General features: G+C 40.1%; 1 protein-coding gene and 1 long non-coding RNA gene across 7 annotated transcripts; one reads left to right on the top strand and one right to left on the bottom strand.

Annotated features, from left to right (window-relative positions):
* Window positions 1–55,296: 55,296 nt before the first annotated feature.
* On the bottom strand, window positions 55,297–74,761 carry LOC139826384 (uncharacterized). The gene is made up of 3 exons (XR_011736394.1): window positions 73,852–74,761; window positions 60,470–60,559; window positions 55,297–55,805 (listed from the first exon to the last, which is right to left on the bottom strand). It is a non-coding gene; the product is annotated as an uncharacterized lncRNA (long non-coding RNA).
* Window positions 74,762–74,874: 113 nt separating this feature from the next.
* On the top strand, window positions 74,875–143,419 carry SLC44A1 (solute carrier family 44 member 1). Of its 6 annotated transcripts, none has more exons than XM_071801990.1 (17): window positions 74,878–75,094; window positions 81,272–81,381; window positions 95,232–95,321; window positions 97,877–98,019; window positions 102,424–102,560; window positions 113,694–113,787; window positions 118,578–118,747; window positions 120,546–120,635; window positions 122,584–122,711; window positions 123,594–123,780; window positions 125,985–126,150; window positions 129,473–129,629; window positions 129,874–129,957; window positions 130,997–131,134; window positions 132,863–133,099; window positions 134,511–134,591; window positions 135,202–143,419. In XM_071801990.1, exons 2-17 carry the CDS (start codon window positions 81,283–81,285, stop codon window positions 135,214–135,216), a joined length of 2,016 nt encoding a protein of 671 aa, XP_071658091.1. In that variant the 5' UTR covers window positions 74,878–75,094; window positions 81,272–81,282; the 3' UTR covers window positions 135,217–143,419. The 6 variants fall into 6 exon arrangements, with proteins under 6 accessions (XP_065716444.1, XP_065716442.1, XP_071658091.1 ...); XM_065860371.2 differs by having other exon boundaries at window positions 74,879–75,094; window positions 136,800–143,419; XM_065860372.2 differs by lacking the exon at window positions 135,202–143,419 and having other exon boundaries at window positions 74,875–75,094; window positions 134,511–135,194.
* Window positions 143,420–144,179: the final 760 nt, after the last annotated feature.

The raw sequence follows: 144,179 nt of genomic DNA, 5'->3' as shown, positions 1-144,179 counted from the left end.
TGTTAAATCAATCTATATGAAAAGCTTTCTTCTGCCACATACAAATGACATTCAAATACTACACGCCTATGGCCAGCTGAAGACAACATTAGAGACGGTTAAAACTGAGTCTCTCAAAACAAAGTTTGTGCTTTTCAAATTCTCACATGCTTAATTAGTTTCTTACATGTTTAATGAGCTTTAAATAAATGGATAAATAGTCATCTATTGGTGTTAATGCAACTGTTCAAATTGTACATCTGTGAAAATCTACTTGGAGCACACTGTTTTATTTCTTTCCTCTTTGAAAAGATTGGTTTCTAAACCATCTAATCCATATTTATCCTGAGAAAAAACATAGTACAAAACCAAATATCAACAAGCTTCCACGCTGGACAGAGATAATTATCTTCACGGAATAACTAATGTGATTTAGTAGCTATGCCAGTTCAGACCGCATCCTCCCTTGCACATTTCTCCTATATTCTTCCCTACAAAGAAGACTTCCTTTACTTTTCCCTATTCCCAGCCTGTACAAACATCCCTTGCTAGTTAACAGCAGGCCACAGAACGGACTCTGTAATAGGAAAAACCACTGTGCATCCAATACCCTCAGTTACATTACAGCATTGCAGACCAGTGTGAAAGCCTGGCTTACGGATATGGGGCATTTGCTTTTTCGAGTCAGCAAATCACTTAATTGCTGGGACATGATGAAGTGTGCCTAATAACTGGAAGGCATTCCTCCATCTCCACAGACCACTATATTGCTAGTTTAAACACAAACTAACTTACAGCTTGTCTACACAAGGAAGCTACTTCTTGTAAGGAAGAAAGTGAAGTTACAGCTGAGCACTATTCTTCAGTTGACACGTTCAGTGTGCATGAAATAAACTACTGTTCAGTCAAGCTCTGAATGAGTATTTGCTCAGGATGATTCCCTGAAGACTATTCAGCGCAATGCAGATCAGCCTTGTCAGGCCCAGTGAAGACAAATACACTGAAATATGCAGTAGGATGAAAAAAGATAGAAAAAACACATACCTTTCCTGCAAAGTTATGGTTATTACTCACAGTAATCCATTCCTGATATGCCTCTATAGCTTTTCAAACAGATGGTAGGTTAACTCCTAGGCAACCTGGGCAAAGAGCTGTACCACATTCATATGCACACATGAAAAGGGTTCTCTTGTTAGTCAGACAACTGTTAACAGAACTACTGCATTTTCAAAAGGAAAACAAAGCTTTCCTGATGTTCCATTTCCTCTTCTGTGCTGTGCTGCAAAATTCTCTGGCTTTCTATCCTCCTCTTTCCCAAAACTCACCTCAGAGTGGTCAACCAACCTCTTCTTACTGGTCTAGCTCTTCTATTTTCAGCTTAGCTGTTTCACCCATCAGCTTGTCTCTTCTCTAATTTGACGTACCATTCTTTTTTTTTCTACTTCTTGTCCCATCCTTTCTGACTTAACACTGACTAAAGAAGGCAGTTAAACCTTCCTGAAACAAGTCTACAAAGCAAGACCTATACTCAATCAGAAGGTCATCATTTTGAGACATGTCAGCATAATCTGAAAATCTCTCTTTTCCAGTTGCATCAGTTGAAGAGTTTTCATTCTTACTGAGAGAAACACACACAAAACTAGGCCATGGGTATGATAAATCAGCATAAACTTCGGCATCACTTGTTTAGTCACAGTGTATCCATCACAGCTGAAGAGTCTCATTCCATTCTTAGCTATGCTGAGATGCTCAACTTGAAATAGACAAAAAAACACTTCTAGTTACATTAATCCTTTATATATATATATATATATATATTTGCCTCAATTATTACTTTTTAAAACAGAAATTTGAAATAATGAGGACAGCTTGAAAGTATGTAGATTCAGATTTCGTAAACACACTGCACATGGGGCTGCCTTTCTAAGTCATCTGCAAGCAACGAAAGATACAATGGTTGAACTCCCTTTCAACAGCAGACAGTGACTACTACAAATTCTTAATGAGTCCCACACCGAGCCCTTGTGATTCTGGGATTTTCATGTGCATTTAGATGCAAGAAGAGAGAAGAAACTGCATGGTATAAATTACTATGAACAACATCTGATTTCTTCTGCCAGGAAAGCTATGTACAGGTTGCGCTCCACGCATAGAGTAGATCCATCAACACTGTGTAAAAGAAGACAGGTTTAGGTCTCTCCTTTACATAGACTGTCACTCCCCTACACCTTTACTCCAGACAAAAATAATTTTGCCCAGACTAAAAAAGGAAATGTAAAAACAATGAGAAGAGATACTTCCAAATAACTTACAGGAATAAATGAAAGTACGTATGTCCCTTTAACTTAATCTGCACATGCGCTTTTAAGCTTTGGGTGAGGCCAATATTTTTGAAGGTGGGAGAGATACAGTTGGAGTCCGGAGCTGCAGGTCCTTTTCCCCTTCTCACAGCAGTTTCATGTGCTGATATGCAGCAGCACCCAGAGCACAGCAGAGGCTCCACCATCCCAGGCAAAGTAAACAGGTTTTGGATCATGCTGTCCTTGGGATTTTTTGGTTGCTTTTTAACGGTCTTTTTTCTTGTTTTTCTGACAGTGCCTGAGCAGAAGTGAGCTGAATGCTTCCCAGGATGGGCAGAGACATACAAAGCAAAGTGAGTTAATTGCTTTTGCTTGCTGTACCAATGGAACCAAAAATGTCAAGCTATAAACTGCAAAATGTAACTGCCACCAAAGGTTTGTACATCACTTAATTCAAGATGGCCTAAAATGGAACCGAATTTCTCTTTAAGTGTGCATGGCTACTCTTCAAACAGAAATAAAACCTTATGGCAGTGAAGAATCATCCTGACAGATAACCTTTGTAACCAATATTACCCATATCCCCATCCACAAGTCAATATCTTTCTTTATATGTAGCAATCACAGAAACAAACATTAATTTCCTCCTTCAGGCATGTTCAGGTGGGACAAGTTTTACTGGCACCAAAGGACCTCCACAAACCCTTCTCTTTTTTCTCTTTTCAGGGAAAGGATTTTGCCTTGCATTTGGCAAAGCTCCAGGTGATCCCAAAGGGGACACAATTGTGAAGGCTGCTTATGTACTTCACTGTAACAGTTCTTAGCATGTTAGAGGCCAATTCAGAGAACTGCTTAGGCAATAAGTCAAGAATGCCAAAAATTACTCATGATTAGAGCATCTCTACATTGTTGATTAAATAGGATCACGAGTGTGAGCGGTTCAGCAGCCAAACCCAGATTTCTGGCATCCATTTTCATTGCAGTTCATATCTTTACTATTAATATCGGGTCTGGGAAAATGTGTCTATTGCACCCTTCTTAATGGCAATTACATTAGCACATAAAGCAGTCCTCCTAACCAAGACTCATACTCTGCATCTGAACTGTATCAAGTACCACACTTAGGATTCATATGCTGTATAATGAGATAATGTAAAGGCAGGAACAATGTGTATCCCCCGCCCTGCCTTGACAACTGAATAGAAAACAGAGGATGATACATTAAACCCACTAATCTTAAAAATGCAAATGGTGTTTCTGTAGCATGACTGTTCTACTTCCATTTCACCTATCCAGTATTGCCTTTAGGAACAGCTGAACTAACACAACCCTGGCAAGACATGACAAACTGTGATGACTTCACACCAGTATCAAAATGGCTAAACCCAGGGAAACAAGGGACGGCTTGAAACTGCTGTATTCACTCTATATTGTATTGCAGGCCCTGGGATTAATGCAAAGAACAGGGACCCAGCAATATGATTTAGGATTTTATTGAGTTCAAAACTAAAATGTTGAATTTATATTTTGAATGGCAATCAAAAGAATTATTAAGACAATATTATCTTCATCATAGAAACGCTCCCAGGCATATCTCAAGTGTTTCTAACTCCTAGACAGATGCATTTCTTATCTGTGTACTAGTCTCTTCAACCAGTTGGGGTTGTAAAGCCGGGTCTCAGACCCAGGCAGAGGCTTTACGTAATTGCTAACAGGTAATTACGCATAAAAAGAGAACAGCACTTCTCTTACACGGAAAGAACTGTTATTTACATAGTACCCAGAGCATGCTACAGCTTTGAAAGGAAAATCAAATAAGCAGCATATGATGCAAAGTAATAACCATGCTCTTACTGTAATAAAAATGAACGTGCTTGCCTCCCTAGGTAGAGGGCTGGGCTCCACCTTTGTTTCAATACTGGAATAACTGTGTTTTTAAATTGCCACGCTGCAGTGATTTTCCTGTTTGTTTTCTTTCAGTATTAAACCTTGCTATTCCTCAGCCGTAGAACAGGAAGAGATTATTGAGTTCAGTGCAGTTCCCAAAGTCAAAGGGAGCTACTTCTCCAATAGGAAGGCTTTGTTCAGAGCACAAGGCTGTTTAGACACGTGTAGATCTGTAAGCTGTAAGGAACAGTTAATGCCAGAGAACTTAGCTTGTTCATTGTGCTCATCAGTGTGTGTTACCGTTTTGGCATGAAAATGAAAAGCTGCACAATATTAATAGAAGAATTAGTTTAAAAGGTAGAATATTTTCATAGCTGAGCTTCTGCAGTTGACTGTGATTTCATATCTGTACAGTGCCAATCACTGTGCTGACAAACCCCGAACAGCAGCAGGGCAGAACCAAAAGAGGTTGTTTCGAAGCTCTACTCTTGTAACCAAATGCCAGTCCCTCAGCCTGCAGCGCCTGTGTGTATGCTGTGGGACAGAGTCTGAGCATTTAAAGAAAATTCTCAGTTGAGAAAAATACTCAGATTTCTCATGTGCAGAGAGAAAAATTCACCCCCTAATTTTATTGTATGTTGCACATCCATTTGGAAACAAAGAAACTGAGAGCTCAGTTTTTCTTGGAGAGGAAACTGTATGATACAACAATTAACTTCCTTTAGGCTCTTTCTTACTTTGTTTTATGATTTTACCTCCAGCCTGATGCAAAAGCTTTTATTATGACGTATTACACATGATAATTCCCACAACACATTTTATTGTTTGGACTGCAGTAATGCACAAGACTTTCAGAGAGTAATCAGGTACTGTGTGAACACAAAATACAAAGACATTTGTTGCAGCATATGAACATTTTTCATGTACCTGGAGCACTGTATTTGCAGACTGTGAACATCTTGTAAAGAATTAAGTCACTTTAGTTCCATATCCAGCCTCATTTATCACACATATGATTTCATTAAATAATTTCAGAAATCTGTTTTTGAAACCCCAGTTACATGACTGAAGTCTTGACCTAGGCCTAAGGAGGTTAATGATATTTCTGCTAGTTGGGAAAAAAAGTCTGACCAAGAAACTCCCACATTTGAGATAAAATAGTGTAATTCTAGTTCCTAACTCTAAATTCCTAATTCTAAAAGGGAAGCTGAAAATGAACACTTGGAAGATCCTACCTGTTGTCTTTGCCATAGGACTTTCAAGGGTGTTCTAACATGAGGTATAACTGGAGTCCTTGCCTTTGTAGGCCAGATGATTAATATCCCACTAAAAAGTTCCAATTACACTTCCAAGAAAACTGAATTGGAAATCTGTGCTATTTTTAAAGACCATCCAATTTACAATACAATTCCAGCTCAACTAGCTTAGTTTCCAAGCAGGGGAGACATGTCCAGTCTTGGTAGAAACATCATAGAAGCATGAGCTCCCTACTCTAGTGTAGAAAATGCCCTTTTCAAGAACAGCTCATTTACAGTTTAAACTGTCCAGATTAGAATGCAAAACCATCTTTAAACACAGCAGGACAGGAATGCTGCTTGAAAATGCTGTGTATGTGTCTACCTGTTTTTCAAACACAATCAGTGTGAGACAGATTAGGAGAGATGCTCTTGCATGCAACACATTTTCTGCTGCTGTAGTCTGAGATTTCTGGCTGCAGCTCTGAGTCACCACTGAAATGACACAAGGAGGGACAAAGGCCTGCAGAGTAAGGACAGATGGACAGGAAGATGGGAAAGGAAGTACAGAAAGTGCAAGCACTCACAAGAACAGATGCAGAACACAATCCAGGGAAGGTAGGATCTTTTGGAAGGGACTGCAAAACTAGCTCTGGTGTGCTACTCTTCAAAGATTGTTTTATATAGACTCATATTAGCTCATAATTCTGTCCTCCCAATCACACTGACACTTCTTTGAAGTATAAAAACTGTTTATTCAGTGGTGTGTATGCGAGCCCACAGCCACTACCAAATTCAGAAGGCAGTAAAATTGTGTGAATAAATGTAAATAAGATAATCTCTTTATTCCACTAGAGAAACAAAAAATGATAGCTTGGGTAAACTTTGAAACATTGTATTCATGAGGAAGTCCAAGGATTCACTGGCATGTATAATAGGCCCCCAGACAGTTCAGCAATTAGTAAACTGCAGTTGTGTAGTTTCCCTTAAACATCCCTGAAGTGAAAGATAACAAACGCAGGTGCAAAATCTACAACAGGTGTGGGCCATGCAACCAGGAGGGAGGAGGAGGTAACTTCAAAGGCTGTAAAAGTGATAAAATTTTGAGTTTCCTGCCACCCTACCCCCATCCCCATTTCTCATAGCAAATCTAAATATTTCCCCTCAATTTATTCGTGTCTTTGTACAGTACTGGGATGACCAATAAACAACTTCACTCAGCGACCTGGTAACAACAGAGTACACAGAGAGAGAGAGATAAGTCAGTGCTTTAGAAGTAGAGACAAGAAAGGGATTTCAGTGAAAAACACCAAAAAACACAATGGAAAGGGAAAACAATGAAAACTCTATAGCAAATAACAAAGCTGCTTGTAAGAGTAAAGAAACATTCTTCCTAAATTTTTTACTGCTTAATTTTACATTGCTGTGCAATATGGTTTAGTATGGGTGAGTGAATGCTACAGCTTAAGTAGCTAAACAGGAGCAATCTGTAGCTCATGAAAGAACAAAAAAAGATTTGTTCATATCTTTTGTAGCTATTTAACAACAGTTAAATTGTACTTAAGATGCTTTTATGGAGTGGTATGCAATTCTTGCAGCGTTAAATTTCCTTCAATTTTAGTCCTTCTACACCAAGGGAAGACTGCTGTGTTGTGCTTTGAGAGCCTATCCTGCTGTTAAGAGAGTTGAAAGAAAGTGATTACAGTGGGAAGATCTCCAAACATGCCTGAAACTGAGCTAAAAAAAACCCCAAGGATAATCCAAGCTTTCAGTTCACAGGCCAGTTACGGTCACCCTCATCATCCTTTAGAGCAATGTGCTTGACACAAAGAACAGTGGTGCTGTAGCTACATACAACACAGAGGGACAAACTTTTCACCTGATTACCCTACTTAATGACCACAGGGTAAATTTGTGGAATAAATACAAGAGGCCAAATTGTGACCAGGAAAACGGTACCTACAAAAAGTATATATTTAGCCCCATCAAGCACAAAATTCAACCTACCTGAAGGATTCACATGTCTGGTCTCAGTAAACACACCCCCAAGACACCAATTTTAGGTCTTTTAAAAACTGCCGTGCATGCCTAACCACTGTGGTTTTCATACTCTAGAGACACCCAGCTCTTCCAGACTAAGCAAGCATTTCGATTTGCTCCTAGAAAAGACTGCAGAGTATCTTTTTTTTCACTCTTTTCTCCACACATAGTGCCAGCTCAAGAGAGAAAGGTTTGGTGTTGGTCTAGAGGTTTCAGAAGTCTTAGGCTCGATCCAAGATCAAAATTCTCACTAGAAGTAATCCTTTAACGCTAAAATCCATACAGTATTGGTATAAGCCTTGTGTGCTACAGAAAACTCATTCACGCAGCGTACCACGGGGGCTGCTGAAAACTACTTTGCAAGGAAATTTTGGAGCAGTACAGGTTTGCATTACCATTTTGCTAGCAGCGTTTAAAGCAAAACCAGAAATACGGTTTGAGGGATCGGAGACACCGAACCCCGCCTTTCCCTCTAAAGGAATGGAAAGCGAGCAGCACAACACGTGTACGCCCTCCAGCAGCGACCGATAGTAACCCCGCGCACAGCCACCCTGAACTCGAAATACAAACACACTGCTTCCCTGCCAGCGTTTGAGATGCGCAGGCAGTGGGGTATCCGCAGTGCAAGCCCAGCAAGCACACAACCTTTCCGCCGCAAAGCGAATGGCGGTGGGAGGGGAGGGGGAGCCGAACGGACAAATATAGCACGCACCGGCTTCTGCGGCAGGCGAGCGTACGCGACCCTACTAAGTGACACTGCCACCTGCGTGGCTTGTCGCCCCCCCTTCCCCGGGGAAAGGCTGAGCTCCGGGCCGTAGGAGGACTGCATTTGGGAGACAATGGGGGCAGAACTGGAAAAGCAGGCAAGCTCAGGAGTCCATACCCCGTGCGGTGTCTACGAGGGGGATGTCCTGGCCGGGGCTAACAGCCGAGCCGCCCCGCGGCAGAACGTGGGTGGCGGGGGGGGAGGGTGCCCCGCGCAGGCGCGCTGAGCGCCGCCGCTTGACCGACAGTTACCCCGCCGGGAAGCGCAGCGGCGAAGTAGGTGAAAAGTAATTCGGTGTCAGCGCCCTCAGGAAACGCGGCGGTACCGTGCGCATGCGCGGGAAGCGCTTCCCCTCCCCCCCTTCCCCCGCGCCTTGCTTGCCCCACCACTGCGGGGGGGCTGCCGGTCCGAGGGGGGCAGGAAATGCGGGGAGCGGGGGAGCCTGGAGGGAGTGCTGATCTCGGCAAGGCAGAGACACAACACCGGCGGAGACGGCGGTAGGGACGGCAGCGGGCCGGAGCGGGCAGTACCGTAGCGCAAAGGAGCCAGTGTCCCTTGCCTTTGCCGATAACCCGAAACGCCTCGTCCGCGGGGAAGTGGTTGGTGATGTGCGGGAGCTGGGGCGGAGGTCCCGCGCTTGGACCCCTCCGTGTCCTGCCCCCAGACCTCCCCACGGCTGTCAGCTGCTGGAGGGGGTGTGAAACTGAGCCCCTGCGCACTGTTCTTCTACAGGCTTTCCACCAAAAAAGCCCCACTTGGCAGCTCTGCAGGTGATAGGCACTGTGGAAGTGTTTCCAGGTACCTCACAGACATAATGCTCGAATTGCATGTGTTAACTGCCACAGAAAAAACCGAAGCCTGGCCTTCCAGACTGCCAAGCACGGAGACTGGCACAAGCTACTGCTTCCTTTGATCTTCAAGTTAATTTTTGTAGACCTTTATTAGTAATACTGCATTTAGTAATTTTAACACATAAATTGGTATTTTAACAGATTTTTCATCTCTAAAGTGACACAGACAAGACAAAGCTTCACTTTAGTCTTAGGTGTTACTGTTTATGATCTCATATAAGGAGTTTGCATAATTCACACTGGTACTAACAAAGACCGGCTCTGACCTTTGTATTACTGTTTCTACCATGTGAAGAAGAGTAATCAACTCATACACACATATATGTACAATGTATATGTGTGTGTATATATATATATGTATATATATATGATTTTTGATAAACAATCAGCAGCTTAGGTGCTGGAGTTTGTATTCCTATGCAGCTTCCTGGCAGCCAGCATGTGGGGAGGGACACGCACCCCAGGGAGAGCGGAACAGAGGCTGATGTGCCTCCAGCCAGCAGCTGTGGGACTGATGGGACCCCAGGCAGGACCAGCTGAAAACGTGCCCCTTGTGTAAACAGCTGCACAAGGAACCTGAAGTCCCACGGGGAAGTCAAGGAATCTGCAGCTTTTTTTCTTTTTTCCCTCGCACAGCTCCGTAGGAAACCTTTGTTTTGTGAAGCACGAGAAGCGTGTCAAGAACAGCACAGCGCAGATGCTGTACTAGAGGCTTGCAGCACCTCACTATCCATGTGCTTCTCCTCTCCCTCCTCTGGAATTTAATTCCTATAAACTGTGAATAATTTGTTGCAGCACTTGTGAGCTTCAAATTGAACTACAGTTTAGAGAACACAAAGAGCAGTGGTGGTTAGTGTTTTTTGAGCTTTGAGTATATCCAGAGGTAGGGGACAGTGAGTAACCAAACAAAACTACAGTACCAGCTGCACATAAAACTGAGTGAAAACCTTAGTGGGTTTGTCCTATATCACCACTTCCATCTTTCGTAAACACAAGGTATAAGAAATCGTTGGGCAAATTTCATCTCAAAACACACACCTGACTGAATATGAGGACTTTGCTTGGTTTAACTGTCTTAAACTGCAGTAGGTGTGATGACAGTAATCCCATGGAGAAAACATGATGTCATTGCTCAATACAGTATGTTTCTAAACCTACGTTTCATTTACATCTATGTGAATTTCTTCTCGTTTTTAAGTGTAGAGAGACTGTCTGCATTTCTCCAAGACTGACATCACCTTGTTTCTTCTTCAATGACGGCTCATGGTACACTTGGCTTTCCTTTCTCCTAGATCTGCCAGTCTTCTCTGCAGATGCCTTGCCCGAGAAATAATTATTTCAGATACTATGTGGCCCAGTCCTAAGAAATGTTAATGTATTCAACCTTGCAGAACACCTGCTCTCCCACAACCTGAACATGCTGAAACAGAATACAACTGCCATAGAGGACAGCACAGAGAGACTGCAAGAATATTTCCATGTAGAAGGAAAGATAAAGTTGGTATGAACCTGCAGAGTGTGCAGGGAAGAATGTATTATTTCAAAACCCTTCATGTTTTTCCAGGAAGGCAGACAATAGCATACCTGAAAGCATACCTCTTCTGTTTTACAGCACCTTCAGAAATGCTTGACACCTCACAGTACAATTTGAAAATAAGTTCTAGCTTAATGTGTTTACAATCCATTTCCCTAACACCAGAGCAGCTGATGGTACATTTAGTCTGAAGTGGTAAATCACAGACATTTTAACATTTCATTTCAGGGCATGGAGTCAGTGTTGGGTTTGCACAAAAGCTGGGTATCCACTGCTCCAAATGTTCACCTTCCTTTGCTCCCTGAATCCATGGTTAAATTTGCACCGATGTCAGTAAAAGGGGAGTTGATTTGGACCGAGTTACTGCTGAAAATCTCAGATATTAGGAATGGAAGTTTACCAGTTGGATACTAGTAAAATTGCACTCCAGCTTCACCATTTAGAACCTGTTACACAGCAAAAGCCTGACCTGGCCTCTCCCATTAAAATCAGACCCTCCATTAAGTAAGTTCAGTTTAAGCACAGCTTTTGTTTCCATGACATTTAGATGGATCATGCCGCACTGCAGCTACTTAAAAGTCGTGCTGCTGTTTCTCCCTTCTGACAAACTTCTTCCTGCTATGACTTCCCTCATTGCTAGAGGCTTTCTGCAAGTATTCAGACTAGGACAAAATGGAGTAGGCAAACATCTTCCTCACTGCCATGTGGTGCTGATGCAAGCAGTAGACTTGGAGAAATAACTTTATTTTTGAGCGTTACATATTGCCCTTCTTTCTGCTTGCCCTTTTTGCCTGAAAGAGGACAACACAGGGCAATATGTGCACTCAGATACCTGAATCTTTCAAGAACTGTCTTTTCTTCTTGAGTGCACACACCCCTAGCTAGCCCACCCAGCCTAACATAAAGAACCTGAAGGCCATTGTTTTCAGACATATCAGCTGATTTTGGACCTTTTCAAATACAACTGAAGTTGAGACAGCCACAGGATAGTTTGCAAAGATTTTGAGCATCACTGGCTCTGTTCTTCAGGAGACAAGTTTTGATCTGTAAGTTAGACTAGGAGCCTGGTCAGTCTGGTAACTGAGGGAAACTCTTGAAAAAACACTGGTTTCACTGAGCTTTATTTTATGTGCTCTTGGTAGGCCTGTTGTGGGCTGCCCGTGTTGTTCCAAGACCATGTGCCTCACAGGCCACTAGTTTTTCATGTTTTCTAGCTACACAGGCAAAGAGGATCTGCTCCATTTAGCATATCAAACCTGTAGTTCAGTTGCCTTCAGCAGGTTGTGCTGCTGCCTAATGCCGCTTCACATGCTCGCAATGTCTCCAGTCCAAAGCTGTGCATCTGAACCTCAGAATGCAAGAAATCTTGCACTGGTCTCCCACTGCTCAGAAGACAGCCCTTCTTGCCTCTTCCCTGCCAACAGTGAACTATTCCTGCCACCTGCAAGCAGCCTTTTTTAGCATCCAGCTAATGAAGCCCCCAGGTATAGAGGGTCCCAGACTGCCTAGGTGCCCCTTAGAGCTTTTCTTCCTCTCACAGCCTTCTCTCTCATAGTGCTTTCAAGTCTGTCATACCACAGGTTTTTATTTGCACAAGAGCTTCTATCCAAGTCTGGGTGCTTGGAAGGCCCCTGGAATATAAGAATGACCTACACCCACATGCCTGTCTTTCACATTGACAACTGAGCCAGGCAGTCACAGAAGAATATTTGGAAAAGTGTGAGAAAGGAGGGTAAATAAGTGTGTGAGAGAATACCTCATGGAAGTGTAATTCAGGCCTCAGTTTTTAGCTGGGAGCTTAAAAAGTGCTAGACTTAAAGCTCAGATCCTCATCCCCTGTTGAGCTCTGTTCACTACATCATGAGAAGAGAGGTGAAGTGGAAGGAGAGAGTTCTTTTTGTATGCCCTCAACTGCACTTGCCTGTTGATCAGTGGGGACTGAGCTGCATGGGAAACCTGGTAGTTTCATTTCTCTGGACCTTTTTAGCACAGAGCTGTTAAACAAATCTGTCCTACATAATGTAAATGTATTCCGCAACACAGCACATTATTGTTGATGAAGTCATACAGATGCTAGGCTGAAAATTTGCCTTTAATTTACTCTGCGCACACAGCCTGCTTTCAAACATAAGGTGAATGACTTATTGTAACCCCAGATTGGTTTCAACACCAAGTGATTAAACCATGCCATCTAGACAAAGTAAATTAAGGAAGTGGTTTCACAGAACAGGCTGACACAAGACAGGCACAGAACTAACTCTGTAGCAAAAATGTGGTGAGTCATGCATCTCCCACATGTGCTTCAGTTAAGTCCTTGCAGATCAGTATCACTTGTACATATAGCAAATATAAGAAAGGAGCTATAATCTCACGCCATGCTTATATACAACAATACTGCTACAGTAGCATCTACCTTCAAACATTTCTGCCCTTTACCATATCAGATGAAATTAAGCATCACTCTTACCTTAGGGAAGCTACAGACCTCTACTGTTGCTTTCTCACTCAATCTCCCTTTTTATTTAGGGAGCTATATCTCGAAATTCATGACAAGGTTGCAGTGGCTCAGCAGGCCAACACTTTAATGGTCATTTATTATATCCCAGAACTTACGTGGATTCCTTGACTTTTCTGGTTTCAAAAAATAGGAACTGGATTCCCAAACCATACCCTGGTCAGCTCAGCAGAGCAGACTCATCGTCATTAGTTTTCAGATTTAACACACACCCCTACTGAACTGCTGATGGAAGAAGAAAGTTCCACTCTAGAGAGCTGCAGAACTGCCATATTTTTGTTTTGTTATGAATAGAGGGAATCTGACTGATACAAAGAGGTAGAGTCTGGTGAGCACCTGTACTTCGTTTCTGTCAGCCTGCCCCAAGTCCATACTTGCTGCGACCATCATCCCATTGAAAGTGAGTTCAGTGTACAAGGGGCTGGTGATGCCCACTGACTAAGTATCTCTTGGAGGAACCTGCTGCTTTTGCAAAAATTGTACAATGTTTCTAGTCCTGCAGCTGCATGAACACCTACCATGGTAGTTGATGGGGTGAGACTGGAATGCAAGTGACCAAACTGGACCAAACTGAAGTAGATGGCAGTAGAGATGATAAGAAAAATGTCTCTTTTGCCCTGATTTTCCTTCTCCCAGATGCCTGCTTACATACCCAGGAAACACCTAAAGGAAACAAGTCTCTACCTTTGCCCTGAAGTATTTACACCATAATTACAGCTGCTCCAGTAGATTATCTTCAGCTCTTACCAGAATGTTCTGTCAGTCACAAAATGTGTTATATTAAGGATCACTGCACACTGAGAATTCTCCAGTTCCCTGACCTTCATATGGCTGCTGTGTTAGAAGCAGCTGTACTTTTGTGCTTCTCCTCATCTACCTAACATGCAAGTATCTGCTCCACTGGAAATACTCCTCACATGTTACATCTCTGATCTTTCCAAGCCCTTCCCAGAAGACTGGGAGCTCTCATTTGCACTGAGAGTGCTTGTTCTCATTGAACTGGCTTAGCCTTTCCTGATCCTTCCTTAGCAAAGCCCCTTAATGCTAGCTGCTTTCAATTAAGTTGCCATTGACCTACCATTGGTTCTGGTTATAGCCACTGCTGGCAGACTGCTGCACAAGGTATAGGCACCCTCACATGCACTTCAGCTATTTTTCTTTTTTAACTCAGTTATCTTCTGTTCTCAGGTATCCTCTGTTCTCTGCTCTTAAAACACTGCCTCCATTTCAGCTTAGAAGCAGCTACATTTTGCTGGGCAATAAAGCAGCAGGCTGCATTTGTGTAATGACTCTGAACTGAAGTAACCCCAATAGAGAACTCTTTAATTATTACGAGTGCTGGAAGAGACCGCACAGCGGAACCAGGTCTTCCTGCCTTGAGTCACAGAAATAGGGAAATACAAAATTCTGTTTTCAGCATTAAACAACAAAAAATGGCATCTGATTTTCAGGGTTATATATGCTAGAGGGAGCAAGGAACAGCTGGGTTCTAAACCATACTGGCATAATTTTTGAACTACAATCTAGTTGTTAGGTGCAAATATAAGGAATTTTGTAAGGATGGAAGGGTCAAATTTCCAAAGCTATTTCAGTGTTATGGGAAATGTCACTAAGAGCTTATCGGCCTCTTCAGTCCCGAAACTCTGCACCTTCACGCAGAGACACACATGGTTCTCCAGACTGCATATGAAGATATGCTGGAGACAGGGCTCCTGTAGTTCTCCCTGGTGTATTAGCAGGATCGTCTCCTGATGCCCATTTTGAGCGTGCTTTCAGCAAAATATGGTGAGACCATTCAAGGAGTTTTGCAGTGGATGAACCAACAGGACTTTACTGACATGACTGCTCATAGGTTTTCATCTGCCTCTAAAGGCTCTCTGTATCTTTAAGTCTCTCTACAATGAAATCCAAAACTTGTTTAGTAGCCCAGGGCTTTTAAAGTGCCTCCTCTGCAGTAGCAACACACCAGGCAGTGTGGAAACAAAGAGGCTTGTAAATCTCTCTGTTCACCTGAGGCAAGATTTTAGCCTTAAATTTACTAAGGACGTTTTCTAATAGTAACCATGATGCAGTCAGAGACCTACCAAATCAGAGTAACAGCTGCTTTCTCTAGAGCTTTTTTCTGACTGTATGATTTTCCAAACAAACCAGAAGTATAGCCTTTTGAAATCTAAACAGCATTCATGGAGAGAACTGTTTAAAGAAAGCTCGGTTGCTTTGCTGGGCAGACCACTTTCCAAAGACTGAGGGTACCTCTCAGGATGCCCTGCAGATAGTTACCTGATCCTCCTCTAGAAACTAAAAGCTGTTTTCTCCAAGTTCACTAATACCACAGTCAAAGGCATTGTCCCTGAAGTATTTTGAGATTTAGGCTAAATTACTTCAAAGACTCTGAATTCACAATGGAAAGAGGAGTTGAATTCAAACAGCACACTGTCTCCAGAAGAGGTTGAGACTGGTTACACCTGCTAGACTCATATGTGGCATCCCACAGTCACTTGACCTATATTCTTGCCTTCACCTCAGCCAAACACTCTCCTTCAGGGTTCCAAACCCCTCTACTTTGAATGGTGCCATTAAAATTCACTGCAAAGACAGTAAACAGCCAGTTGTCGAAACAGCTGAGTGCTTCCCCATGTGCCTTCACGAAGCTGGTGAAGAGTGGAAGGTTAAAAGTCATAAAGTTTTGCATGTCAACAAAAGGTGTGTAAAAGTTGCAATGTGGCTATGAAGGACTCCCATGTGCCCTTTGGCTTGTTACTACAGTTGCATTGATACAACTGTCCATTGCTGCTGTTTTCTGAAATTAAATGAACAATTAAATCAGTGGTAGGGAATCAGGAGACTGGAACAGGGAGAATGGTGCAAACACCTCTTGTACTACCCTGATACTGAAATGAGTAGTAAGTCTCTTTTCACTCCAAAACCTCAAAGAAACCAGGCAGCAAAGATCATGGGGGAGATTTGTGCCTTGCTGCAGCCCCTTAATACTTTTCTATTTTACATATATGCACTCCAGGATTACCTGCACACACTATAACCTCCTTTTCCCAACATAATCCTTCCCAGCTGCCAGCACAGAAGCATGCCAAAACAGCACCCGGGCCTCTGGCTGCATGTCAAGGTGGGCAGAAAAAGAGCTGCTCATCCATAAACTCCAGAGCTCCCCTGAGCAACGAGTTCCAATTAATTTGTTTTTCTTCTCTTCTGCTCCATCATGTGCCTGGATTATTTCACAAGTCATAAGCATATAAATAGGTTTGCCGCACACACAGGTAAGTCTCGGAATGTCTATGGATACTAAATAAAAAAAACAGATGATAATAATTTCGTTCTCCTGAATAAATGAGTCAATCCCCTAAAGCAAATTCCTGTCACTCTTCTTGTTCAGTTGCATTTAGCTAAATCACAGGCATAAGATTATTCACAGAGTTCTGTTAAAGTCCTCCATCTGCAAGTGTCAGCATCAGTGACCTGATGTATGTGTCTCATGGCTCATTAATCATACATTAAGGACATGTGTGGGTGTGGTCAAGTTTAGACCTGGAACAGGCTGCTTCAATGGGTTTGAACGTCTCCTCCCATTGGGATCATTTATTTCCAAGGGAAAGTATCACCTTTGGCTTTTCAGGAAGTTTTATTATATTTCACATTTTGGCCTTCATCTAATTTTCAGTCATTCTCCCTTTTCCAGTTAGAAAAGTGTTTCTCTTGAAGACACAGTTCCCTGTTATCAACCAGAGGGAGCACTAGAGAACAACTCATGAGGCTTTTTTGCAGTCTAACAGTGTTGCTTCTGTAACAAATAATAGGCTCACAAACGCAGCTTCTGTGCATTTTCTGTCACTAACCCTCAGAAGTCATTTTCATATTTCAAAGTTTTATTTGCAGTCTCCTGAATCCTTGGGCTGCAGGTAGCATAAATGCCATGGATTAATTTGACAAATCTTCAGTTTATATTTGCGTGTCCGTTGGAGTCATACGTTCTGTTCTCTATTGAAGAACTTGTGTAACTAAGCAACAAGAACATGTGTCTCTGATTTTATATCTGAGTCTAAACAAGATTTTGACTTGCACAGATTTGTGTTTATGGTATTAGATTCCTGATTTTGTACATATAGAGAGCATCAAAGTAAGTTTATCCATGTCTGGAGTACTTGTATGATCAAGCTTTTAATTTTCCGCTGTGGGAAATAAGTGAATCATACATTTTGCAAGTACTCACACTATGAAAATCCAACTGTGCGAACATTTTTGGGAAGTGATGAAAAAAGGGCTGTGAATGTGCTGGAAATTAGTTTTCCTTAGACTTTGAAAATACATTCCGGGAGTTCTGCTTTCCCCTGGCTGTTCATTCAGCTCTGGTATTTCAGGAGAAAAGATTTAGGAATGTGGAGGCTCTCTAAAGTGAGTCAATACATAGAGCACAGAACTGCATGTCTTGAGAACTCAAAGGCTCTGTGGATATCACTTCAGTTCCTTCTTTTTATTCACTCATATCTTTGCTATTCAATTCATCCCCCCTTAGCTGGAATGCAGCTATCCTACTAGACTATCCAGCAACTGGCACTGTGAGGGCTTGATGCAATGAGCCTCCAGGTCCTGCAGGAATATATGTAATTTCCCAGCTTCTGTAGAAATGGCTTTATTATTGTTTTTGATCAGCATCAGAAACTGGAAATAGTATAAAGATCAACTTTTTTCAGATGTTCCACAGAAACAGATGCCATTAAGATAGACCACACATATTAAAAGTCTCTCTATATTACCAGTAACTCATAAAAGAAAACAGTGATACCCAGTCTCTTTCTAGCTGTGTATAAATACTTTTTTTTTTTTTAAAAAAAGGCTGTTTAAGGGGCCAAACATATTTTCATTTTTCATATTTCTCATGCAGTGTTTTAGCCACACAATAACTATTAATTTTAATGGAAATTAGAGCACTAAATCCCAGTATTGATGCTTCAAAAACTCATGCACAAACACGTAGTACCTGGAAAACAGAATTTACTGGCAACTAAATGGAGAACTGAGGCAACTCAGGTAGGCAAAGCCAGTGCCAAAGAGAAGCATACAGATATGTGTTTACATGGTGATTTGTACCTTGTGTCATAGGAAGTCCTTCTGCATAATACTTTATAGGAAAAAAGCCATAGTGGAAATCAGGCAGAGTTTTATGAGGGGTTACATTGCTATAATTTTAAAACAGTGTAAAATTATCTCCTCTGTTGTCGCACCAGACAATTCAAAGTTGCTTTTGTCAGCCATGAACAGATTAAAGATCTTCTCCCTGTATCTAAGGTGTTTATTTTGGAGTTCTGTGCACGGGGAGTCTCTACTCTTAAGGCTTTTCCTTACCATACAGCTGACGTCACTGATAGGTAGCTCCAGGCAGGATGTTCTAAGTTCTGTTAAGCAGCCATACTTAAGCCATGCTTTGCTCAAAATCTTACGTGAAGGGTCAGTACACCTTATATATAAAGATAAGGATTTATTAATAGTATAAACAAAATCTTATTAGTCTAATAAAAGAATTACTATCAGTCCAGATCTAATTATTAGATATGAAAAAAAAAGGAGAAGAATGTTGCTATAAAGAGAACAGTCTCCGTAACAGTGTAGTTCAAAATGTTAAAGACTCATTTCTTCATTTCTGCCCTTTTTCCTGGTGTTACACTCTCTCCTGCTCCTCTGGGTCCTAATGTTGATAGTTTCCACTAAGTTTGGGGGGAAGGTGTAGAGTAAATCATCAGCATCCAAATTCCTTTGCCAGGAGGCATACACTGTAGATTTTTCCTTTCTACTTTCCTTTCTTTTTTTTGATTGTTGGTTTCTTTTTTTTTTCTTTTTCCACATACGTTTTCTGTTATGCTTTCACACCTTGCTCTTTCTTCACTCATCTGCAACTCCATATTACATCTGAGTTTTCTATACATTACATTTTTATGTACGTGGAATACTCGCACAGTTTTTGCTTTTGCTACTTCTACAAAGAGCTTTGCCCACCTCCAGGTCTGCATTTCATTAACGGGTCATTAGTGGGCTGGGATCTTCAGAACCAGCCTGTGTCTCAGCTCTTATCATTCCGTGCCCACACGCCTCCACGCTGCATCCTGTGTACCCCCTTCTCAAGGCCTCTGCTATCATACCAGACCTGTTATTCCTCTACACTACATGACAATGTTAAAGTTACATCTTGATTTGCACAGAAAAACTATTTGTTAGTGCCACCAATAATGAAACCATACAATGATAAGCAAAACTAAAAATATAAACATGGTCATTAGAACAATTGCTATTACAGCTAAGTAAAGTAAAAACAAAACTCCAGTCAGGTCAAGAAAATTTCCAGCAAAGCAAGCCCAGCGAGCTTCAGTCCGGAGGCCTTGTGAACCCTGTACAAAACCTGTGAGGTGTAACTAGCAATGGCACTACTATGGGATGAGGCTACAAAACTTGCCTCAGCTGTGAGGTGAGGCTCACTCATGAGGCCACTCTAACCCTTCAGGATGTATTGGCAGAAGCATTTCTAGTCACCAGTGGAAAGCAAAAGCAAGTTTTTAGCACGGCACGGTAATCTGCCAACGATGATTGTATTTCAAAGAAAGTACAGTCGCCATGAATGGAAGAGTTTGAAGATGTTCCTTTAAGAGTTACTCCAACCCTATTCCTAAAGCAAACAGGACACTTCTAGTGAGTCCCAAGCCCTTGGACTTTGGTCATGTGCAGAAGTACCATGTGTCAGATATGCATAAAACTCAGACCTCTAAAACCATGCAGAATTCTGCAGAGAGTTGTGACATCTGCTCCAGCCTCTGAAAATCAGGGACTTGCTAGAGATGCCATGTTTGTTGCCTAGACATAGAAAACTTCAGATTGATAAAAAGTAGTAAGTACTAAATCATTGAATAATTTTAAAGAAAATGGCTAGAAAGCCATGCTGACACCATAAATACTAGGAAAGGTCTACAGCAGTTTTGGTGCAGGATTCCATGCTCACAGCTGAAGAGGGATTGGCGCATACTCAACCCCAAACTTTAAACCTGTAAAGACTCAACATGTTGGTGCTTTGGCATACTACTCTTCAGATTGTCTAAAGCAACAATCTAGATTGATGCGATTTTTACAGCTTCTTTAGGAACAAGAGCAAACAAAAAAAATCACAACCATCACAAAACTCAGCATCTCCCATGTACATGGCGTAATATTAATATTCCTACATGAGTCATTATGCGTGAAGTATTACACGGAGTTCTGAACTGGAGGTGGCTCTTCTGGTTTACAAAATGGATGCACATGAAGAGAACATGTTACAAGTAGAGTCAGAGCTTAGTTAGGAACAATTTTTCCTTTTAAGCTTGGCTTTTTGGCTATTAGTCATTAACATTCCCATAATTACTATCATTATTTAACTCACTATCTAAGGAGATTTTGGTCTGTCTCTAAAAAGAAAACATATAGTCTGATGTATGCCAAAGTCTAACACCTGTCTTCTGTTTGACATAGAACAATAAAACATTGCCTCATTCTTTCCATTCAATTCTGCTTATCAACTACTCCACTTTTACAGTTTATAAGTACTGCATATTCAAACTGTTTTAATATCTCTGTATTAAAAATTGATAATGAATACACCAATAGCAAATAGTAAACTCACAGCTTTGTACAAGTAATATTAGCTGGAGATAATAAATAATTTATCCACAAATAACTGGAGATTTTTAATAACTGAATACAGTACAGAAGGTGATATATTCTGACAGGAATTTTTGGGTTTGATTTTTTTTTTTCACCAGAGAGTTTTCCAGCAAATTATTTAACCAGCACTATTAAGAGACAATCATTTAATGACAGAAACATGCTATTATCTTTAATCACCTGATTTGTTCACTTAACTGAGATCAGTAAAATTAGGTCAATATTCAGTTTGTGTCTACATGTTGAACATAAATGATTCTGCAATTGATCCATGAGATAATGGTGGTTACTAAATTAAAAAATAACATATAAACTTCCACCCAAGACATAATGTATTTAGGTCTTCTTCCTCTCCTACAATAAAATCCAGGTTTTAGCCTGTCTTGAACTCTTCACAGGGTTGAGTCTGTGTTGAGAGGGTCATTTTGGTAAAACATGTACATTTATTCATTTTTATACATGCCATTTTAAAAGTTGAGTTAATTTTGCTTTGATTACTTGCTAACGAGGAGAAAACCTGGGTCCTCTCTATCCACAGAGGCTTTAAGCAAGAAGTGACCAACCTAAGTCCTTCAACAGACTGTGCATACTATGTGCAGTTCTTGCGCCACAGATAGGAATATTTTGCATGTGTGCGGACTGATGATTATCCAGGCCCCTACATGGAGGATTAAATGAGCCAAGAAGTGTCTCAGTGTGCCTTGGGTTGCCTTCAGATTCATAGTGTAACCTGTCCTAACTCCACCTGTAATGGCATAATTGGACACTGGTGATCAGGATTATCTCCTGCCTGTGAAAAACCCTGGAAAACTCTGCCTCCTTGATCCTCCATGGTGTGTGGTGTGTTGCTTCTGGTTCTTTGCCGCATGGAGACCAGTATGTGTCTCATGTTGCCAGGAGGCTGGGTTACCATTGCTTTCAACCTTACATGAATGTGAGTGATTTCAATACTTTTCTATCTCTTGGGAAATGCTGTCCACCCAGTAACTGTTCCCTTGTTTCCTCTTTCCATAAAAATACTTGGAATAACTCTCCGATGGTACATATCTACACTGAATTAATTAGCGCCCTAGTCTATTCCTTGTCCTGGTTTCCTGATGTCTCCATTAAATAAATGCTAGTTTATGCAGTCTAGGGTTTTATTTCTGTTTTGTTTTGTTTGGTGTTTTTATTTTGTGTGGGGTTTTTTGTTGTTGTTGTTGTTGGTTTTGTTTCTTTGTTTGTAAGTGATAGCAAACTAATTCACTTTTTTATAAGACCTAAGTATAATTTTGGATGTAGCTCATTCTGGTCAAACAGCAGTCTGGATGAGACAGCATCAGGTCTGCCATTTATAATCTTTTAGTCATACCCCAGAAAGTTTTGCACCCTCAAAACACCTCTACATGCCCTCCTGCTACAGCCTAAGGCATGCAACATACCATTTCAGTTTCATGCTAAAAAACAGTTATGCTGCCAGGCTGGAACAATTTTGACCACCATAGAAAACAGTATGTGCCTTATGTCCACAGGGCATCACTACACCAAGTGCTTATGTAGTGTGCATATGAACCTCCTGGATTAGATTCCCCAGCAGCTGTGGACATAACTGTACATCACCTGAGCTGAAGGCCAGGAACTGGATGCAGATTGCCAGGACACAGAGCCAAGAACTCTTCCGATTACACTTCGTCAAGCTTGTCTTAGTACTGAACTTGAGCAGTAACCTCAAATGTTTTTGTAATAAAGTCAGTTGAAGACCGAACTATGTAGCATCTACTTGAAGAGGAAGTGAAGTCTCAGAGCACTTGAACTGTATCCTTGATAAGACAATATCAGGTCTCGCCACAATCCTGTGCAGGTAAAGAGAACGGGTATTTGGTCTCCAGTTTCATGCTGCGGCTTGTTTGCTGCAGCAAAGTGAAAACAACAAGACTCAAAGGGCATATCTTATTAGTAACTTTTCTCTTTGTATGGTATTTCCAGGCTTATCAAGATGGTGAATACTGAGATGATGCAGACCACAGCTGCTACAGTCAAGGTTTTTACACATATATTCTCTTAATCCTGTTATCTTTAGCTCATTTTGGAATGACATAATGTATTGGTCTCGTCAGAAGATGGTTTATTCTGGTGACAAGTAAGTAAAATGTAACTGGTAATTTGCTGTTGTGCCATAATTTTCAGATCAGAACTATGAAGGTCTCCAAGTCTGTGTGTTAACAGAGGAGCATAAGAATGGCTGTACCAGTCAGATCCGAGCTCCAATTCCTCAGTGTCCAGAGGGCAGTAGCAGGCACCTAAGGGTGAACATAATAAGGGAGCAAACGTATAGCAGCATTTCCCTGGCACAACCTCCCAGTCTCCAGTGATTTAAAACTCAGGGATGTCAGGGTGTCTCTAAGTTTAAAAAAAAAAAAAAGAAAAAAGTTTTAAATGAATGCTTTAAAACCATCACTGACATTGCTGATTTTGAAACCTGCCCAGGACTGTACTACTTACAGCATACACTGCAGTAATATTTCTGACCAATCTACTTTGGCACCTACAGGAGGAACTGGATCTTCTTCTGTGGGGATTTACAGACTACAGCTGTAGCATTAAGAATAAGCTGGCCTTGGAGTGGAGTTTAGTGATTATAAGTAGTGTTAAAAAAAGGCATATTTACATGAAGGTGAAAGAGTATGTCAGGTCTGTTTTGAACTAACAGCCTGGGCTGTATAAATGTTCTTTATTAGGTCCCTGATAACTTATGTGCAAAGTGGCAGGATGGATTATGAATGGCTGCCTTCCAGGACTCTGGCTCATGCATTGGTCTACAACAAGAGGTGTGAGATATATTTGAATTAAAGGGATAGTCTAGAGGGCCAGATCCTGCTCTGGGGTGCAGGGCAACAGAATGAAATGTGACAGGCACAAGCTGCAACTTCAGGAACTCTAACATGGTATTAGGAAAAACTTTTCTCTATGAAGGTGGTCAGTACCTGGAACAGGTGTGTAGAGGCACCTGTTGGGGATCTCCATTCTTTAAAACCCAACTGGGTAAGACCCTGAGCAACCGGATGTAATTGACCTGTTTTGAATAAGCAATGAGACCAGGGACCTCTGGAGCTTCCTTTCAACCTCCATTACCTAGAAATCAACAATTCTTTCAAGTCTGCGGTAACTTCAATAAGAAAGTGTGGTTCCCTGGGAAAAGGAGAACATGCTATTCTCTATAGATCAAATGAATTTGTATCAAAGTACTAAGAAAAAATGTAATTACAATCTCTGTAATTTACTTTTACTTTTTTAATGCATTATTAACAAAGTAGTGTTTAACATTACCAGCAGAGACACATGCACCTTGTAGATATTGATGTGCACTTTACCAGTGGTTTTGGTTTCTGAGATTTTTCAGTTGTATTTGGTTCATAGGCTCTAATGCATTCTCCATCAGAAGAGTTGGAAATACCTTCAGAAAAAAGTAAGGGTGAAAACTGAGACTGACAGTCACATAAATCCCATTCTCCCTTTGATGACAATATGTAACGTAGATCTCCTACAGTGTTCTTCATGTATCTCAAAGTGTTTTATAACAGAGACTGTAAGCATTATCTTCATTTTATTAGAAGAGGCTTGAATGTGAAAGTGTTCACAATCACACTGAAAACTATTGGCAGAGGTAGAAACCGAACCTGTCTCTCTCAAGTTGGGGAAAACAAATAGTGAACTTTTTATTTGACGATCACACCAAAGGCTGTGGAAATAATCCCTCTGGTTCGACCCCAAATCAAAAGACGTGTTGGGAAGTTATCATATTAGTGCTGAAATGCAAAGTACAAGTTACAGCATTTCCCATTGTTTTTCTAGTCAAAATATTTCCTTGAATGCAACCCAGATTCAGAACTGTTTTCCATTTTCTACTTGGTAACTGTAAGTATTTTTGCCAGTATGTGGTGAGAACTCCAGTTCAGAGTGTTACTTGCCCACAAACATCCCCAATACAGAACAAGTGTAACATCACAGAGACAGTTGCTAAAAGAGAAGCCTGAACTTCTGTCTCTTTCAAAGGACAATCAGTAAAAATTGCTAGATATTAAAATAACCCGATAAACAGAGCATTATTTTCTTTTTGCTAGAATAGTTACAGAGTACAAAGAGAAAGTGGACTAGATCTTCCGTCTGCAACTTTTCTGGAAAGGGTAGAAGAACAAGAAAGGTGCCAAAATAGCACAATGCATTTGAAGATGTTGTCTAAAGAAACCACAATGAAGACTGCACCACTACAAAAGACATGAGATGCCAGCAACAAACCAACTCTGTCATATATTAACTTCTAGGTACAGCTACAAATATGAGATATAGCAGACCATTGATCCCATATCTTTTCTCAGACAGTAGCCAAAGACAAGTGTTCAGGAAAAAAAATACAAGAGTAAGACAGTCGTATAGAAATATTTTCACTGATACACTGTCACCTTTCAGTAGTCTGAGCTTTAGAGAGAAACTGTATCCTCACCTTTGTGTGTATTAGCCATGATGGACTTCCATCTCAGGAAATTTAAACAAATTGCTGTCTATACTTAGGGATGAGGCAGCATGACCATCATGTGTGGCCAACACCCAAATGGAGAAGGGCTAACACTCCTATAACCCCATGTAAGTCTGGACCTGGTGCTAGACACACCTTTACAAATAAAGGCACCACCCATTCTGCTGGTAATCTTCCAAAGATGGGCTTTGGCTTGTTCTTGTTTTCAAAACAACTCACCAACACAATGGCCTACCTTTGTGACCTATGTTTTCGGTAACACATAAAGAGTATTGAAGTAGTATTGTCATAAGGGGTGTGGGAAGCTACTGATCTGTGCCTACAGTCTCCCCCCATCCTGTCCCAAGAGAAGATGGCTGTCATCTCCTCAGCTAAACTGGGAAGACTAAATTGTCACTACACTTTGATGTGAGTGCTGCCTTAGTCATGTCTGGTGTTGAATCCATGTCTTTACAATGAAGCTTCTCCAAAAACCCAAAACAATCAAAGCAAAGAACAAATATTTTTCAGCTCAGTAATCCACTTTCAGATCTTCAACAATCTGTCTTTCAATTGGAAACACTGCCTACAATTGCAGGGACACTCACCTGTTCTTGAGCTTTGCAAATGCTGGAAGAAAAGATTAGTCCAATCTCCTGTACATGAGACTCCTTTTTAGTACAGGATGTGTCTGATACCATTAACATTGCATTTACACAATGCTAGAAACATAGGGTGAGCAAACCCAGCTGCCACGCTTTCTCTCTCTTTCTTGTATTTAAGTTATTACATGAGATGACTGCCCAAATTTTTAAACCCTTTAAATAGGCTTAGGCTTAGGCTTGGGTCTTGTTTTGGTTTTTGTTATTCTTATAATTTTTAGCATAAGACATTTCAAAAAGCAACATTTTCACACAAATTGCTTATGTTCCTAACTCAGCATTTTGGACAATGTTTTATTGGAGAGAAGGAGCAGGAATGGAGGAAGGATTTCAGCTGCATGTTTTATTAAGTTTAGATGCTACTGACCCAAATACTGTATTCAAAGCCACTGAAGGTTGCATAAACATCTGGTTTGTGTGTTTAAGCATAAGGACATAAATACAGTATAAAGTCCTTTTTTAAAACTCTGAATGTAAGACGGGTTTCCAGAGCTGATGATCATATGTAGCTGTTACTAGCCTCCTTGGGAAATGTGCATACTCAGCACATTTGGAAATCAGACTACTTTTGTTCATCTTTTCAGCTTCAGGTCCTGGACAGTAGATTTTTCCTCATTGTTCTATATAGGTATGAGGAGCACAGAATGGTAAATCTAAGAAAGAGAAAAGAAACCAAAATGCCAGGCTATCACCATGGGGTTGTTTGGTTGGTTTGTGTGTGTCTTGTTTGTTTTGATTTTATTTTATTTGATTTTTTAACGCAAATAATTTCTAGTTAATCATTAAGACCATTTGCTTTTGTTCAGCTTTAGTAACATTGTCAACTCTTAAAATTACAGGAAAACACACACAAAAAAATCTGTATTCTGTGAAATATACCCCAATGAGTTTGCCTCCTTTGTCTGTCAATTATTTTGTTCTAAACAGGATGACTCAAGGAGTGAGACACAATAAAAGGTGACAATACAAAGGAAGATGTTCTGCTTCCATATTGACTAATCATTCAGTGCCTAGGAAAGGATGGAGCCTGTGCCACTCCCTGGTTTTATCAGTGTTGCCTCTGGCGAATGACTTAATATTGTCTGTTACTATTTCAGTGCTTCTAAAATTCCCATCTCACAAATAAAATGACCATCAGTGATATTTGTTTCTTGCCTGCCTCTGGTTATGGAGCATGTCTGGGTGAGCCTTACTTTGAACATAAACATCCATTTCACGTTCAATAATTTGTATTCAAAAATCAGCGTCAAGTGCTCTGTGCAAACTTGCAGGAGATGTATCTTACAAAAGCTTTGTTTAAAATAAAAGTGTGACTTTGCCCAGTTGTGCATGAAACTGGGGAGTTGTGTGGTCAGAGCTGTGTACCTGTGATGGTTCCTGCTTACCATGGTCAAATAGGGCTACCACCTGGCTGGGGTTGGCAGCTGTAGTCATAGTCTGCCTAGTGCTAATACTACAAACAACAAGCACCTAATAAACTGCACTTTTGAAGCAGTTTGAACATACAAAACCAACAGGGGAATCCTGGCTCTTTGAAAGCAAAGGATAGGGGAGGAGGCCTATTGGCACCTCTTGTATTCATCCACAGCTTAACCTATGTGTTACAAGTTGGAAGACCTCAGCCAAGTAGTTTGTGGAATAATTTATATCTGCAAACATGACTCTTGAAGAAAATTCTCCACATCACTCTGCTCTCACCTTTCACCAACATAAGATGTCCACACAGAAGATGTCTTCTGAGAACCATCCCATTTCTGCTTGCAGCCAGAGGTAACACACAGACTGCTTTTATTGGTGCTTGTCGTCACTTTCCTTCTAGCCTTCATCAGAGCTTGTGCACTCAGTTTATATTTTGGTTGTGGTTTTTTTTTTTATCTGCTGGAGTAGTTTTTTCTTTTTATAATGAGCCAAGTCAGTTCATAAAGAGTGTGTGGCTGCCTGTGCTGGTGAGGGATTAACAGCACAGACTCTCAGTGCAGGTGAACCACCAGACCCTTTATTTCTGCAAGGCACTTAGATTTATAGTTAGTAGCTGTTGTACATGCATTTAACTTTCTGTTTTAATTGGCTTATGCCAGCTGCTCACACACTCAGAGTTATCTTATGATTGGTCTACTTAATCTTTCACGTGCTCCAGCAGTTTGGCTAATACATTGTAAATGTCTTTTCTTAAAGTAAAAAGATTCCGATTTCTCATTCTATTTTAGTTCTATCTTTTCCTGTACTAAAACATCCTGGTTTCTTATTCTATTTTAGTCAAGGTCGTCCCAGTAACTCAAGGTAACTATCTGCAAGACATTCCACATGCTGGCACCAAGGGAAACTGCAGGAATGTGCAGTAAGCAGCAGGAAGGAGAAAGATGGAAAGGGAAAGTAATATTATACTATATGATTACCTGACTTTTAAAAATATTACTTGTCTTCCCTACAATTGGTTATCTTAAATAATTCTGTGTTCTGTGACATCTACTGGGTGGGCAACACAGCTAAGCATGCACAGTCCAGGAGGCTCCTACAGATCATTGATGACAACTTTTTGACGCAGATCACAGAAGAGGAGCAGCCAACAAGGAGAGGTGTGCTGCTGGACCTTGTCCTAACAAACCAAGAACTGGTTGGAGATGTCACGGTTGGAGGCAGTCTCAACTGTAGCAACCATGAGATGGTGAAGTTAGGATCCTGCGCAGAGGAAGATGGTCAATAAGCAGGACTAAAACCATGGATTTCAGCAAGGCGAACTTTGGCCTCTTCAAGGTCCTACTTGGAAGATTCCAAAGGGATAGAGCTCTAGAAGGCAGGGCAGTCCAAGAGAGCTGGCTAGTATTCAAACATCACTTCCTCCAAGCTCAAGACCGATGCATCCCTATGAGGAAGAAATCAAGTAAAAGGAGTAGGAGGCCAGCATGGATTAGTAAGGAGCTCCAGTCAAAAAAACTCAGGTGAAAGAAGGATGTTTATGTCATGTGGAAAAAGGGACAGACCACCTGAGAGGAATATAAGGAGGCTGTTACAGTATGGAGGAATGCGGGGAGGAAGGCCAAGCTCCACTTAGAAGCAAATCTGGCCAGGGATGTCAAAGACAACAAGAAGGGCTCTTTCAAGTACATCAGAAGCAAAAGGAAGGTTAAAGAAAATGTAGGTCCACTGCTGAATGAGGAGAGTGCCCTGGTGACAGAGCATACAGAGAAGGCAGAGCTACTGAATGCCTTCTTTGCTTCTGTCTTTACTGCTAAGACCAGCCCTCAGGCATCCCATGCCCTAGCGATAGGAGAGGAAGTCTGTCAAAAGGAAGACTTTACCTTGGTTGAGGAGGATTAGGTTAGAGATTGTTTAGGCAAACTGGAGTTTCCACAAATCCATGGGCCCAGATGGGACTCACCCACAAGTGCTGAGAGAGTTGGCAGATGTTATTGCTAAGCTGCTCTCCATCATCTTTGAAAGGTCTTGGAGCACAGGAGAGGTGCCTGAGGACTGGAAGAAATCCAGCATCACTCCAGTTTTCAAAAAGGCCAAGAAGGACACTACAAGCCAGTCAGCCTCACCTCCATCCTTAGAAGGGTGATGGAACAGCTCATTCTGGATGTCATCTCCAAGCACGTGGAGGAAAAGGTTATCAGGAGCATTCAGCATAAGTTCACCAAAGGGAAATCATGTTTGACCCACCTGATAGCCTTTTAAGATGGTATGACTGGCTGGGTAGACAATGGACGAGCAGTGGATGTTGTCAACCTTGACTTCAGCGAGGCTTTTGACAACGTCTCCCACAACATCCTCATAGGCAAGCTCAGAAAGTGTGGGCTGGATGAGTTCATGGTGAGATGGATCATGAACTGGTTGGATGGTGGATCTCAGAAAGTTGTGATCAATGGTGCAGACTCTGTTTGGAGGCCTGTAGTTAGTGGGGTTCCCCAGGGGACAGTGTTAGGTCCTGCCCTGTTCAACCTGTTCATCAATGACCTGGATGAAGAGACTGAGTTGCAGCCTCAGCAAGTTTGCTGATGATACCAAACTGGGTGGAAGGGCTGACACACCAGAAGGCTGTGCTGCCATTCAAGAAGACCTGGACAGGCTGGAGGACTGGGCAGTGAAAAACCTGATGAAATTCAACAAAGGCAAGTGTAGGGTCCTACACCTGGGGAGGAATAACCCCAGGCACCAGTACAGGTTAGGGGTTGACCTACTGGAAAGCAGCATTGCAGAGAAGGACCTTGGAGTTCTGGTTGATGACAGGTTGACCGTGAGTCAATAATGTGCTCTTGTGGTCAAGAAGGCCAACAGTATCCGGGAATGCATTAGGAAAAGTGTGACCAGCAGGCAAGGGAGGTTCTCTTCCCCCTCTACTCTGCCCTGGTGAGGCTGCATCTGAAGTACTGTGTTCAGTTCTGTGCTCCCCAGTTTAAGAAGGACAAGGAAATACTGGAGGGAGTCCTGCAGAGAGCTACAAAGATGATTAGGGGTCTGGAGCATCTTTCTTATGAGGAGAAACTGAGAGTTTGGTCTGTTCATCCTGGAGGAGAGAAGGCTGAGAGAGGACCTTATCAATGTTAATAAGTATCTGAAGGGTGGACGTCAAGAGGACAGGACCAGAGTCCTTTCAGTGGTGCCCAATGACAACATGAGGGGCAACAGGCACTTCACTTCTTTATCATGAATGGTTTGTTTCATCCCCCTTAGCCAATGTAGCTTGGCCTTATACAACTGACATGAGGGGACTCCGCTGTTTTTCACTCACTAAACAGAGAGGGTGTCGTGGGAGAAGTGGCGACTGGTGGCTCCCCTGGCCAAAGCGATCACGAAGTGGTCAGGTTCAAAATCTATGCTAATGGGAGGGAAACTACCAGCAAGACCTTTACACTAGATACAAGGAGAGCAGACTTCAGGCTGCTCAGAGAACTACTTAGCAAGATTCCCTGGGAAGAAGCTTTTGAAGGTGCTGGGCTCCATCAGTGTGGGTCGCTTTTTTGGTACCACTTAATAAGACGAGGCAATTCCAAAATGACAAAAATCTAGCAGGCGAGGCAAAAAGCCGGCTTAGCTGAGTAGGGATCTTCTTTCTAGAATAATGTGAAAAAATAAATGTTACGGTCAGTGGAAGCGATGTCAGGCGATATAGGAGGACTACAGAGATGCTGCTCACCACTGTAAGGAGGAAATTTGCGGAGCCAGAGCTCAATTAGAATTGAAGCTGGCCAGTACTGTGAAGGACAATAAAAAAGGCTTTTAAAAAATACATTAATGGCAAAAGGCAAATTAGAAAGAACACTGGCCATTAATGGATGAGCATGGTCACCTTATTAACAGGGACATAGAAAAAGCCGAGATGTTTAATGCTTTCTTCACCTCGGTCTTCAACACCACTCAGTGATAATGCAGTCAGTGGTCTCAGCTGACACAGGTTCATGAGGGAAAAATCCTGGTTTACAAGCTTAATTTCTTTTTACAACAAGATTACCCACTTAGTTGACCAAGGGAAGCCTGTGGACGTGATCTTTTTGGATTTCAGTAAAGCCTTTGATACTGTCTCTCGCAATATCCTCCTGGACAAGATGTCCAGCATACAGCTGGATCAACACACAGTGCAGTGTGTGAGCAATTGGTTGACGGGCCGGGCTCAAAGGGTTCTAGTAAATGGGGTTGTGTCAGGCTGGCGACCAGTCACTAGCGGGGTTCCACAGGGATCCATCTTAAGGCCAGCGCTCTTCCATGTCTTTATAAATGACACAGACACAGGACTGAGGGAATATTAAGTAAGTTCACCAATGACACAAAATTGGGAGGAGCTGTTGACACTCTCGAGGGCAGAGAGGCCCTGCAGAGAGATCTGGACAAATTGGAGAACTGGGCAATCAACAACCACATGAAGTTCAACAAGAGCAAGTGCTGGATTTTGCACCTGGGACATGGCAACCCTGGCTGTACATACAGACTGGGGGATGAGATGCTGGAGAGCAGCTCTGCAGAGAGGAATCTGGCGGTTCTGGTCAATGGCAAGTTGAACATGAGCCAACAGTGCCCTGGCAGCCAAGAGGGCCACCCGTGTCCTGGGGTGCATCAAGCACAGCATTGCCAGCCGGGCGAGGGAGGTGATTGTCCCGCTCTGCTCTGCACTGGTGCGGCCTCACCTGGAGCACTGTGTGCAGTTCTTGGCAACACAGGATAAAAAGGATATAAAGCTACTGCAGAGTGTCCAGAAGAGGGATACAAAGTTGGTGACGGGTTTGGAGAGGAAGCCATATGAGGAACAGCTAAAGTCACTTGGTTTGTTCAGCCTGGAGAAGAGGAGAGTGAGGGGAGACCTCATGGCGGCTACAGCTTCCTCACAAGGGGAGGAGGAGGGGCAGGTGCTGCTCTCTTTTCTCTGGTGACCAATGACAGAGCCCAAGGGAATGTCAGGAAGATGTTCCAGGGGAGGTTTAAGCTGGATATTAGGAAAAGGTTCTTCCCCCAGAGGGTGGTGGAGCACTGGAACAGGCTCCCCAGGGAGGTGTCACGGCCCCAAGCCTGACAGTGTTCAAGAAGAGACTGGACAACACCCTCAGACACGTCGTGTGAACTGTGGGGTTGTCATATGCAGGGACAGGAGTTGGACTCAGTGATCCTTGTGGGTCACTTCCAACTCAGGACATTCTATCATTCTATGTTTTATATTGGTTGGGAACCTAGCAGCTAAGAATCTGCTCTCCTAGTCATCCTTAGAAATATACTTCAGAAGCATGATTTATACAGGCAGGACTATTCCAGCTGCTTTTATATTGTTGACATCACAATGCTATGTTGGTCCATCTCTAATGATTTGCTTCAGAATATTTCCTTTTAACAGTTTTGCTTAGAAGAGTAGTATAACATGGGTGACTCTCCAGCCAAGCAGCTGTTTTGAATGATAAAGAGTATAATTTTTGTCACCGCCATAGCCTTTTCTTCCTTGGTTCCTTAGGAATTCCCAGACAAACATCATCCAGTGCTGGTGAATACTCACCAATTCCTACAGTTTTTGTATCACATTGCTTTTTGATGCCTCTCCCTATGACAATGCTCCAAGAGCAGACAAACATCAGCATATCTTTTCCCCTGTTGTGATTACCACAGCAAAATGCTCCTTTTGCTACTACCCTTTGATGTTCTCCCTTGATGGAAAATGTGTGCTTTGTCTGAATTATATATTTTTTTTCCTTAGAGGATACAATAAAGAAATAACAAATGTAATGTCCAGAGAAAGAGTCCATCTGCGTATTTCCATACTGTAAGGACAGTGCCAGGGCGAGGGGGAACTACAGGCCTGGATATGGATACACAACAAATGCCAACAGTTCGGATTATCATTTAATGTCATTTATAATAAGGCAGCTCTCATTGATTCCCAGTCAGAATCAGACCCTTATTATTCAAGGTGCTGCCAAACAATTAACCAAGAAGAGAAGCAGATGCTTACATGGAGCTTACTCATACCTAGAGAGCTTATGTAATTTCTGGCATTTCCTGTTTCCAGCTGGACTATAAACAATGTTAAACATTTACGTCTTCAAAGTTTTAATTGCTCTCCATAGGAATCCCAATGAGATATGTGCTATGTCTATTATTATCCAGGTTTATGAGGAGCAGGAGACACAAATGGTGAGTTGTATAAACACTGATGAGAAGTTTCTCACACTTACCTGTAAAAGAGGCTACTATATCTCCTTTCAGCATATGCTTTCTCTCAGCAGCATTACCTATTTCACCTGAACTGGGAAATGAATGATGTAATCTAATTTTTAGGGCATAAATAGTCATTCACATGTGGGCTAAAGAGATACCTTTCACATAAAATTATCTGGAATCTCGTTACAACCAAATATGTTCAAGATGCCCTTCCCTTTCTGTACATTTTTGCCTGATGTCTTTGATAGCACACTTGCTGCATGGGCATAATTACAACTTTGTGAGGAGGGTGCCTGCAGACTGACCCTGGTGTGCCCATTCTGCTTGGAGATATCTTACATACCTGCAGATACCAAGGGCCCCCAAGACTTTTCCCTCTAGAAATAGTAGCGAAGTTATGACCAAAGAGACTGCAGGCAGCTGTGTGAAGTGGTGGGAAAAGGATGGGTGAGTTTTAACAGCTCTCAAGTTCAGAGCACACTGCTGACTTTACCAGGGCAGGTCAAGGCACAGATATGGAGCCCTGGAAAGACAACAAAAGTTGGAAGTGTGCCCAAATGCTAAGCGTACCAATTTAGAGTGGAAAACCCTGTCTGCCCATCTGTTGGTCTATGTTTCCTGGTGGTGTCCTATGGGAAACCAAGTTTCAGTGGTCATGTGCTACAGATCTGTGTGTTTTCATGAATAACTTCAGAACCCATAGTCAATTTGACAGTGAAAGCAATCACAAAGATACAGGATTCCTTTATGTTGTAGGAAAATAGGTGAATGGGTAGCAGAGTGACTCTGGCAGCATGCTCACTAAGGGAAAGACTGCACTAAACACTGGTTAACAGCAAAAGATGCACATGGGACAGAGATGCTCCTGGTTCCCCAACCACTGGAAAACTCTAGTCAGAGCCATACTGAACTGACCAGAAAAACTTACTCTGCAGTTCTTTTACTGGTGTCTAATAAGGAATAAGTTGACAAAGCAGCTTCGATAGAAGTTGAAAAAGCAAGCACATCCAAACAAACCAAGATTTATGAATTCTGCTACTTCTGTGAACTAATTATTTTGATTCAAGAAATAGGATTTAAAAGGGGCAGCATCACATGTTCACATTTTTATATCTCTTCAGAAAATTACCTCAGTTCAACATATATAAGCACAAGCAGTTAACCCATCCTTGTTTTCCTTTCTGGAATAAAATCTTTGAGAAGACCTAAGTATGTTAGGAGCAAAAGTTACCAGATAGCCTTGGATTTCAGAACTTTCCAATCTTTTGTTTCCTGAGTAAACCAACAGGCATTTTTTAAGTGTTTGAGACTAACATGAACATAACAAGGGTTGTGTTGTGCCTCTTGCATGGAGCCTTGGAAATGAAAGGACTAAGATAAAGTGTCATCCAAACAACATAACCTCACTCCAGAGTCTCTGATAAAATTTCAGAAGATAGTTAACAAGACAGTAATGTCCAGCCTTTCTATTCTCATTTCATTTCTTTTTCCATTCTTATTCCTATTTCCATTCCCATTCCCACTCCCATCTAACAGAATTTCTCAGGGTACCACTGACCTTTAGGTTCCTGCCAGAACTGTGCTATCAATTAATTCCAGAAGTTTTCGGAAAGATCTAGATCCTGATGTGGAGTGTAGTTGCACCATCTGGGTAGTCAACATGCAGCCTTTGCTATGGATTCTCTGATTTGTTAGCACTCTAATACCTTACAAATGCAAACCTGCACAGTAACTTTCACTCTCCATATTATTATGATCTGAATTTCATTCTACATTTAGCAAGGCTGCTCAGGAAGTGTCTGGTCTGGTTTTGATCTGCTTTTCCCTATTCGAATTCCAAGCTGGAGAGATACACAGAAAGACCATCTCTGAATTCTCAGCCTTATAAGTCCATGTTTGGCATGTTAGATTTTCAAAATAAATCTCTTCCTAATGCAATATCGAAAATATATAGACACAGATTAAAACAAATTCAGCAAATATTTTTCAAACCACCTGTGTCTGTAAAAAAACCCAAACCACACAGACTACCATGGCAGAACTGTCCAAGATAAGTTGTATTTCTCTGCCCAGTATAAGAAGAACCCTTTGCATGGGCCTTTCCCTGGCATTGCCTTCCCTATCTCCACGCAGGTCCTCTGAGGCTGCCAGGAAAGAGGAACCTTGCTTACCTGCACCTTTACAGTGGTCCAGTGGTCCAGCAGTCCAGATGCGACCCAGTGATGGTAAGGTGACTGTACCGCCAGCTCATAGTCTTTGTGGAGGATATTGTTCCTTGAAGCAAATGTTTACTCCCATCTCAATCTCTGCCTAGAGCGCTGTGGACAAATGGTACAACTCAGTTTTCTAATTATTATGAGACAATTCAGGAGGAAAAGTAGTTCGGATTTGCCTGTCAACACATGCTAAACATTTTTACCCATCTATCTCTGTGATGTTTTTGCCATTCTATAGCTCTGCAGCATGAAAGAAAAAAATGTGCAGGTTAATGCAGGCCTTAAATAAACTTTCCATATTTCAAGTCTGATTTCCTAAGAAAATCCAGCTAACATTAAACCACTGGCTCTCTATCTGCTTATTGCTACTGGGATGAAAGTCAAAAGGTGAGCTGATTCACTTGTAGTCTGAGTCCCTAAATATAAAGTCTGCAGAATGGTCTAGTTGACAAGGAGAATCATGTTGTCTGCCTATAAGATGTTCACACAGTTTTCTCAAAAAGCAGACTTATTTAACACTTACACATCCACAGCAAGGAAGGAGAGGAGACTGTGGATTCATTTGATGTGCAGATGCTGACTCTGCCAAGTTGAAAATAGCTTGTGATGTGCCAGCCTGCTGCACTGAAGGTTGTGAAGCAGGTATGCAAAGTACAGGCAGTGAAGATCAAGGGTAAGGGCTCAGTGATTTGTATTTCCAGACCTTCAGATTTACTACCTCAGAAACAGGAGAGTGCAGCATCAGCAAACAAATTTCCCTGCCTCTTGTTATGCCTGAAGAAAGCCAAAAGGGAGGTTGCAAACAAGAAATAATATTGAGCAATAGTCCTGACTTCCTCGAGTGCAGAGCCAGCTCCTCTTCTTTAAGAGAACTGTTCTGCCTATAAAATGTCTACATTGCTTTTGCATTTTGAAAGTTAGCAGCTGGGCCCTTCCAGTCTCTTACTTCTGCCAGCTTGTGGGTGAGCCTTCCACAAGTCACTAACATGTCAGGCATGATGCAGTCATGAGGAAGCTGGAAAAAAGGGAGAGAGCTTTCTCAGAAAGCTGACTTTTGTACTTTTTAGATTCAGAATGGAGGCTTTATTCTATGTAATGATGCTGACACTGCCGAACTGAAAAGTGTCATGATAACTGGGGCAAAGTGCTGCCATGGAGGATCTTGAGCATGATCTCCTCCACACCATTTTCAAGTTTTTACTTTACCAATGGAGGCATAAGAGGTATAAAAATATAACTTGCCCTATGCACTTTTATGTAGTGTAAAAATTCTGCAGGAGAAGCAGCGCTGCAAAAGAAGCTCTACAGTTCTGAACAGCCTCATACGTGTACTCAAAAAAGCATGGTCTCCATTCTCTCTTTGAACAACCTGAAAAAGTAAAAATCATTGAGCTATAAACTGCCAGCAAAGAGTTGTCCAACTTCATTTGCCTGAACTTCAGAGAGAACTAGTGAGGAAATGTTAAACTGTGTATGAGACCAGACATCCTACAAGGAGGCTTTGCACCCAGGCTAATGTTGCAGTTCAGACACAAAATTTATTTTGGTTTCCTTATTTGACCGTTTAGATTGACTGCCTTTGGTAAAGCACTGTAATCATGATTTTGGAGTCACTGGATTCTTCCTTGAATTCCTTCCTGGGATTCATACAGATTGATATGCTGTGTCCATAAAATAGCTGAATACTGGAGGGAATTTTTATTCCAAGCCAGTGCTGTTGTTAACTTGCTGACATGAGTTGGATTTGGTAGCTGTATTATTTTAATTTTAGGTATTACCAAAAGCAGTATAACTTTGAATAATTTTTTTCTTTCTTTTATAGCTAATCATTTGCATAAAATTGGTCCTAAGTTTCCTTTTTCAATGTAAGCAGCGTAAGTCAAGGCATTATAGGCACTTGTAGAGGACATCAGCGTTTTCATGTAAAACCCTCACCAGCACCCTAGATTAGTATCAGGATCTTACTTTGTCTTGTAAAAAAAAGAGAGCTGTGTCATTAATGCCTATAACTAAAAGAGAATATAACTCCAAAGAAATGATTTAGTGTCTAAAAATAAAAACCTAGCTATGCCATGAGATAAAATACACTTCAGCTCCTCGTGATTACACCATGGGCAAAGGGTCGGGAAAAAAGGCATATATTCCCTAGGCAATTGCAAAGCTTAAAAGGCAGTAAGAGCCTGTCAACCTGCTAATCTCAAGTGGTACCAGAGTTGGAAATGTCAGGAAGCACTAAATACTTCAGCAAGTAATGTTTTTCCACAGTAAACATAATAACAGTGAAAACAGAGAGTAATCCACATAAAACAAACAAACAAAACAAAAGACAAACCAACCCTCAGCAATATTATTCACTACAATGCAAACTGAATTCCATGCTAGCCATCCACTATTTTACTTATGTTAGTGGTTATTTTCCACTACACAGCATAAAAGGAAGATTATCTGTCGAAGTGTGATGACACCTTTCAGTCAATATCACTTAATCACAGAATAACAGAATAATTCAGGTCGTAAGGGTCCTCAGGAGCTCTTGAGTCCAACCTCATGTTCAGAGTATGATCCATCATGAAGGCCAACCAGAACTGGGCCAAGTCACTCTTGAGTTAATCTGCCTTTTAAAGTCAACAGAGCAGTATAAACGTTATGCTGGAGTAATAGGTAGTAATTAGGCAGACAGCTTTCTGTAGTTGTAACAGTAGTATGCAGCACACAAGAGTTGTACCAGTCTTGTAACGGGTTACATGCGGAAGGCATTAGGAAGCGGAAGTGGAAAAATAAGGAAGTATTGTCCTCCACTTGATGGAAACAAGCAGAGTTTGCTGGGTTGCGTGGTATGGCCTGTGAAAGGACATGTGGTGGCCTGGTAAAACAGGAAGCGGTGACATCTATTGAGCTTTGTTTGCTGAGGTGCTAAATTATAAAAAAGAAGCAAAGAAGTGTTGTGCCATTCCCACCTCAGACTAAGTAAGAAAAGTTCACTGAAGAAAGTCATGCTGCAATGAGTTATCCCAAAACCTCACCTGTGGGATATGTATTTTTCATCCAACTGAGAAGAAGTTAAATTCAAGACAACTTTTCAATTGTTATTTTCTCCTGACCTCTTCCCAAATAAAGGTTTACAAAATAATAGCAAGATCGGTATAGGACAGGGTGACATGGAGAATGAAAGTAATGGCCACGAAAGGCATGTTCTAGAGCAACAAATGTGTATAATAACTACAGATAAAAACAGATGCGTGAGTCATGTTGACACTTTTGTGGATGTCATAGCTCAATCATTATCTTCTCTGCCACATCTGTCCTGCTCCACCCCCACAAAAATTAGTAATGAAACCATGAAGGATCAAATAAGCTATCCAAGTATACACTGAACATCTGAGCCAAAAGTCAAATATTTGACATCAACTTTGGTAAACTGTTACTTCCCATCAGGTTGGATTTAGTGTTGTTTATCCCCAGGAACACCCATCATACATTTTTTGTATTCGGATAGGTTCAAGGAAAGGAGAGAAACCATGTCAGAATCTCAGTCTCTGTGATTATTCTTATCATAAATAAAAAAGAAAGTTATCAGAGTAGAGAGTAACCAAAATTCTGTATACAACCTTGCAAAATGGATTTGGTTATAATCAGAAGCCTTTAATTTCTTTCAAAACAATTCTTGTATCAGTGAACCTAAATAATATGTGAATCTAAATAAATAAAGGCTTTGGGTAAGACCTCTCCCTTATTCTACAGAGCCACAGAAATTGTGCTTGTGCCTTTATGAAACCATCCTGTGGCCCTTATGTTGACAGGCTGTGTTTTATAACAACCAAAGGATGGCTGTTTCACGTGGCAGGATGAACAGCCAGATAATCCTGTAAGGCAGAACACCTTCCATCTCACTTGGAAGGCATCCTCTAAACGCAGATAACAGCTATTTATCCTACAGTGTTCTCCTGTTCATTTGGCAGCAAAAGCTTTGTGAGAATTGAGTAATCCATGCTTTCTGCAGGCCTTTGGTGAACTCTAGTAACCCTTCTGCCTGCCACTGCTCACTTGTCATGGACTATACCAGCAGGTTCAAAACTTCCCTTGTGGGCTGTCACCACTCAGAGCCACAATTTTGCACACAGTTGTTGATCTGGGTGTCTTCCATTGCACTAGAATAACCCCAGGACTGGGACAAAAGCACCCATTGATAAATGCCCTCCTAGAGATGCCACATAAAGAACAATAGAAAATGTTCTGCATTTAGTTATGATTTTGCAAACATGCATTGGTAGTGAACACATCAGCTAAGCAAGCACAGGATATGCGGGAGTCCTGTTAAAGAAAGAACATCTACTGAAAACTGTACTTACTAAGTTAGTGCTTCCAGGAGATGTTGGGACATGTTAAATCAGTGATTTCTGTTTGTGTTTTTTAGTTGCCATTATTCAAATACAATCTACATGAAATACCGTCTGTATCTTTTTTGGTCAAATATGCAAACTGGGCACAATAAGAGGCAACAGGCACCAACAGTGTAACTCAGATTCAACTCCAATGCCTCCAGCAGTTAGAGAATGTACCATCAATACAACTACAGTAAGAAATGGTCCAGGTAGATCTACTGCTGAGGTTAGAGCAGCCAATACACCAAGCAAAAGGCTTGTACTAGTGTGATGCTTATTAAAAAAAATGAATATCATATGTATGTATATATCTGCATATATAACTGTGCTTTTGAACACAGAAGTACCAATAAAATGCTAAAGATGGCCTAAAAGTAATCTTCATGAAGGTCATGGGATAATCTAGGTTGGAGGGGACCATGGAAGGTCTCTAGTCTAACCTCCTGCTCAAAGCAAGGTCAGCCATGAGATCAGACCAGGGTGCTCAGTGCTTTTTCCAGACACATTCTAAAATCCTCCAAGGATGGAGATGGCACAACTTCTCTGAGCAGCTTGCTCCACTGCCTGGCTGTACTCATGGTGGTAGTTTCTCCTTATATCAATCTGAACCTTTCCTGTTTCAAATTATGCATGTTTCCTGCCCTCCAGCCATGCATTGCTGTCATCTCACTCAGGCTGCAAAAGTCAAATACTAGGACTCTGACATTAAACCTTTATGGATTTTCAGACTCTCCATTTTTCCAGGGAAAGCACAAATCCCTGTACGGTAAATTTAAGCCTTCTGAACAGATAGCGATTTCCTGTAGTCTCCTGACAAGTTATTGAGGATCACAAGCTGGAAAGCACTGTCAAGATACGTTCCCAGTTAAAGGAGAGAATGACTTGTCAAGTTTCAGCACGTAAGACTGGGGAGCAGAAGGGTACAGCATCAGTCTAAGTGGAAAGATAAGACTTGGGAGCAGATGGCTAGTAATGGAGAAACCTTAACATAGCTGATGAAATAACTTTATTAAGCTGGAGAAGAAAAAGCTATAACAGAGAGAATACCATCTCTGTTCACTAATGAGAAAGAGCTGGCACTGCTCTAAATCAGTTGAGCTTTAGTTCATTCAGTGGAGATATATGCCTCTTACACCACCTCAGGATTAGTCTTGAAGTATCGTAGTCTCTAGGCAGTTATTTCTTATCTTATTCTATGCGTCATCTTCTATGTGCTGGCACATTATACACCAGCAGGGAGTTGCTTGTTATGTCTTTACAGTGCTGCACTGCATGGTAATTCATTGCTCACTGACATGTCAGAAATATTTTAATTATGTGTCACTGCTGCTTTGAAATAGGGTGAACTCTGAATATATTAAGTTTAATTTACATTCAGCATTCGTTTAGATCAAGTGGCAAATCCAATGTCCTCATAACATAGCTCACACTCCTTTTGCCACATTCCTCCTGTGTGAACAAATAATCAGTATTAATTTTTCCTTCTTTGGCACCAGTCAACAATGGAAAAGTCATTACAAGGACAAACAGTTCTGGCAAAAGTTTGTAGGATGGTAGGAGGAGCACAAGCAGTCTACTTGTGCCACTGTTTAGTGAGACTGAATGAAGGTTGCATTATACATCCCTTCTCTGCAGAATGGAAGGAAAAAGTGGAAGCAGGTTTAAAATTCATGTTTAAAATAAGAGCTACACAAGGGATATGGTGGTGTGTATTTACATTGTAAGTCAAGCTGAACTTGCAATATGATGCAATTCTGGTATCAGTCACTGAGTCAAAAGTCATTTCATGACATCGCTCTAGATCTTTAATTACATTCCCTGTCTAGGCAGATACTTAAGCACATGCTAAACTCCCACTTCAACAGGATCACTCACATGCTTCCAAGTTAAGACCCATGCTTGACCAAATGTCTTACTTGTGGTAGAGTTTGATTAATTTCTAAGTCAAACTAAGTAAAGATTATTACAGATTAAAAGGAATTTAGACTGGCCACTCAAATTAGGTGCCATATCTCATGCCAGGGCAGATAAGGCACATGGGTTAAATACAAGAATGACACAACACGATTCACTTCATATTGATTTTTAATGAGGCTGTTACGTAGATTGTTCACTGATGTAAATCACATAGCACCATCAAAGTTGGCAAAACAATGCTGATATGCAATTGCTCAGATTTACTAGCAGAACAGTAGGATGGCAAAGCAAGGAGCACAGAGGTCCAGTATCCCAAGGCTGCGCACCAACTCTTAGCTCTGCTGCCTCATGCCAATGTGGTGCAATTGCAATGAAATTTTTAGTACTATAACATCTATTCACAAATTCTCTGCACAGCAAATGACAAAGATGAACTACATTTACTGTTAGGCTAGTGCTCCTGGTGTAGCCTTTCCTCTTTCATCCGTATAATATCCGACCCATCTGCTGCACACCAAATAAGATCCAGGTTTCCTTGTGATGTCTCAGTTAATACACATATGGGCAAGGCATGCAATTCAAATCTGCATGATCTGGCTAAACCAAACTGTATTTTTTCCATTGAGTCTAATGGATTATCTCCATTCCAGATGTCAGGTTTCCAGTGTCTCGTGTTGAGAGGCTTAACTCAGCAATAAATAGACCTTTCTTCATAAACATAAAAGCTAGAAAGAAAGTCTACTTATTGCACCAAATGTTCTGCTCAAACTTCCTAAAATAATTATCTTTCAAGCAGACCCCAAGGTTCAGAATACCTCAGCTCTCAGTTCTATTAAAAAAAAAAAAAAAAAAATCTTTTGATCAGAAACAATTAGCTTTAATTCTAACTCACTTTAGGTTTCGGGTGTAACCATTTATAACACTGTAAATCTTAAAGCACTTTGGAAGCATTATAAACCATTTGATAAAACAGTATCAACTGTTTTCCCATTATTTTACAACTAATCAGAAGAATTTGTAATTACTGTACAATCAATAAAAGTAAGTAATAAATTAATTCCATGCTTACAGTATTGGCTTTATCTTAAGTATGCCAGTTCCACTGTGATTAGATTTGGGATGTGAAAGGTTGGGGTTATTTTTGAGGAAGCCAGTATTGAAAGGAAATAAAAATGCTTAGAGAAAAATAGAATGTTGCTACAAGTGACAAACCTGTGCTATCTCTTATAAACTCTGTCTCTCTAACCCTAAAAAAATATGAAACAGTCAGAAGGCCTTCCAAAATATGTTAAACTTACCTGGTGAGAGATGAAAAAATATATCTGTTTATATCAAGAACAAAAAGAGAAAAGCAAAGGTCATGCTAAAGCTACATGAGGTCATAACACGTATACACCACCATGCTCTCTTCTCAGCTTTCATAAATTGAAGTCAGCACTGACTATAAAGAGTACAACAGCACAAACAGATAAAAATACATTTTCAGTATGGCTGATTCTTGGTGCAAACATTCATGAAACATTTATGATAACAAAGGTTTAACAAAAATCTCCCAAAAGACCATACATTGACAAAGCAGCACAGAGTTTCAAATATTTAAAATTAAAAGCTATAACCAACAGGATTTGGGCTCTAGAGAAGGACATGAGCGCCTCTTAATTCTTGCACGTATGGACCTCCATATGCATTTTCATCACTGACCACTAAAAAGAGGAGTTGCCCAAGAGAGGTAGCGAAGACTCCTGAGTCACCTTAGAGTTACACAATTATAACTTTTCTTCTCCTTAATCCCCCTGCTGTTACATGGTGTTCATCTTCCTTCTCTCAGCTCACATGAACACGGAATCTCCATTGTTCTAATACCAAATAGAAAGCTAAACTGTATGGAAGTTATTTTTAGGAAAGCTAGTAAGAAAAGAGCATATCCCTTGTCTCCAACAAAGGTGAAAACAAATAGCCCAGTTTTCTCCTCCTTTCCACACCTGATGTAGTAATTGTCATGGAATAAACACGCAGCCTACTTTGGAGATTCAGGTCAGGCAGAAGCAGTTTATTTCTATAAGAAATAGACTATACTTCTCTATACTTCTCTTCACCAGTTTTGTGTTTGTATTTTCCACCTGACCTGCTTTGGAGAACACTCATCCCACTGTCTATGAGACAGTTAGGTGAATGGAGCTTGCAGGCTGATCCAGTACAGTCCTTTTCTCATGTGGCAATCATTTTTGGCATCACCAAGTAAGTTCTTTCAAAACAGTTTCTGTTAAATAAGTTGCTAAACTAGCAAAGTTAAGTTAAGCATATGATCTTCCAGCATGGTAGTCTATCTACTGATGTTAGGACATGAGATCTGCCATCTGAAAAAATACTTTCTCTGAAAGTAGATAAACACATAATTAAAACCTTCTTCAGAGAGGCATTCTGTGCATGGTTGTTAATCCAAGCCTTTTGGTATTCTTAAAATATTTTACTTTTTTTAAAATAAGTTTTGCGGTACTAACAAAGCTTGTTGTAATACTTATTGACCTAAAGCCACAATCTGCTTTTGTGTTTTCCTTCATAATGAGGCAAAAGTTAAAAGTTCCCAGGCCTAACTCAGAACTAGTGTCCTGAAAATACAGTTTATTTCAAAATGACATCAAGAAAAAAAAGATTGTCAGCCTTTCAAATCACTTCTTTGGCACCAAACTACACTACAGATTTCCCTTTCCCTGTCTGAGCAACATGAGCTGTCTTCCTGGTCTTCATCTCAGTGTGTGAAGACCACCACTTTGGGAAGCTGGAGCTCCCAGCAAAAGAGCTACCCAGCAAGTTTCCAGATGGCAGCTGGAGCTGCAAACAGAGGAGCTACAAACAGAGGAGCCGTGGCTTAGCAAAAGAGCAGGCTCTCTTCAGCCATTTTTGAAGGCTACAAGGTCCTGGTGTATCTACAAAAACAGGAGGCAAATCTGCAAGTGGTGTAAATCTTCATGGTATCAGTAACTCCAAAGGGTTGGTACAAGTTTATATAAAAGGAGAAATAATCTCAGTTTTGGCACCCATAATGGTCTTAGGGCAGTAACGATCACTTTGTGCTCCATTTGTACAACTCCAACCACAGTGGCACTTTGGCCCACATGTGGCCCCTAAGCTACTAAGGCAACTAATTACAGTAGTGACTAACAGTTCCCACAAAACACTAAGAAGCAGCAAAACATTCAAAGGGTAAATTAAATGAAAAACTATAGCTTTACCATTCTGCTTGTGTTATAAGACCTACACCGTGTCCTACAAAGCAAGGAGTATTGGCAAGCTATCAAAAATTCAGCCACAAAATGCTATATGGATACAGTTATTCAGCTTTTACTTCATATAAGTTTTCCTTCTGCTTTACATGAGATTGTTGCTGTAGTATAGATGGCCTCAATCGAGTTTTATGCTCTCGGAAAATCTGAGTTCATTTGGAAAACAATGAAAAATAAGCCAGACTCTCTTTTACATGGTGTTTATAATTCAGCAAGCAAAAGGTTAATGATATCTTGAAATATGTGCATATGTGACTTTCATATCTTTTTTCCGTAAGTTTTACTCACCGCAGATCTCTGATCTATTTAAGACATTTATTCCAGCAAATGAGAGGGTCAGGCAGGAAACAGAAAGAGGGAGAATACCAGAACTGGAGCCTGGGAAGGGGAGGGAAGCTTGCAACAACATGTAAGTCAGACTGCTTATGGAACAGGTTTTGGGTTTTTTGCTGGCACCAGTCTAATAGTGTTTGTGATATCTTAGCCTAAGTCTCAGCATACCAAATTCTACACCATAAAAACCAGTCAAAATGCAGAAATGTAGTGCCATGTAGAGAAAATTCTGATATTTCAGAATTATTTTCTTCCCAAATAGCAACAGTATTGGTAGATTATTTTCTGTAGAAAATCTGAAAAAAGTCCTTTCTGGAATTACCCAGATCCGACTAGGTTGAAGTGCTTTGTTTAATCTCTGTCGCCTTAACATATTACACATTGCAGCATGGCATGGCATAACACATTAAACAATATTTGAAATGTCAAAAAATTAAATGAAAGCTTCTGAAATGATCCAAACCCCCAGACACTTCATGACTTGCTCCCAGTAACATTGGGCAAATGTTTCTGATTTTGCCAAACTGGGACAAAATTGCCACTAAATATTCTGTTAAGAAGTGTTTATTCTGCTTTGCCTTCTACTTTTCCTGATCATTCTCAAATGCGTAAAGAGGTGACAGATAGATTTGATATGTTCTGAAACTGGAAAGGAAGCATTTATGTCCTGCTCACCCAGGTGTGAAGGACAGTACCAGGTACAAGTAAAGCTAATGATGCTTAGAAGGGATCAGCAGGCAACACGTTGCAATGTGCCTCCAGGAGAGCAGCTGATAGTTTCTGAAAACTGAAATGGCACAGTGGAAGAAAAAGCAAATTAGAAACATGCTCAGGTATTGGGTTTTGATCCTTCACAAGTCTGACTTAATAAAAATGCAGTGTTTTTATTAGATCTGGATAGGTTGCAATTATGTTGGTAAGACAGGTGTAGGAAGTGATGTTGCTCTGATTCTTTCTGGCTCAGTTCTTAGCTGGTATTAAAACTTGTTAGCCTGTAATAGCTAAGGGCAAATATGGGCATAGTTTTCCAAGAAGCATCGTCAGTGGTGTGGACTGGACTAATAAAAAGAAGTTAATTCATTTTGTCGCAGATGAAGCTTGCAATATTACAGAAGTCAAACTGCTTATGCAACAGCCTTGATCTGGGATACTTCCTGTGCACCTTTCATTATCACACTGTTTTCCAAAATTAATTAGTAGTCCAGCCTGCAGAACTGATGTTCAGCTTTAATTGCTAGTGCTGTATCTTTTGCCTTATCACACACAAACAACCCCATGTATTTTAGCCTTGAATTACTTCAAGTTTCTTTTCACCTGCTGTTTATTCAAAGGCTTCGTTACAATAGTCACTTTCATTCCCTTTCTCTTCCATCATCTGTCACTTCTACTCTCAGTGTTGGTCTTCAACACCAGGAAGAAAAGACTACCAACCTCCTCCATACCAGGGAAGACCATATTTTGAATGACCTAAATATTTCCACCTTATTTTTAAGTATTTATTTCTATGGTGACTGTAATGAAAACATACACACAAATCTAGCAACCTCATTTTTTTTCACTTTACTATTCTGTTTTTTGGAGGTGATGAATTTTAATGCCTACGGCTCCAAGGGACCCACAACAATGTCAGGTCACAGCACAGGATCAGGAGAGATGAACACTATCCCAACTGCTCTACTTACTGTAGTCCTTGCTGTATCAGAAGCTGAACTTCAGAGACTGGGAGCAGTGCTCTTGGGTATTCACGCTCTGAGTAGGACTTGGGTGTTCCCACACATTGAAATGTTTCAGTCCCAAACTCTGACACCAGTTTCATCTGTTATTTGGGAAGTTATCAAATCTCCCTATAACGTTGCAATGGGAACTGATAATTCTTGCCGGTCCACAGCAGGATCTTTAAGATGGCAACACTTTATTGTTAGTCTTTATAATGCCAAGCACAACAGCACACTTATCTAGATCTGCAGGAATGACAGTATTACAAACACTGGGAATAATTAGGAATAGCCAATAATACTGTTTTGTGTGTGGCTCACCACAACTAGTTTTTATGGCTTTGTTTGGGACTGCACAAAGATGGACCATGTCAGGGTCAGAAAGCAGATATCCAAAGCTGGAAGCACAGTCAGAAGATGGCTGAATTCCTGAATCCCCAGTGAGGTTTTTAATTTCTGAAAACATTTAGCACAAATGAACAAAAGACCTGGAGCATGCTATGGAGTGAGTTTATAGTGCATCCTGTGCTCTGATGTTAACAGTTTTTCAGATGGAGCCATACCTACACAGTGGAAATTAAACCAGACAAGACTGGGACTGTTGATTTACGAGGCTGGTAGTTCTACTGAGGACAGCTGTGTAGATGAACTTAGCAGCTACTCAGCTAAACTAGAACAGCAAATTTCCCTGGTATAACCCACTGACCCGACAAGGATGGGAGTCTTTCACAGCCTTGTAGTCTGGAGGCTGGCTGTGTAGCGCAGGCTGCAGAGACTGAGAGAAAATGCCTCAGAAAATGCCTCACTTAATCTCTCACAGCAGCCATCACATCATCGAAGGTTAACCAGCAACTATCTACACCTTCTAGCAGCTGCTTTTCTTTCAGATGCAAATAACTCACTCAACAAACTTTCACCAACAGTAGCTGCTAGAAGTATCAAGCCCTTTTAAGACAACTTATAAAAATTCAACCAACAAACAAGCAGACCAAAATAACCATAGTAGATATTTCATTAAGAGCAGGGGCACTTCCCACATGGAGGATCTAGTTCTGTGAACTCCACTCCTGTTCATGATAGAGAGTAAATGAAGTTACAGTGGCAGATTATGAAAGTGTTGGTCAAATTAATATGCTGGCAACAGCCTCCTCCATTTGATATTGCACCCTGTGCAATTAAATCTACCACTCAGATCTCTGAAAGTTCAGCTGACTTGAATGTGCAGATGGCTCATCTTGGGGAGGACTAAGTCAGCCTGCATAAGGAAGCACTTCGAATACCTCACTGTTCACGATCTAATTCCTAAGGGGTCATATGGTGTGTATTATCCAAGCACCACGAAGTCAGCCTGTTCCAGTCAAGCGGTGGCCTGAGAATGCACTCAATTTATCATTTTATCTCTCAAATACCAAGAAACAAATGATTTACCAAAATCACACAGTAAAGCCGGTACTTAACTAGCTGAATCCTTCCTCTTCCTAACTATTGTAAGGTGCTCCTATGAAGTGCTCTTCCTTTTTGTTGAGAGGCTGTATTGTTTTTCTTGTTTCTTGTTACTCAAATGGCTGTTCCATTCTGACTAGCAAGAAGCCACACTCATCCTATCAGAATCAGACTGAGCTACATTGACCAGGCACTTTTGACTGCCAAGTCCAAATAGCATCAGCTGCTACGCCTATGTACAGAACAGATGCTCCTTAAAACAGTCACAGCTGGTTTACTACACAACAGGCCATCTGCTCGTGCAACACAGATTTCTAAGAACAGAGCAGCTCTGGGCTTTGCTCTTTTCCCTGGCTCCAGGTCAAAATGAGAGTTTTGATCTTCATATTATCATAGCGATGACCTCTCTCTAACTGATGGCAACATGTAGGACAGTGTCAACAGTCAGCACAGAGAACAGGCAGAGCAGCTGCAGAACGCTCCATGGGGCTGCTCCAGCTACCTGGGACATTCTCCCAGAGGAGATCGAGATGTCCAAAAAGCACACCACTCTTCTAAGCACGTACACATAAATGGAATGCTTCCGGGGACCTTCGTATCCTCAGATGTAAGGAAAAAGAAATCTTCTTATGATCACACTTCACAAAATTGTGAAACACTCAGACACCACAGCAGTGTCTAAGAGGAGAGGTTTAAAAAAAGAAGTAAGCTGTGGAAACAATGAAAAAAATATAGCTTGAAGAGACAGACCAGGCCTAAATCTAGGACTTAACAGTTCTAGAGTCTCATACATCATGTCTAACTCATCTGGGATGTATTCAGCTCACTGTGTTGCATTGTTTTATATTTTGAGGCTCCTATTCGGAAAACTAGAGAGTTTGAGCAAGCTTGAAATCTGGTTTCAAGAACATGGATAATCCAGCTAAAGTAAAGAAAGATTATGTATGTGCCTAAAGTGAAGCACATGCATAAATGCCTTGCTGAATAAAGATTAAAGTAATCAAGACAAATTCTACAGGTGAAAGATTTGCCACTGATATAGATGCATAGCATTCCTTGAAACACTCAGCAACACATGAACTTTATTTTCATCTTTACAAAAAGATAGAAACTGACAATGACATAGAACATGGCTATATGCAAAACAGCTGTTCAGTGGCTAGAAAAAACAGTGACACATGCTAAATCCTTAGGATTCTCATTTGAAATAACCTCATTGTTGCTGTGAGATAATTACAGACAAAGCTGAACACGTACACTTCGTTGAAGTTCCTCCTATTGATGTGTGAGGCCTACTGAGATCCTATAAAGACCAAAATGCAAGTAGTGGCAGCAAAAATGATCCTCATTTAAAAACATAGTGTCTGACTTAGGGGCCTGGGTCTTAAAGAATTTCCTGGAGGTCTATATGAACTGGGATAAAACTACACAAATGGGAATTGGAATGTAACAGGAAGGGTAGGGATACAGCGAAGAACCATGCTCCCAGTTCCTGTTGTAAACGCCAAGCAGCTCTGAGATTATTAGTCATCTTCACATGAACCCTGTCTCTTATAGTAGTGATCAGGCATTGGAATGGCCTGCCCAGGGAGGTGGTGGACTCACCGTCCCTGGAGATTTTTAAACTGAGATTGGACATGGCTCTTAGTGCCATGATCTAGTAAATGGACTGAAGTTGGACCAAGGGTTGGACTTGATGATCTCTGAGGTCTTTTCCAACCTAGCCAATTCTGTGATTCTGTGTGATTCTGTGACTTCAATGTGTACAATTGTCATTTTACTTAAATGAGCAAAGCAACATAACTTATCAGAAATGAATGACTTTATCTTATGCTTCAAAAATGCATCCAGAGAGTAGAGTTGAGTAAACTTGGAATTAACTCTCTGGCTTCGATTTTTAAAACCTCAGTGTGAGGCAGGGTTATTGAGAGTTTGCTAGTATGTCACGAGAAAATGTCCTCTCTTGCTCCATTCAGGTGAGTTTGTGGTCTATATTGTTTATTCCCAGCACCCTCCATGTTCTGTACATCTTGACAAGTGTCTGTCAGCTTACTCTTAATTAATTTTAATTTTTCTCAGACCACTGTCATCTTCTGACATCAGCTGTAGCAAAAGCAAACTGTCTTGATTCAAAGCAATACTGCAGGTGATTGAAATAAGGATAAATGGTTCTGCAGAACACACATACACAGAGAGAACACCATTCTGTCTGGGAACTTTTTTTTAGAGCTAGATGTGCACACCTGAAAAAGCCAAAAATGGCACCTCCCATTGGCTTTCACTCAGGCAAGACCAGAAGCTCCTTGAGAAATGGCTGACAAAAACTTCAATCTATAAGTCTAGAAGCCATCTTCTTCTTTTTGTTACCACAGCACTTCAGCATTTCCCACACTTGAACACACGTGTCCATGCCACTCCTTAGTAGGTGAGCCTGGGCTGAGGAAGCTGAGAATTTTCTTGGAACACATACATATTGAGTCTTTAAAATCACCTGCAGCACTTACGTGCTTTGGCTGATCCTGTCTCTCATTTCCTTGTCTGAGAACATGGTGTAAGTCCATCCACTTTCCAGCCATGCTTACAGTGTCAGAGCAGAAGCTCACACAACTCAGACACAGTGAGACAGACTAGTAATTAATCTCCCTCTCTAATGGCCAACAAAGATATCATGGCTCATTCTGCACTTATCACACATAGCATTCTTATTGCTGTCACTTCATTTTGCATCTAAACTTTCCTGGAAAAATGCCTGGAATGCAAAATAGGCAAAGACAGCAAAATAAAAATTAAGAGTCAAAAGACAGAGAGACTGAAGCCCAAAGCTGCTTACTCTTTTGCCATGGAGCATGTCTGGTCTTGTCTCATATAATCAAGGGCAATGTCTAGAGAAATAGGACAGTGACTAGAAGAAGAACCACACAATGAGGAGGAAAAAGTAAACAATACCTGTGAATTTTAGCCCAACATTCAAGTAACACTGTACAGTTGTTGCTCATACACATAGTACTACATTTAGCTTTACAGATGCACATGTTCTGTAAAACACTCTCCTGTGAAAGTCTTTTATCTAAAGAAGTTGTCGTTATAACAGTATCCTGGGAACAAGCAGAAGGATACAGGAGATTTACAGTTCTCCAGTGTGATACTTAATAACATCACAAGTTGATTAGCTAGTTTTTACTTTAGTAGTAGCTCTCTGCCACTGGACATTGATCATTCTTTGGGTGATTTGGATGCACGACATTTCCACCTACTGTGGTTTGTTACATATATTGCAGCTCCTGAAAACAACCTTATCTCCAGCTGTAAGTCCCTGTGCTTTGGGCCTTTAACTGCACCTGTTTGTATTTGCTCAAATGCAAGAACTGATAAAACTCTGGAGTCATGATGCACCTGCCAGCCAGTGTTACATATATGAATCTTATCAGGTAAATTTTGCCCATTGCATGAAGGTCCCTGTACAAATAAACTGCTGGTTTTCAATGGTATAGCTCACTGTATTCTAAGAAGAATTTATTTTATAGAGACTTGCCAGACTCAGGAATTTGCTCTTCCTTAAAAATACAAATGAGAGTAGGTCTAGGATTTTTTGTTTGGTTGGTTTGGTTTGGTTTTTACAAGTAGATTCTCAAAAAGGTTTCCTTTGCTGTGTTCTTGAGTTAATGTATATTGTTTTGAATAAAAAGTTCTTTGGGAAATGAGTGGAGACTCTTAACATGGCACTATTAGGAAGCATTATGGTCCTATGAGTAATGAAGGGACAAGACCATCAATTGAATCTCTAAATTGAGATCGAACATGTTCTGTTACATCTCAGATTAAAAAAAAAAAAAAAGCCGGGAGATGTATAACCCTGGTGCCTTTCAATTCTGTTATTCAAAGAGGAGACTGTCCCCATTCCTTCCTTCTCTGCTAGACCAAGTTATATGTTTGCTATCGCAAGAGATAACATTTGTTGCTGTTATGCTCTTACTGTCTTTATTTGGTACTCTGATCCTGAACGTAGACCTAATGCCTACTCTGTGAGGGTGTTTCTGAAAGACTCTTTCTCGCAAAAATTCAGACTACTTCATGTACTGAATTATTTTCTCCAGCCAAATATTTAATGACATGTCAAAGTTTTGGTCATGAAGCAAACAAGTTCACATTCATACCTAACGTGGTGGGATGAGAGAAAAGCACTAATGTATTATGAACACAGTAGCATTTGACTGACTACTGACAAGTGGGGTTGGCAGAATCCCATAGACATGCACATGGCAGGGAGGATGCCCAATTCAGGTGAGCACTCACACTGCCCCATTTGGGACTCGCAAACAATACTGGACAAATTGCGAGGCATTCAGACTTGTGTTTTCATGATACGCTGGCAAGTATCACTAAAAAAATATATGTTGCTTGTTCTTTTGAACAGGGCTACCTTCTGAGAATGACCTTCTGCTTTGCCTGCTTTACATTTGAGTTTATAATTATAAAGCGAAAGATTTCTTTCTGAACACTGCTACTGTTAAGCAGTGCAGAGAAAGTGCGATTCAGAGCAGCCAACACTTCGATGGCTGGGTTGCACCTCTGAAAACTGCAAAAGATAAGCTATGTTTTGCAAGAACATGTTGAGTCAGTGGGTAAACGGGCATATTTGGCATTAGCAGAAGCTTACAGGTGCTTGTCAAAGGCAGTTCTAAAGTAGAGCTTTATGCCTACATCCAAGACAAGGCATAAATGAAAAGCTCTCATAACTGGCATTTGCAGGTTGTAAAGAAGTGTGGTGCTCTTACGTACTAATCCAGATGTTTAAGCTTCATAAGGTACAATGAGATTCACTGTTTTTAGGGACACACCTGATAGATATTCCTACTGAATTCATAATGACAATACTTGGTGCAGCCAAAGACTATGGTAGAAATAAGTAGAAACAGGTAGAAAAAGTAAATGTGGAAGCAGCCATCCTAGGCATGGACATATCCCTTTCAGCTACCTGGAAGCAATGTTGCTCTCTTAATAACTATCCAACCAGTAAGTATCTCCATCAAGTAATTGATTAACGACAGGATTTGCAGAAGACTAGGAAAGCAATTGGAGGTGAATGCTTTTAAAAATGAAATGCCTAGATGCATGCTCTAATCTGTCTCTCATACAGGTGTTAGTAGCAAAGAATCTGTTCCCAGATGCCCCTTGTCTAATGGGAACTTTAGCGAAGAGTCAGATGCCTTGTTTCTTCACTTTCATGAAGGTACTTGGCAGGACACAGGAGGCTTTCAGCTGCATTATGCCATGTTATTCTATGTGGAGATTTATGACCACGAAGAGCAAAGTAGTGAAGCACGACTTGAGGGAGGAAAAAAAAAATCCTTTTTTTTTTTTTTAGTGTTACTTCTTATTTTCCTGCTCTCTGAATCTACAAAGCTACAACGCTGATAAACAGCTCTGAAGCAATTCATATTGTCTGCAGTCTACTAATCTGATATTGGCCAGCCAAACCTAGCTGTCGCTAGTACTCCATCCTGTGTCTCCAAGGGGCCTAAGTAATGAATTTTTTACCTACCTGTTACAAAGGAAAAGCCAGAATTAAACACTCATAAGCAAGCCTGATTTTAGTTTTGCGGTCCCAAGCCAAGGCCAATGACTCTTTACTATCTCCCAGGGAATGCTTTGCAGTTCTTTCTTTGCAGTGTTATGACTAGCCCTTTATATAATACTTTCCTATTCATTTCCTCTTTCAGCTCTCCACTACCAACTGCATGGCAGACTTTCAGGTACAAGGTTATGAATGCTTTACTGGCCTTCTTGTTGCATTGTTTTTGAAACTATGCAGCAAGCAGGATATGCTTCCGTTTCAATGAAGTGAACATTCAGTCTTTGTCTAAATGCCAGCAAAATGAAACAGAGAAAAGAACAATAAGCCAAAACACCCAGAGGAAATGAAGTTAAAAGTAGGCTGTCACATTCAGATCTTTATTGCATTCTTGTCTTCATCAAGAACTTTGAATCATGAATCTTAAGCAGGGCAAGGGATGTGTCAGGCATTATTTTCATGGCACTGATGCAAGAACTCATTCAAGATGGGAGAAAGTAAATAATATGATGCTTTGCACTGGATCCCTATAGCTTTGATGTTCTTTGAAGTTTCATATTGCTTCAAAGCAGGAGGAGTAGTTACTTGTGCTGCTTGTGCTGTTCAGATTACAAACGTCTGCAAACAGGGTTGTGGCTCACATTCTGGTCTGTCAAGGTCCTGAGTGGCACTGTCATGTGGGACTCAAGATTCTGCTTCATTTGTTCTCATGCTCACACTAAGAAAAAAGTGCTACTGACACTATGGGATCCTGTTCATCCAGAGACTGCAAAACACTTTGCAAAAGGTCAGTAAAAATATTGACAACATGTTAATGAGTACAGAAGCCATCTACAATTTAAAGGGCTTTTTCATACTTTAAGGTTTTTATTGTATACAATGAGCCCACTGAATCATCATCAGTCAGATGTTATGGGCAATAGATCACTTTTGCATTGCTATAATACGCTGACAGGTAGCTACAATAGCCTAGCTATAAAAACACCATATTCCAAAAGATTAAAGAATGAGTCACAGAACAGACATCATGACAATCTAACTGAGAGACTGCTATTTTGTTCTCACCGAAGCTCTCTATTGACTACTGTGAAATGGCTTCTCCTTAGTATTTTGTTGGCTTCTTAGTTCACCAGCAAACAACAAAGACTATACATGGAGCTGTCTGCTAGGGAAGTCCTTGATTTGATCAGAGATACATTTATAAAGCTAAAGACGTTGTTTGGTACTGAGAAAATCTTCCTGGAATGACACAGATTTCATCTCAGGTGAATACTAACCAAGTAACATCTTGGTGGCAGGCAGGTGAGCTGATAAGAGCTTTCTCCTCAGTGTACAAATGAGTTTGGCTGCAAAAGAAAAGGTGGCTATGAAAACAGGGAAATACAGTTGAATTAAATAATAATAACAACAACAATAATAATCAATGCTTTTTCCATCTGGATCAAAGAGCACAAAATATTGAGCAAAGCTCACAAGGCAAGTAGTTCAAAGGAAGAGTAAAACATTTGCCATGAACTGAAATACTATGTATGTAATTGGTGGGAAAACAGTTAAATGTGTAGATGTCTCTTAACTCCACATAGTCACGTTTTCAGTGAGTCAAAGTGAGGGATGACTTTTTGAAACTAGTGTAATAATCACAAAGTCAAACTTGACTCACTGAGTTAACCTTAGCTGTCAACTTTAAGCAGTGGAAATAAGAGATTAAAGTATGCAAAAAATCTTAGAGTCAGAGCTACTGAAATATACATTTTTCTGCTGCAACTGCCTCTGGAAACCTTGTCTGAGCCCCTCAGTGCCAAGCACTATGTAAAAACATTTCCTTTACTATAGAGTTATCAGTCAAAATCAAGGAAGAGATTGGGAATGGAGAGAGGAGAAGCACATTTGTGAACTCTGAATCTTGACAGCCACTATGAGTTATTGTTTTCTTTGTGGATTGTTGTGTGGTTAGAATCAGATTTATTGGAAGACAAAAAATCTCGTAACAGATAATGTTCAGTCTGAATAGCGCTACATGAAAAGACGGAGTGTTGCCTGCAAAAAGAATCATTTGCCCAGTTCTCAGCTTTCACTGACACAGCTTGCCAGAAATAACTGCATCTAATAAACTGAGGTAAAACACAATAGAATCTGTTATATTTGGGTCAGTTCAGGCAATTTCAGTTTGATCATTCTAAACAAATCATCCTATGTCATGATCCACAAAACAAACTCTCCAAATTCAGCAAACTATCCCTGAAAGACTGATTTGCCTTTGAAATATGGCGTTTTTTACATTTTTACATTTTTTACATTTCCCCTGCTTTTACTGCTTGAATATTCTTCAAACTTTTTGAACATATTCACATTTGCTTTCAAATGTAACAACTTCCCCGCCAAATTATACTTCAAGATAAAAAGGCAGAGCTTACTAATGGAAACATTTTCTCCATTATGCTCTATGTAGATACTTTAATGATATTTATCATATAGCAGGATCCTCCATAAATATTCAGTATTTCCTGTTCCAAATATTCAAAAATGAACTTGACTCAAATATCATGATGCTTTAAAAATGATGGTTCTATTCATCTGCTTTGTAGCTTTAAGTTTTTAACTGTTTTCTTTTTCTCTCGTCAGGGCCAGAAGTACTTTTACATTCAAAACAAAGCTATTCACTTCATAAAGTCCTTTCTCAGCACCAATTCAGGAAGGTTTTTAAGTCACCACAGCAGGAGCTTGCTTGCTCTCTTTAAAACACGGGTAGCCTAACTTCTGCATTTTCTCCTCCGCTGGGATGAGGCAAAAGCTGTAAGCGGACTCTACCCAGTGGCAGAAATAACTCAGGCCACACTGAAAAGAGAATAGTTAAAGATCTGTAGTAGAAAAATCCCAGTGGCCCTGTCAAGTCCTCTCATTAGAATCTGGGTGAGTATTTGAAGATATTACTGCATCCTTGTGCTATTCTTAAACCTTTTTAAACACTGTGTTTTCGCTTAAGATGGAGAAAGAAACCTAGGGTTTGACCGAATATGTCTCTTCTTATGCTCTTATAGAATAGGATAGAGAAGAGAGAAATGCTGTGGTCTGTCTTTGTGAAAGGGCAGACCCATCACTGCTTTAAAAAAAACATTTCTTTTATCCATTTGCACATATTGGTGTATTCATATAGGGGTATGGAGTGCTGCTTTCTTCTGTCATAATGGCTTGGAGATATGTCTTCTTTCTTTAGCACACTGTTGCTTTGGTCAGTAACTCAGCAATGCCACCACTGCAGATTAAGAGACTGCTTGGAGAGGAGAAGATTCTCTTCATTGGTAACTGCATGCCAACTCCTTGCCTGTCCAGCACTGCTCCATTTAACTAAATACATGCAAATGATTTCTATGTGCTGGCTTGCAAAAGCATTCCAAAATAGAGGAACGAGGGAAAGGCAATGCTATTTTGCTGACTGGACAGAAACGGCCGAGCCATCAGTCCTGTCTGTAAGAGCTACACTAATATGCGTAGCAACTGAATGCTCACAACACAGTAAAATTGCTCTCACTGAATGGCTCATCTTCCAGTCCTGTCATATTAAGCAGGATGATTTTCAGATAAAATAATGGCAACTAGCAGGAAGCAGGAGTCCTGACAAATAATTTGATGGCTATCTGCAACAGAGTCCTTCAGAATCAAATTCCCTCCTCAGGAACAGCAAGCTCATGTTGTCCTTTTCACTGATATTACAAGGTTAAATCTATTTGTCCCAAGTGGTATCAACTCTTCACTGGGATTATCTATTTGACAGGATGTTCCAGTGCTCTGGCACCCTCAAAGTAACGAATCATAGAATCATTTCAGTTGGAAGAGACTCGGGATCATCAAGTCCAACCATAACCTAACCTAACTCTAGCACTAAATCATGTCCCTAAGAACTTTGTCTAAATGCCATTTAAACACCTCCAGGGATGGTGATTCCACCACCTCCCTGGGCAGCCTGGTCCAATCCCTGACAACCCCCTTGGTGAGGAAAGTTTTTCTAATATCCAACCTAAACCTCCCCTGGTGCAACTTGAGGCCATTTCCTCTTGTCCTATCACTTGCTACTTGGAAGAGAGATGCCCACCTTGCTACGATCTCCTTTCAGGTAGTTGTAGAGAGTGACAAGGTCTCCCCTCAGCCTCCTTTTTTCCAAGCTGAACAACCCCAGCTCCCCCCGACGCTCCTCAGAAGACTGCTCACCAGGTTCATTGCTCTTCTTTGAACTCTCTCCAGCACCTCAACATCTTTCCTATAGTGAAGGGCCCAAAACTAAACACAGGATTCAAGGTGGGGCCTCACCAGTGCTGACTACAGTGGGATGATCACTTCCCTAGTCCTGCTGGCCACACTACTCGTGATACAAGCCAGCATGCTCTTGGTCTTTTTGGCCACATGGGCACACTGCTGGCTCATATTCAGCTGGCTGTCAATCAACACCCCCAGACCCTTTTCCACCAGGCAGCTTTGCAGCTGCTCTTCTCCGTACCTGTAGTGCTGCCTGGGGTTGTTGTGACCCAAGTGCAGGACCCAGCACTTGGCCTTTTTAAACCTCATGCAACTGGCCTCAACCCAATGATCCAGTCAGTCCAGATTTCTCTGTGTGGCCTTCCTACCCTTTGGCAGATCAACACTCCCACCCAGCTTGGTGTTGGCTGCAAACTTACTAAGGGTGCACTCAGTCCCCTCATCCAGATCACTGATAAAGAGATTAAACAGAACTGGCCCCAATAGTGATCCCTGGGGAACCCCACTTGCAACTGGCCACCAACTGGATCTGATTCCGTTTTCCACAACTCTTTGGGCCCAGCCATCCAGCCAGTTCTTTACCTACTGAAGATTATGCCTGTTCAAGACATGAACTTCCAGTTTCTCCAGGAGAATGCTATGGGAAAAGGTGTCAAAGGCTTTACTGAAGTCTAGGAAAACAATATCCACAGCCTTTCCCTCACCCACTGGACACATCACCTTGTCATAGAAGGAGATCAGTCTGGTCAAGCAGGACCTACCTTTCATAAACCCATGCAGACTGGGCCTGATCACTTGGTTGTCCTGTACATGCCACATGATGGCACTCAAGATAATCTGCTCCACAGCCCTCCCCAGCATCAAGGTCAGGCCGCAGGGCTGTAGTTCTCCAGATACTCCTTCTAGCCCTTCTTGTAGATGTATGTCACACTTGCTAACCTCCAGCCAAATGGGACTGCTGAGAGATAATGGAAAGTGGCTGGATGATCACCTCTGCCAGCTTCCTCAGATTCCTTGGGGGAATCCCATCTGGCACCACAGAAATATGTATGTTTAAGTGGTGTAGCAGGTCATGAACCATTTCCTCTTGGATTACTGGGGCTTCATTCTGCTCCTTGTCCCTGTCTTCTAGCTCAGTGGGCTGGATACTCCAGAAAAAAACTGGTCTTACTATCAAGGACCGAGGCAAAGAAGGCATTAAGTACTGAAGTATTATACTTTCATGTATAATAAATCCTTTTTCTTTTTACTAAGAAAAATGAGAAAAAAAACCCTCACTAGAGAAGAATGGTATCAACACATTAAAGTATAAATACCCAAGAGAAGCAGAAAGAAAATACAAAATTACTTGCATCACCACAGCAAACCAATTTCCTTCAGAGCCTTCAACACTCCTAGCCAGGGTAAATACAGCTGATGAAAGATAAGAGCATTGAACTGTGCATGCAGAATAATTCTCAATGGGCTTAAGGCACAGAGCTGGAATCAAGTTTCAAGTCTGAAGACAGTGAGATCTGGGAACATAGTCCAGAAGATTATGAAGCCTATGAAATGCAAAAATGGAGGTAGTAAATACCATAACTTTTTATTGTAGTTGAATTCCCCTCAAGGTCCAAAGATTTTGCTTCAAATCTTGAAATCTCACTCAGCCTCTGTGAACACTTGAAAGACATTCTCATACTAGCAAGCTCTCCTTAAATGCTGCTACTAGTTTGGTGGCTGCTTATTTGGAATGAAATGCAAGAGGAGACAGACGTACCTTCATCCATCCATATACGGAATTATTTTGCTTCCTTCTGGACAGTAGAAATTCAGGTGAATAAGCAAGTTGTATTCCTTCGTTCTCCATCTGAATGGGAGAATTACATAAGAGTTTCTCTCTCCAGAGTATATAGGACAACAAAATATGTCAACTACAGAATTAAGGAAGGTGGCAAGAATGTTTTTTCTCTATGCTGCGTGATAGCCCTAGTGCAGAGCAGTTCTCTACCCTGTCCTTCAGCCATGTCAGTATTTTCATATCTACCAGGACAGGAAATAGCATCTTGCTGCTTTTGGCCAACCCTTGCTATGGCCAAGCACAGACGATACAGAAACTTCAAGATTAATTTATCAAATGAAAAGCTGATTTGATCTGGAGCTGCTCCACATATCATTATGTTTACATTTTCTGCAACATATCTTGCCTTTGTAAGTTTAAAATCTCTCTGTAAAATCACATGCCTGTTATACATGTTTCCTGGACATTCTCCATTTATCCTGAAGGTGCTGGGAATTAAAAATATTACTTAAATGTTCTCTCTACATTGTGTGGCCTAGAGATTCAAACAAACCTAAACCACTTCAGTAGAAACAGGTTAAAGTAAAAAAGCTTTCCAACTCTGAATTTTCTAAGTGCTTTACCTTAGCTCAAAAAATATATCCCCTATGATCGCTTGTGATGCAGTGTGAGCTTAGATTTCCACTAGTATTAGCCAAAAGCACTACGGGAACTGCCTCTGAGACAGATACTTCTTGATGAAAAGTGCAAATATTGTTCAGCAAATATGACAGAAAAGTGCTCTGGAATCAGGGTTGAACCACTGTGGGCACCAGACTGGTAAATCAAAGCCTGAAGGAATACAGTAAGAGGAGAACCTGTCAAATTTGACCAGGTCTTGAATCCAGCATAATGCAAGTGACCCATCAGCTGCAGGACAGGTCATATCCTTCAGAGGGAGCCCTCCTTGTTCCTTTCACACAGCTCCCTCTACCAGGACCTAGCAATTCATTTACCAGGACAGAGCTGAAGTAGTTCCTGAGCACTGAAAAAAATCCTGCATGATTTAATAACGCAAATTCTGCCACCTAGCGACAAGGAAAAGTAACCTACAGTTTATGAACAGGAGGATTGGCTCAAACAGCTAAAATTGTGCCATAGCTGGCAGATGCGCACTGCCAGAACACCTTCAGGTACCCGTGGTTCACGCAGGCAGTCTCCCTGCACACTCACAGCATAAAGGAGAATGAGTATATGCTGCTCAGCAATGCATGAGAAGGATGACCAAGTCAGTATGTAGAAGCCCAATTTTAAGGTTCATTCATCAGCACACACTGGAACTGCTGATAACTCTAGACTTGCCTTCAGGGATCTCAGTAAGCAGGTTCAACTATTGCCTGCACAGTAGCACAACACTGGCAGAGCGGAAGGCAGCAGACCTGATGTTCTTTCCTAGTTCTTCGGCTTATTGGACAGCGAGCCTGATTTCAACCCCAAATCTCCAGCATATGGGTAGTGGTTCAGCAGGACCTTCCTGTCTTCAGAATTCACACAGGGAATTTGGAAAGTACCTGCTCAGAGTGAAGCTTCACAGCACTGTTCTCCAGATGAACTGTCAGCGATCAACACTCTCCATCTCTGAAGCATGTTGCATTGCCCCTGGACTGTTTCAGTGCAATTTTCCAAATGTCAGATGGAGTTCTCTGACCTGAGCCATACATGAAAAGGACATCATGTGCATCCAGTGGAAATATATGTGCTCTTCTCTGCCCAGGATCTCGCAACCTTATTTTTATTGTTTTGTGCCATGTGCACAGATTCTACAAGGACATAAACCATTTAGAGTGGAAAGGTTTCTGTGTCTGCTGTTGTGAAGGGAAATGGCAAACAGCATGTTGTTCAGAAACGTGTTTTCAGAGCAAAAATCACGTGTTAAAACATTACCTTCTACACCTATGCCCTGGAAGCATTCCTACGCTAGACAGGTGTAAAGTTACTGCTACCTGCTGCATTTCTCAGAGCTTACCAATAGCAAAATACTCATCAAGCTTTTTTAAAGGGGGTGGGAATTGCATAGAAAACCACAGTTGAGAGACTAAAGATACAAAAAGTTGAGCTGCTTATAGTGCTGTATTACTAATTAATAAAGGCTGCAATTAATCATTAAAAACTTAGCAGAGCCAGAGCTGCAAATGGAATCCAGGGTTGCCATCTCCATCTTCCTTACTCTAATGACTTGAAATCCTTTGTCCCTAGGTAGTTGTGCATCTGATTTACATCTTTACTAACACTGCTATAAAAAAGCTACTGGAAGTAAAGCTAGCTACAGGGCTTTGGTTGCAGGCAGCTGGTTTGTTCTTTCTTATACATCTGTAACTCAGCAAATTTCATCAGAATCTGTGAAACTAAAACAAGGTGAGAGAAGAGTCCAGTCCAGTGTCTTCAGAACTCCATGTCTCATAAACCTATTCGGCCTTGTCCCAGGAAGATAAAGGTAGCTATTCAGAAAAACATTTCTATTGCACTTCAGTATACACTTAACTTTAGCTAGTTTCGTGGTTGAATCTATAGCATTGAAGCAGAGCTCTTCCAACTGTGAGCTGGAGGAAAAAAGGGAAGCAAACCAAAAAGTATTTACTTTGTGACATACAGCTATTTCTAAAATCTTTGGAGGCATTCTCTCCTTTTATACAGCATATATTTATCACAGGGAATCAAAGGCATCTGACATTATTACAGCAGTACTGTAAAATATACGTAAATCAACAGCCATGTTGGTTTTGTTCTTGTCCATACTGTCACACAGAATAGAAATGCCACATTCTTCATGATTAAACCATGTATTAGAACAACCAAACACAGCAAGGTTCTGATAGGAGAGAGAAGGATGCCAGATTCTTGTTTCACAGCATTACATATTATATCCTCCAGTTCCATCTGATTTCTCAAACTGCCCTGTTTCATTCAGGGAGCAGGAAATTCTAGTAATTATTTGAAAGCAGAATCAGTAAGACAGGGTTTGTTCAAATAACAAATTGGATTCAGAAAAATAATAGTGGTGAAAAAGTGGAACTGAATAGTGGACACATTACTGAAGACAGCAGGTACTTCTTAGTGGCACAGAGGAGAAGGGTGAAGATATCTCTTAAGCGGTCCATCTGAAAGATTCAACTCAGGTAAGACATCCTACTATACCTATACATCTCTTCTATTCCCTGAAACAAATGTGTAAACAGCTTTGGTTTTTTGAGCCATACTTTCCTACATGTCCAACTGAAGGATCAAAAATTCCAGTTAGGCTGGATCAGTATTCCTGTATCTATACTGCAGATGAACCCTAAATGACTCACAATTTTGACTCTCCATGCTGAGATACCATTAAAAGATCTGCTTTTCACAGCTAATACTAGGTCTTGCATGTGTGTGCATGGTGATGGTGGCTGTTGTTCATTTTAAATAGAAGTGAACCAAAGCACAGATGCCTCTAGAAAGCATGCTGTGAAAAGTCTTCTATGTAGACAATCAGCATGATGTTCACTGTGCATCAGTACCACAGTTAAAGCATTTGTAGTTCTTCACATGTCAGAAGAGTCACTAGGTCACAACTCAGAACTGGGTACAACTTTCCTAATCCAGAGCAGTGAGGCACACTAGAAACGACAGACGAAGACATGGAACTAAATGGAAATAAAAAGTTATTTCCTCCCAGAATTCCTTTTTTTTTTCTTTCCTTGAGAGAAATGAGAGAAAACACACCTTTGTAGATGTCACAGTCAGGTCTACGTAAGGTATCACTGAAATTATGACAAAAGAAAACAACTATTACCTCAACAAACAAATGCTAATGACTGATACTTCATGTCCACTTAGAATCTCTCAGGGAGGAACAACTGCTGCAAGAGGTATTCAGTCAGACACAGCTAAAAGAAAACACATGAACAGCAGGAGCCAATACCCTCTCTGCTTAGAGTAAGGGTAGCTCATCTGCCTGTCCTTCAGCAATGTATCACACACTCTGTTTGACACCTGCTTAATGACTTCCATGATGACTCACAGAACAAACGCTCCTCATAACAAAATGAAGCTGTGCTATAAAACAAACTGATCCCTTCTGCAAGCTCAGTAGCCGAGGTGGAGATTATTTATTCTTCCAAGCCTGAGAAGATGTGGAAATGTCACAGTAAAATACTCCATGAGCAATCTTCTACCATGGAAGAGTTGTTCTAAAGGAGGACCAAATACCGACAGCTCTCCTAATTCTTTCCTACGTCAGCCTCCCCCATTGAAGAAGGTAGATTCTCTCGTTAGAGGGGTGGAAGAAATTCCCTCTTCCTGTAGCCAGCCGCCATTGCTAAGCAGCAGAACACATATTTTGGAGACACTGTGAAATCGGAGGCTCAGATCACAGGGAAGCTTCACAAAAGGATGGCATTGATTCTAGGAAAGCCTCTGAGGTTGAGCTGTTTGACAAATATGATGGAATAAAACTGGAAAAAGAGGGCAGGACTCTTGATCATAACTGAAGCTCTTTGAGACTTTACCATCACTGTTATTGCAATTGAGTTCTCCTGTTGGTTGAAGAAATACTTTGACAAAGCAGCTTTTCATTGAAAACAGCAGGTTCCTTGAAACTGAAACTTCTTTGTGACAATGTATAAATCTTGCCCAAAATCTGTAAGAAGTGAATTTTCATACCTGAAGCACAATGTCTGATCTATACTAGAGTCCACCATTCACCATTAACCCAAACATAATCACCTGTTCAAGGAGTGAGGCATTCACTTGAAAAATGAGTGAACAGCAGTGCAATCCTTTCACCAGCATCTGCAATATCTTAGTAACTAGCTGATGAACTAAAAAAAGCAGCTTTTTTTTTTTGTTTTTAAAAAGAAAAAATATGGAGTCAATTCCTTTTTTTCATACTACAGAAAAAAACAGCTACTGAAATCTGCTTTTGTGGGATGGTCACTGTTTAGCACTGATAGGGAGGTTTTATTGTGTAAAGTCCAATGTCTAACATAAGTCATCTGAGAGTGAGAGAACCTGTGTTTTCTCTGTCTATTCACAAACTTTCCTGCATTTCACTGTTTTAATTAATTCATTCATGGCTTCTGTTTTGCAAACACAGATTTGCCATACCCTCAATCTGTCTCAAATACACGGTGCATCAGTAAGCAGTGAGGGGGCCAGCTGCTCCACAAGGGAGGTGAGCTTGTAGCCATGAGCCTTGTTATGGCTCTCATGAGCAAGGAGGACCTCAACAACAATGAGCTGAGAGGCAGAGCAGCAAGTCTGGGTCAGGATCAGGGCCAGAGGCAGTGAACAGGATCAGAGAGATCAGAGATGCAGCCAGTGGGTCTGGGTCAAGGTGAACACCAGGTGCTGACACATCTGCTTACACAGCTGTGATGTGGCATAGCAGTAGAACCTCAGTGTAAGAGGAGCTCCCAAAGGAGAGGAGGGACGGGCCCTCACCTCTGGCTTTTTCTACAACAGCTCTTATTAGTGAAGGAGTTGACCTTGGACTCAGACAGCTAAACCTAACTCAGTAAACTAAACTCTGGGAAGGCAGATGTACTCTGTGCTCTACACAATGAAGATCTCAAGTAAGAAGGGAGAGATATCCTCATCTGCTTCTAAAACTTGCAAGAGGCTTTCTGGTAATGAGTTATCAGAAGCATCCACCTTGGATAGATTTGGTGGATAGACTCCACCTCTAAATTCCCAGAACACGGTTAAAAACCACTTTTTTGATATTTAAATGTTTTCTATTTTTCATCTTGAAAAACTGTCTCACCAAATCTTTTCAATTTCAAAGTGACACACTTTCCATTCTTCCCCACTCCCTCCTCCAGAAACAGCTACAAGAGCACTCCTACCAGACACTGCATCCTGATGTGAGGTTTTTCCAGTGTAGCATGGAAACCAATAAAGTCACACTGTACCCAGGGTCTGTCAGAGGTTCTGCGGTCAATGCCTAACTAGCTGCCTTGGTCAGGTTTCTGGAATCTAATCAGTGAGGTAACAGGGAGTGACAGGAGGAATAAATAAAACCTCTTCAGTCAGTTATTAACACTCACCCCACCTTCCCCCATGTCCTTAGCCTGCTGCCTGAGTCCCTTCATTCCAGTATCTCAGTTTTGTGTCATTAATCACCTGCTCATTAGTCCTGCAGCAGAAGTTAAACACTTCTGCTTGTCTGACACAACTGTGATGATGTCACAGCAAGAGAGCTATTCCTCTGCATCACCTGCTCAACAGTGATGTATCTTCAAGTGAAGCAACAGCATGTTTGGCTTGCCAGCCTATTATCTGCAGGCAAACTGTTCCCGCTTTTATTTTGGAAGTATTTCCCTACCTGGGAACTTAAAACAACTGTTGATTGAAGGACTGATAGCTCAAAAAAATGGTGCAGGTGACTAGAGGCTGGAGTTTGAATGGCATCAGGAAAAAGCAAAGAGAAACCAGAACATTCTGGAGCATTGCTAAGTTAACGGTTATGGGAAAGGCAGAGAAACAAAATTCCCACAGACAAATCCTGGTTTTCTACACATTATAAAATAATTTAATTGATGGCTATTATTTCAGTACTTAGGGGAATATTTTGCCAAATGAAACAGATGTAGCCAGAACAAACCAAACCAAACCTAAAAAACATGGATTGTGCTCCTGTAAAATACATCTGAGTTTGAATGAACAACCAGAAGCAACTGTATCTCTGCAAATTCTACATATGAGCTATAGACTCTAGGTAGTCAAAGACTGGCAATGAAAGACAAAATGCTGACAATTAAAAATGCTTGAGGAAGTTAGCAGGCCTTGCTCTTCTCAAGAATATTGTCAGCCAATACTTTTTTGTTGGTAAGTACACCACAGTGAGTATTGTGGATGTGCAAGGATTTTTTTTTTTCCGCATCTGAGCTTTTTTTTTTTCCAGCTGTCCAGCACCAGTAAGGATGGAAAGCCTCCAACTAGACCAGCTAGGTCACATCACTTGCAAAGTTTAAGTTATTTTCCTAAATAAGCAATGTGCTTTTTTTTTTTTTCAAAAAGAAAGTCCAGATTAACAGGACCTGATGAATGCACAGGACTTCGGAAAGTCTTCATCTTTTCTGCAAGCCAGAAAAATTAACATAGCACGAGATTTTCAAACATTCTTATGATCACGTACAGGCTTTCACTAAGCAAAGCACTTGTTACGAATTTAAAGTTAAGCATGTCTACATGTGTAGGAAACATGCAAATGGAGATCCAACTTGAATCTTGATGCCTGTTTATATATGTATTTATGTTTTGTTTATATATATGTGTACTTTTTTATTGGATTGGTGGCCGTTGTATGAAAAGAAATTGCTTTTCAAATTTTTAATGCCCTAATTTTAAAAATGAACATGAGTGACTCAATGAACAACCAAGCAGTGAGGCTGGGACCTTTAAAACCCACCCCAGAATGAAAATGTCCAGTGAAATTCAGTGTGAAGCCGCTCATATCTTCTGTTAGCTTTCACTGCCAGCTGCATTGGCTCTATGTATACTGTCAGCTGCAGTATGGAGTTGAATTATGCTGAGCCTTGTGACAGTCCCATCTCTCTATCCACCTTGCTGGTTTAACTCAGCCTCAAAGTTTTGAAGGAATAATTTCAAGGACTCACAGACAGAATATGCATCAATATTTTGAGCTCCATCAGTGTCTGTTCACATACACTGAGCATATGAATGAGGGTTTGTGTCCATAATAAAGCACTATTTGCTCTTAAGTCTTCACCTGAGCTGAATGCCAATTCTGAGTTCACTGTAAACATTCTCCATAACCAACAGTCCAGACCTGTGCCAATCTAGCAACCTCCACTTGACTATTACTATAACTAAGCTATAAAATCCATCACAGCCTCAGTTGGCCCCTAGAAAGTGATGTCTACTCCTTCTCTCTCATACAAAAGACTATACAGAAAGCAAGAGTGACACAATGCATTGAATACTGCCATGTCTCCTTTCTTGTCTTAATCTGAGAAAAAGCTGGGTCTTCCTTGATGAGTGCCTGCTTGCATAATATTAACAAGTGTAGAATGAAACAGTACCTCTCTCCACAGACTCCCTTCCCATCGTCTCTAAGAAAACAAATGGCAGGTCCCTTTAGCATAGTGTTTTTTTAGGCAATGTCTTTTCTCCAAGAGATTTACTGCAGCAGCCTTACAAGAGATTTGTAGCTAGCAGTCCTCCATCTGCAGTCTTACATCCTCAGTGTGAGAGCCATAACTCTCCTGGAGTGAAATGACAGGAGATCATAACAGCTAATCATGTATTACAATGATACTGTCTCTACAGGAAGGATTGCACGTGGCTTTGTGTGTCTCCTGTGGTCAACACAAAACTTTCTTACAAAGATGAAACCAATTATATTTTTTCTGGTTGCTACCATGACATCAGTTGGACATCCTCACACACACACACACACACATACACAAACATTGGCACTGGCCCAGATTTTTAAAAAACATTTTCTGAACACTGGATTTTTCAGGGGTTTGAATAATGGATGTGGAACATTTCAGCAGCAAATTGCTAGTCTGATTCTGGCTCAGACTGATAACAATGTAAATGTGTGACAGGTGATTCACTTGTGTGAAATGATCCATTCACAGAATGACAGAATGACAGGCTGGTTGGAGTTGGAAGGGACCTGCTAAATCCAGTTCACCCAGAGCAGATCGCACAGGAATGTGGCCAGGCAGGTTTTGAATGTCTCCAGACAAGGAGACACCAGAACCTCTCTGGGCAGCCTGTTCCAGTGCTCTGGCACCCTCAAAGTAAATAAGTTTCTTCTCATGTTTATATGGAACCTCCTGTGCTTCAGTCTGTGCCCGTTGCCCCTCAACTTATCGTTGGCATCACTGAAAAGGGTCTGGACCCACCCTCTTGACATCCACCCTTCAGATATTTATAAAAATTGGTAAGATCCCCTCTCAGCCTTCTCTTCTCCAGGCTGAACAGACCCAGCTCTCTCAGTCTCTCCTCATGAGAAAAATGCTCCAGACCCCTAATCATCTTTGTAGCTCTCTGCTGGACTCCGTCCAGTAATTCCTTGTCTAAACTGGGGAGCCCAGAACTGAACACAGTACTCCAGATGCGGCCTCGCCAGGGCAGAGTAGAGGGGTCTCCCTCTATTCTGGGAGGATAACCTCCCTCAACCTGCTGGTGACACTTTTCTTAATGCACCCCAGGATACTGTTGGCCTTCTTGGCCACAAGGGCACATTGTTGACTCATGGTCAACCTGTTGTTGATGAGAACTCCAAGGTCCTTCTCTGCAATGCTGCTTTCCAGCAGGTCAATCCCTAATCTGTACTGATGCCTGGGGTTATTCCTCCCCAGGTGCAGGACCTGCACTTACCCCTGATGAATTTCATCATGTTCTTCTCTGCCCAGTCAACCAGCCTGTCCAGGTCGCGCTGAATGGCAGCACAGTCATCTATGCTTTCTCCCATTTGGTAGCATCAGCAAACTTGCTGAGGGTGCACTCAGTCTCTTCATCCAGGTCATTGATGAACAGGTTGAACATGACTGGACCTAACACTGACCTCTGGGGAACCCCACTAACTACAGGCCTCCAAACAGAGTCTGCACCATTGATCACAACCCTCTGAGATCTGCCATCCAGCCAGTTCATGATCCATCTCACCGTGCACCCATCCAGCCTGCACTTTCTGAGCTTGCCTATGAGGATGTTGCAGGAGACGTTGTCAAAAGCCTTGCTGAAGTCAAGGTAGACCTTATCCACTGCTCTTCCCTTGTGTACCCAGCCAGTCATACCATCTTAGAAGGCTATGAGGGTTGTCAAACATGATTTCTCCTTGGTGAACTGATGCTGACTACTCCTGATAACCTTCTTTTTCTCGGTGTTTGGAGATGATGTCCAGAATGAGCTGTTCCATCACCTTATCAGGGATGGAGGTGAGGTTGACATACAGTTCTTCATCCACAGGTGTCCAACATCAGCATGAAATTTAACAGGTATTAAATAGTGTAAAGCAACATAAGTTAATATAGCAAGAATATCTATTTTACCTTCATTATGGCAGGATTGAACAACTATACACACAAAGCATATGCTTAGAAAGCCATTTTGCCAACACACCAAGACATTAGTCTTCTAATGAATATTGAACATTTTTGATGGTCACCAATGGACAGGATCTCCACTGTACACCTCTGTCCTCTCACCAAAAAGTTACATCTTGAGTACAATGGACCAAAATTTTGATTCAGACCTGGGAAAAGAAGATTTCAGCCTCCTGATTCTTTCGAAGAGCCCTCTGTTTTTTTCTCTTTCTGTGGAGTCCCCAGTTCTTAACACGAAACAGATCTAATGTGACCAATTGAAGTGACTGCAGCACAAAGTAGAACAACAGCAGGTTTTCTGACTTTCCTAGTAAGTTCACAGAAGTGACCTGTTATTCTGTGGTCAGACAGGCATCAAGAAAAGAATCTTAGCTTAAAATTGTGAGAGCTCAAACTTACTGAGCAATAGGCAACTTCTCTTAGTCAGAGATGAAAAAGTGTGCAAGAATCCTGATATTCTAATTGCAAAGTAGGATCACTCACTAAACTTTATAACTGATAGGATCTTCAGTATACAAGCTAGAGTTTGTAAGATACAGCTTCAGTTCTGTGTTTTTTGGCTGGTGTCCTCTGTGACTTGACACAAGCATCCATGCCATAGTTCCCCAGCAGTGAAAAAATGCAATGCCTTGGTTGAACTTTTCAGGAAGACGATCAATTTCAGGTGGCTTCTCAAATATACAAGATAATGGGGCCACAGGACTCTGAGTGGGTCAGTGGGCTCTACCCCCACATTGCTCATAGAGATGATCTGACATCCTATTTGCCATGTGTTTGCTGGAATGCCTTCTTGTGTTGTACTTTCATCAGTATTCTGCTGAAATCAGCAGAATCACTCCTAATCCTGCACTAGTACACACATGTATGAAACCTAACAGTTTATTCTCTGGGCACCCCATGGAGAGAATGTGTATGATTCTGTATTTAAATATATTTCAGACAAACAAACAAACAAAAACAACAACAAAACCCTGGAATATTGAGGGAAAGCACATAGGGTAGGATTTTTTAAAATGCAGGGTGGTTACCAAGCATTCATAGGTGCAGATTTATTTGTAGGTGGAAGAAATCAGCAGAATGATAATAAACTGAGTTTTTCTTTTGGAAGAGGGAAGTGAACACAGGGTCTGTAACAACGCCTTGCTGGTGCAATACTCAGCTTGTAGTCTGCATGATGCAACTCTTCCCTTCCATTAACAGCAAGGTCAAGTTTGGACTGCCTCTTCATTAAGAAGTTAGCCAGGTACTGAGTCTGTTTGAAAACTCAACCCCAAAATTCATACTTAAGAACATATCCAAATGGTCTGAATTTTGCCTACTGATATTTTAAAGGTATTTCCTCATTAATATAGAACAGAAGCTATTGATTGTTTTGTATCTTGGAAAATCCTTAGGTGTTTAAATATGGCTGCCTAAGGTCAGGATCTTACACCTGGTGAGAAAAAGTAAATATTATCACATAATTCATGCTTTTCGGAATGTTTTCTTATCTATTTTCTGTCCTCCCTACACTTCCCAGAGTGGAAGGAATACAACCTACAATTTACTCAAGTACTAAAGGCATTTTTGTCAATTAGGGCCTTCTCCCTGTTGCTGTCTCCCTTACTCAATATCAGACAGTACTTCAGAAACTCTAACCTGTCATTCCGAGTCCAGCAATGAAAGGAAAAAAAAAAAAAAATCTCATCCTTCTTTACTGAGGGGAGAAGGGCAGACTCAAATCTGTTATAGAAAAAAATCTAGATTCTTATTAACACTAAATCTGGGCAGTCAAATTTGAACTTTAGCAGCTTGTGATGTAACCATGCCTTAGAGCAGATTACAATCAGCTTCAGAAAGGAATCCATAAAGCACAATTCGAAAAATGTACTTAGGTATATACTTAAACTTCAACTTCTGTATTCCTGAATTAAGATTCTGCAATTCTTATTTCAAACCCTTCCAGTTTCTTCACAAAATACTAATCTGAATAAATGTAAATGCAAGCACAATCATGAATAAGCAAGAACCTTTTAACTCTCCTTTCTATGACTAGCCAAATAAAGCATGGTTAAACTATTACTGTATCCCTGACAAAACCACAACTAATTTCCTTGGACTAGAAGCAGAGATAAGAGCAATTAGCCTGGTGATTATTTCTAACACTCAGATTTGTCCAAATACTTTCTACAGTTGTTGCAAACTTAGACTAAACCCCAGTTACTATTCTGGTCTGTTTCCAGCTTTTCCATAAAGGTGCCCACAGGCAACAAAGGATTGGCATTTTTCAATCACTATAAAACTACAATTCCCCCTATGCAGCTGCACAAAGCTTTTGATTTTTGGCTGGAATGCCTTTTTTTTTTTTTTTAAGAGTCCACAAATTTGGGGGGAAAAGACTGTGTTTTAATCCATTACTATATTCTGATAATTGTGCTGAATATACTTAGTCTACATGCAAAAAGTAGGAGGCAGTATTGAATTACCATGACAACACTTCGAAGTCTTACATGAAACTATTGAAATGAAAGTCATAAATAACATGCCTATTTAAAAAAATTAAATTTGGTCTATTTAACAGACTGAACAGACATCTATGGCACACACATCATGCTGTTGTTATCCAAGCTAACGAAAAAGACAAACACTGGGACAAAAAGTCAATTTTATAAATGGCAAAACTGAGGAACAAAGAAACTGAAGTGACATGTCCAAAGTTACATAAGAATTAGCTATGGATTTCTTGTTATGGCTTGGTTGTGTCAATCCTGTGTCAATCACAAAAGAAACATGCCTCCTACAGAGTGTTCCTGCAAAACAGTTCTTTGATGGCCACACCTTTGAATACAACAGAAATATTTGGACTAAATGAGGTAGAACAATGAGAAATAACAGCAATATACATATAAGTGGTGAAAAGGTATTTTAATGAGGTGTTAGAAAATATTAAAATTGTGAGAAGTGATGTTACTTGCCATTAAACGGAGAAGAGCTAAAAAAAAATGTATGATTCACAACTCTCCCACATACCATTTTTTGTTCTATTTTGAAAGCCTAACAAGACTCCTCTAGTTACAAGGTCTCCTTTGCCTCATTCTGCCTGTCAAAGGATCATTTTAAACTTAAGTCATTGCAATGCTATTTCTAATAATGGGTCTTCTACTATATTAATAGAATTAAACCTGCTACAGAGTTAAGATTCAACAACAAATATATTTTAACTTACAGTATCACTTAATATGGTTAGACCACATTCAAACATACTTGCTGGGTCAGCAAACTTACCTTAAGAGGTACTGCCACCTTCCAAAATGAATGCTCTTATTCTAAGAAAAGCTGTTGCCTTTGCTGACATTGAGGACTGCATGATGCAGCCATGTAGTGACTTCGCTGGTTCAGAAGCTCTGAGGCATTTGTTGCTACCTGCGTGGCTTAGTAACATGCTCCAGACTACAGTTTGGAGGCCAAACTTGCACCAGTTAACTACACAGCAAGCACCATCCAGATGTCATTCACAAAATCAGCTTTTTGTAGTTACAGAGGTGTTCACCTCAAAAGAATGACACCTGTGTTTGTGTCTCTGGGAAGGCCAAAAAGCTTGCCAAAACGGGCTGCAAAAATATGGCAATTGGCTGTAAATCTAGGGGACAGATTCACATCTCCTGTGGCCTCTCAAGACCACCATTTCTGGTGATCGGGTGCAGATTGCACCCATGATAAGAGCTAGTCTGGAGAATGGGATAAACCACACTAAAGGCAGTGTAAGACACAGGCCTGCTGGGCTGTGGATGTCTCAAACATCTCCTACCAGCGAGTGGAGGCCCCTCAAATCTCTTCTCATGCCTGTAAGTACATGTGCTCCAGGCCCACACAAGCAGCTCTCTTCTCCCTTTCAGAGAGCATCAGCCACTTGGAAACCATCCTGACCACTACACGCGTTCTGCCCGCAAATCTGCCCCATGCTGCCCGCAGTGGGCAGCGCCCCCTCCGCCGGGAGGAAAAAGAGGAAGGAACGTCTGACAATGCCCGGCTCCGGAAAGACGGCAGCAGGGCCTCAGAGCCCCAGAGCAGGGCCAGGCCTGCCCCCAGCCGCCCGCCACCAGCTACGCCGTCGCCTTGGCAACGGGGCAAAAGCCATTGCGACACCGGAAACCACTCTCGGCGAGCAGCTCGGGGCGGGGTGGAACCGGAGCGGTGCGGCTGGGCAGGTGCCCCCCGCGCTGCAGTGCCCGGGCCTGCCCCCAGAGGCCACACCCACACGCAGGCCCCGCCCCTTCTCCTCAGCCGCGGCCGGCGCCGCTGACGGGGGGAGGATGAGGGGGCGCCGTGGTGGCGCTAGTGCTGCAGCGGCGCTCGCCTGATAGGGCCTGGCGGTTCCCCGGCGGTTTTCCGCGGCGCCTCGCCTGGGGCAGACCGTCGCGGCGAGTGGATGCCCAGCGCTTGTCCGCCGCCGCCGCCTGGCGCCTAGCGGGCACCGGCAGGGCAGAGACCCGCGGACGCCATGGGCTGCTGCAGCTCCGCCGCGCAGGTGAGCGGCCCGCGCCCGCCGCCGAGCCCCGCTGCCCCTTCCCCTTCCCTCCCTGCTGCCCCTCGCTGCCGAGCCGCGCTGCACCCGCCTGCAGGCTTCCTGTCCCTCGTGGCTGTGCCTTCGCTCCCCTCGTCCTCAAGCCTGCCTCTCATGCTGTCCCATAGCTGTGCACCCGCTTGTGCCCCCCATAGCCGCTCTCTTTGGTGGCCTTACATGCCCTTTTGCCCCTTATAGCTCTGCTTTCCCATGGCTGTGTGCCACTCTGCTGTCTCCCGGAACTGTAGCTCTGCTCTCCTATGGCTGTGCTTCCTCTTGCTACACCTGTAGCAGTGTTACATAGCTACGCATTTGCCTCAATCCCATGTAACCGTACTCTCCCATGGATGTGAACCCCTTGCTTTCCCTTCCACCCTCACTCCCTGCCAACAGCTCTGCTCTCCCATACTCCTGCTATCATGGCTGTGAACCCCTTTATGCCCTGCTCTCCCAGCCTCCATGCACATAACTGTGCAGGATTTTGCTCCCCTCTGTAGCTCTGCCTGTCTGCCTAATGGCCGTGCATCCCCTTGTTCACCTCCCTAGCCTTACTTCCACCATGCTATGCACTTGCATGCTCTGGATTGCTCTGCACACTATTCTTTGTGCTGCTTCCCTTGTGGATCGTCTTGCCCCTTCTTTCCCTAGCCCTGCTATGGCTTTGCAATCTTTGCCATACCTTGCTCCAGTCCCCTGCTGCAGCTGCATACTTTTAGCTCTCCCCTGCCATCCCCATACTGCCTTGCACTCCCATCCTATGGCTTCACACTCACTCCTCCCCTCTGCCATGCCTCGGTGCACCCCTCGATATAGCTCTGCACTCCCTCCCCTTCCCTGCAGCTTTTCCTTTCGGGTCCCTACTGCCGCACCCCAGAGAAAGGAGCCATCACATGGGAGGAAACTTGCTGTGTCCAGGGCCTCCCCCAGGCCACTGTCTCTGGAAAGGGAGACTGTCCTAATCCCGGCCCCCTTCCCTTCCAGTCTGTAGCCAAGGGTTTAGGTGGCTCCCTGCATCCTTTTCCCAGTGTGTGAGTGATCCCATTCATATCTCTTATTTCGGGCTTGATTGTTCTTTCTTCCCCCTCCCCCTTTGCTCTGCTTTGCCCTTACTGACTCCTTTTTTTTTCCCCAGAGTGGTGCTGCCAAGCAAGGCACAATCAGGAGCTCCACCCAGCGCTCCAGTTTGCAGCTTTGCTTCCAATTTTAACTTTCCCTTTGAAAAACACGACCAGGGCTATACTGGTTTTTGCTTTGCTCCTTTCTGAAGGCTGTAGGATGAGCGATCATGACTAACGCTATGGCGCCGGTTTGCTTGCTTGTAAATGTTAGTCTCCTTTGGCTGTGTCACTTGTGGTGGATGAATCCAGCTTCCAGCAGACTGCTTATGTGGGAAAGTCCGTCTTTGCTGTCCCAGATGACTCATCACAGAGATGAGTCTTTGTAGCTCATCGGTTTAGGCAGACTTTTTTTTTTAATAAGGTTTCTGTCCTTCCGATGCAAAACACTGCAGAGAGCTGTCCAGTTGCAGTAGGGAACATTCTTTCCATACAGCAAATTTGCTGCAAAGAGGAAGGCAATCAGCTTTATGGTGCATGAAGAAATGGTTTGAATTTCAGAGAGGGAGATATATGCCGAATGTTTGGTGGAGATTTTAAAATTATTCAGTCATTGCAGTAGACTGACAGGGGAGATTCCAGAGTCTGTAATGTTTGAGGTTTGCTAAAAAAAAAAATGTTAGATAAACATTTATCATGAGTGGCTTAAGGAAAGCTGATACAGACTTGGAGCACAGAGAATGAAGTTGATGTTTTGAAGCAATGTTTTGAAGTCTATTCCAACCTCATTTTCTGTGATACCTATCCAAATTACTTTTCTTAAGTGTTTAATAGGCGCTTTCTGTCTCTTCTTTATGAATTTGGATTGCTGTTCGCTATTATGTCCTTTTCTTAGATGAAAATACAGGCTTATTTGTGGGTAACATTAGACGAAAAGCAGAAGAAATATAGAACCAGATTGTTTACATATCTGACTTGTTCATATGTTTCAACTGATTTTGTTTTTCAGTGAAATTTGTGTTCCACTGTCAGGGTACATGATGTTAATAGAATGCTACTGAACCTTTCATTTGTTTTCCTTATGTGTGGCAAGATATGGTACAGTAATTGAGTTTTATATCCTATATATGTAACTGAAGTATAAATAAAGGTTGTTTATGTAATTTCTTAGCCATAAGCAATTGTGTGTCTCCACAGGAAATCTATGCTAGTTGCTGAATATTTTATCAACAACAGTTTTGTCTGGTATATTGATTGCAGAAACCTTGCTACCAACAATACAACATTACATTAGAGTGTAATGTCTGTCTTATCCTCCTTTTTATCATTAACAAAAGATGTTGTATTCCTCATCTACCATTGTCTTTATACTTCCCTCTCCTTTATTTCCTCTTACACCTTTCTTGAGCAGAGGTCCATCAGACATTCTTTTATGTTGCCTCAGTTCTTGCTTCTCTCTGTGTAGCTTCATCTTAGTCTTTGACAGTCTCTTATCATGGATGCCTGACTCTCATTCCTTATGACTTTGTTTTTCAAGTTGATTTCTCATTACGTTTATTTGTCAGCTTCCTAGACTATCTGACCTTCATCTGCTAACCTCCATTTCTGTTTTTCAGAGAAATGATTACTTCTGTTTTGATTTTGCCAGCCATCCTGTCTGATTACTGCATCTCCAAGACCCTTTGTCATGACTGCCCCCTCCTCATCTCATTTATGATAATGCACCAGTCTGGGACTGGTTGTTGTACCAGGCAGATTTCTTTGATGTCTTCTTTCTAACTCTTAGTTCATCCCAAATTATCCTTTTTTTTTTTTCTCTCCCAGAATGCATTTCCTAGTTCTTTTGCTTTGCAGACTGTCTAGAGCTCTGCCTTAGGCTTTTTCCTGTATCTTTTCCCCTGCGGAATCTAAAGCTTTCCAGGGAAATACTGATTGGAATTGGCACGTTTACCTTTGCTCAGCACTTTTGCCTGCTACTTACAGTGATGAATTCTCATGTTTTTTTCTCAGCTTTTACTGCCTTTAACTGCTTAGCCTGACCCCAAAGCCCCATTAATACAATTTTTCTGTTTTAATTCAAAATTTCTGATTTTACCTCTTGCTGCTATCTTATTCCCTCCCTAGTTTTATTCTGAGTTACTATCCTTAAAGCTGACAGTCAACTCTAATATCTTTCTTCTTTTCTGAACTCCCAAACAGAAAAAATTACATTTGTTGTCGTACGTTCTCTCCTGTCTTTGTACTGAATTCACTCCAATCCAGGTTCTGTGCTCTGCGTAAATTGCCTTCATTAAGATGTCTACAGGCTTGTTTGCTGGAGACATTCAAAACCTGCCTGGACACATTCCTGTGTAACTTCATCTAGGTGTTCCTGCTCTGGCAAGGGCATTGGACTAGATGATCTTCCGAGGTCCCTTCCTATCCCTAATGATCTGTGATTCTGGCCAAGTTGTGAGGATTCCCCTCATTTCTTACCCTCCTTCATCTGTGCTGCTTTTGATACTACCTGTAGTGCTCTACCACTTGGTGTCTTATTCTCACTGGGCTTCTCTAATAGTGTCTTCTTGTTATTCTTCACTGCCTTCTACTCTCTAATTATTATTCCTTCTCCTCTACTGCTGTTCGTGCTTATACTTCCAGTCTTTTTTTGCAATTAGTTAACTTACCTGCTATTCTACCAAATTTTTCAAGTTAAACTGTAATGAACCATGTTAACTTAATACAACCATACCAGACGTTCATCCAAGTGTGCTCATTCTTTCCACTGCTGTTTTACCTGTTGAGATGCTTCAATCTGGAATACTTCTTTCCAGTGATTTCCACCCCCCCCCCCATTTTGGTCTTATTCCATGATTGCACAAAGTTCTTCACTTCACCTGGTGTAGTATCTTCTGTGATCTGCACTTGGCCTTTATTGTCCCAACTAGAGTTCTTGTTTACCTGTTGTTCCTTTTCGGTATTACAATTGTGTCATCCTCTTTGTTTCGTTAGGGGCTTGTGCTAGTCTCTACTTATGTAAGTGGATTTAGCTGTCACCTTACTTTCACCATCTTGAAGCTTGAGCTTGTTGGGAAATACTTGTACAATGTCAGCTATATCTTAACAGGTGTTGTCTTAGAGCACTCTATGTACTCTTCATCGATTTTCATTAGCAAGTCATTTGAACACTTCTTTGAACTGTAGTTGTTTGACTGAAGTTTGTCGACCTATATAAGATGAAAACCGTGCGAGAAACGGGAGGAGAAAAGCCCACACCTCTGTGTGTCTCCTGTCTTGCAGTGCTGTGGGTTGTCAATACCTTCACTGGTTTCAGCTGTCTGTCCTCCCTTGCTATATGTTTATCATGACCTTCTCAAAATGGGTGCTTCTGTCTAGGTGCATCTCTTTCATCATGGATCTGCTCAGCAACAAAGCTTTAGAAGTTTCTACTCATTTTTGATACAGGTAGTTTTGTTGCTGTGCTGCTTTCAAAATGATCTGCTCTTCCTAATGCTGGGACTTTTTGAGCAAATGGTGCTGAAGCTCTAAGTTGATAGAATACTCACATTTATTTCAAATCTTTAGTTTAATTAAAAGAAGAAAAATTAAGTCTACAGTCAAGTGGCAATACTCTCTTCCCTTTCTTCTCATTATTCTCCTTCATTAGTGGTATTTTCTGCTGCCTCACAGCATTAGTCCGTTATAAAACTGTATTTGCAAGACTGTTGAAGTTCATGCTCACATGTCATCATAACAGTTAGGCTGTGCTGTAAATCTGTTTGATCGAAGTAATTTGTACAGATTTTGTTTGTTTGTTGTTTAAGCTAGGAAACTTACTTTACCACATAGCTCAGACTGCTCCCCTGATCTATTTTGTAGCACAGTTCCACAAAGTTTGCATTGCTGTATCTGAGGGGACTGAAATTCTTGATTCATGAAAGGGAACAAGCTGTGAGGAGGCACAGACCTTAAACTGCTTTCTCTTGGATTAGTTGTGATACAGAATTCATTCTCCCTTCCTGCTCATCTGCAGTTGAATTGAAGTGGCTGAAGTTAAAAGGCATTTGATTTGGCAAGAAGTTATGGGAAACAAGGCAATTTATTTGGGTTATTAGTGTTTGTGTTGGGACTCAGAAATACTGTGTGTTTATTTTATCCTTACAGCTTTGTATTGTAGTGGCTTTATTCAAGATATGTGTAAGACAAGCTTGAAATCTTTCTAGAAATTGGAGGCATGACTAAGATAAACTAAGCACATGTTATCCTTGGTGGTTTTAGTGGTGGTCTTGGTTTTTACAAGACTAAAATAACTTCCCAGTGTAAGAGGAGACTAAAGATAATCCGTTAACTTTCCCTTGAACATTTGCTGTCAAAGCAGCACAGACTAAATCTGGAATTCCTAACTTCTAAAAAAAACTCCAAAGAAGTGTCTCTTCTAAGCTGTTATGGACAATAGAGATCATTAATTGTACTTCAGCCAGAACTTCACTTGTCAGAGGTTCTTGAAGTCAGATAAATATAGGGGGCACTAAAACATGCCTGTTTCCTTGTGGGCATGGGTATGATCATGGAAGAAGACCAGCTGAGTAACCATGTTGATGAACAGAAACAGAATGAGTTGTGAATTCTACTTTCAGGAGCTAGGCAATTTGATTTCCTTTTCAACACATTGACAGTAGCTGAAGCTTCTGTTCTGTCCTCTGGCAAGACGATACGATATGAAGGATAAAGCATACAAGCAGTATCCAAGAACAGTGCTAATGAGTCAGGCATCTCATGAAGCTGCTGACTACTCTTCTGTGTTTCTGGTCTGTGAGCTCCATTGAATTCCTCTGAAGCGTGAGGTGTCCTTTTACAAATGCTGTCATAAACAACTGCACAACCTGTGCAGATAATTCCTTTTGATCTTGATGCAGAAAAAATATATCAACTTCATAGATACTTGCAAGTGCTCTTTCAAATTCATTGTTTTCCCACTGAGGACTAGCTCCTTCTGAAATTTAGACTATATTTCAGTTGTGCCACATCTTAAAAGTTTAAAGTAGCACATTATTTCCTTTACTTTGACAGGTAACTCAAAGACTGACTTTTTTATTTTTCTTTTAAGCACTTCAAGAAATGATACTTTGGATTAAGAACAAGTATGTGGCATTCCATCCTTCCACAGGATCAAGTCCAGTTCCTGTCCCTGCATATGACAACCCCAAAATTCACACTGTGAGTCTGAGAGCATTGTCCAGTCTCTTTCTGAACAGTCAGGCTTGGGACCGTGACAATTTCCTGAGGAGCCTGTTCCTTTGCTCCATCACCCTTTGGGGGAAGGACCTTGTCCTGAAGTCCAGCCTAAACATCTCCTGGCACATGTTACTGACATTGGGTTCTGTCATTGGTCACCAAAGAGAAGAGATCAGCACCTGCCCCTCCTCCTCCTCTTGTGAGGAAGCTGTAGCTGTCATGAGGTCTTCCCTCAGTCTCCTCCAGGCTGAAGAAACCAAGTGACTTTAGCTGCTCCTCATATGGCTTCCTCTCCAAACCCTTCTCCAGCCTTGTAGCCCTCTTCTGGACACTCTCCGGTAGCTTTATATCCTTTTTATCCTGTGTTGCCCAGAACTGCACACAGTGCTCCAGGTGAGGCCGCACCAGTGCAGAGCAGAACGGGACAATCACCTCCCTTGCCTGGCTGGCAATGCTGTGCTTGATGCACCCCAGGACACAGGTGGGCCTCTTCGCTGCCAGGGCACTGTTGGCTCATGTTCAACTTGCCATTGACTAAAACTGCCAGATCGCCCTCTCCAGAGCTGCGTTCCAGCATCTCATCCCCCAGTCTGTATGTACAACCAGGGTTGCCATGTCCCAGGTGCAAAATCCAGCATTTGGCCTTGTATTCCCTCAAGTCCTGTGTCTAAGTCATTTATAAAGATATTGAAGAGCGCTGGCCTTAAGATGGATCCCTGCGGAACCCCGCTAGTGACTGGTCACCGGCCCGACATAACCCCATTTACTAGAACCGTTTGAACCCGGCCTATCAGCCAGTTGCTCACATTGTGTTTATCCAGCTGTATGCTGGTCATCTTTTCCAGAAGGATGCTGTGAGAGACAGTATCAAAAACTCTACTGAAATCCAAAAAGGTCACATCAACAGGCTTCCCTTGGTTAACTAGGTGGGTAAACTTGTCATAGGAAGTAGGTTTTTTAAGCAGGACTTTGTCCTCGTGAACCTATGCTGGCTGGGACCAATGACTGCGTTGTCATTCAGATGTTTTTCAATAACTCCCAGAACAATCTTATCTGTGATTTTGCCAGGAACCCAAGTGAGGCTGACAGGCCTGCAGTTGCCAGCGTCATCCTTATTGCCCTTCTTTTATATTGGACAACATTTGCCAGCTTCCAGTCATCCCAGACCTCTCCAGATTCCCAGGAGCATTGAAAAATCACAGAGAGAGGTCTCGCTATGACATCAGCCAGCTCTATAAGCACCCTTGGATTAATCTCATCAGGGCCAATCGATTTGCAGGGATCTAGCTGGAGAAGCAAATCCCACACAATTTCCAGATTTATTGGGAGTTTATTGCTCTCACAACCACCATTTTCCAGCCCAGGGTTATGGGGGCCCCCAAGTCCATCATTGGTGTTGAAGACTGAGGTGAAGAAAACATTAAACATCTCAGCATTCTCTGTGTCCCTCTTAATAAGGTGACCATGCTCATCAAGTGTGGGCCAGTGTTATTTCTTATTATTTCTAGTTTGGTAAGGTTAATAACAGTTTTGGAAAAAAATTATCTTACATTGTTAATAGTGAATGCTAAATTGTGAGGGTATCTTCAGTATCATCCAACTGACTGCTTTTACTTTTCATTATGAAGAAATGTCAATGTTCCTTACATAGTGAAGTGGTCAACTTTCTTCACGCCATTTACTCTAATAGTGAGCTTTGCACTGTGTGTGCCTGTTTCTCCTTTGGGGTGATTGTAAGTTTTCTTCCTTTGAACTTACTTCAGTGGTTTTTTTTTTGTGAAAATCAAAACTTGCATACCAACTTGAAAGAAACTGCCTGTTTGTTATTGTGTATTTGAATCTATCCTTTGAAGAAGCTGTTGGAAAATTTTGTATATATTATACATTGTTTCTGAAAAATGGTTATGCAGAGTGTTGCCAGGAGACTTCTACCCACTGACTAAACTGATTGCTAATTTTACCTCTGTTTCATGAATCTATACTGAGAGAACAGGTCTGTATTAGTGAGTATGTAACAGGGTTGGTTTAGGTCTTCTAGCCACTTCAAAGTTTCACAGACTTCTGAGGTAAATACACTTTGTTGCATTGATGGGCTTCCTCTTCCTACCCACCCCCCCACCCCCTTTTTTTGGTGTCTGTTTGTTTGGTTTTTATCTTTTAGGTAAGCAAATTGCTAACATGGAATAAAAGTGTACAATAGTGTGACAACAGCCTCAAGAACATCTGTATGCATGTTTAAGAAAAGAGTCCAAAGATTTATTTTCTCTATTTCAATAAGATTTCAACACCCAGTGTGCAATACATGGCAAGAATAGGACAAGATTGCAGTATGTAGGAAAGCTGTGGTTCTGTACTACGTTTTTATGTGCTAGATTCTAGCTGTCACTATTTTAACCAGTAACATTGCTAGAATATAGTGGAGGGTCATGGCAAGCAGAACGTGGGGACTTGTGCTTGATATCTTCTCTCAATGAATGTGGTGTAGTTAAGCAACTGTTTATGGCAGAAATTAACTCTGTCCTGGTTTGGTTTGTTTTTATTTTGAATTGAAACCACTCTTGCTTCTCTCCAGATATATTATTTGACTGAGGAAGAGACCTATGAATGTCGTATATGGTTCCATAGAAACAAAACAGGAAATCCATTTAAGTATTTTGTTCAAGGTCATGGTAAGCATGTCCTGGGTATGCTTTGTTGACTCCCTCCAGTTTGCTATAAAAAACTGCAGAATAATTGCCTACTAATAAGGAAGTATGCTTATGTGATGAGCTAAGGGCCTGACACATTATTTCCTTTTCTATTCCCACCCTTTTTTCCATAAATAAAACAGACCCTTCTTAGTGTTGGTTCCTGATAGTCTGGTATGCTTTCAGTTTTCTCCAGTGCTGCCCTCTTACTGAAATCCTCAGTGGTTTACTTTCTTCTTGTGCCAAAGTTTTGGACCCGTGAGTCAGGATTTGGTATTTAAGAAGCTATATAAGCTTTGTCCCCTTTCGCCCCAAAAATGTAAGCTTAAAAGTCTTCCTGAACTTTGGAGAAAAACGTTCTGATAAGTTTTTATTGTGCAGATGACTGAACATGACTATTGGCTTCTCAATTTCCAACATAGATCTGTCTTCTGGCTTTCACACATAGCACATGGCCAAAGTATGCAACCGCTAGCTCATAGCATTCAATGTAGTGCCATGAGGACCATGTTTGTGTTGAAATGTGCAAATACGAGCCTCTAACCTCGCAGAACCCTCCACCAGTAGGCCTTGGCCTTTTAAAGGTAGAAGTTCTTCTGCAAGGATTGGCAATGCAATACACAAATACATGATTTTATGATTTGAATGTAGGATGCTTTTTTGAGGAATACTTAGCAAACTGCTATGAATGTCTGTAGTAAGTGGCAACATCGTTTTTCACAGCAGTACTGTGCAGGCCATGAGCTCTTAAGAGTCATGATGGTTTTGGTCTTGAATTCTGGCTTTAGGTACTTTAAAAGGCTGAAAAAATTCTTTTAGAAAAAAATTACTCATCATACAAGAAGAGAGTGCAAAGAACAGGGGCAGCATTTTCTGTGTAATGTCCATCTTACATAGAGACTGCTATCTGGGGAGTTCTGCTGTGGTGTTGGTTTTTTGTTGTTTTGTTTTTCTTATGTTAATGTCATGTTGTGATAAAGCTAACACATTTGGAAGCTAAGTATATATTGTAGTTGGACAATGTTTTACTAGCCCAAAGTTTGAAAATGTTTTGTAATTTGGGACCTGTACTCTTGTAGTAAGAATAAAATCTGAGAATCTGTTAGACAGGTTGATGTACAAAGTAGAAAATTCAATGTGATTAAGTAACTTGGTATGTGCAAAATATTTTCAAAAGTGAACTGGGGTTTTTTTGCTGTGTGTTTGGTTTTGTTTGTTTTTTCATTTTTGTGTGTGCATGGTTTTTTTTCTTAATGACTGCTTTTTATTAATTAATATGAACCATGGAAGTACTAAACATGCATTGAAATAATTATTTTAATCCCCTGAAAAACAGTACTGTGATATTTATAAAGTGTCCTTATTTATTGCTGCTTTCAAATAGGTACTTAATGTGTAATGAAGAATCGATACCTCAATACTTTGAGGGTCAAAAACAGGGCTTTTGTCTGCAGATGGCCATATCTCTAAACTTCAAAACCTCAGCAGGTGTGCTGATCATGTCAGCTTGTTATTTAATCAGCTGTGTTATATTTCAAGATAAATATTTAAGTTGTAGACTGAGGTGGAAGCATGTAACCAAGGGATGTTGGAAGCAATGTTTAATATGAGTTGACTGAAAAGATGAGTGGAAGATGATATACAATACAGCATATATCATATTTGTAAGTGAAGTCTCCACATGTGAATTTTCAGGGTAATGTCGAGGTAATGGTGGCAGATGTATTGTTAACACCCACTGCCTACCTCTCCCCCTGTAGCCCCTCCCTCTCACCCCTTCCCACTAAGGACAGGCAATTGGTAGGGGAAGAAGGACCGAGAGAAGAGAGTTGGAAAAATTAAAAATGTTTTACTGATGCTAGTAATAAAAATATTGAAAATAATACAGAATATACAAAACCAATCTTGAAAATCCTGGCAACTGCTCCAGCATATGTAGCGCCAGCACCCGGAAGTCCTGGACTGGACTCTACAGCCAACTGGAACTGGATTCAGTCTGTCAGTAGGCCTCAGTTTGCAGCGACAACTCTCAAGGTCCTCTCTTAATGTCGGCCATAAGGAAAAGAGATGAGATCCTCATGGTCTCGCACTTTTATATGAAATATCATGTGAATGGCATGGAATACTTAGTTGGTCAGTTTCAATTCACCTCCTGCTTGCACTTCTCACGAGATGCATCATTACCAAAGCACCTTGCATTCCATTGCTCTGTCTACCAAAACATGTATCTAGCTTTTCAGAAAACTGTAGTTAGTTAGAAGACTTTAGCTAACATGGAAATTCACTAAAAGAGAAACTTGTTTTTAATAAAACCAGGACAGGTAAACATTTTCATATTTCACCATCAATAATGGTATAAGTGCTGCCTTATGTGCTCTCACTTTTGTTTACATTATCTTGAAAACTCATGAATATTCTGTGCAGAGTATGAGAACATTAGTGAAGTAGAAGCTGTGGACACAGTGAATTGGTGGTATGCTTAGTCTCTGAAGAGAAGGAGAGTATAAATTCGTTACCCTTTGGTTGATAACTTCAAAGAGGTATTACACCATCAAAATACTTTCCTAGCAGATTTGTATGCATAAAGAACAGATGGATCTTTTCAGTGGACAAAGCGTTGGAGAACATGTGGTGATGTGAAATTATTAGGCAAACAAGGATGTGGGGGCTTTTATTTAAAGTACTGGCACATGGCTCTCAGTAAAATCCAAAAGCATGACTAATATCTATTTTGCAGTAATTTGAAAAATAAAGTTTTGGAATTCAATTGAAGCAGAAATTCCACAAAACTGGTGGTAGACACCACTATGATTTGCATGTTCTGTGTAATCCAGTCCCGTTTGGAATTGCCCAAAGGCATTTGGGCTTGTTTTTCAGAGGAACTGTGTCATCATGGAGGGCACTTCCAGTGAGCAGTGTGTATTATTTTCCTTTCTCGAGACAACTGCCAGCTGTGGCTGAATTAGTATTACAGTGACAAACTCACTAACCCCTGGAAGCGGGAGGCATAGCTTTGATTCTAAGTCTGGGGGAATTCAAGCGTCTGCCTCCCACAAGAATGCTGTAGCTGGCAGGCTCTTTGGGGTAGGAACAGTGCTGGTCTTCCCCAGAGACAGATCCGGGACACATCTAGACTAATATTTTTTTTTAATGTGTTAATGGAGATATTGATACAGTTAGTTCCTTCTTCCAGGGTGCTGGTATAGTTCAGTAAAGTTACAGTCTGGTTTTGCTGGTATCTGTTCTTCTTCTAGGAAAAAAGGTATATCAATAATTTGCTGTATAAGTCAGTTGTATTGTGAACCTGAAAGAGTCATCTGAATTCGTGATAAACCACAGTAAGCTACTACTTGGTGCTTCATACGAACACCAGTAGGACATGTACAGGACTCTGTAGGTAATGGTGAACATTTTAACTAGGGCAACTTCGTGCACTGTTCTTAGGCTTCATGGTGCAGTAAACTAAAGGTTTTCTATAAGAGAGTTTATGAAGTCATGAACTGAAGATAATTTTAACGCTTCAGAACTTTGTTTTGGACACTTAAACAGAGTGCATTCACCACATGAAGATTTTATACAGAGAGCTGGCTTACTTCAGTTGCTCCTTTTATTCTCGGAAGTGTATTTGTGTGGGGAAATGAGTGTTTTTTGGGGGAGCTTAGGTTTTTTGGGTGTTTTTAGCATCGGTGTTATCCAAAAGTCAGAGTAATAGACTCATTTCCTCATTAGGCTCTGGAGTGAAGATCTGTGGAAGAAGTTTCTTTAGGACAACATATAGTTGCTGCTATTTCTTCTCTTAATCTGGTGAATAGTGTAGAAACTGCCATGGACAGGAACATGCCATTCTCTCTGATGAAATGGAGAATTACATTCCTGTGTTGGAAACATTTTGGTAAGTAAGTAAATTATGCGTCCTCTTTTTCGTACACAGTATGTTTCATGGAAAAGGCTGGCATGTGATTGGGAGTGTTCTTTATGTTGTAAAGGTACATAATATGAGTTTGAAACTACAACTTCACATGCTATTGAAATAGCCCACACTTCCAAAAAAAGACAGTTCTTGAAACATTTTCAGCATTTCCTAATGACCATTTACATAGCTGATTCTGTCTCCTATGTAGATAGATGGCTACAAAGTAATTTCCAAATTGGTTGATTTACATATACAAACAGCAGTCATTTCTATTTACTCTCCTGTGCTGAGCTACAGATGTTCTACATCAAGGTAGTAGAACAACGGAGAATTGAAAGGTGATGTAGTTAGATGAATGTGGTTCATAGAATGGGGTTTTATAACAAATTATCTTAAACTGCCACATCAGTAATAATAACCCTCAGGATTTTTAAAAGTATTAGGTTGGTGCAAAAGTAATTGCAATTTCAGACTGTGAATTTTAAATCAGTATAAGTAGGCGGAAACATCTTTATTGATCAAAATAGGAACCATTACAATCAACACAGTTTTGCCAACGAGAAGGAAGTTTGTTTATTCCTGTAGTGAATAATCCATGCTCTGGGATTCGACAAAGCCTTGGAAAACATTTTCTGTATCCTGCTGATTATGGAAACATTTTTGGTGCAAAAATGTTTCTAATGTTTCCCTGAAAATAGCTCTTACAGAGGGGCTGGTCCGGGCCCCTGGGGCTGTAGTTGCCCTGGCCCTGCCCCGGGAGGGCCTGTCCGGACCGGGCTGGCCTGCAGGTTCTTGTGGAGAAGGCAGGCACTGGCAGGGGTCAGGCATTGTGTTTGCCACAGGGAGGGAACCGCTGAAGGCCTTGCCTGTGCCGTAGGGCGTGAGGAGTGGTGACTCTTGTAAGGGTGCCAGGGTCCCGTGGGTGCCCCAGGCCGCTCTGTGTCTCAGAGCTCAACCGCACGTTGTTCACTGATGTGACTCTTCTTCCAGAGCTTTAGGCCAGTGGCGAGTACATGAAGAGGAACGGGGCGTGAATTGGGCTGGAAGCCCTGCAGGAAGCCCAGTGTACAGAGAGGAGCAGGATGGGTGAGCGTGCCCTGGTGCTGCGGGGCTGACCCAGCACTGTGTGCTGAGCAGTTGGGATTTGCAGAGCAGCTCGGGTTTTTGAAGTGTTGGAGACGTGTATGGTTATGTTGCTCTGTGTATGCTCCTGACTAGAAACAACAAAAGCGGGAATAAGTTTAGAACATCCTTTTCAAGGGCAGAATATAGTTTCTCATGAAATACAGATGACAGAATATTCTGTTTACAGAAACTGTCAGAGCAGAGATGATAATTGAAATGTTTGAAGAAGTGGTAGTTGGTTGACGAGAGGTCACATGAATATGACAGATGAGGCAAAACTCTGTAGCCCAATTTGTTCAGCTTGTGAAGCGTTGGTTGTGTGACGTGTGGTCAGGTGTTGTTTTGGAGACGAATTGGGCCCTTTCTGTTGACTGATGCCGGCTGCAGTTGTTGCAGTTTTCAGTGCATGTCATCGATTTGCTTTTTTATGTTTAAAAAAACCTCACCCTTTGGCACACATTTCATTCCTTCAGGAAAGTACTTGTTCTCCCCAATAACTTTTAAAAATCATTGATCCAACTTAGCGAACTTGTCAGTGATAGCTAATTCAGCAGTTCTAATTGATTCAAAGATTCAATTATGTTCCTGTGAGCTTAATGAAAGATTGAGGTCAAACCATTGCTGCAGACAAAGGGACTGTAACAAAAGCTGAGTTACTTTTAAATATCAGAAAACCTAAATGAGAAGGAAAAAAAAATCAGGAATTGTTTCCACTACATGAAGAACTATGATCAGAACTTTCCTGTTGGTAGGTATCAGAGGATCTGATTGTAATGTGCAGAAAGTCTAAAGGAAATCAATCTTAACTAGGTCTATGAGTCTATGGCTTTTAGAATTATCCATTTATTTTTTTAGCTGGGTTCTGTGCTTAAAAAGAAAATAAACCTATGTCCCTCTAAAAAGAATAGTCATAAACAACATCTTGAGGAACAAATGGGAATTCAGATATTCATGCATACCAATGGCTGTAATTGACATACTGAAGCAATAGTTCTGAGAAAGGAAGATGCAACTTGAATTTTGTAAATTATCTTAAGGAGGAAATATTTGTAAGGTCTGTGCAGTTGCTGTTGTGACTGAGATGTTAAAAACTGGGTTGGTGGATGTAATGTAAAAGGGAGACTCAGGGCTAGAAGTGTTTAAAAAAAATCAGTGTGTATTGGTTAGGGGAAAGTATTTTGTTAATTTACTCAGTCTTTGAGGAAAGGTCAAATAATGAATGAATGTAAGTGGTGAAAGCAGCGGTGAAGTTTCCACACACTAGGTCTGTGTTTGGCATTACTGTAACTCAGAAGTTTGAGAAATTTTAAGTGCTTTGAAAAGTGATATCCTTAAAGCATGATATGAGCTGATAAGGAGGGAGTGAGACAAATGCTGAAGTGCCTCAGTGTGCTAGGATCTGGAAAAACTTTGTAAATCTGGGACTGACTGTCCCAATGGGTGAGTCAAAATGCCATGTCTCATATTAAGTATTAAAAAACTGGCACATTCTCAATGCCTGTGAATAGAAAACTGAATGCTTTGCAGCTTCCTCATCTTGTATTAGGAGCAGGCTGAAAGAAGAAAGGAAACTAAAACAACAGAATTTATCACTTTCTAAGAGGACATGTCAAAATGATCTGTGTACATCTCTGTTTAAAAACTATTTCAACTTTTTTGTATTATTTTCTGTTATTTTCAGCTTGCAGTGGAACTGATTTAAACCGAATGCTGAAATAGAAGAATATTGGATCACTATGGAAATTGGGTCACTATTTCTAGCATTACTGACAAGTAGGGGTAATAAACAATTTGTCCTGGATGTGGACCTTCCGGGAGTTCAGAGCACATGCACTTGGAAGCCTTTTCTTGAGCCAGAATGGCATAGCTCATGTAACTGGTATCTCATTGAGTTTAACTCAGTTTGGCTTTGCTGGCTGAGGACATTGCTTTAAAATTTTGTCTTCTATTGGCTTTCTTAACATGGTGTTTGATAGTCCTGGGGATAGGTTAGCAGTTCGCAAGACTGCTCTTCCTTATGACTAGTGGATCTTTCCGTAGGATTTTGATGGGACATTCTTTATCCTGGGTCTCTTCTGAGACCTGTTTTGGGCTGAAAAATGTGAGGGTTGTATTTGCTTGTTCTGGTTTGGTTTTATTTGTTGTCCTGAACTACCTGGATGTATCCATGACTGTATTCTTACAACATGTGTGTTCATATGGAAATCAAAATAGTCCTATACTCTCCAGTTGCTAGTGTAAACTCAATAGATGAAGTAAGGTCTAGAGTCTAACCTCTCTCTGGGTCTCCTTTTCATCCAATGGATGTTGCTTAGGCCAGTTATTCACTGTGTTGTCCTTAATTCAGCCAGTCTGTCTCAGCAGTAGCTTCATTTTCTTCTTGGAATATATGATATCTATAGGATTTTAGGATTTATTTCTGCTGCCTTTCTTACGATGTTGCAACATCCTCTGTTGATGGCAAATTCCATCTTTATCCTGATAGAACTCATTTTTTTGCTACTTATCCAGAGCTTGATTATCCATATATATAATACTGCAGATGTTCTTTACTTGGCTTATTGCTTCTGTCACATCACTCCCAAATTGTACATTGCATGAGACACTTTGTGTTTGAAAAAAATTCTGCAACTTTTTGCATCTGTAGTCTCCTGCTGATACGCAATACTTTTACACTTTTTTGTGTTCTCATGTGTATGTTGCACTCTGGTTTCGGCAGGTGAGTGCTTGTATGTTAGCGTCCAGTACAGCTGCTACAACTGTGAAAGTGGTAACCATCAATTTTGTGCTAGGCTGATACCTGTAAGGAAGTATATTACAGTATGCAGAAGAGATGTAAATTCAGATCTCCTATTTGGTGTGGCAAAGGTATATTTTGGAAGTGGCAGGGAGAAAATAATCTGGAGGGGCAGGTTTCGGTGTTTGTCCTGAGGTGATTTGATGCAATGAATACCAAGAATATAGTCTGGTTTTTTTTTTGTTTGTTTGGTTTGGTTTGGTTTTTTTTGCATTGCTTGAGACCATGCAGCTATGAATTAAACTAGAAAAGCCAACAGCTAATGTGCTGGCATTCTTCATACTTCTATTCTGTAAGAGAAAGCCTAGCTTTAGATATCTGGCTTTCTAGGTGTGGGATTAAGACATAATTGTAAAAATATGCTGCCCTCAACAGTTCTGTATTTGTTAGTGCTTCTGATTCTCTGTGCTGTCATAACAGTACCTGGGAAGTCCTATGCTTTCTTAACGGCATTATCCATAGAGAGCATACCAAAAGTTATGAAAGCTCTGTTTTAAGAGAAACCTTAACATGAATAAAATAAATTTTTGTTGGTTTGTTTTCCCCACTAAGTTATGTATCTTTTTTGTATCAGCAGATACTGAACGCTTGTAATCTGTCTGAAGGAAAGGCTGAAATAAGTAGAAGTGCTGATTTAGAATTGCAGACAAAGCATGTTTGCTAAAATTTTATGGTATTTCAGCTACAGCAGAGACAAAGCATTGTTTCCAGCCTGCAGAAAAAACAATACTTTTTAGACCTTATGTTGACCATCGATTAGCAATTTGTGTTGCCCAAGGATGAATATCACAGTCTACGTAATATCTAATCAGGAGCAGTCACTGGAGAGACATAGACACCAACATCAAAGATGACGATGAAGGGCTGTGAAGCTAGGGAAGAAGATTTTGTTGGAATCCAAAATACAAGGAATCAACTGAGAAGAAAACAGCAGATGGATAATGGCAGCTAGCTTGGGTTGTAGCAAGATCTGGAGAGGAGAAAGATTGGATAGGCTACTGGAGAGGGGTGTTGGTTTAAAGATGTATAATTTCATACCATGTTAGTATGGCTGGTGGTTAAATTGAAGGTTGGTAACTATCTAGTGCCTTTTCAGTGGCCTCCAACGGTACTTTTTGTTCAAAATACTGTCTTCATTTTTTTAAATTATGTTTTGGAGCACAGTATAGCCTATTGTCACAGAATGAATTCCTCTGTGTAACCTTTTAACTATGTGCTACACCGTGTCATTTCAAGTTTATTTTTGACAAATAAATTGCAGTCCACTTAGAAAATAAAATTGATCACTTGTGGTAACTGTGACTAGTCAGACAACCTAAATCTTTGCCAGAGCTATTCCAGAGGATGTCCAGTGGCTTTAAAAAATCCTATTAAAAGATTTTCTTTGCAGATGGTTCAGAGAGGATAAAAAAAACCCCAACAAAACAAACAAACCACATCATGTGGTGCATTTTACTGCTCCCTCTTTTGTCAAGGGCAGCTTACTCTTGAAGTGCAGCTATAGCTGGTATTTATCTCTGCTGTTTGTAAGTAAAGGTAAATCTCTTCAGAATTCAGAGTTCTTGGAGTGGATTTAGGAATAGGAAGCATGAAGCTTTACGTATTTTAAGCAATTATGATTATGGTAATTATAACAATATAAATGTCACAATCTTGTTGTAAATGTTAAGTTTGAGTAGTGTATTAGTTTTAAGTATGAACCACCAAGATGAGAAGACAATTTTGTTAAATGAATGTAGCAAGGTGCATAATATGACCTTTTAGCACCTCTCACTACTGATAATTGAGGAAAATAAAAAGAAGTTTGAGAACTCTGAGTGAATTTGCACAGTTAGAATTATCTGCAAGTGGAACTTCCTTAATAAAAGGTTGCAGAAGTAGCATGGGATTCCCTAATGCAAAACCAGACTACTTTAAAAAAAAGTGCTTTTTGAAGCATGATGCATGCAGGATTTCATTTATATTGCACTCAGTTTGTAGTTTTCTAATGGCAATATTTGAAAAGGTTGCTTTGTGAATTAGCAAAAAACCACAGTCATTAATACAAAAAAAAAAAATCTTGGTAGTATCACATGAGTTACATGCTGTAGCTTTTTGTGGTTAAAAAAATCTGCAAAAATAGATACTGGAGATTAAAAGCTGTTGACATTTCATCCAACCATTCTGTTTTAACACCGTACTGACATTTGCTACCTTGTCAACAAAGTGTTGAAGACGCTTCAGAGTCTTGCGATGAAAAAGAAATTCCAAATTTGAATAGGTTAACCCATTTGCTCTCTGAAGGGAGGTGTTCTTCCTGTATCAATCTCCTTTTCTTCCTCACATATGAAAACGTGTGCATTTTTTGAGTCTTAGTAGACGTACGTGAATAGTTAGTATTTGAGAACTAATTGAAAAGCTTGTCTGTGTAACTATGTCCTTTCAAAATTAGCTATAATCAGTATTTTTGTTATAATAAAATCTGATACAGTGGTTAGTTTTTAGCTACAGCCAATGCTCATGCTTTTCTTAAAGTAATTTTTTTCTTAAAAGCAGTTTGCCTAGATAGCAAAACCACTGTTTTCAACAGACTTTAATTATCTTAGCACTGTATGCACTCTTGAGAAATTTTACCTCATGAGCAGCAACTATTTTAGTTGCTTAAAACTGCCTCTTTACACTTTGCAATAGAGCCTTCATCATTGAGTATTTCAGCCTTTAAATACACAACTTTCATTCTGGCACTTGGGAATTACTTACTAGGGATTTCTTTGCTGAGGTCACAGAATCAGCTCAGCTGCCTATGGGCAGGTGGAGAACTGTTAATTGACAGCAATTTATTACAGTCTTTCTATGTGCCTTGTACTTGTTAAACCTGACAATAGTGTTTTAAAACTTGAGAGCTTTTGAAAAGTTTAACCTTTAATCCTTCTTGGAAAGTGGATTACTGGAAGGAAACTGTGGAAGACAGCAATGGCAGATGTTGTTGATTCCATGCCATTAGCTTCTCTTTTCTGTTACTTAAAAAATTAGTGAAAACAACCATTTTTGTGGAGTAATACCTGTAAATTCCTGGTTTACCTTCATGCTTCCTGGATAAATAATTCTTTGTCAATCTGGCTTACAGTGAAGGCACTTCTTTGAAAGTGTTCTTTCATAAACCACAGTCCTTACTACTATTTTTGACTAAGCTGCTTCACCAATATTGTAGTTTAAAGATAACTCCTGCTGTATGTCACTGCCCCGGAGAATAATTTTCTGCTTTTTTCTATTATGAGCAGAAGACAATTGAAAAAGTGTTGTTAACCTTATCTCTCTTTTCTCGCACAAGAGCTCCAAGCGAGAGTGGAAGCCTCTGGAGGACCACAGCTGCACAGATGTACCATGGCTGCTCTTATTCATCCTCTTCTGCATAGGAATGGTGAGTAAAACTCAAACTATTCTGTGGTTGTTATATAGATGAAGTGTTTGGATTCATTAGAAAGAAGTTTTAAAACCCTTCAGTAACCTAGTCATTGGATAAGGTCAGGGTATACTGGCATGTGAACCATCAGCTGTAGAACAGAAATGCGTAGTATGTACCGATCAGAGGCCTATGGGCATCCATAATCTATCGTTTGTGCCAGTTCTTGTTCTGGCTCCTCTTCCCAGGACACTCCAGTTCCATTTGTAAGTGATTTTCATCATGGTGAGGTATCAGGTGACTCATGTTCCTTATGGGGCCGCGGATGTGCCAGAAATGGTAGCTTTCGGTCTGGTCAGTGGTTCTGTGAATCACAGTAAACTTTTTGCTGAGAAACAAAGATTCTGAATATCAAACAGTTGACTGGTTTTTGGTATTGTGGTTGTTTAGTGTTGTGAGGTTTTTTTGTTTTGGTTTATTTGTTTGGGTTTGTGTTTGTTTTTTGTTGTTGTTTTCTTGGATGCTTAGTAAAAGCACCTGTGAACAACCATATTACTAATGGTAAGATCTTTCTTTCCAAGTTACCCCAGCTTTGTCCTGTGTGATGAAATGATAACCTTTCTCAAGGCAGCCTGACAACCCCGTGCACTTTAATGTGTATTAAAAAAGATAAAACAAAACTCAAAACTTGAAGAGCTGTAGATTAGTGAAAATTAAAAATACACTTCTTTTCATGTTTTATTGTTTCATAGACCTGTGTATGCTTTTCCTCCTAAACAGAGAACGTCTGTCACTGTTTTGTACTTCTGTGTTGCAGTCAGTAGCCCTTAGGAGTTTGGGACTTGGGTACTGTTAGCTTTCTTTTCTGTTGTCCTTTGGTCTCTAGTCTTTGGAATTATTCCATTGAAAAAAATATTTCTCTTTCCTCAAAGTGTTTGTTGTTCACTGTGCCTCAAACGGAAAGGTGATAATGTTTTTTGTAAAGCATTAATTATATTCTCACTGTAATGTGAATATCTTAAAATTGTAAAAAGCAGAGTACTTGCTGAAGCAAGCAGTTCTTTTTTGTGGTTGTTTTTTTTCCTGCTTTTGTTGATGTTCTTTGGTTACTCAATCTATAGCTACCTGTTCCACCAATTATAAATTAGTCTGCTGTGGGTAAGTGTTCCAGATTTTCCAGTCTAAACAATATGATATACAGAGGAATTATCTGATTGGGTATTCCCTGTTAGTTACTGTTCTAGGGGACTTCACTTGAAGGGTCAGGTACCATGATGGGTCAGGAGGGCATTCCCACACTGTTGTAAATTAGCTTAGATGGGGGAGGAATTGCAGGATTTCCCTTACCTTGTGCGTAGGAAAAAACAAATTGAACCAGCTAAAAACCTGAGTTCTGTTGTATGTAAAATGCATGCTAATATGTCCTTTACAGAATACTAAGGGATCCAAGAAATTGAAATTGAATGCTGAAAATCAGCTTTAATTATTATTTATGACAGCCTTTTGCTCACTTTGTCCTTGTTTTCACTTTGAGCATTAAGTCTATAAGTGCATTAGTGCATTGGGAAGAGAAAGATACTGACCAGCTTACTGTCTGGAATTTATCTGTAGTGATAGCCTGTCCATCAGAGAAGGTCACTCTCCTGTATCTTCAGAACTTTCAAACCACCCACATTTTAACTGTTCCATGCTGACTTTGTTACCTGTTGTCATCATCTCATCTGATCCTGTCACTGCCATCTGTTGCTCCATGCATTTGCCTCAGCTGTTTCCTCTCCTTCCTGTTTTCAAGTCTTAACTTGCCTCATCTGTAAAAACGGTTCATTGATGGTAGCAGAGTGAGCTGATGGTTCACTTCTCCCTGTCAGTGGTGTTGCTTCTGTGCCAACCTCCTGTTCTCATAGTTAACAGCTTGATCTTGGTTTTGCTAGTGAAATATCTCTGAAAGTTCACAGCAAGACCTGCCTGACATAGAGTATTTTCCATATCACTCTGTCTGAGCCATTTTGTATTCTCTTGCTTTCTGTCTGTTTCCCGCATTTGAACCCAGGATTTGGAACCGTAATGACCTTGACCTGGTGATTTGCTTTAGAGGATTTCCTTGAAAGGAACTTGTGTCACATAGACCTCTTCGTTTTAGCTCATCTTTGAAAGCACATAATTTGAAAAGAAAAAAAAATCTTAAGGCAAGCAAAATCTGGACTGTCTGTAATCCTCTAAGATGCATACTAACCCTTGACAACTCCAGCTCTGCCTGTAGCTCTCCTTCACTGCCTTTGCTTGGCCTGCCTTCTGCTTCATGCACCACTTGCTGACAGTATGACTCTCAAAAAACCACCTACAAGATTAACTATGCTTGAATAACATGCAATGTTAGATGTCTGAATCCTCTTTCGGCTTGCATTCAGTTCTATAATTGCACAACAGTTCTCCGTGGATCTTCCTTGTCTTACCTTTTTCAATCTGGAAGATTTTTTTAAAGAACCTCTGCTTAGAAACAAATGAATTAACTGATTTTTGCCTGCTGTCAAACAGAGTATTACTAAACTGTGGGTTTTTTTTTTCTACTCCAGGGTTTTATTTGTGGCTTTTCAATAGCTACAGGAGCAGCTGCAAGACTGCTTTCGGGATATGACAGTTATGGAAATATTTGTGGACAGAAAAATATCAAGGTGGAAGGAATAGTGAACAGTGGTCTGGACCTCACACACAATAAGTAAGTATGTGATTCACTTGCTTCATTCTGTAAAACAGGAAAGGTAGAGCCATTCTTCCTTTGAGAGTGGTTTTCAGTTAAATGGGAAAAGAGATCTGCTAACTCATTCCTGCTTGTCCTTCTTCACTCTTCTCACCTGTAGAACCCGAATCTTTTGTAATAACCAACAACAGTACTTGACGAGAGTGTGTGTTGACAAATGTGCAATATGAGTACAGCTAAGTCATTGAGGAATTTCACATTCCTAGCTTCCGCTTCATGTAGGAGATTATATCAGGCCACTGAAGAATGTTGTTTGTTAGGGTATTAGGCATGACACGTATTCTCAGATTTGATACCGAGCCTTTGATAACTGTATAGAAATGGTTTACTTTTGATGTTGTATGCTTACTTTCTGCCATTGAGCTTAGGAGAAGATGACACATTAAAATGAGACTTCAAAATTTCAACTGTAAGCAGAATATATTTAAGTGGCTTGTGGAGAAAAGCACAGAATTTTAAGCAGCACACAGCTCTTATTGAGCAGTGTCATGTTAAAGCACATACTTACAGGTCAGAATCAGCACAGGTGTTTCATATCTGTCATGCAGAAGAACATCATACTGCAGTACTACTGCAGCTGAGTAACAATTCTGGACTGACAGTTTGAAAACCCATGAATGTCTGTTGAGGTTTGTCTGCCAACCAGTGCTTAGAGTGCGTCTGTACAACTTGAGTGACTTTAAGAATAAATTATTTAGTCTAACCTTAAAACAGTGGTGTTAATTGACAAATAAAAATGTTTCTTTCATTGTTGATTACTTCAAAGAATTTCTGAGTATGATAGCCTTTTACTTCACATTTTACTTTTAGACTAACAGAAAATCCATAGTTTACATGAATTAGTTTGAAAGGATCCTTTCCTAAGATCTGCTTATTCTGAGTTGTTATACTAAAGATTTCTAAATATCTGACTTAAAGATTTAATGTGACTAGGTAATTGGTGTATTACCAGAAGAATGTGAGTTAAATACAATAGCCTGAAACTTTTTACAGATTTATTCTGTCAAAATAGTAATTTCTTAATCTAATCACAACTGCCAGGAGGGTTGAAGGACTTAAAACTTAGGCAGCATTATTTTCCTACTTTTTATATAAATATTTTAGCACTTTCTAAAATCAGGTATATTCAGTATAATATTGTAATCCTTGTGTCGTGAGAAACTACAAATTTTAAAATTATGATTTTAAACTTATCTGACCTTCGGGAAAAAATGGTGTCTAAGTTTGTGTGAGGGTGGAGAAACTCGGACACCTTATTGGAATATAACAATTAATACTGTAGTAGTCTCCTATGTGAGACAGAAGTCACCAGCACGCGGAGAAACATCTACTACTGCTAAGTTGTTTTCTCTTTTAAAGGGAAGATTGAAAGACATCAAATAATAAAAAAAAAATCTTACTGCTCTCTTTCTTGACCATGGATTGAAGCCACAGATTTGATTGCTTTGAGTTTGCTTTGCAGCTGCTTTATTGCTGTCAGAACTGTCTCTGAACCATACAATGCAGTGTTTGAATTACCTGTGTCTGTTTAAGGGTATGCTAACACAGCACATTTTTGTCAAAACTGCATATGGCACTATAGTTGCATTGTGTTTCTAAATTTCCAGACTTGAGTTAAAATTGTAGTGTTTATTTTGCAAAATACTCTAATTTCCTCTGATCACTAAAATTATAGCTTGGTCCTTGAGTTTAAATCACTGTAGAAGTGGACTGGATTTTACCAGCACAGTCCCTCTGCCCACCTGACACCTCTGCCTGGACCTAGGGCCTCCTACTCACCAGCTGGTACAACCTGGAGTTTGCTGGTGAGTTACACATGCATACACCTCTTTGGGGAAGGTACAGGTGCTCAGCCCCTGCCAACAGCCAACACCACATGGACTGTGACCCACAGTCCTGCTGCAACCACCTACGCTGAGCCCTTCACCTCTGTAGCTGGTTTTTTTTGAGACGCATGTTTCTCCTACCCCAGTGGCTGGTGGCCAAGAGCCTTCCCTGCCCCACGGGAATCCCACTCACTTTCGTAGCTCACACCACAGGCCTGGGACACCCAGTCTCCTCATCTGACTCCAGTTACTGTCACCAAATCCATCACGCTGTGCCTGAGTAGCTGGTACTTAGTGCTTGCAGCACTGGCAGTATCTGTGCACGTGGGATAGAGACTGGAATTATGCAGAGTTAAGAGAGGATTTAGTAAAAGGATGGGACAGACTGCAGTGATCATGTGCTGAGCTCAGTCACACTAGTGACCAACATCAGGTTACATGCAACCCACCCCCTTTTACAACTCTTTCTGTCTGTCCCCCATCTTTGTTTCTCTCCAGATGCTCTCCCATGCACATTCCCTTAGGCAGCTGGCACAGTCCCACTCACCTCCTTGCATCCTGCACCTTGGGGTTTGCATCCTTTTCAGTTGCAAAGTACCTGCCTGCAGTTTCTTGATAGCCCTTCAGTTATTGTGATTGACTGGATTTGTTTCTGGTTATTGTGTGCGTTAACACAAATTGGTCACGTTTTATGTCTGAGTGTCTCCCTCCTTTTCCTTGTCAAGGTGGCAAGGTGCTTAGCTAGATAGTCTTACTGAAAGAAAGAATTCTTACATTCCACATATCCTTAGCCATTAGTGCATCTGACCAGGTTTGTTCCCATCACAACCTCCCTTACCATCTGTTAGTCAGGTTTGACTCTGCAGGTTCTTGTTTGTGACTCTTTTGACCAGATACCCTCAAAGGAGTAGATACTCTCCTTCCACATGGCCTTACAGTATGGAATAGCAACTGTAGGAAATTGCTGTCATGAGGGGGAAGCTATAACAGGAGTAGCCAGTTAATACAAGTATTGTAGGTCTTGGTAGAAACTCAAAATATTTTCTTTGAAATAAAGGAATACTGTGAAATTAGTGGCTTATTGCTCACATGCAGTTACTTGGCTGTATCTTTGGGACAGTTTTAATGTTTGCGCTTGCTGCTTAGGCTTTCATGAACTAGGAATCCTGACGTGTAGTATATATTAAGTAAAAAAACAAAACAAAACAAAAAACCAACCAACCAAACAACAACAACAACAAAAAACGAAAAAAACCCAAAAAAACAACAACAACAACAAAAAAACCCCAAAAAACCTCAGAAATAGTACTACATAATTTTCATAGAGGTGTGGACAAGGAAAAAAAATGTTTTAAGAATACAAGTAGTCTGTTACCACATTACAGTTGATATTGATATAGATTACATGAGTTTTGATAGACTTCCAGGAGGTAAGATTGTACCAAGTACTAATAATTCTTGTATACTGAGACTGGATAATAGAACAGTCTTTTTATGAGGGAAGGGTAGACAGCAATTGGTTTATAGACTGAAAGAGTTCAAGCAGGACCTAAATGCTTTCTAGGAGCAGAAGGGACTTTTATTGATTACAGAACGAATTCCCATCGTGAGAACTGCAGAAATAGAAATGGCATTTTATATGGCAGTTTGGTGGTGTTTTCATATGATGATATTGCATAATATGAAGAGTATTTTAATGCATAGTATATCATTCGAATTTTAAGAATTTGAAACAATTGTTTAACTTCAGAATAGGAAAAGATTTTGAATTTCTATTATACCATGAGTAGACAGTGCTGTAGGGTTAGCATTTGAGATGAAATGTGTATAGCCAGGAGAAGATGTTAGCTATGAAGCTATAATATGTACTTCCTGCACCAGGTTTCTACATGACTTATCATGGAAAGTTAGCAGATAGAATCTCCTTAAAATACTGCACTCAGACATTAAATAGTTCTACCTGAAATATCTGAACAATTTTTATTTCAAAATAAATGCTAAAGTAATCTGTTCAATCATATGAACCACTGATGTGGAAAGTCAAGCTAAAAGTTTTCTTAATTACTGGCATTATATGTATTCATTAAAGTCGCCATGGACTTTGCACTTTTTGCAACATGAGTATAACCTAATGGGGTTTGTTGGGATTTTTTTTTAAAAAGTTGGAAATCTTGAAGTCAAGTTTAAGGTTGAAGCTTTATTTGTTAAAGTTTAGACTCTTATCTGTGAAGAGGCATGGTAGAAGTGCTGCTGTTTTTATGAACAGCACAATTTGAATGGACTTGAATTTGATAGAGTTAAGCATCCTTTCTATGTGATCCAGAAGTATATAAATATCTACATATTTATGGTGCATATGTTGAGTTACATGAATTCTTTTGACCCGCATAGTTATGATAATATCAATTTCCTGTGATTACTGAAGGTTAACTGGAGATTAGTCTTGGCTGAATCCTTTACTTTGAAACAAAATTTATTTTATGAAGTATAATTGCTAATTAAATTGGAAATAATTTACCTTTTTTTCCTTCCCTAGGTATGTGTTCTTCTTGGATCCATGCAACATTGATCTAGTACATCAGAGGATCAAGTCTATTGCTTTGTGTGTATCAGCTTGCCCAAGGAAAGAACTAAAAACTCTGGCTGATATTCAGAAATTTGCAGAAACTAATGGTATGCAGAAAGCATGTCTGTTTTTGTCCATGTACCAGATGTTTAAAAAAAGATTTAGAAAAGATTTGTGCGTTACTTGAACTAAAAATGAAATATGTTTTAAGAAATATCAATATAAATAATGTGATACTTTTATTAAGCTAAAACAGTTTTGAAGGCTCATTGTTAAAACAGAAATACGTGGTGTAGCAAGAGTGTGAAGGAATGTCCGACTACCGGGGTATGTTCTCAACCCCTCTGGAGTTCTGGCGATTGTTCTTACATTGCTGCTGGACAGTAAAGCTGTTGAAATGTCCTCATGTATGTGGGGGTTAGTAAGAGCAATGCTGCTATTGAATGGTGCTTGCTGCGCAGAGTATGGCTGTGGATGTGAAAATATTTTTGCTTTCATATAGTGGTACAGTGCAGTTTTTGTTTTGTTTTCTTACACATTTTCAAAGAAGTATAAAAGAAACTAACTCTATTAACAAATGAAATATTGTACTCTGTGTCCCCTAAGACCAGTGCTTTATCTCTGTAGTTGTAATACTCAGATTACTAGCTCAGTTTGTATTGTAATACTGTATGGAATAAGATGTGTGAGAGGTAACCAACTTTCGGACTTTCCAAAAGCAAGTAAAGATAAAAACGTAATTTGAGGAAATTTCAGTGGTTTTCAGCTATTCAAGTGGGAGCGTTTTGTTCCGGACTTTCCTACTTCATCTTTTAAAATGCTGTTGCAAGATTTCTTTTCAACTTACTTGGCTAACGATGTGTCAGTTTCGGTGACCAAGTTCAAAGCACTGAAACTGATTACTCTTCATAGAAGGAAATGAATTGTTGGTTTCTGTGCTGGCACAGGTTATGCAAGTACTTTTTGTTTGAAAGCAGATCGAGTTGAAGTGGCCCTAGGACACTGTTAGTGCCCGTGGGCCTGACTTTGCACTGTGCCTGCACACTGGGGTGTCTGATGGCCCGAATGGGGAGCTGAACTGCCGTATGGTGTCACTGCATGCGTGGGGCTGCGGGAGCGGCTGTGCCAGCACAGTGAGACGGGTGGTCTGAGAAAAGGAGCTTCCTCATGGGGCATGTGCACTGTTGTCAAGTACAAGCCCACAGTGAAAACAGCTGATATCTACAGTTTTGCTCTTTACCCTTGTCTGAACATGCTTTTTTTCTTAACTAATGCAGACCAGTTGTTGGTGTGAAGTCAAGGTCATTAGTAGTGAAGTTTTTAAGTACCTCTTGAAATAATTAAACACATCCATGCCTTGTTTTACCACAAACATTGCTTCTTTGTTTACAAGTCAAGTCTCTTATTAGCTGTGCCTGAATTACGTTCAGTATAGCCATCTCTTAAAGGACACCAAAACCCACCCTTCCCAAAATACGCTATGCTGTGCCCTCGTGATTCTCCAGTCTAACTGTATCTCCCCTAGTGTTTTACATTTGAAAACCTAAAGATAAAAAATATATTTTTCAAATTAATATTGCAGGCAATTGTTTTAGTTTGCAGAAGCTGGGTCAAAAGTATGAAATGTGGTGTTACAGCAGAAAAAAATAATTAATTACTTCAATTCCTAATTTTTATTATATGTTATTTGACTTATCAAAAATGTGTCCTAAGCTAAACTGAGCTTTCCTTTTCTAGATGAACACTGTGCAAGACTCGAATCACGGTTTAGAGAAATATTGTCATGCTTATGGTTATGTTTGTGCTTAAATGTTCACCAACCTGTGCAGGCTCCAAAAAGTGATTGTTTGCAGCAAATGAACAGCCTAAGTAGTGATCACCCTAAGTGTTGCATATGTATAGTAAAAGTTCAAGCATCATTCAGTCTTGCAATAGAGCAAGAAAAGTGACTTAGAACCAGAACTATAGTATTCAGTAAGTAGAATCATTTTTCTCAGAGCCACTTTGTAACTATGATAGTGGGTTTCAATTAATTATTACTAGGACTATGTTTGGCACTTTGTTTCAAGTTACCATAGACTCCACTATAAAAAGGATAATAAGAGAATCAGAGGAATTTGAACATTACTGCAAAGAGCTTAATTGCAATTTCTATGTTTGTGATGATATCTGGTTAGAATGTTGAGTTCAGCTGTCTAGTTCTGAAGGAGGGCAAGACATATATGTTTGGTTTCTCGTGATAGTTAATACTGAATTTTCCCAGGCTTGCAGCTTCTAACACTCAATAAGAAAACCACCTAAGTGTTTTAAATATATGGGCAGAGAATGCAGTCAATTCCTGATTTTGCTCTACTGAGCCTTTCTGAAAGCTTTAACCCTTCCTGCAACCTGAAGGTAGCAATTGTGCTAGAAATAGGCTCTGTGTAGGTTGTCACATGTGCATTTGAAGAGTTAGCCATTTTCACCTGGCTTACATGTTGTCCCTGAAATCACCTAGCTTGTCCATGTACCTTCGAATTATTTCATAAATGACTGTTTAAGAACCCTTCCATCCCAAAGAAATCATCTGTTGTGCCTCAGCCCATCAAGAGGTGATATGGTAAGTTCAATTAAAGAGTTGTTTTATCTAAACGTATTTTATCAAAAGTTGTAACATAGTAAAACATATTGATTAATGATTTCATGTGATTTAATGATTTTATCAATACCAGGTATGATCTTCCAGCTAGCTTTCCCAAAGTGGGACAAGCACTTGATTGCCTTTACACAGCATGACAGAAGTCCAGACCCCTAAGGTTCAGAGCAATTATAGCAGGCGTCTTATTTATTGCGCAGTAGAGCTTGTATTTTTCTGTAAGCAAGATTATAAATAGGTATTTAGGGCAGGGAAAATGCTTCCTTGAGGCCTGAAGATCATTTCATTACAAAGCAGCCTTTTGGCTTCCTGAATCAGTAATGATGCTCTTGCTCTTCTGCTGTAATTTGGCAAAATGAGCTGATCTGGTGAATAACACTACACTATTTCAGGACAGTAACTTCACTCCCACCCCAACTCTGTTTGCTCTTCCACAATCAGGTCCTGCATTTGTGGTACCTTCCTATCTGGGAAGTTCATCCCTCACAAAGCTTGGGTGATTTTAGGAAAACAAGGAAGTATGCACCTTTAATCCGTTCAGAATACGTGACACCTAGAGCACTGGGGACCAGTTGGGACCTGTAACAAGAGGAGGAAGAAGGGAAGGAAAAAGCTGGGTCATTGACCCCTCTGATCTTCATACTGTGCAAAGGTGCAAGTTGTAAAATCCAGGAGTGTTCTGGAGCAATGCCTGGAGGTGATGCAGAAAGATGCTGTGTTGACTGAGAACATGTTGTAATGCTGTTCTTCCACAGCCATGCCAATACTTGAGTTTGTAGAGCTTGGACACAACTGAGATTGTTGTTTATCATGAACTGGCTACTGGTGGTTTCCCAAGGATTTTCTCTTCCAGCAGAACACCTCAGGCAGGGAGTACTTGTGATTCAATGACTTCGTTGGTACTGGCACTTTAAGAAATTTTGTATTTTGAGTAACGTGACTGAAAGCTGTTTTTTCCAGAAAGCTGGTTGATGCTTCAAAATTTAGTGTCCATGAAATATTGCAGTGCTTTTTTTAAGGACTTACCAAATATCCCTGAAGGTACAATTCATATGTGGCTGTGCCAAAGTAATAATGAAATGACATTGTTAAAAAGGAACAATAAACAGGTGGCCATAATTTCTGTCATGTTTAATTCAGAGTTAACTATACAGACTGGTCATTGTGAGAAATAATATTTCTATCCGTTGTGTAGATGACTGAATGCAGATTTAGGAACCTAAAGTGAAATTTCTGGTTTACAACATGTTGTCAGGCATCTCAGTTGTCAAGAATTCTGTAGCTAGGCCAAGCTCGTTGAAGTCTGGGTGGACTTAGAACCAGAGGTAAAGCTACATTAAGTCTGCTATGGATAGTGACCAGAAAGAAATCAATAAAGGAAATCAGTCTGGCCAAGAGAGAACAGGTCATCTTTCTGAGTCATGGGAAAGAGCCACAAAACCAATTTTTCTTTTGTCTGAAGATAATGATGTCTTCATCTGTAGTTATCAAAGTATATCTTTGCAGCTACTGTTGGTACGTAGCTTGGAAACAGCAGTTCCATTGCTTGCTGCCAGGTTCCAGCATTTTTATTTTCCTATCCCACACACACTGTTTGTAGTGAAAGTGTGCTGGTAAAAACTTAATCCTTTGCTTGTGATTTTACTGAGGCCTGTTGTACTATATTAGGTCTGAGCATCTTATGGATAAAGAGACTCTGCATCATATGGTCTTTGAGAGCCTGGGTATGTTATTTTTGTGTGTCACTTTTTGAATGACTCAAATAAAAGTACAGTGTGATTAGTTTTGAGATAGGAAGTCATCCACTGCCCCTCTGCTTTGTTACCAGAACTGCCTGTTAGGGTTGTCTTGTGTTGGAAATGAATCCTCTAGTCAAAGTGAAACCATTTTCACAACAGAAAGTAGCTACATGTGGCGTCCTCCAGGAATATTGTGTTGTGTTATTGATTACATTAATAAATCATTTGGAAAGGGGGAGGAACACTGAGGTAATAAACCTTGCTGCAGCTACTGAATTATTTAGAATTAAATGAAAAAAATCTGATCTCAATTTCAGTGGAATAAAATGTCAAATGGGAAGGAATGTTTTGAAACAACCGTTGTTGTGCATTTAGTGTTTTACTTTGAGATGGTTATTGCTACTTGACAAAGAGATTGTGAAGCTAGTGAGGATAGTAAGAGGATTAGGTAGAGGAGAAAGCATTGACCAAAAGTGTAATGTCTGTTAATTTTGAAGAGAAAAAAATAGGGACTGTATTTTGTGTAAACTCATGCTCTGTTGCTATCGTAAATGCTGTGTTCTGGCCCTTCATTGGCAAAGTGTTTTCTTAACTTTTTAGAAATTAATACACACAAATATATTCTCAGCATGTGTGCACAGAAGGGAAACAAGGATGATCACAACATAAGAGTGGTGGAGAGCTAAAGGTACAGTAGGGGAAACATCTGCTACTGGACTAGATGGATTTTTTTATATGATTCCAGAATAGCTTGTTTTATTTAACACTGGAAGAAATATGAGTGGAGGAATGGGTAGTAGCCTGGGCTTTTTAACTACAACTCAAAATACAGATATATGAATTCTGACTCTTTTTTAAACATACAGTTAGTTGTAACAGCAACTGTGCTTAACTATCTCAGTAGTTCTCTTGCTGGTCTTTGATTCTGGAGACATTTAAAGATCTAAGTAGTGGGGCTGCGTTGTTATTTTTCTTGGAACATTCTTGCAGACACTGGAAAATACTTACTTTTGCTTCTGTCCCACATGTATTTATAAAAGCAAGCTGTAATTTCTCCTGCCCTCTCATGCTCACTCTTTTAAAGAAGTGATCGTATGTCTCTCTGCAACAACTGGAAGTTTAGATGAATACAATCATTACTTCCCTTCCTTTGAAACACACACTGTATTTCTGGAAGGCAGCAGTGGATAGGTCTAGAGAATGACGCTTGTTTTCTTCAGTGGGAACAAATCTGTCACATTAATCTGAGAAGTCCTGACTGCAAAGTGGTCTGCCCTGTACCTTCTTGCTCATTGCAAGGCATCAGTGTTTTTCTAGGCTCTACTAGGGCTCAGAAATTTGGTTTAGGTTTTAGAGTTCAGCTCTATCCTTGTTTGGCCTTCTGCTTCTATTTCCACACCATTTGCAGAAGTCATAGCTGCAACGTTTAGATATGTTTGTTCAGTCCTCTGATGCTCCCATATTAACTACTGCTTCAGACCGTATTCAAATCAAAGGCTAAGAATAGAGGTCTTGTTTTCTCACTCATTTCCACCTCTGATGCTAATTTGTGCAAAGATAAAAGCTACTTCATTCTTAAGTGAAGCATGAAATGTGAACTTGTCTGCTTCTGGAATGTTCTTGTTGTTCTAAAAACCCATAGAGAAATAGGAATTTTATACAAGCCTAAACTTTATCTATTATTAGTGCTTGTGTTCTGACTAGAGTTACTTCCTAATAGTTATAGATAGGCTATAATTACAGTTGTCAGACCTAGCAGACAAAGAATGAATAAAGTCTCATCAGCATCGGTGTATTTGCTTTCATGATGGCCTGAACATTTTTTCACTCAGCAAGAGTTCATGAAAAGATGGTCTTGTTATTGCTCCCCATAGACATGCTTGTTCTAAGGTCATGCAGCACTGTGCTGTGTTAGCAGTGGATGATAACTTACCATGTTCTGTGGAAGTTTTGCTTGGTATACTACCTTACTGTGGTTTTTGCCTGTGGAATTTGCAGCAGAATTCCCTACAGAATCATGAGCCAGTGTCTTGGGCTTCCACTTTTCTGTTCCATGTTGCTAGTCCATAATATGCTAAGATAATACGCAATTATTGGTAGTGTACCAAGTTGTCTCATTACATGAAGCTTTGCAATGGTAATATGATTCAGATTAACATTTTATAGCTGATAGAGTTCAAGAGAGAGATTTGGGGAAAGCTCTGGAGTGAGAAAAGTTTAAAAGTAAAGAATTTCATCGTTGTGAGAGTCTGGTAGCCTTGTCCTTCCTAAATACCAGTGAATTCCACCTCTGTCAATATCCAGCTGGCAATACCTCTAGCTTGTATTGTGTGAGTTGGTCAAGCATAGTAATCTATGAGTCATATATTCACAATGTTAACTATGTTTTAATCCGTGACACTCATACAACATCTGGAACCCACAAGGAGTTAGCGCTGGGCTGAATGTACAGGGGCCAGTAGTTGTGATTTACACAGTTTCACTCCTGCTAACATTTCTGCACATTTCTGTATCTGTGATTACCTGGCGTTTGATTCCTGTGTTGGAGGATTTATGTTACTGATGGATGAAAGATGTTGCTTGAGAAGATAAAATGCTTTAAATGGAATAAGATGTTGAGTTTTTTAACTACAATATCTGCTTCATTGTATGGTCTTTTAAAAGTCAGTTATGTCACATACATGAACAATACATGAAGACTATCAGAACGGTGAGACCACACATGGAAGTTCATATAAATTAACAAAACTGTGATTTCTAGTCCCTTATGCCTGTTAAAAGGGGTATGTGGAGCTACTTGGAGCCATGCCTAACTTAATCAGATCATACTACCAAGCTCCAAAGGTGTCTGTTCTGTTCCTGGTAATGAAGCTATCGCAGGTATCTGCATATTTTTGGTATTTTTCTGTGTAAATCCTTGACTCTGTATATGAATCCATGTTTTTAGATCTGAAAGTCCTTGTTTTAGTTCCTTCCAACAGTGTTGATAGATGGGTAGGCTCTGCTCAGCAGCTCCTAACAGGATCCAGAACCCATGGTGCGCTTTCCACCACTCCCATTCAGGCAGGATTAGTGTCAGTAGTTTCCTCTGTCATCTGCTTCTCTTAGCAGATGACTTAGGCAGTCTTCCGTTCCTCTCACTGTAAACTTTGATATTGATGCCAATGTAGCAGGGGTTTTGTGTGTTTGTTTACAACACAGCAAATAGAGGAAGAAAAGCTGTATTGGAGCGCTAGTCTCTACAGGTAGTTTTATCTAACCACCTCGGTTTAGTATGGAACTTCCTATTTACTATACTGCTATGGAAAGCAGGGAATTATGTCGTCTTGTTCTGTGCAGTGTGCCCTCTGAGCACACAAGACCTTTAATAATTTACCTTCTCAGGTGGAAAGAATCTTTGAAGTAAGAGGTTGAACCCCCATCTTTGTCCTGGATTTCTACAGCATCTTTACATAATTTGAGCTAAATGCAGCTGCTTTTAGGAATATCAGAGATAATGACTATGCAGCTCTTTACTAATCCAAGTCTAGCCAAAACAGAAGGAATTCTTTTAAAGGAAATGGTGGCTTTTGTTCCCAAGGCTAGGTTAAAGTTGAAGGGGAAGTTTTTCTTTTGATGTACTTTGCTCCAATCATGGCCCCCAAATACACCAGTGGCCGGAGCAACTCTGTTCATGGAAAAGAGACCATGGAACAGGAGGCATGTTTTGTCTCCAAGATAATACTTTGTAGGTGAAAACACCACATACAAACTCTGTGCTCACCAGCAGCCTGGCAACTGTTGTTCTGCATAGTTTAGAAATATTTTTCTTTAAGGTTACATGTTGGGATCTCAAATCCAATCCCTGTAGTACAGTTTGATGTCATTCGCCTAATGTTTTTTTCTGGAAGAAACAGATGCATTGCTGTGGGAAGCAAAAGATGTATTACTTTAATGATTATTTTAGTCTGTTCTCTGAATTCTACCCGTAATATTTTTCAAACATTTGTGAGTGATAGTAAGTTAAGAATGATAGTAGTGTCTTTGGTAAACTAATCTTCTCAGCAAGGTAGATGATTCAAATTTTCCTTTAAGCTTTTGCAGGCCTTGCAAACTCAGCAGCAATAATAAGACTGGCTGTGCTAAGACAGTCACTACTAACCCAGAATAACTAGTATGGGGTAGAAGGTTTCACGAAGCATTCCATGCTTCCCACGATCACCTTACAAAGTTAAAACTTTGATTTATTCACGCACAGGGACTCTTTTGTTAAGCAATCAGTTTAAGCTTGGTGTAAAGTGACATTACTGAAGCACACGTTTGAGTTGTAGAACTCTCCTACACAGTATTAGAGAATTTAGAAAGTTTTCAAAATAGAAATAAATGTCTATCAGAGTAGTAGAAATTTATTCTACCTAATTATGTAGGACAAAAGGAGAAATAAATCTTATGGGCATTGGAACTGGTAGTTTAATTAGATGCAGGATGGTTAATGTCCCTTACATGGTAAGCTCCATGAAAATATTTTTCTGCGTGTCATGGAATCTAAAGAAAGACACTATGTGAGGTAGACAGCAGAAGGGAGGAGATCCAAAGGAGCCCCAGGAGCAGTTCCCAGGTAAGAGATGACAATGGCAGCCAGTGTCATCCACTGCTCTGTTGCATGACAGGAGGGAACATGCAGTGGGATTCCAGAGGGATGTGGCGAGGTGTCTCCAGTTTCCTCCAGCGTCAGGGGTTTGTTGGGTTACCCTGGTCTACAAGTCTTGTTTGAATGGCTTGTGACCTGTGTGCAGATCACGATGTGGCATTTGGTTTTGCTTGGCTTACATTTGTGACCCAAACAAAAGGTCTTCTGATACACATTTGTGCAAAGAGCCTTGAAGCTCCTTGCCTGGCCATAGCAGAGCCTACCCTTTTTGCTCTTCTGCCTGAGCTGCTGAAGTCACAAGGAACCAGAGATCAGCTGTGTCCCTTAGGCTTATTTAGATGTGGGGTCCTCTGCCTAAAATACGTAAACTGTGGTTCAACACTGGTAGTGTTGAATGGCAAAATTACCAAGCTGGGACTGAACATTCAGTGTTATCAATCTGTATACAGTTCTCCACTTACAGCCCTTCCCACTTCTTCCTATAGAACTTCTTGTCATAGAGCCACAGAACAGAATCATAGAATCATTTAGGTTGTAAAAGACCTTAAAGATCTTAAGAGTCGAACCATTAACCTAACACTCCCAAGTCCACCTCTAAACTGTGTCCCTAAGAACCTAATTTATGCGTCTTTTAAACACCTCCAGGAATGGTGACTCAACCATTTCCCAGGGCAGCCTGTTCCAATGGCTGACAACCCTTTCCATGACGAATTTTTTCCTGATATCCAATTTGAACTTTCCCTAGTGCAACTTGAAGCTATTTCCTCTTGTCCTATCACTTGCTACTTGGGAGAAGAGACCAACACCGTCCATGCTACAACCTCCTTTCAGGTAGTTGTAGACAGCGATGAGGTCTCCCCTCAGCCTCCTTTTCTCCAGGCTAAACAGCTTCAGTTCCCTCAACCGCTCCTCATCAGACTTGTGCTCCAGACCCCTCACCAGTTTTGTTGCCCTCCTCTGAACTCTCTCCAGCACCTCAATGTCTTTCCTGTAGTGAGGGGCCCAAAACTGAACACAGGATTCAAGGTGGAGCCTCAGCAGCGCTGAGTGCAGTGGCACGATCAGTTCTCCAGTCCTGCTGGCCAGACTATTTCTGATAAAACCCAGGATGCTGTTGGCCTTCCTGGCCACCTGGGCACACTGCTGGCTCATGTTCAGCTGGCGTTTGACCATCTGTATAACTTAGCTTTTGCTCTATATCCAAAGCAAAATAGAAGACTGCAGATATTTAAATTTATTTTTTTTCCTTCTGCTTTTAACTGCCTGGGATAGCCTACTCAGCTGCTATCTTACCTTCTCTTTCAGTCTCTAAATAGAAGATGTATATTCACAGAGGTAGTAGCAATGTGGCAATAGTAAACAAGATTTCTGCAAATAATACTCTACAAGTTTTACAAATAATACTTCTGTTTGTTGTCATGCACACCAAGATAAGTCTATTTGTAAAAAGTCTTGATTTAATTTGGGTAAAAGTGTATGTATTATCCAGATCCAGTTTGTTGCTACAAAATATTCTGGATATGAGACTTCTGTAATGGAAAGTATTGAATATTTGTAGGGATGATAAAAATATCCTTAGTTTATAATGTTGGAAAAGAAGAAAGTAAAGGTGATGTATTCAGACCAACTTGATCTTTATTGTGCTATACCAGTTTGTTTATGGAGACAGTTCAGCTTCTGTAAAAGTTTTGGACACCTAATGCAGAGCTTGTGTTATTTTTCAGCTAACTTTCTAACAAACAGTTCAGTTCCTTTCTTCCTCTCCCTGGAGTCTATAGATCAGCTATACTTTGAAAACACAAACAAAAAAATCCAAAACAACAACAAAACCACAAACACTTGAGTGTTTTCTTTCTATAATGAATGTTGTCTTATGCAATATTCATGCACTAAAAATGGTCAAGAAAAAGCATGATGGAGTAGCAAGGGATGGTGTCTTCAAAGCGCTTTGTGTTCTTCTCTTTTACACTGTGTTGTGAATTAATTATCTTTTTCCACTTGAATACAAAAATGTTGGAAGATCCGTAGCTAGATGGAGTGTCATTCTGTTACACTGAAGCTTGTGTTGGGCTTGATTCACTGTTCCATTACAGAAGGAACTGTAGCATAACTTCATGGCAGTAACACCAAGGAGCTGTAGAATCAGGACCTACTATCAGTTTTAATACCATTTGCAAATAATAGGAATATTTGATTTTAATTTTTTTCTCATCTTTTTTTTTTTTTCTCTCAACAGGATCCACTCTGTGTAGCTATGAACTACAGCCATCAGAATACACTACAGACCCAAGGGCTGCCAAATTATGTCCTAAATATCCTGTTCCAGAGAGGTAATATTAGCATCTTGTCTGATTGGGGGTGCAGGGAGCAGAGATTTGTTTTGCTCCTGACAGTTCTTTAGAAAATATGCAGTACAGATTTATTCTGTCTTACAGACAGATGTTTTAGTGTATTATTGCGACAAGTTTTTAAAGGATTGTAAAAGCAGCTCTCAAAGAAAATCCCAAACTATCTGTGCATGTTGTTATTGAGAGTATTGAGCTGTTATCTTTGAATTTTCTTCTGTCTCACATTAGTGACACTGTGATGAGGATCAGCTGTTTTACTGCCTTTCACCATATAGCCAACTGTCTGTCAGCAGTGTAGATCAGCGACAATTATAGAGCACTTTGGATCTTTGGGAGGAAAAAGGATTTATTGACATGCAGCTCTCTGCGGTGTTCACTTCTTAAACTTTGTCTTAGCCAGTCAAATTTAGCAAATTGCTTCATTTTTTCTTCTTTCAGTCCCAAAATCACCAATAAGATCATAGTCAAGTACCAAAAAGAGAGCTGCATAGTCATAGAATGGTTTGGGTTGGAAGGGACATTCAGAGGTCATCTAGTCCAACCCCCAGCAATGAGCAGGGACATCTTCAACCAGATCTGGTGGCTCAGAGCCCCATCCTGCCTGGCTCTGAATTTCTCCAGGGATGGGGCATCTACCACCTCTCTGGGCAACCTGGGCCAGTGCTTCACCATCCTCATTGTAAAAATGTTTTTCCTCATGTCCAGCCTGAATCTCCCCTCCTTTAGTTTAAACCTATTGCCCCTTGTTCTCTTCCAACAGGTCCTTCTAAAAGTCTGTACCCATCTTTCTTATAGCCCCCTTTTAGGCACTGAAAGGCCACAGTAAGGTCTCCCTGGAGCCTTCTCTTCTCTTCTCCAGGCTGAACAACCCCAACTCTCTCAGCCTCTCCTCATAAGAGAGGTGGTCCATTTCTCTGAATGTTTTTGTGGCTCTCCTCTAGACCTGTTCCAACAGGTCCATGTCTTTCCTGTACTGAGGGCTCCAGAGCTGGATGCAAGACTCCAGGTGGGGTCTCACCAGAGCAGAGTAGAGTATTTTTTAAACATATTGATTTAAGTTTTTTTGTTTAAAAGAATATATTAGACTGCTTTTTTGTGAAGTAGAATAGAAAAGTTCATAGCTCCAGAAACTCTGCTAGCTGTGCTGGCTGGAACTGTGGAGATGAGTGTTGCTGAGAAAAGAAGTAATCTCATCTCTTTGCTGTTTTGCACACCCTTCTGTGAGTAATTCCACTCACTCAAGAAGAATCATGTGTTTTCTCAAAGTTTATCTTCTCAAACATATTCAGTAGTGGGTTGTAACTGCAGAGTTTTTTCCTATGCACAGTTTTCTGTTATGATTTTATTAAATGTTATAATTGTGTCTGTTCTGGAAACTCTGATTTTACATCTCTCTTGTCTGTATCATACCCTCTCCAGTGAATAATTTTTTTGTATTGTAGTGAAAATAAGTAGCAGCTAGAATATTAACTTTTTTCTTTATTTTTCCCCACAGCAAATTAATGTTCCATTGCACTAACCAGCTGTTACAGCTGTAATACAAAAACAAATTAAATCTTACACTGACTTTTCTCACTATGTGTTCCCATGTCATTCAGTCTGAATGAACATAACATAATAAGAAAACAGAGGATGGAACACTGTGTCAGAGCTCTAATGACACTATGTAAATTCCTCACAAAAACTACCTCGAATTAATTTTTAAAAACTATTGTGTAGGTGGAGTATTTCCCCTTTTTTATTTGGGATGAATAAAATGTACAATATGCTTGAATAATTTGAGAGTGAAAAGTCTGAACTTAATGCCGCAGGGCACAAAAGACCAATATTGAATGTGTAAACCACTTCGTTTTTCAGATTAGTGTAGTTAAATTATTTGAGTAAATTAGTGTAATATGGAGGGGACATAGAATCCTGTGGAGACAAGCAAATGAAAACCCAACAGTCTGTAGGCTGAAGCATTCAGGGACGACTTAACTAACACTCCTGTTTTCAGACTTTGTCTGTCAGAGGTGTGAACCATCATCTGATTCCCATTAGGTCCATGGGGTGGACGTGGTGTGTGCTGTGAGGACTGTCCCTTGATGTTTTCTATTTGATGACTGTCCTTCTTCACGCTGTTCACTTGAGGCTCTATCTCTCAATGGAATCTGATCCTCTGGCGCAAAGCATTATGGCCAACTTTGACACAGCTGTACAGTCTAGCAGTGCAGCCAGTGATAATGTTTCTTCTGGAAACTGTGCCTAGCATATCTCAGCCTCAGCAGAGCATGACTTTGCTCTTTAGAGGACTCTAGAGAAAAAACAATCCAGCTTTTCCCTGCAGCATCTATCTATCAACCAGCTGAGCTGCAGCAAGGGGCTTCCCTGTAGAGGTTATGAAGAACACCTAGCAGTGGCATTCCAACCAGGCTCCCCACACACAGGTTGCTGTAAATGCCCGGATGTGGTAATGAGAGGAGAACACTCTTCTGAAATCTAGTACATGGACAATCAAATAGTTCTTTTAACTTCATTTGAATATTGCTTTAAAGATACAGTTTTCAACACCGTCATCTGCTGGCTTTACTCTTGTCCATGATTAAGCATCATATTGTTATTCTCAGAAACTTGTAATTCCATTTCAGTATGTAGTATACCAAGTTAAAATCAAGAGCCCATTTAAAATAGCACAGGTTGTGGAGAATATATCTATTATTGTAGTTTTTATTAAGCAAGACACTTACGTTGCCTGTTCATTCAGTCAGAACCACTGAAAGAGCAGTAGATCTCAAAAGGTGGATTCTCAGGAGTCCCACTTACTTAAGATGGCCTGTAGGAACTACTAACCTATTTAAAAAAAAAATACAACAAAATTTGAAATTAATTATTGCACATGAAAGTAAGTAACTTAAAATGTATAGGGAAATTGCTATAGCTTAAGGGGCATTAGATGACTAATATAAACTGGTACTCAAAAAGCATCTGTTGGGAAGTATGTTCCAACAGTATTTTCATCCCATTAGTTCCCCTTTTCAAAATGGATAGTTTTGTATTTGGATGTAGGAAGGAGGGTCCTTTGCCTACTCCAAGCTCAAAATTTGAGTTTCATTACTGATATTGACAACTTCTAAATTTGCTGGGTTTTCTGCAAAGCTGGAGCAGTTGACCATTAAATAAACCTCTCCAATTTCCATCATTTCCAGTGTTACTGCAGATAATGAAATGCATTATGCTGCGTATTCCAGAAGAGGCTATGTCATAAGAGACTGAGATGATACATGGGCCATCTTTTAAATAGGGCAGCCATCATAATGGGTTTAGTTTGGTTTTTAACAGCTGTGACTAGGTCAAAATTACTTTGCTGTGCTTAACTGCTGTCTTCATCACTACCCAAAAGTAGACCATCAATATGAGCATCTCCAAATGCATTTACATACTCATCACCATAAATTTGAAACGATATTTTGCAATCATCAGTTACTTCAGACAAAAACGTAGGGTCTACTATGTACCAAGGTATGGCAGGTGATCATAGTTTCTGCCGAATTCTGTACAGAATAATTACCTTCTCATGATATCCATCATGTGATCTTTTTTTCCCCCCAAAAGAATGTACATAAAGGATGCACCTGAGACAGCTGGTTTATTCACTACATGTTTAAAATGACACAATTTTGTACTGGCCTGGGCTTAACAAATGGTTATTGAGTCCAGAAAACTGCTGGTCATGGCTGAAATGGGGAAGCTACGAAAGATAATGTGCATTGCTGCTATAATTCGCTGAAATCTTAAGTAAGGGAGATTGGGCAGCGTGACACAAATACGGAGGTTAGAAGATAAGACTGACTTAATACGAAAGGCATTTCTTTCATTGGATTCAGTTACAGAAAGTAACATGCAATTCATGGAACATGTGTCTTAAGTGCAATTGGGAAGATAGATCAAAAGGTGTAGTAGGTCACTTTGAGATCTGATATAGTTATGAGCAAGAAAGGCAACTACTTAATGGAAAACATTTGGAAAACAAAATTACCCACCTTTAAAGTGAAGTTTTTGCTCTGTTGTATCTTCCTCTGATGGACGTAACGGTTTCTGTTGAGCATCCAGCAAAGTTTAATGCATAACACCAGTATTTTTGGGGAGGATGCTTCCAAAACAGTTCAGGAATAATGAAATAATAGAGTCATTTTCGCATGTTTTGCAAAGAATATAGTGCATGATTTTAACAAAGCTAATGAAAGTAGACTGTGTGATTGTAATATTCAATACTAGAGAAGGTTTAGTATGGAGAAAGACTAAGAAGAGATACATTGGTTTTGCTTGGCAGCATTTATAAGTGCTGATGTCTTAGCATAAAATGTAAGCTTGCAAGAAGAGTACTGTCATTCTGGGATATCTTTTGCTGCAAATATGGGCCAGTATTCTGTTCTAACATGAGTGAAAGGCATTGCTTCAGCTGCTGGTTCACCACCTGACACTTCAATGAGCGATGCTCCGTGGAAATAGGAACATGTATTTTCTGAGACTTGCTGTTTAAGGGTGGGAGTGTAATAATTTCCTATTGGACTGTGCGCTTCAGCTTCACAAGGTTACTTGTAAGAACTACATCACTTCCCATTATGATCATCCTCATTCCAGCAGCACTTGTGCATTCAACACATGGTTTCTGGTTATGATGTTATGAGGGTGGAATGATTGCATCTATTCACATTTCATTTGTTTGTTGATGTGGCATTTATATTAAGTAGGAGTAATTTTTTTTTCTGATTTTTTTTTTCTTGTGTCACCAGTGCACCTATTCCATTCTTCCATCGCTGTGCTCCTGTGAACATTTCCTGCTATGCCAAGTTTGCAGAGGCCCTGATCACCTTTGTCAGTGACAGTAGTGTCTTACACAGGCTGATTAGTGGAGTTATGACCAGCAAAGAGATTATAATGGGACTTTGCTTGTTATCACTAGGTAATTTTTTTTCTCATTACTAGCTATTTCTTAGTACTGCATTAGGAGATTGTTAACACCCTCTAACCACAGTATGAGCAAAATCCATGTACGATAGCAAAGAGCCCTTAGAAAATGGTCCAGAATGCTTTTTTAAAATTTTATTTTACAGCTGGATAACGTATTCAGAAGCAATATACACATGAATTCCTGTTTTTTCTCCTCCTCCACTGATTATGAGATAGATGATATGTGGCTGTTGATTAGCCAGCATCAATTTTGGTATAGTTAACAGACCATCCCCATTCTCCTAATTTTTATTATAATATTCTCCTTTCCCATTTGTAATATTCATTTTTTGACAACCCAAGTCCAAATAAACCCTTTCCAAATAAAAAGGACAGGGTGAGAAATGCACAATAGCACCCTCTTCTAGAATGTAGAGCATTTTGTTTCACTTCACGTAATTGTGCAGGCAAAACCAGAAACTTAGGTGCCCATTTGCTGTATTGTATGCTACCCCCTTCTTCCACTTAAACTTCAGGCCTTTGAAAATCTCAGCCTGTCTGAAGAGTTGGAAATTCCCAGCAGTACAGAGGTGCTGAACCATTTCTATAGTTATGTCTCTGGCCTATAGACACATTGCACTAGAGTGAAGTGCTGTTTTAACGAAGTCTTGTGAATGAAGGTGGAATGCTACTTACCCACGTAAACTACTTTCCTAATGAATCTATTTTACTCCTACAAAGTATAAAATCTGGAATCCTAAAATAGGAGGCTCTAGATACCAGCCAAGTGTATGAGGAGTGTGGGTTTAGAAAGAAACACTCTGAATCTGTACTAGATAAAGAGGTCCTTTGTTTTCAGTTGGCCGTTGCGATTTTTTTATTTTTTTAAGAGGATGCTTAAAAAAAAAAAAAATTAGTATATTTTCAACTGTAACTGAAAGCCTGCTTATTCTTGACAGTTGCAGTGTTTGATAATAATGGTAGAAAGACTATTCTGAATCTGAAAGCCAGTGGCTGATTAGCAGTGCTGTTGTTCAATTAGAGTCAGAAGTTAGTATAGAGTTTTACAGACAGTTGATTTAAAAGTATTTTTCATATGTTCATAGTTAAAGAGCATTTCTTTACTTTTAAGCAATAGGTAAGATTGTGTGATTCAGAAAGGCAGGTTCCAGTGTTTTTCATGTAACTGCTGCACACAAATACGTATATGCAAAAATATGTGTGTGCACTTAAGAGACACCACTTACTAAATCTCAGTTGGCTGAGATCATATCTAGCTTTTAACATGCAGTTCCTGAATGGCAGTGCAACTATAAGAACAAAGCTTGCTAAAGAACTCATTTTGAATGTTGAAAATGGAGTAGTAATTTTTTTTATTCTTTATCGGCATGACATTTTGGAATACACAGCTGTTACATTATCTGCACTTGTTTGACAAGTGTATTTGAGTGCAAATTCTGCTCTAGTCCTCAGTAGGTGTGCTTATGTTACCAGACTTGGAGTGCAATCATGTCTTGCTGTCTGTTTTATCATTGTCTAAATACATGTCTGTCTGTATGTACGCATTATGTCTTGTATTTAATGTACCATTTAAACGTATTTACGTTTCCTTTGCTTTAATCAACAGTATCAAAGCAGAAGTTGTAGAGATGCCTAATTTCCTTCACTGTCAGTGCAGCAAGTTTGTAAGCCTCAGAAAATAAATCTGTCTAAAAATTCTGTTGGAAGGCAGTTATCTTAGTGCAGTGGGAGAATTAGGAAGGCTATTTCTACTTGAAATAATTGCTCTGCTTATTTTGTCTCTTTTGCAGTGTTGTCCATGATTTTGATGGTTATAATCAGGTACATTTCAAGAGTACTTGTCTGGATTTTAACAATTCTTGTCATTCTGGGATCACTCGGTAAGTCTTGTTTGTCTCCCAGGTTCTGAGTGCCCAGTTCTAGTCTTTGTGTTCTGTGTCCTCAGACCAGCTGCGTCCTGCACAGATCTTAGACCATGCATTTCCATTCAGCTTTCCTTTGAGTCCCTTGCAAGATGAGTGTCAAGAATACCACCTTTGTAATTGCAGTCCTCTCCCAGATAATACATTGCTCCTTAGAGATTTGCTACACACCATTACTTGACTGTCAAGCTTCCTGTCAGTTTATCTCACTACAGCCCACATACCAATATGGGATATTCCTCACAGGACTTGTAGCACATCCCCAAACGTTGCCTGCTTCTTAACCTGCTTTCCAAACACGTCAGCAAGGCAGCTAGTCTGGGTATGTCTGATGGCATACCCACCTGCTGGGTGTATCGCGCATGCAGGAATCAAAGGGCAACTGTATATGCAGCCTCTGGGGACCTTAAGATGTAGAGATGTTCATACAACCCTGACATGTTCCTCAGCCCCTTCAGTCCTCTGAGTAGCTCTGTAGATGTATCTAAGATCTCTTCTTGAGGAGAGGAAGCACAGGTGCTTTTCTGGGTATTTCTAATCAAATCCTTGTATTTCCACTTGACTCAGAAAGTCCTGCGTAACTTAGATTATGTATGAAATGCAACCAGCCATGCTATCTTTGGAATGCCCAGAGATTGTTGCATCCAAAATTAGGTAACTTGCATGAAAATAGCTTTGTTTTATCACATTAACTTTTGCATTTGTAAAACTAAAATTTTCTGTTATTGATACTCAGTAACTAAGCCAAAATGTATTGGCGGGTGATTGTAGAGAAGGAAGAAAAGTAGAGTGATCAAATTAGGAAGCACTAGCAACTTAAGTCTTGCAATTCCTGACTGCAAGGGGTGGAAGAAAAATCAGCAGACCATCTATGTTCTTTCAGGATCACTTTTTTTTTCTGCTTACGGGTCTCAGGATCTGTGATCATAGAAAAGGAAAAAACAATTGTTTTTTCTCATTTCTATTCTCTTTAGAAGCTGAGCAACTATGTTGAGTGAGAGAATTGAATGACTTATTTTATTGCCATCTGTTGTTATGTTCTAAAAATACTGCATCCATTACACAGACTGAATAAGAACATGACATTTGTGATACATGCTGCGTATTCTGTATTCACTGTTTGTTTAAGAGATGCCAAAAGAGCATCCTCCATTTTAGACCTGAATGGAGTACCTTCAACAAAGACTTGTGATCTCTAGATAAGCTTGTGCAGCTGATTCAGAAATAACAACAGTACAGAGGAGGGTACCCAAAAGAGGAAAAAAAAAATGTATCAGAGGGGAAAGCTTATCTCCCTAAGGGGCTGGAGTCCTGTATTTAAGAAAAGTTGCACTTGAGAAAGGTAGCTAGAATAGGACAATGGTATTCACAGAATCACAAAATCACAGAATGTTAGGGTTTAGAAGGGACCTCAAAAGATCATCTAGTGCAATCCCCCTGCTGGAGCAGGAACAACTAGATGAGGCTACACAGGAAGGCATCCAGGCAGGTTTTGAATGTCTTCAGAGTAGGAGACTCCACAACCCCCCTGGGCAGCCTGTTCCATAATGCTGGGATTTTGTAACAGAGGTTGGGAGAAGCTATCTCACATTATATGTCACTAGTCCTTTCATGCACTTCACCCTAAAACACAGAGTCAAAGAACTGCAAGTCTCTTAAGGGGTCACAGTGGGGTGAGACTGTGGAAAGAGTAACTCCACTTGAGAAGAGGGCAACAGAGGAGAGCTACGCACTTCTGCCTTCTCAGAAGTTCCTGTTGGGTTAAGCATCAGTGCCCCTGAGTATTCTGTACTAGATTAGATGTAAAAAGAAGAAACTTATTAGTTTCTGTGTTACTTGGTAATATGACTGTGTTACATAGAAGGAGCATCCTTCATTTATCCTTTGTATTTTTTCTCTAAAACAGGTGGTACAGGAGTCCTGTGGTGGCTCTATGCTAAGCAACGAATATCTGCCAGTACTGTTGAGACTCAAATAGCCAAAGACAATCTTCAGGCTCTCCTGATTTATGCCATTTCAGCTACAGTCTTCACGGTATGCTTTGCTAATGACAGTGTTATTTTCTTGCTCTGTCATCCTGGTGGTCTCTATTTTTTAATTCAGGTGAAAAGTTTATATTGCACACATATTTTAAAGAGTTTTATTTCTATGTTGCAGTGATTTTTTATGTGTATGTATTACCAGGCATTGTTCCCTAATATCTGATTTTGAGTCAGGAGAGAGTTCTTAACCCTGCAGCTACTCTTGTCTGCTGTAAAATGTCCACAGGGACTTCCAAGAATAGGTACAAGATTGGTCTCCCAATTTAGTTTCACTTAGGAGATTTTTATTAGGTTCCCAGTTCAGAGGTACTTAGTAATTTCAGTTTATTTGAAAGTCCTTAGACCATTCCTGCTTCTAAAATTGGTTGTTCCCAAACTTTTTCCATTTACAGAAGTATTATTGTTAACTGAAACACTAACACTGACTACTAAACAAATTTATCTTCTTTAGGCCTTGCTGTTTGTTTCAGAGTCACTGACTTTGCTACCGAATATTGACAATGTTGGGCTAGCATATATGACAAGACCATCACACCATGCTCAATTACAAATTTTAAATGGTATTATTTGTTAAATTTTGCTGATTTCACTGGTTTTAAAAATATAATTGAGAATAAATTCTGGTCTAATCTTGTCAGCCTGAGGCAGATGATGATTCAAATATATAATTGTGAGATTGGAGTTCTCCAAGTGTATAATTTTGAAAATAATATATCACTAGAATAAGGTGATAGAGGTTTTATGTTTTGATCTTGTGATCTTAACAGATAAAGCATGTGCTAATTTGCTGTGCCTGAATATCTTAGCTGTGCAAAATGGTAGCATGCTTATTTTTGAATTCTCTAAAATATGATTTGGAAACTTCTTCCTCTAGGTTATCTTGTTCCTGATAATGTTAATTATGCGCAAACGAGTAGCTCTCACCATTGCCTTGTTCCACGTGGCCGGCAAGGTCTTCATTCACCTGCCACTGCTAGTCTTCCAGCCATTTTGGACATTCTTTGTGCTTATCCTCTTCTGGACATACTGGATCACAGTCCTGCTTTTCCTTGGAACTACAGGTAAGCAGCTAGCAGGCTTACTTTAAATAAATTCCACTTCATTTTTTTATGGTTTCAGGCAAAATTAGTTAAAAAGCATGTGGGAACCCTTGCGAAAAAACTGAAACAAACAAAACACACCTCATACTGTCATATCGTGCTTCTGCTCTTGTCTGCTTCAGTGACTTCGAAACACTTGTTTCAAGAAAGTTGTTGTGCCTTTGAGTCTGCATTCCCAGTATGTTACTTTGTGCCTTAGGCCAGCTTTTTGATGTAATGCAGGTTGTCATGTTGCAAACCACAAGAATCCATAATAAGGCAGCTATCACAATTTTTCAAGTAATTCCCTCTAATTTTACACAAATGAGTTAAAACCATCCTAATCTTGCAGCTAATCTCATAAGGTATTGTATAGTAGCCAGTACTCACAGAGATAAAGACATAGTAATGAAAGAACTGTTGCACACAATTACTGTCTCCCAAAATGTAAATATACTGGAACTAATTCTCAGTTGTTCACAACTTAGGAGTCCAGTATTATTCCAGCACTTTTCAAGTTTATTAGGAACATTTTTCTGCTGTTTGTACACTGTCTTCTGAGAGCAGCCAATGTATTCTGAATTTCTTCCTGCTGTGACAAGCATAAAAGATGAGAGCTTTATTTGTGTTCAGAGTCTGACAAGAGCTTCTAGAGTTAGTTAATTCTTCTTCAGAAGAGAAACCTAGCAACTGCTTTTTAAAATGGGAGATGTCTGTGTTATTTTGGAGGAAGTTGTAGGCAATAGACCATCATTCATTATTAAAACCTTAGAATTCTGACATTTATTGTCTCCTGCTGATCCAAAAGTAGCAGTGTTTCAGGTCACAGAGCTATTTCAGGGTAATACAAGATAAGTATTTTTTATTTCATAGCCTGAATTCTTAGTGAGTGATGGAGGTAATAGAATTCACGTGTTCTTGTTCTCTTTACTGCTGAAGTTTTTAGTTTTCATTGTGTGCTGTGCTATGTGCAGAAAATGTTTGCCTCTGGAAGTTCACTTGGTGAGTTAAAGACCACTACACAGGGACTAAATTTGTAGCAGAATTTAGGCTGTTATTATGTTTTACTGACAGAGCTTTTATATTGGCCTTGATTCTGCAAAGACTAGTTATTGCTTTTAGCTCTGTATGCAGTCACTATCTTCACTGATATCAGTTAAGAAAAGTCTTAGTGCAGGACAACGAGGCCTTATCAATCCAAATGAGGAGAACTGGAAAAGTGTATATTATCTGTGTATGAGAAGAAGCCTACACTTATAAAGAGCTTGTTCACTAGAACCAAAATTATTTCAATAGTTTAGTTTATTCACAAGAAAATACTAATTTTTTATATAAGTACAAAAACATAGCTAAGAAGGTAGAGAAGATGTGGTCAGTGCTAAATCAAAACAGTGGTTTTCAAGGTAAGCATTTTTATACATGTGATGTTACTTTCAGTATGTTTCTGAATTCCATCAGCTGTTCACATAACTGTTGTAGAAGATGAAACACCTCAGTGTGGGTTAATACATTGAAATAGAGCTTAGGATACGAGGGTTCTGACATGTGCTGTCAGTCTCAATACATGATATCACTATTCAGACTAGACAAAGAGTCAATGAATTTCTGAATGTATGAAATCATATGTTTAGAATCTCTGAAGTTGTCCCTTATATCTGTAAATACCTTCAAGCAACAATTATTGTTGAAATACATGCACAAACACCAGAAGGGAAACAAAAGTGGTTGTTGTTGTTGTTGACGTGTAGAGGTAGGGAGCTATGAAGTTCAATATTGATTCTCACTGTATTAATAATATCAACAGAGCAACAGACTGAAATTAAGAATAATTGAAGCATGCTTCTATTATATTTAATAATAGAATGTTTAGAACAATTTTTACTTCTGGATGGTGGTTAGTTTTGGAAGTTTTTACCATGTGGCTAAAAATATAAAGAGGTGACGTGAGATTTTGAGAGGATACTCAGAATGTTGTTGGTAGCACTTTTTTCAGATGCCATTATACTGATTGTCTCAAAAGCTGTATCTTTCTTATGAACAGTCTTCCTAAACATGACATTTAGAATTGTCAGTAGAAGCTAGAGGGGTTTTGCTGTGAACAGCTATGAGCTGTTAATATCATATGCTTCCTTCTTTCTGAGTTGATGTAAGCACTGTTTCCTTTTTTCACCCTCATTTATTTCTAGGTAGTCCTGTCCCAAATGAAGAAGGATTTGTTGAATTTCGGATGGTAGGTCCTTTGAAATACATGTGGTGGTACCATGTAGTGGGACTCATCTGGATCAGCGAGTTTATTTTAGGCTGTCAGCAGATGACAGTAGCAGGGGCTGTTGTGACATACTATTTTACAAGGTAAGGACAACTTCAACAGCTTTACTGTAAGTGGCCTAGAAATGGAATTAGTGGAAATAATGAGAGACAGAGCTTTTGGGGAGAATACTTGCTTCCATCCTCGGAGCTGGAGAGCAGCTGAATTGTATTGACTCTTAAATCACATAAAGTCCTAATATAATCTGTTTTGCTGGTTATATATGGTGTTCTTGGTAGACAGGACTTGAAATCTTGTTTGCCTTGTAACCTGTGCACATTGTACAGAGATGGATGGTTGTTTACAAAGCAGAATGCAACTGGAAGGTCATCTGTGGTGCTAATAATTAATGCTGACAAGCTCAGTAGGGATTAAAAAATTGAAAGCAATTGATTATTATTTTAATAGCAGAACAATGCCTTTTACATTATTTACAGTGCTTCATTTATCTTTCTTACACAAGATTACTTAAGGTCTTATTAGATTCATCATTTACATAACAGATTCTTACAAGACTGTGTACAAATAAAGAGTGATACAAAATAGATGTGCATTAGAGCTTCATATTTCATTGCTAAATTTGTGTACTAAATTGTGTATCAGGGCATACGTTATGCTGGCTATTCAGCTTGTATATGCTAGCTGTTGAAGAAGGCAATATTAATTATTAAACAATGGCTTTATCAACCTTCACACACACAAGAATTTTGCTTCATAGAGGTAAGCAACTGATTTCTCACAGCTCCAAGCCTGGGAGTATTCAAGAAGAGACTGGACAACACCCTCAGACACATGGTGTGAACTGTGGAGTTGTCCTGTGCAGGGACAGGAGCTGGACTTGATGGTCCTGTGGGTCCCTTCCAACTTAGGACATTCTACAATTTCAGGATTGCAAAACTAGCTTTGGGGTTTTAGTCTCTGGTATTTGAAAACTATTCTGAAATTAAGATTGCTTAAAATATACCTCAAGTAAATGAAAGCTAATGTTCTTATTTTAGCCATTTAGGTCCCCTTTTTTTCAGAAAAAAAAAAGTGGTAGAACATGCTTGTTGTATTTTGTGAGAATAAATGATACTTCAGTGATCTGAAGTATTATATTTTGGTATGTAGAGCAGAGCCATGGCAATATTTTCAGTAAGGAAAAGAAGCAAGTACGCTAATACCTGTTTTGTAAAAGTATAGTTTCATGAAGCTTCTCCACATGTTGACCTAGATCTATTAGTTCAGGATACCTTTCTTAAAACAACCAACCAACCACACAAAAAACAACAACAAAAAACAATCAAAAAACACATACAAAAACCCCATGAACAAAAACCAAACAAACGAAAACACTAAACCTCAAACCCACCACATAATTGTTCAGGAACTTGATAAGTAATTTTATTTCTGATATTCTCAAAGTCTTTTCCAAACAATGTAAATACAACTCCTCTGGATAAAGAACAGGAGTAGAGGATGTTGACAAGATATTTAGCAATGCTAGTTTACTTAAGAAAGGAAAACCAGGAGGTTGGAGTGATGCTATCCCCAAGAAAAAAAAATTAGTATCCTGAATACACATGTTGTTCAGCTAGTGTTTTTTGGTCTGTGTTTTCACATGAAGAACATTGTATATAAATGTTCTTATGAAGAACATTGTATATAAAAATCTTTAGTGGTATCCAGCAACGGCACTCTATTCTTCCCATGTGCTCTTAAGAGTCTGTTCTTTAAAAAAATGAGTTTTTAAATAATGTATGCAAATAGTTTTCAAGTGTCTGATTCAGATTTTTAAATTTTAATTGGTTTGTATTTTTAATTGAGACTGTTGTCTGAATTACATTCAACCTTATCTGCCTTAGTCTTTAAAACAATATCAAAGGCAAGGAATTAATTTACTGTACTGACAGAAATTCTGTTGTTTCATTAATGATGAAGTTCTCCAGTATACGAATGAAATACATCTATGAAGTTATTACAGGATGTTACAAGGATGTAATCTTGTGAATAATTAAACTAGATTGAATAAAGAACCAGGAAAAAAAAACAGAGGAGAGAGTATGACTTTGCATTGAAATAGATAGCTTAGCAATATGTATACTTCATCTGTAAGTTGATGTATTTTCTGTCACCTGAGGGTGAATGAATTTTTTTTTAACTGTACCCTATTGTTCTGTAACAGGACTTTTATTATAAGTTAGTAAATACCCATTTCTCACTACTTTTTTTTTTTTTTAATTTTAAGGTACTATTCTAATCTGAAATGTGACTTAGTAAGAAAGGAAAGGGCATTAATTTGGACTTCCCTATTATTTTGCATATTAGCAGCTTTCCACAGGAAATGAGATGAAGTCGATATAGGTTCACAATTCATTCACCTTAGCCAGATGGATTCCTTTCAACTCAGGCAGTAAGAGACCTCAAGGTGTTCTGCATTACGGATTCTGCCCTCAGTTATATTTACCTCAAAAGGAGGAAGTGGTTGGATTACCTGTGTCTACAGCTCAGATCATTTATGTGACTGTGCCCAAAGGGGAATAGTATTTGGCTTGCACCACCTGAGCTCTCAAAGTTAACTGGAAAAAATACAGGGTAAACCTATTATAATCATTAACATCTCAGGATTAAGTTATGCAGATGTTAGTTTAATTGAATGAAGACTTTACTTTTTGAATGAAACTCATGTGAAGGTAACTTTCTCTCAAGCTGGGGGCATAGTTTATGTTTGGAATGTTAGCACTTGTTCCTTTAATATGCTTATTATTATGTTCATATCTCTAATAAAGAAGAAGAACCATTTTAAAAATGTTGAATAGAGCTGTTCTTTTGGAGAGAAATAGAAGTGTCTTCCTTGGTAAGGAATAGAAATAAAAACTTAGAGAATTGCTTCAAAACTGTGAAAGTGAGTATTTGTCTGAGAGAGAGATGTATATATATATATATATATATATTACATATTTATGTCAGAGATATATCTGATAGATGAAAATATTCTAGCCATATTGCAATAAAATAGCTTGTTTTAAGGCTTGATACTTTGTTCCTTGAGGATATAATAGCTAAATCAGAAAGGCAAAACATCTGACAAAATAATTTCCCTAATAAGTACAAACACTAGCATTGTTTCTGAGTTTTTTGAATGTTTTGTATGATACACCATCAAATGCCCTTGTGACATACTCATTCCTTGTCCTATTCCTATTACTGTATTAGAGCCAAAACTGTGACTTGCACATAGACAGTCAGCGTGAAGTAAAAAATATTCCCTGAAAGCTAGTATAGGGATAGTGCATTCCTTTTGCACATTTTTAATTGAGAATTTGTAGCACTTCTAGATGATATTACATACATACTGATCATTCTACTTTATTCTTTTTTCAACAGGGAGAAAAGGAATCTGCCATTTACTCCTATTCTGGCATCTGTTAATCGCCTCGTTTGTTACCACCTAGGAACAGTAGCAAAGGGGTCTTTCATTATCACACTAGTGAAGATACCACGAATGATTCTCATGTATATTCATACACAACTTAAAGGAAAAGTAAGAGAAACAGATTCCATTTTCTTACTGAAACTCAAGACCTGACACACATACAACTAATTTGACTTGATCTATGTGAGAGGCTCAAAGTCTTGTATTGAAATATTTGGTCTTTAAAGGACTGTGGGACTGAGGGAGATTACTTAAGTTACCAACTGAGTATCAGTTACTGAAACAAAGGAATATTATTTTCTTCAGTTCCGTTGGTTTTATTCTATCTTTTCCTACATTTTTGTTTTCCTAGGAAAATGCTTGTGCTCGCTGCATGCTTAAAGCCTGCATCTGCTGCCTTTGGTGTCTAGAGAAGTGCCTGACCTACTTAAATCAGGTAAGATTTTTGATTTTAAAGTTTTATGTAAAGGCTGATCCCCAGAATGCAGTCTGATGCTGACACGTGTATTGTATTTTGGAACTGAACTTGAATAACAGTACTTGAGTCTTGTCTCCATTACTGAAGTTAGACTGCAAAACACATTAGTCTTTGCTTACATTGCAAAGGTGAAAAATAGCCAGTATTTGTCTTTGTGAAAATGATACCTCAACTATTTAACCATTTGTTTAGCAGCTGGAGATGTTCCCTCTTATGTCCACTATGTCAAATGACATCTGAGTTTCAAAATATGTTTTCTGTGAAAAGAGAGTGAAGCTTTTCTAGGTCTAATATTTAAGGTTCACACAACTGAAAAACTATATGTAACACTGAATTGTCATCATCATCTACTAAGTGGAAAAAAGAGTTGCAAGTTGTGACATTCTGGCTGGTCAAATCCCTTTGTAAAAGGGGCTTTACTGACCAGTGGTTCCACCTCTGTTAAGTACATCTATAAATAACTCTATAGTATCTTTTTCACTGTTGTTCTTTTTTTTTTTTTTTTTGCTTCTGGAAGTACAGAAAGTAAAATCAGAAGAAAGCATTTAGAAAACTCAGTGTAATCCTTGAAAATTGTCCTGGTTAACCTTGAATGCAGTCTAGTGAAATATTTAGAAATTATTTTGCTGGACTGGTATGACTCTCAAACTCTTTTATATTTCCAGGATATTTTTCCTAACTATTTAATTGCTGTAGTTATGCCACTGCTCATCTCCTGCAAAGAAATCTCAAATTCTGTTTAATTAGTCTTTTGGAATAAACTTGTTAAGGCATAAATGATGAGCAAGGGAGGAGAAGAATACTAATTCTCTACTATCTGTAAACTTCTGTCAGCTGGTACATACTGTTGATTCAACAGCTCTCAAGGGAAGCTTCATTCATTAACGTAATGACTTACGTGACTTAGTCAGAAGCCATATTTTCCGCCTCTCCTTCCCCCTCCATGTCTGAAACACCTGATCATCCCATGAGTAAATCTTCAATCTCCTTTTTGCAGAACGCGTATACAGCCACAGCTATCAACAGCACCAACTTCTGCACCTCAGCAAAGGATGCCTTTATCATTCTAGTGGAAAATGCTTTGCGAGTGGCTGCCATAAACACAGTTGGGGATTTTATGCTGTTTCTAGGAAAGGTATGTCTGCTGTCTACAGTTGTTATGGACCTACATAGTAGCAAGCTTTCCTTAGCAATGGCTTGTGCCTCAAATAGGAAATGCCTTAAAATTCCTGTTTCTTAGTATATACTTCATCACTTTTAGCTGCATCATATCAGGAATGGACTGTCCAGGATAGAAAGGATAAACAGATGATCCACTTACATTAAGTAAAAGTGATTAGAAAGGAATAGCTGAAGATGACAGATTTTGCACAGATTTATCTTAGTCAAGTGATTAGAATTTTTAAGTTTTTGATTGGTTTTATGGTTAAAACCTAGAATTGTAAGGAAAGGAAGTAACTTCTGTTCAGTAAGGGCTCTCTAGGTTTATGTTGAAAATTGACTCATTGTTGAGACAAAATTGAACTGGAAGGTACTACAGAAGCCATCTGTGAGGAACTGCTAGCTTAAGCAACTAAGTCACCTCTACTCTGAGAATTAAAAGAGGCTAGAGTAATTGCCGTGTTCAGTCAGCTTTTTGGGTCTTCAATTCATGGAGATATGCTTTATGGAAACTTAATCCACTGAACCATTGCTATCCTTTGAATAATTTTGTGCCATTATTTACTAAAACAATATCAATTCACTTATATCACTTGTGCCTAAGCGTTTGGACACTGGCTGGAATGCACTGTTTTACTTATTACATTCCTCTGCTTTTATTAAGTTAGAGTACAGTGGGCTGAACTTTGAATCCAGTAGTTAAGTCAACATAATCTGAGAAGAAATAAACACATAATGAAGATATAGGTGCTTGTGAGGGAGGCCATGAAATTACATAATGTGATTTCATGGAGAAATCTGAAAGGTGTTAGGAAACATCTTCCTGAAAAGATGTCTTTCAAATTATTAGAGAAGTGTGCAAGTGACAGAAATGTTAAGATGACCAGTGCAGCATATGCAAAGTACTATCAGCTAAAACAGTGCCGGGCTGCCAGCCTGTCTTCTCTACCAGTCTAACCTGGTATTTTCTTAATACAGTAAAGCTGACCTATTTTACACTTCTGTCATTAGCTGCAGTTCATAATAATATGTTCTGAGATGTTCAAACTGTTGAGTGGCCACAGTTGTTTCAGTCCTGTTGTTACTCATGAAGACCAAACCACTACGTAGAGAAAAATCTGTTAGGGCGTCACGTATAGTGTCGTTCTTTGGAGACTGTTACATGAAGGACCTCACAAGAATTCTGATGTACTTTCCCCTGTATGGAGATCAGACAAAGATAAGACAAGCCTGGAAGTTGTTTCCACCAGCAAAATGGAAAACACACCATCTTCCTAAGACCTACCTTCTTCCCCCACCAACAAAAAAAAAAAAACAATTGCATGTTAGTTGATTGGTAACATCAGGTTCCAGGATTTTTATAATTGATAGGATAAAGTTATTTTTTACGGAAGTATTGTATAGCACTAGAACTTTGACAGCAGGATACAAATGTACTTTGCTCTGAAAAACACCTTTTCTGTTGAAGGATGTGTTTGAAACTATTCTGACCTCCACATGCTGGACCAATGGATAAAATGTCATTTACTCTTTGGTATGTGGGGAATGCAGGAGGTAAAGATGTCATTACCAGTACCATCTGTAACCTCTAGTTCTAGCCCTAGCAGACCAAGAAGCATATAGGTTAAAGAAACACCGTCAAACCAACACAAAATATCAAAAGGCTTCTGCCATTAGAGTTGTCTTCTGCTTTCTTCTTCAGGTCCTGATTGTCTGCAGCACAGGTTTGGCTGGGATTATGTTGCTGAATTACCAACGAGATTACACCATCTGGGTGCTGCCACTCATCATTGTGTGCCTCTTTGCATTCCTGGTTGCTCACTGCTTCCTTTCCATTTATGAAATGGTTGTTGATGTCCTTTTCTTATGTTTTGCCATCGATACAAAATACAATGATGGGAGCCCTGGGAGGGAATTCTACATGGATAAAGTTCTCATGGTAAGTTCCCCCTTACTGTATAAGTCTAAAGTATATAATTCCATAAAATGGGTATTTTGACAGTGGAATGAACTCACTTGCTGAGTTTAATATGGTATTTTTTTTTTTACTTGGATTACCTTGGTGTCTTGTTCATGGCTTGATCAGCATCAGATAAGTAGTGATGCTTCCTTCCCTTGGTGTCACTGGTATTGGCTTCTATTTGCTGGCTGTTACATGAGCAGTCATCTTGGAGGATCATACTCTTGGTTATCATTTCTTGTAAATGATACAGTGCAGAATGGAAAGAAGCAAAACAAGGGTTAAAAGCTTGGGTTTTGTACTTTCTGAAGGAGGACAACAGATTTTATGTTCTGTCCTGGAGCCTAGATGCTATGTCAAGGTCCTTTGCACTATTCGGTTCTTATACCCTTATTCCCACATCTTATTCCCTGTTCAGTCTAGCTAGAGACCAAGATGTAAAAATTCTGCTCTTCAAGCTCTTCAGTTTGTTGTTAAGTAGGTAATTTTCCTAACAATGTTTTAAAGTGCAACCCCACAATATGTCCTTGTAAAATGTACTGCTGTGTGTAGGCTAGAGGAAGACTCTCATGACTTCTTAGCTTTTTTTTTTTCCTGATTACTTGTTGGAAAACCATGCCAAGAACTTAACATTAAATTTTTGGTAAAACCCTGTAGAAACTAGAGTATATAATAAATAAAACACTAGCTGATGAGTTGCTTTATACCACAGAGTAGGGGTGATATGCAGCATGCTGTCTCTGAAGACAGCACAGATAAATCATTAAGCATTGTGGGGTTTTTTTATTCGACAGTCAATATCACAAAACACCACTAGCAGAAGTTTACTCAAGTTTGCTACAGAATGCTTGCCTATAAGAAAAAAGTACATTAAATGGAATTACCACCTTTGCTGATCTTCATGGATAGGTGGTTGTGATCCAGTGAAAAATTTTAGAATTTAAGTTGAGGAAAGTTAGAGAAATCAACAAGACCTTGCAAGTAATTTATCTCCAGTTGCCTCTGTTTAATGGAGTTCTAACATTACATACAGTTCACAGGATAGGATGTAATAACTGGGGGGGTTTTGTTTGTTGTTGTGTTGTTTGTTTTTTGTTTGACAAGCACCCTTTTACCTTTCTTCCTCATAGAGGAGAGTGTTGTGTGGCAAATGTGAAAGTTGTAACAGCACACAAGGCAAATACCTGTCTCCCTTCTAGAATTAAATTACTCACCTTTGTGACTATTTGGCAGGCTTTTTTGATACTTTGTGGACAAGTCTGAGCAAGAAAAGTGGGAAGAACAAGTTGTGTTGAGGTTTTGAGTAGTTACATCTTAAAGTTTTGTCTTGAGATTTGATGTTTGGAGTCTGCTCTAAGAAAGCACTTTTCACTTTGTTACTGTTTTTCAGGAGTTTGTGGAGAATAGTAGGAAATCTGTGAAAGAAGCTGGCCGGGGAGATGGAGCTGAGGGCAGAGAGCTAAAACCAATGGTAGGTGCAGATGAGGAGGTGACGATCCTCCAAGAATTTCACTTTTACTTCTTCTCCCTCTTTGTCTTTACTGACTACACTTCTTCAGGAGAAGTTTTTGTTCTCTGTATCACTCAAGATGTTCTGCTTTTTCTGTTCGTGAGCTTGCCTATCACCTGGATGGCAGAGTTTTTGTCACAGCTGAGACCATCACCTGTAAAAGTAAGATGAAAGGAACTGCGTCACGAAGCACAGGCAGTATCATTTCATTAGGATTAGTAGTGTGTGTTATGTGATATACACAGACAGCCCCAATTGCAGCCCCAATAAGATGGCTGTGGAATTCATTGGACTATTCTGACTTTAATCCTCTTCAGCCCTGAGCTGAATGATTTTTGTTCATTTTACACTCAATGTAAAAGCCTGAAGAACACTACTGAGCGCATATGTTGCTGCGAAGTAGGACCAGGCATTCAAAGTCCTCACCAAATTATTTTGTACACTGCTAAGGAACTGGATACAGTGATTCCTTTCAACCTGCTCAAATGACATTTCTCCCAGTTGTTTGTTTTTATTGCCAACTACTTATGTTGCTTGTCTCTTGTGTGCTCTTTCCATCTCACACTGTCAGATACACAGACAGTGAACAATGCATCATCTATGCTTCTGCAGCCTGTTTTACTTACGGTGTGCCTGTTAGAAAGGCATTGCATGTCTGAATAGCCTGGAATAAGGAACAGCTATACATGGTACAGATAACAGATAGGAGGATGAGTTTGGAAGGTGGAGAACTGAGAGCATATGATGGAGAGCCAGGCTGGGCAAGGTATGACTTGTCATCGTGCAATATGACTTTGCGAAATAAAATATTTTTCCATCATTACTTTCTCAGAATATTTGGGGCCTAACTCACTTCCTTACCATGGGGATAATTTTTTTTAATCTAATAGAATCTAAATAACTATATACTAATAGTAGAATTTTTTTTTCAATGATATATGTGAAGCCATGTTGCATGAGCACTTTTGACTAAGGTGGAATGGGTTCCTGCTGTAGAGTGGAAAGACGTGTAGCTTTGAGTGTTTTGCTATTTCATTATAACATACCAGTTTCTAGATTTGCTTATGCCTAAATGCTGTCATGTTTATACACGTAAAAGACTAATTCTCTGCTCATTTACTGTTTTCTTCTGGGAGTAATTCTAGCTGTTCAAATAGACACTAATGTTGGGATTTTCAGAGTGGTGCAAACACTGTAGATGTAAAGCTGCCATTCAAATGATTGAGAATTGGGTGTGCAAACACTCTAGTCATGTGCAGAAAAAATCTCAGTCCAAAATCATATTATGTTAACCTCTCATTCAAGAACTGGGTTACCTTTAAGTGGTTTTCCACTTATGCTCTTCTCAGTGTCAGCTCGGAGCAGTGCTTGCACTTTTGTACTTGACTGCCTAGAGCTTGAATGTCAAAACCTTTATTCACCTGACCTTGTGAAAGGGCAAAGCAGGTACTTGCAAGTCAAGGATGGCCTTGTTCTTTTAGGAACTGGGCTCCAGGCGCTTGATCCTGGCACTGGCTAAAGGTCCCCTTAGGACTTCTGGAGAAGATGCTGAGCACTTGGGGCTCAGCCAGAGTATCACCTGCTGAATTACTCCCAGTTCTGCTGCTCATGTGATTGTCTTGTTTGGGACTGATTGGGCCTTGTTTTCTCAAGTGATCTTCCATTTTCGGGCATTCAGCTCCTACTGAAATACTAGGATCTCACCTCCTGACAAGGATGGGACACAGCGGTTACCGCCATGAAATTTCTGATACCTTTCCCTAAAGCATTGATAAAAGGTCTTCGTTTCATCTGGAATAGGATAATGCATAAGTATATTCTGTACTAGTAGTGCTTACAGTCCTGAAATTGGGTGTCTGAAAATTAGATTATTTATTTATTTATAATAGAGTCTTTATGGTTGTCCTTCAATCTCCTTGAAATGTGGGTATTTCTTAGACATGACAATTTGTTCTAGAAGTGAAGTGCCCAAAGTGCAGTTGCATTTTCAATGGGTATTAATAATAGAGGTGAGGAAACATTTAAGACGTTCTGTTCTTGTATCAAAGCACAAGAAAAAGAAGTCTTTTCACACTTCTTTCTTTATGGTTTCCAGTGACACCTTTGACTCAATTTCTCCTTGTCCTTTGGCATTTATCTAAGACTGTACTGTATGACTTTGTTTTCTAGGCCTCTGGAGCAAGTTCATCTTGAAACTAGCCAGCCATATTGGAACCCATTGACATTCCAAAACAGTATATATATATATACATATATACATACATATATATATATATATAAATAAACAGCCAAAATCAGAGAAAAGGAACAGGGATTTAATACTTTTTTTAACAATTATTTTTGTGAAACATGTACTCTTTTCATACGGGTGGCTTTTACAAGCAGCTTTATCGTTGTTCCTTTTTTTAAAATTATTCATTGTGATCATGGAAATGTTGATTCTTATTTGCTAGGTATTTTACAATCTGGAAGAGGCATCTTTGTAAAGATAATCTGAAATGATGACTGGGTTTAGAAACAGATTTCCCGTGACACTGCTAATCTGCTGAGAGTTTTACTTGTTTAGTTTGTTTAAATTTGCATTAAATTCAGGACATTTACGTATGAGGAAGACCTTCCAGTCAAGAAAAGGTTCAAATTTATTTTTTCAAAGGTTGTTTTGAATGAGAGTTCATTCAGTTCAAATTGATTTGTAAGCAGTTATTTTACTTTAGAGTCCTGGCAGGGCACAGTTTTGTTTATCAGTATCAGATATCACAATAACCAGCTCCTCAGGTATTCAGGTGTGTGGGAGCCTTTGCATCTCCTGTTAAACAGAAACTACAAAATGGGGACAGATAATTTTTATATGCAATTAACTTCCCATTTTACCCTACTTATCCCTTGTACCTGTTGCCCTTGATCCTCCCCTTGAGTTCAGGAGCCTCCTTCATACTTCAGCAGTGCTCCTTCAAACAGTATGGATTCTCCATATGAGCAATTGAAATGACAGATTGTTAAAGCTCAATCTTAGCCATACTTGTGATTAATTCATGCCTGGATATAAAGATGCTGAGGATGGGAAGAGAAATGAACGGTACTACTGTAGAAAAAAGTACTGTATGCTTCATTTCATTTAATGCCAGAGAGCTCTGGGAGGTGGAAGGGACCATTCCTTGCCTGTTGTTTCATCCATATTTATATGTACTGTTGCAGGCAGCTAAGACAGGAAAGGGCAGAGAAACATTTCTTTGGAAGTGTAACTGCCAGGAGAGTTATCTAAAGTTATCAAATAGTGACAAGAGAACATGCTTTATTATTAGATACTTACGTTTCTTTTCCATCTGGGAGCTCACCAGATATGAATGCTAATATCGTTCAGCATATTGTAATGGTAAATGCTTAAAAGTGTATTTGCTAAGAATTCATGATCTGTCTATGCTATATACTCCTTTTGTTACAATTTTTTTAAGAAAACTATTTTTGTTAATGTAAAGTTAATATTTCAGAGCAGAATTTTTAAACTTATTGCACTAAATATAAGCTCTGTACTAATAAATAATGCCTCAATGGTTCAATCACTCCATTCAAGAAAGTCTTTTGCAAGAGAAAAGCCCTTCTACAGAAGCTTGGTGATGGAGTGGAGAGGTATGTCTAGGTAGAGACATATACAGCTAATTTTATGAAGATTTAATACATAAGCTTCCTTTCAAAGGATCAGACTTTTAAATTGCTGCCGAAGGTTCAAAAAAACCCCATGTAGTACTGTGTAACTAACCAGTGCTCTGACCTTTTGGCAATAGTGAAATATTCACTTCTGTTTCTAGAAGTAATTTAATAACTTAAATTTGTTTAGTTTTCTTTTGGTAAGCCAATTAAAAGGATTTACTCTTTTCATATCACAGAACCCAAACTAAATGAAAGGTATGAAAATAAAAATGCATTTAGAAATGATAGCTGCTGGGGAGGCAGGAAGACAGAGTTACCTAGTCCTGCAAGCCCACTGACGCTCATTTAACTGAACTGTATTGGTAGCTCCACTGACATCAGAAGGGCTCTGAAAGTGTGCAAGTTGTAAGTGCTAACTGGACTAGAGCTTCAACCTAGAGATTGAAACTGATGCACTGGCGAGGCCTCTCAGTACAAGGAAGGGGTCACACTATTTAGAAGTAGCTCTGGAGCAGCCTGAAGTTCATGGAGAGGAAGCATTCCTGCTGTACCAGTATCTAAGACAGCAGTGGCACAGAACACTGATATTTGTGTAGATCAGTTGGGTTTAGCAACTGAAATTTAAAAACTGGCTTAGAGGAATTCTAGAAATGGGATTCCAAGGCTAAGAGGCTTACCATGTACCCAGTTGCTTCCAGAGAAACTAATCTTGTCTGGAGGCTATTGGAGGTGCTTTGATTGAAGCCTTGTATTCTCTTAATTTTGACAACAAATTTCTGCTGTGACCAGTTCTTCAAGTTTCTGTTCTCTGCTACTGGAAGTCCTGGGTTGGGGCTTTTCTTTGTAATTGCAACTAGGACTGCAGTTGGAAACAAATTTTTTATTTTTGTATTACTTGACTGTGCACCATTTTTATAGCAGTTTATCCTATTTTAAAAATAAATTTGTTTCATTTACATGGTGTTCAAAAGATACAGGCAACACTTTTCTATGGGTAGTTGTAATGTTTAAGTGATGAATCTATATAATTACGAAGTCCTTAATAAAATCATGTGCGCCATTCTCAAGTGTGTATCCAGCATGCAGAGCTTTTCAGTCATGCCAAAAAGGCTTTTCATCCACATGCAGGCTTTCCAGTGGCCCCTTAAAGGTTTTTCATGTCCTATGAATTTCATTTGCAGCTGAACTACAAGCTGCCCTCTTCCAGCTCTGTCTTGTGCAAGGAGATAAGCAGAAGACCTCAAGAGACAACTTTTCAGGACAAATTTAGAGTCCGCTTTCCTTCCTTAGTGGGGATGGTGGAGTGGGAGAACACTTGACATGTAAGTCCTAGATTGGCAGTAGAAGTGCTGGGGTCTGCCAGTTGTGATGGATTAAATACTTTTTTTGCCAGCTGATTATTAAAGCCAGTATATGGAGTGCTTTGTGGGAAGCAGTCTAGACTAGAGAGTGATGCTGCACTGGGAATAATGCTGCGGGAGAAGGGGATGAGACAGTTGAGACAGAAATCATCTTGAAAAGTGCACTGAACCAAGTAGTGCTTGAGGACTGGAGATCCACGCGGGATAATTTGGGTTTAAAAATCAAGCCAATGGGATCAGTAGTTCCCAGCATTTGGTTTCTGCAGATGGTTTGCATCATAGCCTCTGATCAGCTAGGTTTCAAAGGAAAAAAGCATGCCATTCTTTAAATGGTTTGATTTTTTTTCCACATTATTTTACTCTCTGTTTTATTTGGAAGTTGAGCAGCAGTGTGTTGTCTTTACTGTGTCTTCCAGCTCTAGAGAATTTTTGGGTTTTTTTTCTCTCATTTTTATATTGCTTTTTCAGCAGAGGAGTGCCAAGTGGCAGTGTCTGCTCCGATTTGTCCCACTGATCTTAGCACATGCTTTCCCAAGGCAATGATTCAGGATTTCACCTGGAGTGAATGGAAGGGGGAGCATGTGCTGATCTGAAGTTCTGAGGTGTTTGGGGTTTTTTTGTGTGTGTATTCCTCCATCACTATGCTTGCTGTGGTTAGGAGTGCAGCCCATCACTTCAGTAGTTTCAGTGCTGCTCCACAGACTAAACAAGTGGTATGACCAGCTCAGAATTGTGACTTCACCTGTTCGGTAGCTTGTGTTCTTGCTCCCAGCTGCCAAAACCAGGGTGGGGTTTTACATGTGACCTTAGCTTGGCATGATAAGCCAAGGACTTTCTGTATTAGCAAAGCATGTCCTATAAGGGAGAACTTGGAAGTGAAAAACCCAGTTGCACATTGTGGTGGTGGGTTGAGCCTTGCTGGCAGGTAAGCCCCTACTCTGTAGCTTGCTCAGTCTCCCCAGAAGGATGGAAAAACAAAAGCATCAAGATAAAGACAGTTCATTGAGTGGCAATCACCACCTCCCACCAGCAGACCAATGCCCAGCCAACCTCAAAACAATGGCTACTTTGGAGCCACACACATGCAATTTTAGTGCTGAGCATGACATTATATGGTATGGAATATTTCTTCAGTCTGTTCAGGTGAGCTGTCCTGGCTGTGTGCCCTTGTACCCTTGTGCCCAGCCCCACCCTACTCTGCTGGGGTGGCAGAGTGAGAGGCAGAGAAGGCCTTGACCCTGTGCAAGCACTGCTCAGCAACAGGTAAAATGTGTTAGCAATGTTATTTTGGTAACAAATCTAAGACACAGCACCATGTGGGCTGCTGTGAAGAAAAGTTAACTCCATCCCATCCTCACACAGTACACAGGTCCGCTTACTCGAGTCTTAATCCAAGACTCACTCCCTGCATTTCTGTACAGCACCTTCTCAGGGTGGTTACTTCTTTCTGAAAGGGCTTTTTTCACAGCAGGCAATTAGCCTGCTCCATAGTACTCCCTTTCATGGAGGGAGCAGGGGATGCTAGCTCTTACTCTTTCAGCACAAAATGGGGATATAAAGCAAAAATGAGCCCTTTCTGTATCAGTGTTCTGGCAATTGAGCAGCCAGTGTTGGAGACAGCTTACTTAATGTACCCTCAGGGCATGCACTTTAGTGGTTTGCTCTGAGTGGATATGATGTATTCTATGAATGTATGTTATAGAGTCAGAATAAAATGCATGTAGCAGACATATACTCATCATCACTATCCAGTGATCATTTGGTTCTAAGTACATATTACATGCTGTATTGAAGATGGCACAGTCATTTTAAGAAACACTCTTAAGATTTAGAAGTAGATACTTAACAGCATCCCTGTTTTTTAAATAATGGCTTTGCCTGTGCAGATACTGTTAGTAAATCTAAACATCACTAGTCCATTGATTCTTGAACAGCTTGTGTGTCACATTATCGCCACAGAAATCCTGTTTCATCTTTGTGGAAAAAAAAACCCTGGTGTTTCCCGAAACAAAACGCAACAGACTTATTTGAAACATTTCTTGCACTCAGCTTGCTTGTTGGGATAATGGAAGTTTACTCTAAATATTTCATTTTTAAATGCTTTTTCAACTATTTCATCTCTCCTGTTATTTCCATCGCATAAAAAGATATTATGAAGACTAGTAAATTCGTATTTCTTGTGTTCTGTAGCAAATACTGTTCTCAAGGTATTTTTTTTTCTATTATATATAGAAAGATGAGAGATGAAACTTGTCTCTGGTGAGGTGGGTCATGTATAAAAGGCAGAATTTCTGATCTGGGATGGAGCTGTGATGTGTCTTGCAGTGTTTGCAAGCTGAGGCAATCAAGCCAAAGCTCTTCAGAGATATCGGGATTACAAAAATATTTTTAGGGACGATAGGTAGCATGAATCCATCTGAAAATACCCATTTGGAGGCTAAACTATCTGGCATTCATTTGAGAGAGATCTGTTAAAACAGGACTAGTAGAAAACCAGCAAACACCATCAGATTGTACTCTGCTGTCTCACTGAGGTCAAGTCATCGTAAGTGACTACAATGAGCAGAATTGGGTGTTTTAAGCATTTGGTGCTTTTCTATAGGAACATAGGATTCCTTAGAACCAAAGTTGCAAAAATTCAGAGCGAAAGTACCAGCTGAGTTTCGCAGAAGTAGCCTGATTTTAGTGACTTTAAAGACAGCTCTGGCCTCTCTGTGCATGTGAGGGAAGATGCTGGCTGCATGTTCCTCAAGCGCACCACCGCTTACCCTCCCCTGGCATGAGTGAAGTAGGGGCAGGTGGGGATTATTTCGGAAAGGCTTTGTGAGTTAGGAAGGTCGTTACTCCTGAGACATAGCAGAAGTTGGGGATGGACTGGAGTTCTTATGTAAGTAATATTTTTTAACTCTCAAATAAATAATGTGTGTGCTCTAGTGTTAGTATTGCTTGGGTCCCTCCCTACTCAAACTGAAAAGGGAGAATATCTCTCATGAGAAGGAGTACTGCAGGAAATGTGATAGTGTCTCCTAGAGGAGAGAGGGAGGAGAAAACAGGTGGTTTTATTTCTCATGTAGGCCAGAAAGCAGCTGCCAGAGGTTAGGCAGAGCCATGGAGAACAGGGTTTCACAGGTGGAAAATATTCCGGAAGATCTTCACAGTAGTTAATAACATTAACATTCCGATTCACAGACATCTCACAGCAACATCCCCTGTGCCCTGCTTTTATTTTGCTCTGGAGCTCTTCAGAGCAAGAAAGAAGGTGGAATCCTGTATCTATAGAAAGGAAGGGTGGTTTGTGTTGCTGATCATAGCAATTGCCCTAAGGAAAAAGGAAAATCTTCTGAACAGGTTGTAAAGGCTTCACAGCACATGCATTGTCATCAAAGCTTCATCTGGAAACAAGTTTTTCATAATCTTTCACTCATGCTTCCAACAAGGCAATCAAACCCTTGGACTGGCTTAGTGATTTACATTGAATCAAGATCAACTAACACGTGCTTCTTTTTCCAGTGGAATGCCACCTCCTTTGGGAATGGGAAAAGTAAATGTGACACTGTTTATTGTTGTCTTGAGAATGTGAAATGTTTTACATTGCAAGCTTCGAATGCAGGAAGAGAAGGGAAATTAACAGTGCTGATCTAATCTTAGATTTTCTGTGTAAACTGACATTGTGCCAGAATACTGATGCAAAACTGTATTTTAGTCTAAGAAATGTATAGATTTTTTAATGTATCAAAATAAAGTTTTTCTTTTTAAGTAAGAAATAAATTTATCTGTGTTCCCTGTGGGGTGCTGAGCCCTGCTTTTCTTAGGAATACTGTTTCACATCCCTGAAACCAAGCAGAGCCTATCTAAATCTTTGCTCAAGCTTTGCTTTGCTCTGTGCCTGCCCTTTAGCCAAGTAGCTGAAGTAGTGCTGGGCATGCCTTCTTGGCCCTCTCATTGTCTTGGTGCCAACAAGTGCATTGTGATAGTAATATTTCACTGAGCTGGGTAGGGTGAATGGAGTTTTGTAGAGCAAAGGTGGGGTTTTTGCTGTCTTCTCTCTAACCTTTTGCTCCTCAGCTTCTGTCCTGAGGATAGGAAGCTGCCCCTTTAACTTTATGCCCACAGTTTCACTCATCACCATGTTCCTTGACTTCCCTGATACTAAGGCTACAGGGGTATGTTGAAACGTCAGTCCCACACAAAAGAGGTTGCTAAAACCTTCACCATAGAAATCGAGGTTGCCATCACACATAGCGTACACAGAGAGTCTCCTGCTTTTACCCAGGATGCAGGACTCTCAGGACTGCGAAGCCTGTCTGGAACTGACTGGCTAATAACACGTGCTTTGCCTTACAGGAACAGCTATGGGGGGATGAAGGAAATGTTGTTATGTATTATGAGCTATGCAAACTGCACATCCCAGCCCAGCACTTCTTGTGGGAACACCTCCTTGTTCTGCAAGGTCCTTTACGTGCTCTCTGCTCCTTAAGCAGGGCTGCTGTTCTGCAGAGCTTCTCTAGCAAGACTGGGTAGCTGAAGGTGTATGGTGAAT

This window comes from Patagioenas fasciata, chromosome Z (assembly GCF_037038585.1).
Source record: "Patagioenas fasciata isolate bPatFas1 chromosome Z, bPatFas1.hap1, whole genome shotgun sequence".
Taxonomy (NCBI): domain Eukaryota; kingdom Metazoa; phylum Chordata; class Aves; order Columbiformes; family Columbidae; genus Patagioenas; species Patagioenas fasciata.
The sequence above is the reverse complement of the archived record's forward strand: the minus strand, read 5'-3'. Positions and strand labels throughout refer to the sequence as shown.

What these genes read in the sequence shown, in the direction of transcription:
- SLC44A1 (XM_065860372.2), top strand. Translation starts at nt 81,283, where the DNA reads ATGATACTTTGGATTAAGAACAAGTATGTGGCATTCCATCCTTCCACA. An exon ending in TGTCATTCTGGGATCACTCG is followed by an intron (nt 120,636 to 122,583) that starts GTAAGTCTTGTT and finishes TCTCTAAAACAG; the next exon opens with GTGGTACAGGAGTCCTGTGG. An exon ending in GCTTTTCCTTGGAACTACAG is followed by an intron (nt 123,781 to 125,984) that starts GTAAGCAGCTAG and finishes ATTTATTTCTAG; the next exon opens with GTAGTCCTGTCCCAAATGAA.